Consider the following 144,179-nt stretch of genomic DNA (forward strand, 5'->3'; position numbering starts at 1 on the left):
ACTTTACCAATATTTAGATACTTTGGCCCTAAAGTATTTATGTATTAATGCAACGTCAGTGCCCTCTGAGATGGTTTTTCTACAGGCAGGCATAATAATTTCAGCCAAACGAAGTCGATTAAAGTCAAAAAATGTAAATAAAATGATTTTTGTAAACAAGAACCAAAATTTTTTAAGTTTGTAAAGCAATATTTATCTATGTGATCTCTACCTCTAAAGGAAGAACAAAAAACTAATGTTTTTTTATTGTTTTGTATTATTTTTTTTTATATTTATTTTTTTGTGGTGTGGAGTGTTAACTTAGTGTGTTAACTTTAGGTGTGGAGTGTTAACCTAGACCCTAGACCAATAGTAATGTAATAGCATATCAAAGATCTTGTTTTGTAACTTTATTATTTATTTAAAAAAATTAAAAATCGGCTTTTTAATCACACCGATTTTTTAAATCGATAAATCGATTCATATTTAAATTTATAATCGAAAAATCGATCTGCCGTGGAATCGATTTTTTCCCATCTCTACTGGTTAATTTCTGTCGCTGGCACCCATAATGGCGGCGTGCGCTAGGGTTAGGGTACGCGCGTAGCGTTCCCGCCAAAGCGAGTTGGCCTGCCGTGTGATTTATATGCCGTGCTTTAGATTTGCTTTATGTTATGTCATCGACATATATCACATATTGATCAAAACATATATCACCATTTTTTAATGGACATGTATTCGATAACATCTAAACTGTAATGGATACTTGGTGTATAATAAAAGGAAGTATGTATAATAAAAGTACTATACAAAATCGGTTAATATTTATAAAAAACATATTTTTCCGTTTGTAAATGTTCCGAAAATTAACCGTTTTATTTTATGTGGTTTTAGTCTCATCTGTAACAACTAACAACAATAAATTAATAGTCAGATACTAGTAGAAAATTGGTAATACAAGAAAATTAAAATTAATATTTAAAAAAGGTACTTAAAGGAACTCAACACCTTATCACTGAGTGCGCCGAGACGACAACCATTCGTGCCATAGACTTTGGTACGACCAATGAGGTTATATTATAATGTATATAACCTCATTTTAGGTACGACTGATATCGGAGATGGAGAACTAACCTCTGTAATTCAAAAAAAAAATATCTGATACGATTTTTTTCAAAGCCCTGAGACTGTTTGATGAGTTATAACTCAAGAAAGAAGGTCACAATAGATGTATAAGGTTGCGGTGATTAACTTCCTCCTTCCATACAATATTTTATGGTATAGTGACTAGTGACTATAGTGTTGAGAAAAAGCCACAATATATTTTTGGCCATGCTTTCACATAAAACACTCCACTGTACGTCGTACCATTCGATATTCGTTTATTTAGATTCAGTCAGCAGTACTTTTTAGTAATCTTTTGGTCGCCAAGAGATACAGACGATTTCGGTACGACTTTACGAGTACTTTCACGAAATAACTTTCGCATTCGTTTGGATTGCAGTGTCGCACTTTAGTTGAATAGTTTGTTTACAAGGTGAATGGTACCTGCATTAAAACAGAAAAAAACAGTGATTAATATGTAAGTGAAATTTGGTAAAAATGTTTTAGTCACAGTGCATTCTCTCAAGGTTTCTTTTATTGTTGTTCGTAATAATTCACATAAAGCATGAAGGGATATAAGTAATGATAAACAAAGTCTTTTGTATGTCATTGTTTTATATAGGAGCGGTACCAATTTAACTTATTATAATGATCGACGATCTTAACAAAAGGAACATGCATTTGCAAGGATTATTTTTCAATTTTAATACTCACTAAACGCAAAGAAGATAAAAATGAAAGTGATTTTAATTTTTCTATTGAACCTCTTAAAGTAAATTCTATATAGTTATTTTTAATTATTATGTCAGATTTAATTAAACTATAGCTATATTTATAGACAATAGTTAACTTTTCATACAGGAGAAATCTTATTTTTTGTTAAATTTAAAAGTATGGGATAATGAAGGTTTAAAAAAAATATTAATTATTTTTTCAACATTATTATTCAGCACATCAATTCAATTTTCTTGTACAGAATGTAAATGAATAAATCCCAAAAAATATATATTTTTTTGATTTGGCGTTTCCCATCAACGTTAACTACATATACAGGGTGTCCCATTTTCATGTGTTTAATGTTTTTTTTTGCTTATGAGTAGAAATACAAAGATGCGATTTTCACATCACTGTTCTATTTTTTTCTAAAACTAAAAATTGTTACACACAGATTTGTCCTAGCCCTATTAGTTCCTGAAATACAGGGTGAATTTGAAAATGTTGCGTTTTTCTTGGTTTTGGTGGTCTCTGCATATCTTGGTTTTGGTGATCTTATAACTTATCAAAAAGGTAAAAACTGAATACCGTGGAGTTTTTCACGTAGAATCCAATGACGTCACTAGTTTTTCGCTGGGAGCTGTTCAAAATATGATTCAATTTTTTTTTAACGGGACATCCTGTATATTTTTTTATTTTATTTTATTTGTTTTGTTATGATCTTACTAAAAATATAATAGCTATAGTCTATTCTCATTTTCATAAATACGATACAAAAGTGCATTACATAATATATAACTTTTTAACATAAATCAACATAGTTTAAAATAGCATCGTTATAGAGGGTTATAGTTTCGGTCATATTTACGAAAAGAGATACAGGGTGGCTAAAATGGAGGCAGAGTGGCTCCGTCAATGAGTCCAATGATAATTATAATCCTTTAAGTAGCTGAACTTATCTTTGTCATTTCCGGAAATATGACGGAATAACAAAAATTTCCGGTTTTATTTTTTTTACGAACATGTTTTAATCGTTCACATGATAAAATCTATATACGAAAACATTCCCAAAAAACTTTCTACAAAATTATTATTAATATTTATTCTGACAGCTTAGTTGAAAATAACTGTAAAAATGCATTAGCGTGTATTAAAAGAATAATTACAATGCATTTTTCTAAAATTATTAATCCAAGATAAACAATTTTTTATCAAATGAGGATCAAGATCAATCAATACTTATCTACATTTTTTTATATTTTTTTTTGAGTTACTTATTTGAAGCATATTTTGTAACATTTATTTATAGTTAGGTCAGTATTACGTGGAAAAATCATAATTCTAACGGAATTGCCATACATTGTTTGTGTTTTTTTTTGTGATCGAATCATTTCTATTCTAGAAATTAAATTTGGTCTGTCCTGAGAAATACCTAAGAAACAATGTGTAATGAGATAAGGTGTTATCTTTAAAAATTTCCGAATTATTAGATTTGACGACCTGCTTATAGTAGGGGAGCCAATGCGGGAATTTTTGAATTAAACCTTGCAACCTCTTAAGTACCTCCGCCTTACATGAACCTTTTATACAGGAACATGCGTGTAGGCCAGCCGATCAGAATAGTAGAAAAAAATATAATTAGAAAAACTTGAGCGCGTCAGCTTAAGACAAAGTGAGTTAATTACATGTAGAAAAGAGTCCATTTAAATAATCTCAACAAGCTGAAGTAGCCAAAATAATCAATAAAGAGTGGTGGTGAGAAGTATTTATTTCTAAAAAATCTACTATGAGTTTTGGTGACGTCCAAATCGCCAGTCATTTGAATAGAATCTCCCGTAAGGTTCACTTAACTTAACATCCCTTTCTACTATATGAAACGCCCAAGTATTTCTTTGTGGCTTTTTTTACTTATTTGAAAACCTGTACACGCTTCTCTCACCAGTGAAAGAGCATACATCATGTAACCTTTTTTTCATTTTTGCATCTCATTTCACAGTACAATAGGTCCACATGACCCTCGAGTAAATCCCCATTTAGTATCTTGGCTCCCCTATTATTAAAAAAATATAGGTTTACTTGGTGTCTCTGACTAAAAAGTGTTTGATAGAATCACATCTCGATTTTCTGTTAATAAAAATAATTAAATGAATAGTTTCTTCATTTTTATTAATAACTGTGTGTCTAATTGGGAGCTTTGGACTATAAAGTTAGTGACAATTTACCAAAAAAAAATGTCTATAGTTATATTATTAGATTTTTCTGTTGCGTGATAGTATATCCAAAATTTATACTTATTCTAATTTCTTATAGTTATTACACAATTTTTCTAAACTAATAAATCTAACTTTAAATTTAACGACCTAATTATTTATATTGCGATTTACAATTTAATTCTCTTTTGTTGGATATTACGCGTATATAACGTAAGACACTTGACCATATGTTCTAAGAGAACTAGTTTTCAAATATGGTACGGTTCAAATTTATACAACCTATTTTAGTTTCGTATAATTCTATTGGTTGAAAAGAATAATTGCATCGATCGAAAAAAAATCGTTTTGATAAATCATTATTAATAGCAATTAACAGTATTAATATTTTAAATACTTAAAAAGTCAATTAAGGTCTGTCTACACATAACTTTTTTCCTGTCAGTCTTACGATTTTTATAAACCGTCTCTTACTTGCCGTTTGCCGATACCATCGAAGGCCTGCATAATCTGATGAACATTGTAGAATGTAGAATGAGTAAGAGGGGTTAATCACCGCGACCTTAAAAGTCTATTGTGTCCCTCTTTTATGAGTTATAGCTCATCATACAACTAATAAATTCTGCATACAGTCTATAGCTCATCATACACGGGGATCTTCCTGTTGTAGGGAGGACAGGGTAATTCCCATCCTTTCCCATCGAGGAGTGGGCCTCTACCTCCTACGAGGGTATACACTCTTCCACGATTGGGGTTTAGCCCTCCGTGCACTTCACAGTTGAGGAGCTTGTCTCCGGCTGAGATACCCGTGCGGTGGAAGCTGGAGGATCTTTCTCCATTTTTTCCGGTTTTTCAACTTGGTCTCTCCTTAGACCTGATACCGGTGTTGTCCCGAATATATAATAAAGGATATATCCCTCTTTTCTATTGCCTATACCATTGAATTTGAGGTCAATTACATCGCAAGGGTTAGTCGGTCCACTTCTACAGAGCCCGCATGTAGTAGTAAGGGAGACGAGAATACAATGGGTTGCCCCTGGTGCCCCAAGGTTGAGACCAGTAGAGTCTTCTATCTAGCCACGCAGCCCTTTGACCTGGTCCCACCATCATAGGATTTATGTAGGTTTTTGTTGAGGTTGTCTCCTCCTGGTCCAGGCGGTTAAGCTAAGACCCCCCCCCACACCTTCTGCCCTGCTACAATGACTATAGACAATAGAGAGTGCTTGATATGACGGACAGGGTAGTCTCATCCGGAATCGTTATAGGCAATATCCCCAATTCCCTGGCCGCGACACTGCAGCCAGGGACAAGACAATGAGATGTTTCTTAAACACAGCCAAAATGCCAGAGGGGATTCCCCTGGCACCTGAGCGGGAGCTTCTCCACCAAAGACGTACAACTCGCAAGAAATCAAGTGCAAAATTGGAAATGCCAAAAGCGCAATCTTTAAAACCACGACCTAACTCTATAAAATATTAAAAAATCAATGTATAGCGTAGAGACCTGGACCCTAAAGGAAGACACCATATCCTCATATCCAAACTGCAAGCCTTCGAACTTTACTGTACAGGAGAATACCGTGGACGGACAGGGTCGCAAACATCGAAGTCCTGTGACGAATAAACTTGGAGCTCGTCAACATGGTCAAACGCCGAAAGCTGCTATACCTAGGCCACGTGATGAGGAATCAAGGAAGGTAGGTATGACCAGCAGCTGCTCCAGTGCATCTTCCAAGGCAAGGATCTTGGGGAAAACGATGTCCAGGACGATGGAGAATTTCCTGTCTCGCCAAACTCAGATCCTGGTTCGGAAAAACCTCCACTCAACTCAATCACACAAAATCAATCTGGATAAGATTGATCGATTCTAAGAACTTTAATTTACTTAATTTTCTGAACGATCAAAGACCCCAAAAAATTCTACTAGGGACATAGTTAAGACGTCTAACTCGTCTTTTTTTTAACTTTATTTAAACAAATAGTAAAAACTAGCTACAACAGTGTTTTCTCCATGATGATATGACAGAATACATAAGAGTGAAGGACAAGTTCTTATATCAGTGGTGTATCTAGAGATAGAGTCAAAGAAGGGTAGTAGCAATATTTAAGTAAAGTACTAGATATAAATTAAATATTTGTTTAATGGTATTCACTGTGGAAAAGAATAAACTTGGATTGGCCTGGATTTTCTATTTTGATTGATATTATTAATTACTTTTGTGACAATTACACTTTATACCACGTTTATCTTATATAAATCTTCCTAGGAGGAGTAATTACCCCTCCCGTATATGCGCCCTTGTATAATGTGGACACAACTTGGTTTCTATGTTTTGTCTGCAACGTTTTGTAGGCGCAAGCAAATCGTACTATAAGTCGTTACGTGTGGACCACACTTTAAAGGCTAAGACAGACGACCGTTTGGTGAGTTTTCTAGACGTTCTTCCGTTTTACCTGACAAACAAAACTGACATGTATAACGTTATGTGTAGAGGGGGCTTAACAAAAAGCCTTGAAAAATCATCACACATTTTTTCTGATAATTTTTAATTGTGTAGTTTTTTGAATAAAATTAAAACGTTGATGATATTATTCATGTAGGACTTTGTATAAACTTTTTCAATTTGATTTATGCATGCATTTCAACAAATTAGAAATGCTTTTAGATTTTTATTAAATCCTGATGAAATATACCTTCATTAAATGAGCTCAAACATGCGTGTTATTACGAATTTAAATATTAAATAACACAACGGTATTTTTTAAATACATTTCCGTTAGTTTTTATAATATATTGTGTCAAGCTACCATATCAAAACGTGTAATAGAAATGATTCTTCATTGGTGAAAATGCGAGAAAGTTTCATTATTGTTGATTATTTTCTATACATGTAGGTATATAGCCCCAAGAGGTCATTTATCTGAGAGAATTAATATAAAAGTAGTCAGAGTATTTATTCCTTTTTCGATTCGGTTGAAATCAAGTTCACTTTCATTTTTATCCCCTTGGTAGCATTACCAAACTTTAAAAAATGCCCTGTAGCATTTGTAAGAAGGTGATAATTTCATCAGAGTATAAATAGTAGGGGTGCCCAACTAGGAATTTTGGGAATAATAATAGATAATTCTAGGAATAACATAAGGGACGCAATCTTGTGTGCATCTTGTTAAATACCCCCACCATGAATGAATTCTTTAGACAGGGACGTGCGTGTAGGGCAGTTTAAGGTAGATTTAGATTGGTTAGTTCAGGTAACGGGGCCCTGGCTCGATGGATTTTCCAAAGTTTTTGTTTTGCAAGTGCACTTTTTCACAATTATGACGGGCTTGAGTAAGTAAATCTTAAATTAAACTCACAAGATAGCAATAATTACTTTGATAACGGACACTTTAAAGACTTTTTGGAATTTTTTCACTGAGAGCGGTTTAGATTTTGAAAGATTTTATAATTTTTGAAGATTCTGACTTTGAGAAGAGATATGGACAACATGGACAAGAGAAAATTATTTCTGTTTTTGTTTGCGGTTGTTCTTAGCAACCGCTAGAAATACCAAGTTTGTGGTATCAAATTATTCGTAAAAAAATGCTTTTTTGAAATATACTAATGAGCCACCCTCGTTCCATTTGAAAAAATTGAGATATGGTTAAAAATACAATTTAGGCATTTTTTAACCGGTCAGGACAAGATACTAAAAGCATTAGACGATCAAATCTATTTTTCCAAGGCGATTCAGAGTGGCATTTTCTATCGAATAAAGTAAAGAAATACAGAGGGTACCATTTAAAAATCAAAAGTTGTAGTTATTTCCGGTGAAACGGGAAGTGACCGAAAACAATTGAATACATGAATCAATCCTAATTTATGTCATATACTAACAAACCAAATCCCGTTTTTTTATCTGAAAAAAATAAAAAAGTTATAGGGGTGAGCCACTTTTGACACGCACCCGGTATATACTGGGCATCTAAATTTAAAATTTATATTTCGATATCTGAAAAAATCAGAAAATTGTCTTAAAACAGCTATTCCAACAATTTCCTCAGAGTGGAAGTAAAATCTTGATAATAAAAATCAGGAATACGGCTGTGCTTTCCTATTGGCTCATTTTAAATATATTTTTATCTTTCATTTCTAGATAAAGAAGCTCAAAAATTCCATTAAAAATATAAATATTGTTTTAGATCAATAATAAAACTGGTATTTCGTAAAATGTTCCGTTACTATTAACGAATTTTAAATTATGAATCATAAAATTTTTATACCGCTAATTTATTGGAAATCTATAGTTAATCTACGAAATCCCAATCGCATTTTTAAATATAGTTTGTTACAGTGTTTTAACTTTAATTTGTAATTGTTTTTTTTTTCTAAAATATAGATAACTAATATTGTTTACAGAGCAATAAAGACTCTTTATAAGTATCAGTTCTATTATAATTCTCATAATCATCTCTTAAAAAATGTTACTAGCTTCAAAAAAATGTTCCTTGGTATCTCCTTTTAAAAAAAATCATTTAAGACAATTTTTCAATTATTGTTGTTAAGCTCTAAACAGTAATTGTTGTAATTTGTTCGAGCTTGTTTTAATAACGTGGGTTAAGAAGCCGAGGACTAGTAAATTGGCAGTAAACAGTGCCGTACGTAGTTTTTTTCTCCAAGATAGAAGGGGAAATTCGACTTTGAATTTAACGTATTATTCTATTAACCTTTTTAGCCGACCATACCAACAGGTATGGTAAGCTATTAAGATCGGCAAAAATTGTTTTTTTAATTTCACTCAAAATGAGTTATTTGGGTCATAAATGACCTAAATACCAAATATTTTCATGGTGTATGTCTGTCTGTCTGTCTGTCCGTCTGTCCGTCTGTCCGTCTGTCCGTCTGTCCGTCTGTCCGTCTGTCCGTCTGTAACACGATAACTCAAAAACCGCTGAACCAATTTTAACCAAATTTGGCACAAAAATACTGTGGCACCCGAGAATCTGGCCATTAGTTTTTGGTGGGGGTGAGGGTTGGTAAGGGGGTATGGGAGCGGGTTAAAAAAAACTCCGAAATTACTGTAGCTAGCGAAACGCGGTTTTCAATTTAAGATTAGGAATAATATTTGCAACAAAATTTGTAATAACATCAAAATCAGTCAAAGTCGCAGTTTTTGAGATAAAAAAAATTGGAAAAATTCTGGCTACCAACTTTTTATTAACATATTTTAGTATGCGCGGCTATACGTGCCTCCCGGTCCCAATTTTTTTCTTTTCAAAACAAAGAGGATTGTACTTACTTAAATTGCTTACGTCGGAATTCCTATCGTCATTACTGATAAATTCAGATGCAATTCGTTTTTATATTGAAAATTTTCGATTATTAATAAAATGAATGTCATAATAATTTATTGTGGAGTAGTTTTTCTAGGATGTAAGACAGCTGTTACATTGTCACTTGTCACAATATATTCAATAACAATGTGTTGATAAGAGCATCAATAGGTAAATGATTAAAATTGTATTACGATAGTACTTTATTATTGTTATACAGTTCATACCAAATAAACTTTTAGTCATTTGATTAAGCTTGACCGGCACAGCGTTGCCCACTTTTATATATTTTTTTTAATCAAAATAAATTAGGAAACAAAAATAAATTAATTATGAATATATAAACAGTATTTACATAAAAAAAACTCACAAGGGTCATTACTACCGCTTTCCCGTTCAAAATATTCTAATAAAGTTGCAATGATTGATTTTTTTACGGCTATTAAGCTCTCTTGTACACTTCGCACTAAAAGAGGTTCTAAAAAGCGCAATGTTCGACTGCAAGGTCTGCTAGTAAACATTTTTAAGCTTAAAGTATCACAACACTATTTATTTAAACCATAAACTCGTAATACAAAAGTAAAGTGTCAAAACGAATGACAATGTCAGGAAATAAACAAATAAATGAGGCAACTTGTCATTTTTTGCAACATAGCTACCACCTGAATCGATCCACCAGCGCGAAATTTAAATTCCAGTTACTGAATATGTCCATGGTTGGCAACAATGAATTTAAAAATCGCGCACTCGATTACGCAACTAAAAGTTTAATTGGCATCAAATATATTTATATATAGCTCTAATATTTATTAAATTTATTGACTAAGTAAGATGACTTCTTATACCTACCGATCCGTTTAACGCTGAGACTGTTTTAGTTTACCAAAAAATCTATTTTAAATTAAACGGTATTCTGGCGGGTCTGATTTTAGAATAAGTACGTTTCAGATTAGGAAAATTATATCTCCGAACATCAGTGGCGTCTTCTGAAAGTTAAAAAAAATAGTTAATTTTTACATTTGTTTTGATTCGTTTATTTCATAATGGTAGAATTTGTTTTAAAGCTTTTATTTGTTCAAAAAATGAGATTAAAGAAATTTTATGTTATGTATTTATGATTCCAGTGCCACAAAGAATTTTTAAAATCATGTGTATCAAAAGACATTTGTGTAAAGTATTCAATACAACTTCGTTTTTTAACGACATTGCAAACATAAACATCAGTGGTAAAATATGTCTTTTCGCGGACGACACTAGCTTCACTTGGAGCAACAAAAACGTCACGGCACTTCATAGGATTATATCAAATGACTTAATCACCATTAAATCTTGGTGCGATTCGAATCTCCTGAGTCTCAACATTTCTAAAACTAAAGCTTTGTCGTATAAAAACTCGCTGCAACCTTTTGTACTTAACAACACCTCCATTGACATCGTAAAATCTGTAAAATTCTTATGGCTTGTTGTATTCTCTAAAATGGGAAATGCATTCGAGGCTTTCTCGAAAAAATTGAGCTCTGCCTGTTTTGCGTTAAGATCTGTTTCTAAGGAGCTTAACTTGTCAGTGGCTAGAACTGTTTATTTTGCACTTTTTGAGTCGCACCTCAGATATGCCCTTCCATTCTGGGGTACGTGTTTTGTGACTCAATTTGACTGCACTTTCAAGCTCCAGAAGAGAGCTGTTCAATATTCACTGGGACTAAACAGCAGAACTCATTGCCAGGCCTTTTTTAAAAAATAAAAAATATTAACTCTTCCTTTCTTATTTATATTTGAATCCGTTTGCCTAATACGTAAGCATGTATCAGCTTCTTAAGAAAGGCCATCTCACACTTATCCACTCAGGAACGCGGAGCAAGATCTTTATCTACCTACCCCACGCTCAGAATTAGTTGAAAGTTCAATATTATACAACTCGAAAAAAAATGCACAATCACCTGCCATTTGAAATCAAATCCATAACATCATTTTCTTCATTTCGCAAAGCATTGAAATCTTACTTACTAGATACGGCTTTCTACTCCGTAAATGACTTATATTTTGATAATCGAATTTGATCTTGTAAACACTGGTCTAATATTTGCTATTACTATATTTACTATAAACTTATTAAAAATTTTTGAATCTTATTTTTATTTCTTTATTCTTTGACATTGTAAACATTTGTAAATGTATTCTGATATATAATAAGACTGATGATGTAATTTGTATACTTGTTTTGTATTCTCTTTTGTTTGTTTGTTTGCTTTACCTTTGTCTACAAATTGTAAAAAAAATTAGACAATAAAGGCATTTATTTATTTATTTACTTTCTATTCAACACTTAATTAAAGAAAAGAAAAATAATCTACAGACCTCACGAGTCGCCACTGTAGAATACCTAAAAATAGAAGAAAAAAATGGTTTTAATTAAAGAATTCTACCGGTGATTCATAGGTGGTACCTTAAAATCCCGGCTAGTTTAAAAATAAAAAAAGGTTATTCTCTTGCATTAAGAGCAAGAGCCTCCTAATGCAAGCAGCAATTCTACTGTATCTTTATCTCCGAATTTATTTCCTGTTAAATATAGCACGCAGTTTCCCGGATTTCTGTTAAACAAGCTCTTACCACAGTTTATTTCTTAATTAATACAGTATGTGCTTAATAAAATTGGCGTCAGAGTCAGAACAATAAAACGAAGCACTTATACCTTACTTATAAGTGTAGAATAATAATATTATCTTTGACATGTGGTAAATATATCCGAAAATGTGAGGATAAAAATCAATTAGTTAACTCTAAGCGGACTTCATAGTTCATTGCTACTTAATCAGGGTGCAGAAAAATCAAGATTTTGAAAAAAAATCGATTTTTTTTTATTTCAATCGGATTTTTTATATTTTAATCAATTTTCTATTTAAAGTCCTATTCCTAAATGGCTAAATCTTCGTAAATCTGCCCGATATCGATAATATTAACATTTTTACAGCGCCGGCGTGCGGCGCCGGCGCGTGTCTTTTTTCCACATCGGTCACCGAAATATTTTATTCTGTAAACTTTGCCGATACCCCTATTTCCGCAAAAAAATCGCCCGCTTAGATCAAAGGGATTTTTTTGGAATAGTCATGACTGTCTTAAGTCGAGATAAAAATTAGTACCATCTATAATGTTCAAAGTGCAAACTACTCATTGCAGAACAAAATGTCGGTACAAATTTAGAATGAACTAACATAGAAGATAAATTAGGGAAAGCAGAAATTAGCTTGATCAATATTCAGTTGTTTCAGAAAAGATATAAAGATGTCTTTGACACCAGCATATTTTTTGACATTGATTATAGTCCTGAAGAATAAAAATATAACCTGACATCAGAAGAAACTGGTTCTGCACTAGTTTGCGAATGAAAGGTATTCGAATACCGGATTCCCGATACTTCACAATTTCTAAATAAATCTCTGCCATTTAGAAGAATGGATTCACACGAAATAACTTCAAAAATTGGTCCAACATTTTAATAGATGAATAGATATATATAAGTTTTTAAACAAGTTGATTTTTTTATTTAAATCCATGATTAAAATAAAAAAAATCCGTTTATCCGTCCGATTTAAATCAAGTTGATTTATATCATTGCACCCTATACATTAATACTGAAATCGTTTTCACGTTTTTTTTTTCACAAGTAACTATTTTTGAAGTATTTTTCTAAGATTCGCGATAATTTCACTAAAATTCAAGCCATGGCATAATATATTTCCAGATTTATACACCCTGCACGAAACCATCAATTAATTTACCACACGTAACATATATACAATATGATTTAAAAAAAAGGCGATGGCTATGAAATGAAGATCGCTGTCATTTTATATATAAAATTATATGGGGAATGTCATCGATCGTAATTTCCAAGCCAACTGGACGCCGTTTTTTTTCGACAAGACCAAGCCTAATTGCAATACCAAGACCAGTCGCTCATCACTAGTACATATTTTGATATTACTACAAAATAATAATAATTTTATTTAATAAAATACTAACTACATATTATTATATGAAAACTATAACGATTAACAGTATCAATAAATGCGACATTATTCTATTTTTATAGACTCTTGTGCGAATGAAGAATGAATAACAATAGGCATACCATATCGGTATCCAGATACAATGGCAGTTCGAACATTCCGTTACGTAGACAGTTGAGTAGACAGAGTTCCACACCAAATGGTACCCCGTCTAAAGTACCCAACGACGCGGCCCACAGGTGGAGACAGAAATATGACGAAAGTGAAGAAAAACGGAAAACCCTACTCTCAGAAAAGGAAAAAGGTAATAAAAGATATATGGTATGACATAGACATTGCAACACACAGTAGATTTTGAGAAGTACTTGGGATAAATATGAATAATAATAATCGATGACATTTTCAAACAAATTTATTGAAACGAATTCTGCAAAATTTACTAATAGCACCTTCACGTAGAATGTAGAATGTTTAGAAGGGGAGTTAATCACCGCGACCTCTTACAGATCTGTTCCCCTTTCTTGAGTTATAACGAGTTATAACTCATCATACAGTCTCAGAGCTTTAACAAAATTCAGTATCTGATACGGCTCCACAGATGCCAGCTCTCCATCCTCGACATCAGCCGTAAGTTCATGGCACGAACGGTCGTCGTCTCGGCGCACTCAATGATAAGGTATTCTGGTGTTTCCTCATTTTCCCCACAGAATCTGCATTCGCCGTTGTTTCTCAATTTCAGACGACTGAGGTGTTCGTTGAGGAGACAATGTCCTGTTAGAAACCCCGTGACAATCCGAAGATTGTTTTTACTTAAATCAAGTAAAATCTTTGATTTTTCTCGGTCATAAGTTCTGAGGAATATTTTCGAGTGTCTTAGACCGTTGAAGAACAGTACTGGGAGAATTTTCAGGTCAGGGGCTTGGAACGCACCCTCAAAAAGAAAATTCCACTTCTCCAACTCCCTGTGGATGACATACCAAATTTATGTTTCTATCCAAAAAAGTAGAGAGGCATGCGTCAACTCTTATGACACCCCAAACCATAACATCTCTAGTATGGGCAGTATCACGCTCCATGCAAAATTGGCGCCTTTCTCCATGTCAGCGATGAACTCTTCTATGACCATCGTGAGTCCACAAACAAAAACCGTGACTCTTCACTGAAAACGACCCGATTCTACTCCTGATTCCAATGAGCCCATTAGTGACACCATGCTAGACTTAACTATTTATGTCTATGGGTTAATGGCAATACCAATCGCGAACGGTGTGACTGTAGCCCATAAGCTCTAGTTTCTCGATAAATCGATCTCATGAATATCTGTTAACTCCTAGCTACCCTCCACTCATATCCGATTACTCTACTTGTGCTGAAGCTGTCTCTAAAGGCACTGAGTCTTTTTTCGCGATTACTGGTTTTTCTTAAAGACCTGGTGGCCCTACGACGTTTATGGTGGTGATGTACAGACAGACCACTCTATCCAACATCGCATCACTGTTGTAGCATTCCGTCCAATCCTGTTTTCAATTTCCCGAAAGGACTAATATTATTCTACCTAGTTCAAATTCACTTAATTGACGATACACAACACGTCTTACAGGAGACTTTGCTAAACGATGTTTTCAATATGTTGATGATGTATGTCAATGAATTTCTATGTCACACATTATATTAAGATATACTTTTTTTTCCTTTATTGGGTATGAGGTTTTGTAATAAATTGAAAGATGGAAAACTTTTTTTTTATTATGTAACGTATAAATGAGTGTAAGTGAGTTGTAGTACACTCACTTACACTCATTTATACAGACTGGTGCTAGCAAGAAGACTTCAAGTTTTTAGAATAAAGTAATGCCTGAAAAAAACCACTTTGTTGGAGCGAAACGTCGCATAATAAAAAAAAAGTTTTCCATCTTTCAATTTATTACAAAACCTCATACCCAAGAAAGGAAAAAAAATATATGGATATAATTCTAATGGTTAAAGAAAAAAGAAACAATTAGACTATTATATTAAGATAAAATTAAGACAAAAATTATACATTTTATTCGTTTTTTTATAGCTCTTCGAGGCCTCAACGACTTAGAAAAGAAGCACCTCAATCTTCAAGAAAAAAACGAGCAACTGGAAATAGAACTTTTCGAGAAAAATGAAGAATACTCGAAATTATCTACGGCATCGAAAAATTTATGGACAGAATACGAGAGGCTCAAAAATCAGTATGAAACTGAGACCGGGGCTATGGCAAGGTAAGTTTTTCGATAAAGAACAACGCTGAAGTTTGGTAGACTATTTATTACACCCTGTATTTTATTTTCTTTTAATCTGTGTCATAAAACACCTTGAAGTAATTTTGATTTTTCAAAATTGACAATAAATTTCCAAAAAAAATCAAGAATTATATGGACTTCATTTTAGAAGAACAACCTGTATCAAAATACCACAAAGTTTTTTCAATTGTATTTTATATGGGTTTGTTAATAAATTTTGCACTAAGCTTAAGAAATAACGTAAGATCGAATAGGTAAATTTTCGATATTTTTACAAACTATTGTAAAAAAAGCTATCATTATTCAACATTCTTATGGAAATTGATCTTTCATCAATTTCTACTGACCAAAATAAGTTTATGAAGTGTTGTTTTTCAGTGTTTTGAAGGACGCATCCAAATGGTACAAAGAAAATAAAGAACTGAAGAGAAAAACTCTCTATTTGGGTGACAAGGATGCAGTTGACGAGGGAGTGGATGCTGGCGAATCATCCAATGATGCTGACATTGAAAACTTGAATAGAACCATCAAGCAACTCAGCACCGAAGTTGCGGAGCTACAGACTGAACTGGATACTGTCCGCCAGTCCGAGTTTCAAACGTTGGAACAAAATATGAAACTTAACGAGGTAAATATAGCTTTGTTTCAACCATAGTAGACTCGTCTTGATTTTGCGGTCTTGGTCTTGAGCAAGAGAAAGACCAGCGTTAGATATGCAAGGCCAAGACCAACCAGTGCAAGACATACATAATAATTTATATTTTTTCTACTAATATAGGAGCTGGAATTACGTAAAGCGGAGAACAGAAAATTCAAAGCTGAACTGGAAGAACTCAGAACGGAACATCAACAACTCAGAAGGGTATCAGAAATGATGAAAAAAGAATTGGAAGATCTGAAAGAAATTGAAGAGAACCAGAGAAATGATATTATTTTACTCAAGTAAGTTTCTAGATACAGTGCTTATCAGCTAAACAGATTAAATTCCAATAATCTGTAAAATTGTCATTCTGCACATTCTGGTTAAATGAATTAATTTTCTGATATCGTCATCATTATTATTATCTACTGATGTATATGTGAGTCCAAGTTATCCCTGCTAATTTTGTAATATTATGGTCCCATCTTAGGTTTGATGTTCTGGGTCTCCTAATTCCTCCTGGGTACCAGGCTGTGATTTTTGTGGTCCATCTGTTGTCCATCCTTCTTGCCAGGTCGCTTGAAGGATTCCATTCTGTTACCTGGGTGTTTTGTAGTATTCACTTCCTTTTTTAGGGTATTTCTTTGTTATTCACAGCATAGTTCGTTCCATCGAACATTATATGACCTGCTAACGAACATTGGATGACCTGTTTCCTTATGATGTCGGTTTAAAGCGTCTAAGTTTCGCATGTATAGTTCATCACTGGTAGTACACATTGATCGAATGTTTTCTTCTTTAGATAAAGTGATATTCCATATTTGAATATGATTGAGTTTCTTCCATCGATTCGCAGTAGAAATCCTGAGCTGTGTATTAGTTGTCCCAAATATATATTCTTCTATTTCCATTGTTGTGTTATTTACTTTAGTTTTACTTTAGTTCTTGCAAAATTCATTTTGAGACACTTTATTTATTGTTGTATTTAGCTCGTTAATTTGTGAGTGTAGTTCTTCAGAACTATTCGCATGTAAATTGTTAACTAATTTCAAATCAGTATAACACTGATAACTACTGTCCCATTGTCATAAAACAATTTGTTAAAATAATTGTGGAATATTGTTTTTAATGTATTGTCGTTTGTTTTAGAAAAGAAGCAGGAGAACAAAAACGAGAAAGGAACATTTTGAAACATCAAAGTACTCTGATAATGCAAGGATTGAATGACAGCAATGGTACTGAGTCGTTAATATTATTACAAGAAATCGAAAACTTAAAACGAACGCTTGAAGACGAGAGAAGTCGACACGAAGAAGAATTGAATAGTTTACAGGTATGTTTAGTAAAAAATAGAGTCTTTATTAGGTATCTGAAATATACGAGAATAGTTTAAAAAGTTTCCTACTTCATCATGTATACCAGTTAAACTTACGTATTTTGCCATGGAACAACCTAGCAACAAATCCTGCGCAACTTATCAGCGCATATATTGTAAGACGCCCAATAATATCAGACAAGGACCCTGCAATACCAAGACTAAGACTACTTATTAGACTGCAAGGCCAAGATCAAGGAAGTCTTGAGCTTGTATTTGCTCATCTGTCAAACGCACAAAACATGAAGATTTTCAAAATGAGAGACAAAATGTTGGCACGAAGATATTTCGTTTTCATACTACTCTCTTGTGATCTGCTCATATTAGTTTCTGAATATTTGGACGTTTTTTATTTATTAAAAATTTGTCCATTCTTACAGGATCGCTTCGAGCAAGACCAGGAAAACGACTCCCACATAGAAATCCTAGAAGAAAGATTAAAACTAGTCGAAGAAGAACTGAAATCTGCCATTTCCCGAGCCGAAGCTGCGGAGGCCAAACTAAAAGCACCTCCTCTACCTCCTCCACCGCCTCCTCCACCCCCACCACCGTTCGCAGCAAACGATTGTCCTCCAGTCGTACCACTACGCCGACGAAGAAGTAGAGCAACCGTTGAGGACCTGGCCAAAACCATCGGGGTACAGGAATCGAGTCCAGACAAGAAACCAGCGCCTCCTGGTGTGAACCACGACATAATAAATGCTATAAAAGAGGGTAAATTTACCCTGAAAAAGTCGAAGAAGGAGGGTAAAATGGAGAAGGATAGGGACACGCCCAAGGCAGTGTCGGAGATACTCAATATTTTAGGGAGTTTGAGGAGGGCACCGAAGAAACGACAAAGTCAGTATTTAGGAGATGTACAGTTATGAATTATTGTATTTTTTACTGTTTTTACTAGGGCTATTATTAGTGTTTGTATTTTTCTACTTGTAAATGTATATTTTATAAACGAATGTTTTTCGAAAATTTATATATTTTGTTTATAAATAAAAGTTGAAGTAAAACAAGGAGATAAAGGTTGGGAGAATGAAGAAATTTCTTTAGGAAGGGCAGATCAATAAGTAATATATATTTACATACGAGGGTTGTTCTAAAAGGAAAGTTATTAGTAAATTTATAAAACTAGATATAAATAAATGATCTTTGGTATTGGTCGTATTGGCACAGCATTTAAGAAGTCTAGAATGCCCAAATTTATTCTCGTATCTTTATATCTCCTAAAGAATACGAGAATTGTGTTTTATTTATCATTTTCCTTATCGAATTTTGTCCATATTTTTGTGGAATATACCTGATCTAATAAGAGTGTGACTAAAATATGTCATTGTATGGCATTATTTCGTTGGACAGACTATTATTTTCCCTCGACATTAAGGGACTGTCCTATGCCGGGCATAATAGATAATCTGTACATCATAATACATGATATACAGAGTGAGTCTTAAAGAAGTGCAAAAAATTTTAGGAGTAGTATTATATTGACTAAGAGTGGGTGCCAGGTGGGACCCTCCACTGCGGCCGCGAGGGCCTATTGTGGCTCAGGGGTAGTATATTTCGATCCCAGAAAGACGACTATGGTTTATGGTTTATTTTTCGCGAAAATTTTGAATTTTTTGACAAAGTTTTTGGATTCTTTTTTAAATTTTTAGTTAAAAACATAGTATATTGATAATATTATAACAACATCGTAGATTAAATTTACAAGACAGAAAACCTAGAAAATATCCAGTGGTTCTCAAAATTTAAGCAATTTTTTTTTAATTTTCTTCAAAAGGAAAATAATTCCGTTATCTTGGACTTGTTTGATAAACGTTAAAGAGAAAATATGTCTCTTTTATCGAGATCCACCAGCCCTGAAAATATTTGCATTTATTTAAGACTCGCCCTGTGTATAGGAAGTGTTTTTAACATACCAGAAAAAAATGTTTTTGCAAAGAAAACCTCATGGCTCATTGGCCTGTTTCTATAGTCACAGTATAACTACAAGTGAAAATACTTGCGCATATTTACACATCCTATATAGGAACACCCTATATAGGAACCACCTCTGAACAATTCTTGTATTATTATTAATGAAATTTTAAAGTATTAATAAATATAACATATTCACAATGAAAATCAATCTGTATCAATTTTTTCTGGTAAATTTATTTCGTAAAATTGACTTTCCCAAGACTGTTATTTGTCAGAAACAACAGCTTTATCTCTTTTAAACCGAAACCCATTACTCAAAGCATTTAAATTGATAAACGTCACTTATTCAGATAACACAAGAAGTTAGCAGTGGCAGCATGTCGTGAACTTTGACATAATCTAAACTACGAGACTAGATTCTCGTGTAGTTCCTATATATTTTTCAAAAAAACAATCTTAAATAGTACAATATGAATTATTATTTATATTTAAGTAGTTTGTTATGTTTTCTAGTATGCAGTATTACAGCAGAAGGTAAGTAAAATAAAATAAATGTTATAATTTCTTACATACACCTATTTTATTCAAGAATAAATCTTAATTTTTTTGGTATGTCTTTAGATTTACGTCTTAATTTATTATAAATAGTTCGATATCATAAGTTAATGATATTTTAATGTATGTAACATGTTCATCATCAGCATTTTTAAAGCGGCTTTTAAAAATCAAATATTTTTACATAGAATCACAAAATAATGTAATGTTATGGTTACAAAGTTAAATTAAGATATTTTGAAAAACACCTTGTATATTATATACAAGGTGAGTCTTAAATAAGTCCACATATTTTAAGTGCTGATCTCACAAAAGAACATATTTTCTCTTTACCGTTTAAGTAGTTCAATATAACCCAGATATTTAACTGGAAATATAAAAAAAAGATTGCTATATTTTTGAGAACCACTAAATTTTGTCTGTGTTTTCGTTTCTCTAAATTTAATCTACTCGAAATACGAAAATTTTATGAAATTTGATAGCCTTTTGGGTAACGAATAAAATGGTGTATACAGGGTTGTATTCACCACATACGACACGGAATATTGTAGTTAAAAGATTAGATTTTTACAAATTGTAAGTTTTGGGTTCGTTGAAGGACTATTAGAACTACAATTTAAAAATATTTTTACAAGATACAGAGTGTCCCAAATAAATAAAAAATATCAAAGTTGTATTTTTTAAACGGAACACCCTGTATATTATTACATTTTTAGTTTCTACAATTAAAATAAAGGTAAATTTGATTAAGGTTTATTACACTTAAACCTTACCGTTTTTGAAATATTTTCAATTTTGTGAAATTGCAGTAAAAATTTTAAGGTTTCATTTCTCCAAGGGTATCAAAGTTTTTAATACAAAATATTTACTGAAGTTTATTTATTGATCAGTTATTGTGTTGCAATAATAAAAATAATACTACCTCATACAGAGTGTCTAAAAATTTATTTTAAATAATTTCTAGCTTTAAACGGCAATAACTTGTTTAATTTAAATGGAACGCCTTATATATTTTATGAGAATCAGATGCATAATTTAATTGTCTATCAAATTGTATTATACCACTTTTTACCTATCCCTTCAAGTTTTCATAGAAAATGCATTTTCTTATAATTTAGACCTCATTAATCAATATACCCATGGAATATTGACATTTTAGATTGTTTTCAAAGCAACAAATGTACAAAATGTACAGGCTAGTAACTAATAATTAAATAAACAACCTAACCAACTGTAATCTTTACTTCAACGAACCCAAAACTTGCAATTTGTAAAAATCTAATCATTTAGCTACAATACTCCATCTGTGACTCTGTGTCGTATGTGGTGAACAACCCTGTAGAACTGAAATTTGAAAATTGATTTATTGATCGGCTTTCTGGTTTCGAAATATACCGTATGATCGAAAAAAATGGCGTCAAAGACTCCTGGGGAATGACAATCGATGATAATTTTGGCGAGGTCAATCTCTATATTACTTATCAAAATTAACACTAATTATATAAAGATTAAAAAAGGATAGAACGCTTCCAGACACACCAATCTATTTCCAAAAAATTATTTTTTCTCGTATTTTAAACTACACCATTTAAAAATTATTTTTAAACAATATAAAAATTCATTACAACCTAAGGCAGTATATGGCATTAAAAAATAAATTACGAAATAAGTACGAACCAAGTAAATGACGTCTAGGGCTTGACCTCGCCAAAATTATCATCGATTGTTATTCCCCAGCCGTCTTTGACACCGTTTTTTTAGCCTTATCTTTTAACCACCCCGAAAAATAGGAGAACTTATTTAAGACCCATCCTGTATATAGTTTATATAGCAATATTTCTTAAATTCTAGATCCACCTTCTCAATTGTTTGGCACCATCGAGAACCCGGACCCAGAACAAAAGCTCAGCGACTACATCAACGTGATCCTCGAACATTACAAGCAGGATGACCCTGTGGGAATCCCGGGAACGCCCATACCCGATCCCTTGCCCATTCCGCCCATGAACCAGTCCTTCTCCGTGGGCAGGATGAATTTTCGCGACGTCCAATTGTACGGCTTGAAGAAGTTTAAGGTGGATCACGTGATCGCCAACGTGGCAGCCATGCAGGTCGAAGCCGGTCTTAATATTGACAAGATGGATGTCGTAGGAAATTATACTTTAAGGTATTTGTAGATTGTAGATTGTATGGAAGGGGAAAAGTTAATCGCCGCGACCTTATAGATCCATCGTGTACCTCTTTCTTGATTTATAACTCATTATATAGTCTCAGGCCTTTGACAAAACCAGTATCTGAGACGGTTTTACAGAAATAGTTGTCGTCTCGGCCCTTGGTCTCGGCCTACTCAGTGATGAGGTGTTCTTGTGTTTCTCCATTTTCTCCACAGAATCTGCAATCGCCGTTGTTTCTTATATAGCTTCAATCTACTGAGGTGTTCGTTGAGGGTGAAGTGTCCTGTTAAAAATCCCGTGAAAATCCGAAGATTGTTTTCACTTAAATCAAGAAAAGTCTTTGATTTTTCTCGGTCGTAAATTCTAAGAAATTTCTTCGGGTGTCTTTCTTAGACCGTTGGAGGATTCCCATTCCAAGTTACGATGGAGTCTTCCAAGTTCTTGAGTTTTTCTTTGAGTTGGTTTTTACTTACACATTTAGTTAGTTGGTGGTGCTATTTTGTCTGATAGTTTTTATTTTTTAAGTGTCTGAAAAAAACAATCGGGATAAACAAATTTTAACGTTAAGTCTCAACCAGCAGATATCAAAATTATCTAAAAAACTGTGGTAACTCTCAGATAAATACAGGGCCTTGTAAGATGTAATAATATGCATAATATTAATCGTAGTTATTATAAATAAATCAACTTCTACAAACTAGTTTCTAATGTTCGCTCTACATGTTCGAAAGGGTTACCACCCTTCCTATTGCACAAATTTATTATTCGTTCAATTTTATTTATTGCTTTGTGAACATATCTTCTTATACTTCCGAATGCATTTTGTACCCTATATTACAAATGTTAATAATATTGATTTCACTTTTGCAAATGACGTCAAGTAATGCAACACCCCTCCGCCCTCGCCCCGCCCCTTGGCGATAAGTCCAGGAACCTCGATGGTCATTATACTGTTCTACCATTTCCAATCCATCTTCCGGGGACATGATTTGATTGTTTATATTATATTATATTTATATTATTTATTTTATATTATCTTTTATTGCATTTGATTTTCCGTATTCAATGTTTTACCCCACGTCATTGTTAAGTTTGAAGGCTTATCAATATTGTAACGATAAATAGAGTAAATATTTTAAAAAAATCAGAGCCGGAAATTAGTTTAAATAAATTGTATTCAAATGTCCGAAACAAAATAAAAGTATAAAGTGTGGCATATCATTGTACTCAGGAATCAGAAGACCAAGTTCTTTCAAAAACTGAAATAAAAAATGCAGGTCCGTATTTAAAAAAAATAAATCGGCCTCTGTATCTCACAGATTATCAACTAATTTGAAAATCTAAAAATACTATCAGATAGCCCTAATAAAGTGGCTATGAGAATGTGCAATTAGTTTTTGTGATTTTTTAAAAAGCAACGACAGATTAGTTGATTTTCAAAAAAAAAACGTTTTTCCAAAAAACTCAGCAATCCTTCAGATTTTTAAAACTTTTTTGTTGGCATCTTGGTGAACATCCCAAGGAGAAACTTTGCCTCAATTTAACCATCTTAGTATCTATTACGGTTTCCGAGATACCAATGCTCGTACCTCGAATATGTAGCATCCTGTATATCTATCTATATCTATTGTTACATTTTTCGTCGGTTCCGTGTGGATAGCTAGTCACAATTTATTTAACACTAATTAACAAAAACAATAACGATTAAAAGACTTAAAGAGCCATTTATAACTTGTTTACAATTTATCTAATTATTTATCTAACAGGAATTTATTTTGAATTAGCGCGGCGATTGTAACTGTACGCGTCGACCGGTTATTTATCTCTATCTTCCTCAGGCCTCAGGTGTCTGCTTATATATGAGAGCAACAGACAATCCAGATTTGTCCCGTCAATTCTTAGCGGTTCTAGAAGGTCGGCGTCGCCGGCGTATGGTCATAGCCGAGTGGCCAAGCCTAAGGCCGAGTTCACACGGTACGGGTCCGCAACACTATCAAGCCAAATTTGTGAATTACACACGCTAACGATTTTTGTGTACATTTTTCGATTTACTGCGATTTTTTTTTAAACGAATTTGCGCAAATTATCTGAGACAGTCTTCCCAATTTTTACACATTAAAGAATATTTTAGTTTTTGCTTAAAATGGGGTTAAATACTGTATTGAAAAAATGCAAGCATGAAATAAAAGTTCTATAATGGCAATATTGAAATTTAAAAAAACGTTAATATTTCACATAGTTAACACTTCGTCCAAAGATGTTACTGTCACCTAGATTAATAATAATGACTATTTTTTTAGGACATGGTTTTCTTCTGCCCAAGGACCATTTACAGTGAAACTACAAAAGGTCTACATCAAAGCTATAGCTACATTGGAAGTGCAAAGGAACGGGTCTTTAGAAGCTCAGGACATAAACATGGACATCACTTTTAAGGACATGTCTATGGACTTTCAGGGACTGGGATTTTTCGCATCTATGTTTCAAGTAAGCTTCTTTTATCATAGTAATTTAAGACTTGGTTCGGTTAAATAATAAATAAATACAACATAGTCACAATATGCTTTTTAAAGTTTAAAAATATTGTGAAAATGTTCTTGCACTTATTTCGGAGACACCCTGTATCTTAAATATATTTACTATGTACAGGAATGGCAATAAACAAATAGCTTAGATAGTTCAATATAGTCTTTAAATAAAGTGTACATAAGGATAAGGGCTATATCAGAGAAGAATAAAACGATTGTTCTTCTCTGACTATATTATGCCATTTGATGCCAATTTCTTTATGAGTGTATAACTGGTTGTATGTTAATTTCATTCAGTGGCGTCACAATAATCTATATTATTCTTATATTAAAAGTATATTAAAATACTATAAACTATAACTAACATACTTTTTTTAGGGAATTATAAATTCCGTCGGTACATTTGTATTTGATTCGATAAAACCGTTCATCCTGAGCGAGGCCAACACGAACATAAGAAACGATATCAATAAGCAAGTGTCGAAAATCCCACAAACTTTCCCCAATTCCATATCGCCCTTCGATCAGCTGGTGTCAGAAGTTAGGAAAAAAGTTCGTAACATGGGATACGATCCCTACCTAGTGCCCGATTACAATAATAGTGTTGGTGTATTTGATATTTACCTAACGCATACGTGGTTGAATGGATTAGCCAGTTTTCACAGGTAAAACGTTTGAAAAAAAATGGTATGCAACTAATACTACACTGAATCCTGATGATTTCCCCTCTCTTCTTCTTATTTATATTTTTATGTTCTATAAATCTTAATGAAAATTTTATATTACAATTAGAAGATCTGTAGAAAATAGGAGAAGTTACCTTCTTGGACTGGCATTGGGTCTTTAAATTTGAAGTTTTACACATTTTTTTATCCCTTCCCTTAGGATTTAGATATTGTTGGTTGCATATACAGTCATGTAAATGATGAACCTAAGTGATGAACAATATGTAAAAAAAGTTTATTTTTAATTTAGAACCAAAGATATAATTTTCGAGCTAAGAAACAAGACAGTACATACATTGCTTGAAGTTGGAACTCAAAAACTGTACGGATCAACACACTGGGAAGTATCTTTGGTAGCTGGCGTTATGTCCAAAGTTGGAACAGCTTCCTTTAGCGTGGAATATATCAGAGTAAGTTTCGTTTACAAAATACGAAATAAAAAATACAGTATAATCACAAAATTTGATTATGAAGAAGGCTTTCTTCATGCTTGTTCTCTCTATCACGTGTAGTCTTTGCTATCACTTTATCTCTGGCCCAAATTAAGCTTATTTGATACTTATTTGTAACAGTGGGTCACCCTGTATATTAAAAAATGTATATCTGGTTGCATCTAGGTTCAAATCAACGCAAGCCAAAGTATGGATACCAGAAACAGACCTTCCCTAGACGATATTCAGCTGGAATTAGGCAATATTCAAGTGCGTTTCGACGGTCTAGGAACAGTCGACTATCTTATCGAATTTGGAGTGAACGTTGTTCCTAATCTGCTCCGTTACCAAATCATGGACGCCATCGAGAAACCCATCAAACAGAAAATCCAGGAAGAATTAAATAAGGTCGACGTGGAAAAAATAATTAAAGAAAACGCCAAGAAATTAGACAGCGAAGAAGGCTTAGCCGAATTAGCTAACATCATATAAATTTTTACAATTTGATATCACTCGTTAATCAAAATGGCAGCTTTAAAATATATTTTTTTATGAAAAAAAGTGTTTTATTGTGTTTAATGTTTATTTATGTACGCCTATGGTTTGAGAGCAAAGCTACCGCGTAGTAAAATCCCTAGAAACGCAAAAGAAGAGGATTACGTCATTGCGTTGTGTCATTTGTCAAGAAAAAAATAACAACTGTCAATATATGTTTATTATTTTCCGTCGTAGTTGTTCAGCGTTTAAAATTGCGAAAGCTTTGAAACGGTGGTGTTTATTATAAACATTAACTTGACCATATCTCGTCTATGAACAAAGAAACAAGATGCCCGCCCCAAAACAACGCAAAATCGCCGTGATGGGCTACAGGTCCGTGGGAAAATCCTCTTTGAGCATACAGTTCGTCGAAGGTCAGTTTGTGGACTCGTACGACCCTACGATAGAGAATACGTTTACGAAAACGGTTCGGATCAACTCTCAAGACTACGAAATCAAACTTATGGACACGGCTGGCTTGGATGAGTACTCGATTTTTCCCTCCCAGTACAGCATAGACGTTCACGGATATGTTTTGGTCTACAGTATTACAAGCCAGAAATCGTTTGAAGTGGCTAAATCTATTTACGATAGACTGTTGGATATAACAGGAAAAATCCAGGTACCTGTTGTCCTTGTAGGAAACAAAACAGATCTTCATTTAGAGAGACAAGTATCGTCTGCTGACGGGAAGAAACTAGCCGAAGAGTGGAACGCGATATTTCTAGAAACTTCAGCGAAAGAAAACCTGTCAGTTTCCGACGTGTTTCACTTATTATTAACTGAAATCGAGAAAGCTAACGGCATTGTAGGTGATAAATCAAATTGTTCAATCTCTTAAAACTACTGTTAAGAATTTAGGTATGAACTAGTCGATAAGTGCAAATATATTTTGTGGATGAAAGTTTGTTGGCAGTATCTAATGAGTGGTTAATCTATAAACAGGGTGTTTTTAACAAATAAGAAATAAGATTTACTTAATATTACATGGGTTTGTAAATGTCATGTATGTATGGTTTGTTTCTGTTTTCGAATATTTAAGGACACCACTTTACATGTTCTTTTTATGTTGGTTATATTATTATTTATATATTTTTTTTCATTTGTTCGTTATTACAAGCTTCTAAAAAAATTCTTCCTGTTTATGAGAGAATTGTTAAATGTGATATAATTGGTGTGTGCTTATACGTCTATTCAAGTATGTACCTATGTATAATTTTCTAAAAAATAACTATTCAGTTGTATAAGCATAAGAATTAATTTATTGCATGGTAGGCCAAGAATTTTATCTTTTTTCTGTACAATGTTCTAGGTTAGTCGATTGTATAAAAACAAATTTCAGTGTAGCTGATTGTAATTTACCCTATGATCAAGTGGGCTTTGACTTGTGTCATTGACTCATATCAAAGCACACTTGATTGTATTGTACAGTGTTAGTTTATACTGTCGTCACCCTTTTTATAGTAAATTTTTTATAGGTAAATTGTCAGTTATATTGTAATTTCCTCAAATGTATATGTCATTTATAATGAGTGTTTTTAAATGTACCTATACATTCTATATTTTGTCACCTAATTAACTATGAGTGTTTAGATAAAAATTTGAACTAAAATAATATTTGTAAATTTATTTTTGATCAATATGTAGTTAGATCTTCTAAAAGAAAGTGTTAATTGTCTAAAATAATTATTATATTCATAATATATATTATTGTATATCAAGTTTCTGGTTCATGATTTCATTGAAAACTAATTTGTAGGTGGTGAATCACAGTTTAAACAGTGTATATGTTACTATATAGTTTTATAATTATGTGAATATGTTATATTTTATTAATAAAGTTGCCACACATTTGATTGTGTTGAATATTAATAATCTATATATTAGAATAAGTATATTTGCACAGAACTCTAAGTATTATCAGAGTGTAAAGATTCAATCTCCATACTCGAGTATTACACAGGGTCTTTCTTAAAGTAGCACCTATTATACATAGCATTTTACTAAAAAATGCATATGGCTCAAGAGTATTTACGTCATACTGTTTCTATAAAAATAAATCGTATTAGTGGTATGGTTTAAAGTTTATAACATAAAAATCGGAGAATATACGTAATTTAAAAGGAATATACTCCCTACAAAAAATAAATGCCAAAATCAGCTGATCAATATTTACCTGTATTTTTCAGTGTCAGAAACAGCTGATGAAAAAATAAAATCTGAATTTGAGGTTAATGTCTAAAAATCTTAAAATGTATTTTGATAAGAGAAAATATAGTTGATTTGATCCGTAAAAATGCTGAGAAAAAACATTTTTACTTACACACAAGTGCGTAACGCCTCAAATAAGTTAATCGATGAGATAGTTCGCGTAGATCATGCTGGAGAACTTGGGTAATTTATTTTTTCTTTATTAATGATGTGACAGTAGACAGTACTCATTTCAACCAACGTTTTTTAATAGTGCCGATAGAATATATGCCGGCCAAATGGCCGTACTGGGTAGTACTTCCAAAGGTCCCCTTATCCAACACATGTGGGACCAGGAAAAAGGACACCGAGCCAAATTCGAAGAACTTATAAAAAAGCACCGTGTACGACCTACTGTTATGACGCCTATTTGGAATGTAGCAGGTTTTATGTTAGGAGCCGGTACTGCTTTACTAGGGGAAAAAGCTGCCATGGCTTGTACAGTGGCTGTGGAAACTGTCATTGTAGAACACTATAACGATCAATTAAGAACGCTGCTTGAGAATCCGGAAACCAACAAGGAATTAATGGAAGTTATTACCAAGTTTCGGGATGAAGAACAGGAACATCATGATACTGGTAAATTTGGTGACGTTTAAATACAATATGATATGTTTTTGAACGTTTTGTTTTAGGTATAGATCACGGGGCAGAACAAGCACCCTACTATAAATTACTGTCGGATATTATAAAAACTGGATGTAAAACAGCAATAGCAATTTCAAAAGTGATTTAGCATGTAACTAATTTTTATGTAAATAAAATAGAAAACGTAAAATTAAAAATTATGTACTTTATTTAGTAATAAATGAACCCTTGTGTAAAATCTAGATCGGATAATGACGAATCTTCGTATAGTCATTCCTCGTTTTTTTAGTCCTTGCAGTATGAATTTTCACTGAATGTATATGATATAAGAAAAGATTAAAGGCACCCTGTACCGTACAGTTAAAATATCTGGTGATGACAGATATAAAACACTCAAAACTGGACCAAACACTCTCATACGCTGACATTCTTAAATAAACAGTCCTGCTCGTTTTGTTAAAACCGGGCGAAATAACCGAAGTATATGTAGCGCTTTAGAATATAAAGTTATTCTCTTATTTTTCATGTTTTTTGTTATCTGGAAATTCTCGCTCAGTACACATCTAACAATTTTTAAAGCATTTTCCTAAGATTTACAAAAAACTCACTGTAATTCAAGTCCTGACACAATATTTCACAGATTTATACACTTTTCACAAAAGTAATCATCAAATAATTATAAAATCAACAAGAAAAAACATAAAATAAACTGAAACAAGCATAACAAATTATCACGGAATATAATTTCTGAGGCTAGTGTGACGTTGATTCGATGGTGTGCTATTTTTTAGGTAAAAAATAAAAGATCAATTAAAAATAACTTGCTTTATTGTCAAAAAATAGCGTATGAAACAATAAAGATTTTTAAGTAGTTGACCAAATGTATACATTTGAATTATACAGACCAGTCAATATTTTTTCTATCAAAAAAAGAAAAAAAAAGGAATTAAAACAGAAAATCACACAAATCAGACTACATTGTACATCAAAACACTTTTTAAACTCTCGTCTTACTAACCAAAAAGATTGATTGGCATTGGTACTGAGCGTAACATTAAATTGGCAGAACTGAAGGAATTGGAACAGAAAATTAGATAGGATGGGACCATTATCAGTGTTCATACTGTTTTTAAAATTAATTATTTGAGCTAATTAAAATAAATAAATCTAAAAAAAAGTATGAACAGACATAGTAGTCCTATTTCATTTAGTTATTTATTCCTATTCCTCCATTTCTGACAATTTATTGTGACGTTTAGTTTAAAAGAAGTGTTTTTGTAATGATTGATTTGTGTAATTTTCTCATCATATAGTATGGCCCTGGATTGTCTTTAGAAAAGGAAAAAAAAAAGAAGAGAAAAAAACCTTTTTGTTATAAAGATTTTTTTTTTCGAAAAATTCATTCTTAATAAAAGTCTTTCCTCTTGTAAGGACAATCTGGGACATACTGTAGATAATACGTAGTATCAGTGAATAGACTGAATATGATTTTAACTTAGTTTTTGAAAATTAAAAGTATGTTCTTAAAAGTACCTATTGCGATTCATATACAAATAAACTTAACTGCACCTAAATACTATGTACAAGGATTAAAAAAAAGCATTTAAAAATCTGATATACAAATATCACATTCCTTAAAAAATAGGTATGATATTACCTACTATAAAATAGTCTTAAATGCCTTTCTTTAAAATCAAAAACTTTAAAAATTACTTTGTAATAATCACTTAACAACTAATCATCATGAACCTTTTTCTTTTTTATCAATTCGTTACTCTCTGTGAGGGCTTTTCTTTTGGCAGTTCTCTCAATCTTTCGTTCCTGGGCTGTCTTTTTCAGACCCTTCATTTTTCTGGTTTGGATACTATTAATATTTTGTTTACCCATATGAATTCTTCCGTGGGTACTACCAAGATTATCAGTACTGATATTCTTCTTCTTAGTAACCCTCAGTTCTTTTGGTTTGGTGCAAGCATCTTTCATCAGTTCAGGAGTAGGTAATTTGGTACGTCTCAATGTAAAATCTATGCGGGGACCTAAAAAAAATCTTCAATTAACACCACAAATAAATAATCTAGACTACTAAATAAAATAATAATAAATAATACCAAGCAGAGATAGATGTTATTATTATATATATTTAAATTATCCTGCATATGCTCCCAAAATTTCATTGCAATACAAACTGTCATTATCCTTGGAGCCTATATATAAGAGATATAAGAGATACCACCCTGTAAAACTGTATATAAATAACTTACCTATTTCTTCCAGCTCCACACGTGGAATTCTACATCCAGACTTTTTCAAAGCAATTTTATATGATCGAAGACAAATTCTTCCATCGGGCATAGCATTAAAACTAATGGAATGTTCGATGCCTTGCAACCTTACAGCATTTACACTTTCCCTGTGAAAGAAGTCAATAAAAATTGATTTCAGATGCTTCAATTCATCTGATTCCTCCCACAGTGGACCATTAAATACTAGACAAGGCTTTACACCTAATAAAATCTTTGAACTTTCAAAAGCCTTCAGACCTTCATAGGCTTCAACATTAAGTTCTATCATATCTAATAAAGCATAGTTAAAAGTTCTCCCAATAACTATGTTATTGGGCCTCTTTTTGCTGTGACTTCCCATTACAAACAAAGAACTTTCGTGTTTTCTACAAAAATTCTCTACTGGTGTTACATCTTCGAATATGGTAATGTCATTCCTTTTAGTTAACATAACTCCATCTGGCTTCTTCAAATCGTACATATCTTTCAAAACGTGCCTGATTTTGTCAGAAGTTTTGCGACCTTTAAAGAAAATTGTCTTCTTAGGTCCCTCAATCAGTTGAGGTTCCTTCTTGAGAAGGATCTTCTTGCCCTTATGTGTGGTGGGTTTCCTAAAAAATAATATAATTTCAATGTTTAATGCAACTATAACTATAGTTAACAGGATGTTAAATAGTTTTTCAATGTAATAATAAGAAAATTCTAGCAAAATATCTATAAAACAACTTCATATAACAGATGAATGTATTGAATCTTGGTTAGAAACACAGTTCAAAAATTTTAGCTCTAATTCGAACTGAATATTGAAATAATGTTTTTACTTACACCACACGTTGTAAAACAGACATTTTACAGAGTTTTTACACTTTTTCTTTGCGTATTTTTGAAAAAACTTTGCTACTAAAACACTTTCAACACGTGTTGACAAGTTCATGCGGCAAGTGTCGCCAACCTTTCAAAACACAAACATTTCGCACTAGATTTAAAATATTTTTTGATATTTTTTTATTTAAGAAAAGAATCAAATACATAATTAAAATTTCGTTAATGCATTCTATTATTCTAAAGTATCTACACATTTATATAGCAAGAAACACTTCCTAAGTTTCAGAGTATCTCTCAAATTTGTCCACCTTTTAAAAGTACCGCCAATGTATTGTCAATCTGTCAAAAGTTTATTCCCTATTTTTTTAGAAAAAATCAAATTTCCAAAAATAAAAACAATTGCCCTCTAAAAATTATATTTTTGTTGACACTTCCTGACACTTTTCAAAAAAGTTAAAAGTCGGCGAACCCAACTAAACGAATTTATCAATAATCTAATATGTTATAATAAAGACATTTATAATTACGAAATGGAGAAAATACCGAAGAAAGCTCTATCAAGAAAAAACCTTTTAAAACTTTTACAATTCAGAGAAAACCAAGGTGATAGTTCGCATTTTCTCAAAAAACATTGCCAGTTCACCGAGGGTCTCGTGAAACGGATAGGGCTCGATTATGAACTACAGGGCCATCAAGGGTGTGTTAATTGTTTGCAATGGACATCTGATGGAAGGTAAATAAGTTTGTTAAGATATATAATGAAAGATACTAGTTTATTTTTGCAGATATTTAGCTTCAGGCTCTGACGATACAAACGTTATTATTTGGGACCCATTTTACCGTAAACAGATGCATGTGGTTTCAACAAATCACATAGGAAACATATTTTCCGTAAAGGTGAACATTAACTTTTATATAGTTAAATTTCTGTTAGAAAAAAACACTGTACTTTGCAGTTTTTGGATACAAATAACACTATTATAGCTACAGCAGCTGGAGATTGCAGAGTTATAGTTCAATCTGTACGAGGTACGAGTATTTTGGATTGCCGATGTCATACAAACAGAGTGAAAAGACTGGCGACATCACCGGAAGAGCCGAGTTTGTTTTGGTCGGCTGGTGAAGATGGAATGGTATTGTAAGTTTAGTATATAGCTTTAATTTTATATTTTTTTTGTATTATAACGATTTTTTAGACAATTTGACTTGAGAGAGCAGCACGAATGTTTGACAAGTCAAGCAAAAGTTTTAATAAACCTCAATAAAGTAAATCACGAAGCAAAATGTATTGCTATTAACCCAACCAAACCACATTACATTGCTGTTGGTGCCAATGATTGTTATGTGCGCTTATATGATAGGAGAATGCTTAAGGCTTATTCTTTCACAGAGGTAATAATAATAATAATAAGCAATCTTTATTTCAAATTAAAAATTAATAAAGATAGGTATGAAGTGAAATGACCACATACAGTATGTCCCCAGATTATCTTTACAAGATGAAAAGTTTTTTTTATTAATTCAAATTTTAAGAAAAATGCATTCTTCATAAAAATGTTTGCTTGTTCTAAAATTGTTAATCTCGTTTATAATTTTCCAAATTTTCATACTGTTTTAGAGAAAGTTTAAAAAAATGTGTCTAAAATAGAAGTGAAAAATCAGTGACAAAATTACAAATTTTATTTGACACTCGTCAAAAGTCAAAGTAAAAAAATGTATGTAACTGTGGCAACATTTGCTGTCCTCCTTTCACGCAGTTGAGCAGCTCTGAACTGTTCAAGAACGCGATACTCTCACTCCATTCAGTTGAGTCATAAAGTTCCAGAACTGTTCCGCGCCATATAGAGGCACCAAGCTATCGCGCACCGCTCCTTTCAGAACCGTTCTCGAGTAGCCCCAGGGCGTAAAGCCCGTAACTCGAAGTTCGCGAATGGAGGACAGCAATTGCTACGTGCATCCGTCAAATATTTTGATGATGACGAATTTATTATATTTATTTGTATTTTTTTTTTGTTTTATTGACTATTGATTCTAGTTCTGCTATACATGCACACATATTATGTTATTTTTTTTTTCTGTAAGGTGTCGGAAGATAGTGAACAAAACGACTTAAAACCTCCAACTTTGGATAAAAATTGTGTCCAGTACTATTCTCCGGGGCATTTGGCTTTTAATAATGCCCGTGTGCATAATGTTCGCTTCGCCACTACATATATTACTTTCAATTCGGCCGGTACGGAGATGCTCGTAAACATGGGCGGCGAACAGATATATTTGTTTGATATTAATAACGCTAGTCCGATCAACGAGATCAGGAAGCCAGTGTTTACAGAAAAAGAGACCAATTCGAATAAGTACAAGTGCAGATGTTGGCCGGTGAGTATATTCTTAAGGGCAGTTCAGATCCTCAGATAATTTGCGCAAATTGATTTGCGCAAGTCATTTTGTACAAAATATGTGCAAATGTAAAGACTGTTCAGCTATCGTTCAACGTTACGTCATCATTATATGTCAAATATGACTTTTAAGGTATGTCTAAGATCAGTTCACATTGTTTAGAAAATTTGCAGTACATTCCTATAGTATTAATTGAGCGAGTTCCATTTTTTTCGGCATTTATTAATTTTTTCTTGAACTCTTCATCAGTTATGATGTTTTTAGTTGCAATCCTTTGGACTGCAGAAATTCCTATTTCTAAACTCACTATATTATTTAAAACCGTTATCAATTTGAATTTTACATGGGAATATTATACCTTTGCATTGTACCGGATGATCGGAAAAAAAGGCGTCAGCGATGGCTATGAAATGAAAATCGCTGTCATTTTATATGTAAATTTATATGGGAAATGTCATTGATAGTCATTTATTACCAGCCAACTGGACTCCGTTTTTTTTCGATCATACGGTACTTACTTCATATACAGCGTCCACGGGCAAGAGTGTTCTACCAGCGACTCTTTCTCGAGAAAAATAATTTATAAGCTTAGCAATGAGCTCTTTGACAGGAATAATCGATTTTTAATTTAGACGATCAATGTGCGTCAATACAATTATAAGCTAAATCAAATGACAAAGACAATAAAATTACTAAAAAGAATACGCAGTAATTTACGAAATGCCGTAATGACCAATCTCTTTCATCTGGTTGGAAAGTGATTGAGAAAGTTCGACAATATATGACGTGACGTTGAACAATGGCTGAACATTCTATATCTTTCGTTTACACATTCAGTTATTAGTTGGGGTATTTGTCTGATGGTTTTTAATTAAATAACCCAAAAGTCACCACATGTTAAAATGATCTAAAAGCGTTTACACCGCCAGATAACTGGATCGACCTCAGTTAAAAATCAAGGCAAGCCAGATTTTACTCGAGCCAAATTTTTGAACTGCACAAACTATCGATTTGTGTTTACATTTTACGATTTATTGATACAATTTGGCTTGCACAAGCCAATTCGCGTGAATTATCCGAGAGTCTAAACCCCCCTTTACAGAACAAACTTTATACAGGGTGTTCCAAAAATTGCACTGCCAAATTTAAATGGTGATTTCTCACAAAAAAAACTAGGAAAAAAAAGTTCCTATTAACATGGATTCCTAAATGCATAGTTTTAAAGATACAGGACGTTAAAACTCATTTAGTTAGAACTGTTTTTTTTTCAAAAAGAGTTCTATTCGTATGGTACAAGAGTGCAAGTACAAGTTGTGTTTTTAGTTGCTTAATCTAATAAAATAGAAAAATTGCAAAAAAAGTCAGTGTATATTTTTTCCTCAATTATTTTCGATAAGGGGTCCCCGCTGAAGTTAGTTTTAATTTAAATTAGTTTTAATTAACTAGAAATATCACTGACAAATTTTAAGAAAGTCAGTTACAGTTAATTATAATTACAAAAAAAAATATATTTTTTAAATTTTCAGACCCATGTTTATACGAACTTTTTTCCATACTTATTGATGGGGAACCCACTGAATTTTAGCAGTGCATTCTTTGAACTTAAACACCCTGTATAACTACGAGTTGTTAGTTTTTTTTATTTGGTTGTAGGAAGGGAATGGTTACGTCAAAAACAGTAGTTATACTAACAAACCTGTGAATACCGGAAAAAAATGTGCATGTTTTTATATGAGAAGAGCATATGAGTGTTATAGAAGGAAATGGTATGTATATACCATACGATCGAAAGAACGACATTCAGTTGTCTTGGAAATGATGGTTGATGACACTCCCCATATAATTCACATTCAAAATGACGGCGATCTTCATTTCCAAGCCATCTGTGGAGCTCTTTTAAATTATTATTCGATGGTTTTTAATTTTATTTTTCACATGTGTACCTTTTTTACTTATGTTTTTTTTTTCTTTTCAGGATGGGTGACATTTATAGTGCTGCCCGAGACTATCTGCACGTTATCCGCAATTGGCCTGACCAAATCAAAGCTTATGTGGGGCTTATCAAATGTCTTGTTGCTTTAAAATGGGTGGATGATGCTGAGCTATGGTATGATTACCTGTGTAATATTAATCCAGAGTTTAATGGGACAAATCAGGTATGTTTATGTCACTGACATTTTTTCCAGTGTTTTATACAGAGTGTCTCATATATTATATGTGCAAGTATCTTAAGCCCATATTTTACAGATATAACTAATTAAAATAGTTTGTATGAAAAACTAATCTCAGTTTTTGGATGAAAATTGATGTTTGGATATCCGTTTTTTTTTAAAGTACTGGTGTGAAATTTTCGGGAATATGTATAATATTTTAGATATTTTTCTGTTTTCGAGATCAAAATATATAGCTCATATCAAATAAACTTTTAGTCACGTGATTAAGCTTGACCGGCACAGCGTTACCCACTTTTACATATTTTCTTTTAATCAAAATATTGTAGGAAACAAAAATAAATTAATTATAAATAATATATAAACATTTATTATTTACATAAACAAACCTCACCTTCTTGATAGCACTTAAGGGACATATGTACGGACATTTTTTACTGCTATTAAGCTATTTTGTACACTTTGCACTAAAAGATGTTCTAAAAAGAACAATTTTCAACTGCAAGGTCTGTTAGTAAAAATTGTCAAACTTAAAGTATCACAACACAATTCATTTAAACCAAAAATTCATAATACAAAACTAAAGTGTCAAAACAAATGACAGTGTCAGGAAATAAATGTGGCAACTTGACATTTTTTACAGCAGATCTACCACCTGAATCCCCAGCGGGAAATTTAAATTCTAGTTAGTCTGGTTAGGCTGGCGCCGAATATGCCCATAATTGGCAACAATGAATTTAAAAATCGCGCACTCGATTACGTCACTAAAAGTTTAATTGGTATCAAACAATGACTAAAGAATCCAAGGACAAATAACACCCGAGAGCAAATTGTGACGATGCCATCAAACAGTGCCGTGACACATATTTTTCTTAACCTAGCTGTTTGAAGCAATATTTATATTTTTTGATAATTGTTTTGACTAAGCCTATGGTGTATCATCCTAATTAATTCCGAAAAAAACGTATTAAAATGTTAACAAAAGGTACAAAACTAGTATCGACGTATAGCAGATATCAAGTACATATAGATATTAATTGAAATTGAAGAATAATTATCGAATTCAATAAGAAAACGCTAAAAAGTTGGAGTGGACTGTTTATTTACCTATGAAACGTAACTCGTGGCTCTTTCTTATCGCTGCTGCTTTTACACTTGAAAGCTGAACAACTAATCACCATTATAATAAAGTTTATACAAAGTTTACTACACACAAACTATTAAAAATCGCTAAAATTGTCGCTGGTGACCAAATGATGACTCATTGTTTGCCACCAAAACAAAAAAAAAGGTCACAAATTCTGCTGCAGCCCGTATAGGGGCGTTACATGTCCTTATATTCTTTAGTCATTGGTATCGAATATATGTCTGAATTTTAGTGTTTTCGGGATTTATTTTATTTATTTATTTACTCGTGTCCAACTCAGTATATATAAAAAACAAATCAAGAAACACAAAAATATATATAAAATATACAAAACGGCTAAATTAATAAAAAGGCACATCATACATTTAAAAAAACATAGTCAAACAATCAACATAAATAGGAACAATACTTGTACAGAATTAGACAAACTACAAAAAATATATATGCATACAGCAGTTATATACAGGATATCCAGTACTTGGTACACTCCAGAGCGTTGGTATTTCCCTCCGCGAGATCACCCTGATTGCATATGTTTGGGAGATTTGGGCATACGAGAAGATGCCTCATATTTTGTTCCTCTCCGCATTCACAGGATACAGATCCGTCAAGGTAGCCCCACTGGTTCATGTTTGTCTTGCATCTGCCAACCTGAGAACGCAAACGGTTCAGACTTCTCAACACCGGCCATGCCTGTTCCGCACCAGGTGGTAGGCTCTCTTTTAGCCTTAGCGCAAATTCATTTGGAGTTGTTGAAGTTGCTGACCACAACTCCAGTCTCTTTGCGGATGTCGTACTGTTATGAAGTGGTTGGACGGTAGAAAGAAAGCTTTTTCGGGATTTCAACCTGGATCCAGCGGCGTGTTGTCCGAAGAGCGGGTGCCGGGTATCGGAAAGAGCTTGCTGTTTCTCTTTCATGCTGGAAACTTGTCTCCTTATGTGGGGTGGAGCTATCCCGCTGAGGAGGTGTAGCTGTTGGGCCGATGTGGGTTTTAGGCATCCGGTGATTAGACGGCACGATTGGTGCAGCATCGGGTCTATCTTTTTGGCATGGCAGGAGCGTTCCCAAACTGGTGCGGCATATTCGGCAACAGAATAGCAGAGTGCAAGAGCAGTAGTTCTTAGTGTGTGTGGATTAGCCCCCCAGGTGGAGCTTGCCAGCTTTCCCAACAGGTTGTACCTTGTAGAGATCTTGGCCCTAGTTTTCTCGACATGATGTTTAAATGACAGGGTCCGGTCTAATGTGACACCTAAATAAGGGGTTGTTTTCGGGATCAAAATATGCTTTCACTTAAAATACTGGTATATATTTACGAAACATCTTGTTTATTAGAATTACAAATCAAATTGAAACGCTGGAAATTATTTTAACAGGCGCGATTGTTGAGAGAAACTATACAGACTGTGAAAAATACTCCAAAAGACGGTTTTGGAGAGAGGGAGATGTGCGACATGAAATCGCACAAGATTGAAGAGGACGAGGCCGAGAGAAGACTGAACTCCAAAGATTATGATTTGAGGTTTCTCGGTCATTGCAATACCACCACCGATATTAAGGAAGCTAACTTTTTAGGTAAAAATACATTACTTTTACGTAGATTTAGATTATAAGATTGCTTTGAAACATTTTAAGGGATGATTCTCTGTTAAAAATAATGAGCACTTTTGTTATACCGGGTGTGTCAAAAAACATGTGCCCTCTCTCGTGGAGAGATTCTTCACGTAAAAATAAGATATATTTTGTATATCAACATAGGTCCGATTCTGTTTTGTTTCGTAACTATAGAGTGTTAAAGTCTTCATTTTTTTTTTTCGATTTTCTATAATTTTCTTCCAAGTACTTTTAGTCATTCAAATGAAATTTTGAGGGTAAAAGGTACTAGGTACATATCTATGTGTAAGTGCTACATATCGTAATGCTAACATGTTGAAGACAGATTCACCAGGGACGTGCATATTATGGGTTATTAATGAAATATTTTTCTAAAAAAAACATGTGCGCTACTGACTTTTTTCCTTTTGTTAGATGTACAGGGTGGCTCGAATTCGACGCTCATCATTGGGATTTCGGAAACCGTAAGAGGTGAGAGATACAGGATCGGTTAAAAGGAAGCAAAGTTGCGCAATTTGATGCTCAATAAAATGCCGTACTGCATTTTTATTTTTAATTTTTTTTTGCATAAAATATTCTGGTGATGAAATTTTCTGTACGAAACGTCGGCAAATATCAAAGTGACTATATATAGTGTTTTAAGAGTAATGAAAGGATTTAATTAAATTGAAAAAAAATCAGGTCCGTATTTAAAAAAATTAAGCTGAAGATGCACAGTGATAGAAAATGGAATTCTGAAGTTCCAAAATTCAAATTTCTTGTTGACTTAAATCTTTTACAAAATGATATATTATCCTTCAAAGAAAGCTAATAAACAGTGCTACACAAATCCCAGTCGCCCTGGCTAAGAAACAATTGCTCCATGTTGACAACAAGCCGAAACAGTTAATACGCCATTTAGAGAAATTCTGATCTCTGTTTCGATTGCAGTCTTAATCGTTTCGTTAAATTAATGTTTGTGTGTTTTGATTTCTCAAACACATGCTGCATATTTCTGGAGATATGTAATTTGTGTTTTACATAAAATTATGATGTTTAATATGAAAGATACTTTAGGACGCTCAATTAAAGTGTACATTGTAAATTAACGAATAATGCGAAAACGTTGCATAACACGGTAGAACTTCTTTGTGCCTTGTTACGACTTCCAAATACTAACATCATTTTGTTCTCTACATTTTTTCCTTGTAAAAAAAAACAAAAAACTTTTGCCACCAGGCGCCCTTTCTCATTTAATATACAGTGTCCACCATAATGTTGGCTACATATGGGAAATATTTTTATTTATGGGATTTCTGAAAATTTTGTTTGGTGGATCGCTCCTACATGTTTAATAACCTAAAAAGTCATTATGACAGCAGTCACGTGATCACTATCATGGCGGCAAATTGAAAACTATGGCGGCTATGAAAACGCGAAAAGTGGGGTTAGATGGCAAAATATCGAAAAAAGTTATTTGAAAAAAATGTTTAGAATGATATTTTAAGGCTACCTGCAAAATTTCGAGCGGAAATAAGAAAAAGTAGAAAAAGGCATATTTTGAGTCCTGGCTCTTCTATAAAATATTTTTATACGGATTTTATTGCTGGATTAGCTCAAGTAACTTGATACTCAATGTGTAAAATTAAAACAACTCAAAATTTCACATTGAAGTCATTTCCAGAGGATAAAATCAGAAAAGTCGATTTCGAAACGGTAATTTTTTGTAGCCATGCCGTGTTTCTTGACAGTTTGTCAGGTTTCCAATAATTCAGTGGTGCATGCTATACTTTAAATATCAAGTTACTTGGGCTAATTCAGTAATAAATTCCATATATAAAAAATGTTCATAGAAGAACCAGGCTTGGAGCCAGGGCTAAAAATATGATTTTTCCACTTTTTATAATTGTCGCAAATTTTGTAGATAGCCTTAAAATATAATTTTAAACACTTTTTTCGATATTTTGCCATCTAACCCCACTTTTCGGGTTTTCATAGCGGTTTTTTTAATTTGCCGCCATGACAGTCATTACGTGACTGATGTCATAATGACTTTTAAAGTTACTAAACATGCAGGAGCGATCCCCCATACAAAATTTTCGCATATCCTATAAATTAAAAAAAAAACATATATAGCCAACATTATGGTAGACACTGTATAGGTAGACTAACAGGGTGAAATGTCGATTTTCGGTTATTTGCAGTTTAAAAACAGTTGAAGATAGGTATAAAACATAAAATGTGTCTAGAATTTGACATACAATCCACAAATAAAATAACAAATATAGGTGTTTCCATTAAAACCAAGAAGTTATCTGGCATAACTCAATTTTTGGGAAACCCTGTATACATTAAAATATCATCAAAAAATGGCTTCATGGCATCATTCAAAAATGGCATCAACAAAATCAATAATCGACGTGTCTGAGCGTTTTTTCGAAAAAAAGAACATTGATTTTTCTTAGATTCTCGCTGTGAAAATAAATAAACAATAAAGGCACTCGTATCTATAGTTATTATTAAAAAAAAACTTTTGCAACATCATTTGTAAGAGTTTATTAGCTTATACCTTGATTTATAAAGCCGAAAAAAACACTTACATAACATAAATATTTTTGGAACCGTAGAATTGCATTTTCAATCACTGTGCGATGGTCGCCAGAAGCCGAAACGTCAGAGTCAATATTTAATCACACAGAGTTATTAGAGCAGAAAAAGTGGCCATGAAAATGTGTTTTTCATTTTAAGTTTTCTTAACAAATAAAGTCAGGAAACAATAAAAAACAAAATTGAAAATTCCGTTTTTTTTTTCGAATATATTCGGAAGTATTCGCAATTTTTCAAAATGCAATACAGCATTTTATTGAGCATCAAATTGCGCAACTTTGCCTCCATTTAACCGATCCTGTATCTCTTACGGTTTCCGAAATCCCAATGATAGCGTCGAATTCGAGCCACCCTGTACATTCCCATTAAAAGTTGTACCTTATACAGGGTGACAATTTAAAAAGGAACAGTATTTAATATTGCCTCTACCGATGATAGTATGAAAATTTGGCGAAACACGTCCAGGGGTGAAATTTTTGAGGCATTTGTCGTGTTACTTTCAACCCCTTGAACCCCAGGGCATCTACCCCTAAAATTTTAAATACCAAACCAAACCCCTATTTCTTTTACCATTTTTATGTTTCTTATAGAATTCTACAAAAACTGCATTGGTATGCTCGGCTAATAGGATCGGCAAAAAAAAGTTTTTTTAATTTCACTCAAAATGAGTTATTTGGGTCATAAATGACCTAAATACAAAATATTTTCGTGGTGTCTGTCTGTCTGTCCGTCCGTCCGTCTGTCCGTCTGTAACACGATAACTCATTTTAACCAAATTTGGTATAAAAATACTGTGGCACCCGAGAATCTGGCCATTAGTTTTTGGTGGGGGTGGGGGGTTGGTAAGGGGGTATAGGAGGGGGTTAAAAATTAAAAAAAATCGTAACTCTAAAATTACAGTAGCTAGCGAAACGCGGTTTTCAAATTAAGATTAGGAATAATATTTGCAACAAAATTTGTAATAACATCAAAATCAGTCAAAGTTGCAATTTTTGAGATATTAACATATTTTAGTATGGGCGGCTATACGTGCCTCCCGGCGCCAATTTTTTTTTGAGAATTTTATAAGGAACACAAAAATGGTAAAAGAAATAGGGGTTGCCATTTAACATTTTAGGGGTAGGTGCCCTGAGGGTCAAAGGGTTGAAAGTAACACGACAACAAATGCCTCAAAAATTGTCCCCCTTGATATATAAATTGACGTATTTCGCCAAATTTTCATACTATCATCGGTAGAGGTAATATTAAATACTGTTCGTTTTCAAATTGTCACCCTGTATACAAAAAAAATAATAAAAAAGTACTTATTTAATCTGATTTATTATTATTTTTTTTTAAATTTATGTATTTTTGTAGTAACACTGATGTTTAGTGCCACCTACAGCTAATTCAAAAAAATAATGGTTTTTAAGATACATTATTACAAAAGACATATTTTTAAAAATTTTAACATAGATATAAAGAGGTCTACAAGGTGCCCGGTGGCGTAGAGGTACAGGCTCTCGTCTACCAATCTCAAGGTAGTGGGTTCGATTCCCACACCCGGCATTGCATCAGCCGACTATTTTTATTAAAATAAAAATGATTTGGGTACCTAGGTCGACTCAGCCTTAAATGAGTACTTGGGATTCATAATCCTGAGGTAATAATAGGCGGTTGAAGCGTAGTGCTAGCCACATTACCTTCCTTGTATACCGAACGGCTCTAGTATGGCAAGCTGTACCTTGCTACTCCCAAGGCGTTAAACGCTATATACGGGAGCTATTATTATTATAAAGAGGTCTACACAATTTTGCTAACAAGAGAAAAAAGTCAGTGGCGCACTTTTTTTTAATATGCCAGTGATAACCCATATGCACGTCCCTGGTGAATCTGTCGACATATTTTTAGCATTGAAATATGTCGCACTTATAGTATCTTTTACCCTCAATATTTTATTCGAATCGCTAACAGCGTTTGGAACAAATAATAACAAATCGAAAAAAAAAGACTTTAACCCCCTGTAGCTACGAAACAAAGCAGAATCAGACTGATAATACAAAGAAGAAATCTTATTTTTACGTGGGGAATATCCCCACGATAGATGGCACATGTTTTTTGAAACACCCCGTATCCCGTATCACAAAGCACCATTTATTTTTAACAAGAAATCACCTTTTAAAATTTTTCGCATTTGGTTTGAAACACCCTATATACAGGGCGAGCCAAACATAAACGTTTAAAAAAAATATAACGTCTAATAGGTGATGATGGAAATTTTATTTGTGCCGGATCCGATGAAGGAATCATATTCATTTGGGAGCGAAAACATTCGTCATTGGTCACTGCTCTATTCGGCGACGTTTCCATAGTTAACTGTGTCCAGCCTCATCCTAACGCATGCTTTATAGCATCTAGCGGGATAGATTCCGTTGTAAAGCTGTGGTCTCCGACATCAGAGGTAAGATGAGTTTTTCACAAATAATAATTTATTTAATTTCTAATTCTAAAGGAGTTCTAAAGTTCAATTTATTGATACCTTAGCTCCTATAAACTATCTAGGGTTGATTCATTGAATGTCATATACAATAAGGTTTGTCTATTATTTGTTATTATTTATTGAAACAGCGATTTCGGTGTTGTTTGGTAGGATGGCCGTCAAAATATCAGGATTGTCAAAGAAGTGAATAGTGTGATTGAGGCCAATCAGCATCGGATGGCGATGGATCCCTTTGAATCCATGTTAGTCAATATGGGTTATCAAATACAAGGTACTTATATCAATATTAATAATCGGTAATATTACATTTATTAATGTCTTTGAATAAGAAGACTAAGGAAGGAGCATAATGATATCCATTGTATTCATGCATGGTGGGCGGAAAAAGCACTCTAGGGTGGGGATCCTTGACAGTTCTGTTGGACGATTCATTTGACGCATTTGAATTTGATTTGAAATTTTTTACATTTTTCAGTCTTTACGGAGCTTATTTTATGTTATTTATTATTTATTCTACTACTGATAGTTGTATAAAGGTAGTAAATCTAGATGGAAATTGTGGCAGAACTCAAATTAACAGTGACACTATCGCGATTTATCGAAAAAGACTCTAAAATAGTTGGTTGTGTAGCGTGCGGTAGATCTCGGCAAAAATTGAGTGAAATAATGGAACAACTTTTCGCTAGTAAATGACTATGTAATATACATACGTGTAGTAAACCGATCATTTATGAAATTCACTTAAATTAACTAAATTATATATTTTTCTTGCATTTTAGCTTTTATTTATTACTTGTCAAAGATTAGATGTCAAACAATTTAGATACGTTAATTTGACTTACCTGCTTCAGTAGCATATCGGATGTTTGTGTTAATAAATACTTATTAAAACTTATCTATTTTTATTAGAATTATATATTTTTATAACAATTTTAATGACTACCAACATTTATTCACAACGTAAAATAAAACAACAAATTATTGAGTCTACCCCACGTCTACCCTACATCATAATTTTACATTTTTTTAAATAATATTAGAACGACACTGATAAACCGGAATATTTGAGGCCCATCGCGGTGTTCCTAAGATTTTTGATATGCTCCTTCCTTAGTCTTCTTATTCAAAGATTAATGTCGATGATCGTTTAAAAATGACGGGATATACAAGGTGTGCCAAAAAGTTTAGCCCCACCAAACCAAACCAAACACATTTTTGCTACATGCGCTCAATATGAGTTCATTGACTGAGTAGAATCTCTCATAAAGTGAAGACTAATCTTCACAAATTAGAACTTTACATTTTTCAGCTTTCATTTAGAAAACATGCTAATAACTTTATTTAATTAGAATTTGTGTAATAATCATAGGGAAAGTAATAATGTAGATATAAAAAAAATTATTTATATAGGTATTGTGTCTAAAATTGAAGTGGAAAATCGGTGACAAAATGAATAAGTTTATTTGACACAATGTCAATAGTCGAAGTAGAAAAAGTAGCCGTGACAACATCTCAACGTGCATTTGTCAAATATTTTGAAAACTTGTACGCCAACTTTTGTTTATTTTTCATTATAACTTGGCTGACTGTTTTTATATGTTCCTAACCCCATTTTTACATATATGTATATAAACAGGATTTTTGAAATATACCGCCATGAGTGCAAAAAATTATTTCTTTTTCTTATTGCCCATGCTGAAGAAATTCCCTATAAACTTTTAAAAAAATCTTAATAATAAATCAATAAATCTTTCTGGCACACCTTGTATATGAACATTTTTCCAATGAACTTATTATTATGTTAAATTGAACAAAATACCATTATACTGAATTAGAAACTATCAATGTTTTTGTTTTTAGGGGAAGGCAGTTTGCAAGACTTACCAAACTGCAGAACTTGCTAACAATAGAATTGTTTTTATTTTTTTAGAAATATATAACTAGCATTGTTGCATTCGATATAATATTTATAAAAATACGTATTAATCTATCAAGTGCAACAAATATCGATTATTTTTTATGTATATATAAATTAAAAAAACATTTATTTATATTAATTGGAATTGTTGTTGCGAGATTTAGTTGTAACTGTGATATAAAATGTACTTTTCTTTCGATACTAAAAAATTTTCGTCTTAAAAATGATCCAGCCTTACTCATAATTTTTTTGGGGGAAATCAAATCGTTTAGAGATATAGGAGAGTATCGATATTTTCAGATATCGATATTTTGAAAAATATCGATAGTTATCGATTTTAGTAAATCCGATTAGAGCTGTGGGATACTATCGATATTTTGAGTTAATCGATAGTTTTATCGATATTTTTAAAATATCGATAGTTGTCGTTTTTATACTCTCTATTGGCTTATTAATAAGGCTGGACATTTCTAAGCTAAAAAGCTCAATAAGTTTATTTAGATGTTCTTTGTTTAAGTAGGAATAGGACTTACAACTTACAACCAAGGATACGTATTCGTAAAACGAAAATGTGTCATTTGTTATTAAATAACTTTATAAATAAAGTCAGATTTAACGGGTTACAACTGAGTAATTTTTGTTTAAACGACGCCCTTAGGGGGGCGTCCATATATCTCACGTCTCACGGAAGTGGGGGGAGTCAAAAAATTCTCAAGTAGCGTAATTAATGGGTGCCTCTTATTTTTTCTCCTATAAAGCCTCATTTAGAACATCGAAATTATTGATATATACAATCATTGACAATGTCTAAAAAAATACAATTAAAATTAATGGAATATCCTAGCAACAGCTTGCTTAATTTTGACGGTCGAAATCCTTACATTGAAATTAGAGGAACAAAATTCTACGCTAATTGAAACCACTAATTTCGAGGTTCTGAATGAAGCTTTACACAGCCTCCAGGTGATTAGTTAGCTCGTTTAATTTCATCCTTATGCATAGTCCATAAGGCAGACAAAAAAATAGCACTTACTTATAGCATTTTTGATTTTAATGTTTAAGTGAAAATAGATGTCAAAAATAATTTAACTACAATAATAAAAACAAATTTGAGCGTTTATTTAAAAAATATGGCATTTTTAACAACTTACAACAATGTTCCTGCTCAATATTTGTACTTAAGATTAAGTTAATAAATATGTTTATTTACAATACGACGCTTATACATTAAAACTTAACAGAAACTGAAATTTGTTGACAGACCAATGTGGTCCAACCCGTTTAAAACTCAATCTGTAGAGGATTGAGCTTGGTTCAGACGAACTATCGATATATTTTTTCGTCTGAAGGATACGCCGCTATAAAGTAAGGCTGCACGTTGGACTGTTGATAGTAAGGGCCTCTACCCATGGTGGAATATGTTGGAACCCTTATAGCACCTGAAAATAAAAGACTTTCTAGTTATACCGTACGATCGAAAAACAAACGGCGCCAAAGAAGGCTGGGGAATGACAATCGATAATAATTTTGGCGAGATCAATCTCTAGACGTTATTTACTAAAAATTGACATCAACTTGTCAAAAATTAACACTAATTATAGAAGAATTAAAAAAGGATAGAACGTTTCTAGGCACACAAATCTATTTCCAACAATTTTTTTTATCGCGAATTTTAAACCACACATTTAAAACATTTTTACTCAATATCAGGCCAACTGGTAGTAAGCGCCATTACTACATTTTGACCTCGTCAAAATTATCATCGATTGTTATTCCACAGAAGTCTTTGACGCAGTTTATTTTTCGATCATAAGATAGGAGTATTACTTATATGTATTTTATAGATGTAGATGACAAGATATTCTATATAATACTGACCTTGATGAACGGGCACCTTATGTGGCAACGTGGCTGCATAGCTAGGGGGTATAGCATATAGAGCTGTGGCCGAAGCTGATCCTTGTGGCGCCCCCTTGATACTACATGCGCAACTACTACCAGATCCAATCATACCGGGCGCCACTATGGATCCTGCGCTGACTGGGCCTCTATACTGGTTACTGCTCATGCGCAACCTATTTATGAAATATATTAAAGAAAATTGCTGTGTAGCTTAAACGTAAATACATGTACAGGGTGTCCCATTTTCTTGTGGGGTGTCACAATTTTTTTTTCGCGGAAAAAACTCCTAAGCTTTATTTTCATGCATCCGTTGTCCGACGATACGTTGATACGATATTAATTTTATTGGTAGAATTTAAAGACTTTGATTGGTTAGAAAATAACGCAGTTTTTAAATTTCTTGCATTTTCGTGTCTCCGTTTATCGGATATACGTTGGTGTTATTTTATATTTTCGTTTCCATAACGATTTTGCTATTTTACTTATATTTATATTAAGGTTAGATTAAATTTGTTAAAAAAGTGTCAAAACGTCCGTTATCGTATGAACGGGTCCGTTGACGGGCTGAAGTAAAATATTTACGGATAAAAAGTGGCGCGAAAAAGCTATGACCAATCAGAGCACCGTCGGACCAACGAACGTATCAACGTATAACATGAAAATCAAGCTTTAGACCTGTTTATTATACTACTCCTAAAAATATTTGCACTTATTTAAGACTCACTCTGTATAGTAGTATCCTCTAATGAGGGAATGAAAAGGCATAATTACTCACAATCTTATTAAAAAAAATTGGCGCCGGGAGGCACGTATAGCCGCCCATACTAAAATATGTTAATAAAAAGTTGGTAGGCAGTTCTTTTAGTTTCAAAGTAAAGGAATTTTTCCAATTTTTTTTATCTCAAAAACTGCGACTTTGACCGATTTTGATGTTATTACAAATTTTGTTGCAAATATTATTCCTAATCTTAAATTGAAAACTGCGTTTCGTTAGCTACTGTAATTTTGGAGTTACGATTTTTTAAAATTTTTAACCCCCTCCCATACCCCCTTACCAACCCCCCACCCCCACCAAAAACTAATGGCCAGATTCTCGGGTGCCACAGTATTTTTGTGCCAAATTTGGTTAAAATCGGTTTAGCGGTTTTTGAGTTATCGTGTTACAGACGGACAGACAGCCAGACACCATGATACAAAGAATACAAGGTATGATATTGCGCAGGTTGGTCACTACGTCACAGGTGATAAACGGTACCATTGGTCGGCAGGCTCCGCGCGCCAATTTCAAATTGTCAAACAGATGACAGAATAAATGTGAAAATAATTTTTTAAATGTCAAGCTCGATGATTTGACATAACTTTTGGGGTTATGTCCTAATTCTTCTCTACTTTAGGTCTTTTTTTATTAGTGGCAATTGAACAACATGGATATTTTTTTGTATGGCGTATGACGTCACAGGTGGTATGCGCAAACTTAACGAAATTGGAGCCGCTATCGATCATACCTTGTTTTCTTTGTACCATGGCCAGACACCATGAAAATATATTGTATTTAGGTCATTTATGACCCAAATAACTCATTTTGAGTGAAATTAAAAAAACTTTTTTTTGCCGATCTTAATAGCCTACCATACCTGTTGGTATGGTCGGCTAATAATATAAGGTTGTGGATTATTAGACGATACTGGTTAGCCATCATTAGAGGCTACTATAACTTATACGTTCCATTCTTTACCTGATTATACAGATAACGATGATCAGAATAGCTATGAATGCCACAACACCACCCACGATGCCTATAATCAGCGTGTCATCGTTGTTCAAAGTTGACTGGCCTGTAGAGGCTGTTTTTATTTTGGGCTGTTGTTTTTCGGTAACTGGCATGGACCATATAATTTCCGGTTCGGTAGTTTTCTTCTGTAAACGCGTTGAGCCAGTTAAAGTTGTAGATTTGGTAGTTGTTGGTGATATCATCTTGTTGGGGTCGCATGTCAATTCGTCGTCTCCAATTTCAACCAACAATTTACCTGTAAAGATATAAAGAAAGGATTATATAAAAGGTACTTGCCATGTCGTGAGAACGGTTTCCTTGGTCACTCGTCGCGTCCCCGCTCTCTGTCGGTAAACATAGTCTGAGTCAAACGATTGAAGAAAGCTGATTCATGGTACACCGTGACGGGCCGGGGCCGTGCGACGGTGAAGGCACGGCCAAACATTGTCAAATGGTATTTATACCTATGCATTCATGCTAAGCCGAGCACGGGCCGAGTTTCGCCGGAACCCGTCCGTGCCCCGTCCGAGAAATGTCGGTGTACATTTTTCCTCGGATCCGCTACGGTCCGGCCCCGTTGCGGCAAACATAAATGAGTCGCCCGGGCTAAATACTTCGTTCATCTACGGGCCTATAGCGGCTGTTTTCTAGCAGTGTTGCCGCACCCAACTTTTAGCGCGTACCACATTATAAACTAAAAATGTACCACTTTGGTACAATTTTTTAAAGCACAACAAAATACATCTGCATATGACTTTAACCGGTTTGGTCGCTGTGAATTTCTTCATAAATTTCTACATAAAAAAACTTCCTGGAGAAAGACACAAATCGAGACGAAAAACATGAAATAGAAATTCAGAAAACCCAATTATAAGTATGTATAGGTTGAAGAATTCTAAGTAATTCTAATACTACACACAATACTTGGAAAACTTAAATTTTATTTAAAAAAAACGCAAATATAGAAGCATGTTAGAAACAGTAAATTTTCAAGTTTTTTCTTCGGGTTATTTAATATAGGCAACGCTATAGACATTACAACGTTTATAATACGTCGTTAATTAATGCGGATTTTCTCCGAATGGTATCGGTAAGCGCGTTTAATGCAATATCAACGACAATAATTATTAAATATCTATTCAATTTCGGTGCGCGTGGGAAATAATTATTGTACCAAATCATCCTGGATTTGAAAATGTAGTACCACTGTACCAAATAGAATTAAAAGTATCAAATTTGGTACAAATGTACCACTGCGGCAACACTGTTTTCTAGAATATAATCGGCACGGACATGATCCCCGTTGTCCACTCGGTGTAGCATATATTGAAGGCCCGGACGTGGCTCGGTGTCTACTTTACGGAACGTGCCCGGCTCGGGTACGGCCCGGTGTACCATGAATCAGCCTTAATCGTACACTTGCCAAGTGTACTTGGCCAGCCTTGTTTACACTTGCCGAGGCGTAAAAAAACGACAATAAATTGCGCAAATAATTGTACTGTTATAGCGTATGTCCGATTTATTTCCGGATCGTAGTGTTTTTCGAGTTAATTGCGGATAATTTAAAACGTTAAAACAATAATAGATTATGTAATATGAAATTTACATTAATAACTTCAATATAGGCGGCATCTAAATCGTTCCCACAGCAATAAATGGAGTGGACAAATGAAGACTACACGGGAAAAACCAGATATGTCACATTTTCATAGAAATTAAGATAGCGACGTTGAGCGATACAACTTTATGGACAAATGTTAACGTCATTCAAGAAAAAAGAAAGCAATAATACGCTTAGTCCCAGAGATATTACAACTTGGTTATTTTGCCGTACAAAGGAAAAACCAGAGTAGTCCACGCGTAAATGGCAAAAACCAGAGATGTACTTACGCATGGGCGACAATCTTGAAATTAGTATTATATGTTATAAATTTATGTATTGTAATAAAAACCTACTTAAATATTATTTTTCTTCCCACAACAATTATATTTTAATTTTTTTATACAAAATAATAGTTTAGATTTAGGTTTTATACAACGTTTAATTGGACATCTCTGGTTTTCCCCTGTTTTGTTTTGCATTTTGACTTTTTTATTTCGGTATTTCAGAATATGGCGATAATTCACAATATTAATAATTCAGAATTGGCAAATTGTATATTTTTCTAATTATTCAACCGAAAATAACATATTTCTTTAAAAAACACTAAATTGCTTTTTTCTCGGCTCCTATTAAAATGGACAAAACTGGATTTTCCCGTGTAGTCTTCAAATGATGTTGTTTTGGAATTTATGGATTTATACGAAAATGAGCCCTTCATATGGATGGCCAAACATAAAGAACATAGAAATTGTATTACAGTGTACAGTAAAAGAACTTAAAAAGAGAAAAGAGCTAGCAACGACAATTTCGGGACGACCGGTATCCATCGATGCGACTATACTGTTTACTTTCCAAGGATTTAAACAATGTTTGTGCTGGCGTACTTGTTGTAAACACGTCGTGTGAGCGCCACACTTGCCGATGTTGTTTACAAAGTGGGGACTGGTGGGGATACTTGCCAAGTACGCAAATATTGGCTTACTTGCCAAGTAGACCAGTCGTGAGCTTAATAATCATAGAATCGGTGACAGAATTACGAATTTTATTTGACACATGCCAAAGTAAAAAAATGTAGCCATGGCAACATTGCGACGTTCATTCATCAAAAATTTTGTTAATTTTCCTACAGCTTTCACTAAACTAGACTGCTAGATGAGAACCCGTCTTAACAATCAACCTTTCTTGTCATTATCGACATTTTTGATTACCTGCCAAGTACGGCGGCCCAACGCATCTCACTGTTGCCATATGAGATGATAACCATCTCCTCAAAGCTCTCGAATTACAATCGCACACCACAGGGTTCGTCTCCAGACCGATAACTTTTAAATCGCCTCGTCTATCCTCCAGCGTTGCCAATAGCTGAGTGCCCAGCGTGGTTAATTGATTGCCAGTGACGTCCAGGGTAGCTTTCGATGAACGAGGTAAAGGGAAAAATAATGCTGGCGGTAAGGAAGTCACTGATGTATTCGTTAGACGAATGATTATGTCTGAACCTAAAATATAGAGTATTATTATCAGATCTACATCCCTGTATGGTAGTTGTAGAACATTAGAAGATGATTTGTCTCTCCAATGTACGACTTACTGCATTCACATGGTACATGGTAGATGCACTCTTTCTCTTGTTTCCATATTTCCTGACTTGTTTTTTTAAGACGCTTTTTCGAGTAGCTCCAGAGATAAAAACAGTTTTAATGTTATATTAATGTTTGTCTATTCGCCTGATTTTTTTCTGATGTTCATTTTGGAGCACCTTCCCTATCTTTCTTCAATAATCTAGTTTAAATTTCAATACAAACTTTTGCCGAAAGACCTCTCAAGAGTAACAGTTCTGAACAAGGGGCACGAAGGTCACAAGGGTAACAAAATGATCAAACAAGGCTCATCAATGTCATTTATAAGCCCAGAAACCTTCTGAGGCGTTGCAAAAACAGTTCTAAGAATGGTCACAATACTGTGGGTGGCCACAATAGGCTGATGGAGAAACTCATCAGGGCAGAGACAGGTGGTATCGACAGCAAACATAAGCAAAGACAGAAAAACAGTCAGAGCTGTAGTGGGTCTATTAACAGGGTATTCTAAGCTGAATAGGCATCTAAAGCTAATGGGATTGGCAAACAAAGCCATGTGCAGGTTCTGTTAATCTGAAGAAGAAACAACAGAACACATTTTATGTCGGTGCGACAGCCTGGCAAATGTGCGGTTCTTTGTACTAGGCAATGATAGGCCATTGACAAAGAGTTATGTGATGAGTCAGTCTCCATGTTGCTAGACTTTTTGAAATGGATAGGACTGGAGAATATAACCGAAGGATCAGAACAGGATCACAATACATATGATAAGGTCGCAGTAAAGCAAATTCTCCAAAGCAAATCGAAACAAGAGAAAAAATGCATCTACCAAGTATCTTGTGAATCAGAACTTAGCAAGTTAAATTACTATACCTTTAATTCCTGAAAAAGTTCCTGATGAGACACTCCTCAATCTTCCTCCACTGATGCCCAATTCCTTCAACCTCGGATGCAGCACCGACTGCAACTGATCCTTACCAATAGCAGCGTCTTTAGTTTCAATATTAAGCTTTTCCAATAGAGGCATATTTTGGAGCAATCCATTTACATCCAGGTATCCCAGTTTAGGATAATCGTACACATCCAACGCCACTAAATTTCCCACAGACTTAAACGCACTTTTCTCAATTTTAGTACACTCACTCAAAGAATGCAGACTGAAATGTCTAAGTTTGCTCAAACCAGTGAAATCATCACTGGAAATGAACTCGATGGGATTATTTGAGATGTTTAGAGATTTTAAATCCCGCAAAAACCTCCAAATTGAAGAATATCCAGAGATGCTGAACAGTTCATTACCCGACAAGTCTAAATCTTCCAGCAAAGTAGTACGTTCGAAAGTTTTATCCATCAAGGAAGATATGTTATTATTAGAAAGGTTCAACTTCTTCAAGAAGGGAGTTTCTAACCTGCTTACTTCGCTGGTGCCGGTTCCTGCAAGATTTAGTACCCTCACCGTTTTTGGTTCGCTAAAAATATTATCCACTGCCTGTTGAGATAACGGGTTGTAAGATAGATCCAGTTTCTTTATGTTTACCATTATTCCATCTTCTGGAGGAATATCTACGATGTTGTTATGAGACAAATCAACAGAGTCCAGGAAGAAATACTGCTTCTGCAATGCCTTCAATGGCGGTATATCGAACTTATTTTTGCTCAAGTTAATATTTTCCAGCATTTGTAAACGTGCGCGTTCAAATACGTTCTCTGGCAAGTCAACTAAATTGTTATTCTCCAAATTCAAGTTTTTAAGTCTTATTAAACCCTCGAAAGTTCTTTCGCCTAATCGTTCCAGTTTGTTATTGCTCAAATCCAAAATTTGTAGCTGGGTGCTGTTATGGAAAGCCATTTCGCTCAAAGTCTCCAGGCTGTTGTTCCTCAGAACCAGTGATCTGAGTCTGGGAAGCCTGGCAAAGTCCAGCTCATCGATAGTTTTTAGTTCGTTAAATGACAAATCTATGTACTCCAAAAACTGTAAGTTTGCAATCAGCTCAGCGGGAAAGAAGTTGAATTTATTTTTCCCTGCAAGTATTTTCTTCAATCTCGGATGAATTCTGAAGGAAGAGGGGAACAAGTAACTGAGTTGGTTTTCTGATATATCTAGAATTTCCAAACTAGTACCGGTGTTGAAATATTCCCCTTTGAAAGAAGTCAATTGGTTTCCTCTTAAGTTCAGAACTTTTATGTTCATGATAAAGGCAAAAGCAGATTGTTTGATGCTGCTGATGTTGTTGTAGGACAAGTCGATGACAGTTAAGTTTGGCATGTTAACAAATAAGTTATCGACGATTTCTGATAGGGAGTTATGGTTTAAGTACACTTCTTTCAAGGAATTCGATTTCAGGAAGAGTTCTGAAGAGATAGCTTTCAATCCGCAGTAGCTTACATCCAGGACTTCCAATTTAACTAATTCATGTAACAGATTATCGTGAATATTCGTCAAATGGATGTTATGACTTAGATTTAGGTTCTTCAGCGAATACAGCAGGTTAAATGAAGTACCAGGTAGTTCAGTGAGATGATTATCGCTTAAATCGAGCTTCTGGAGTTTGCGCAAAGCTAAAGTATTTCCGGACAGTGACATGATACGGTTTTGAGACAAATACAGCCCTTGTAAAGTTTCTTCCAAGCCCACAAACGAATCTGAGTTCAAATTCACTATCAAATTTCTTCTGAGATCAAGCGAGATGAGGTTTTTGAAGTACTGGAACGTGGTTCCAGGTAGTTCTCTTACTACGTTGGTGGATATAACTAAATGAGTCACTTTATCAGCTACTGAACGAAGTATGTCGCCTGAGAGAGCTGCTATTCTATTATAGTCCATTTGGAGTGATGTTAGACGTGAGGTAGTCTACCTAAAGCTGAAGCAGGTATCAGCAGGATGTTATTGTCTTTGAGATTTAAGTGTTCCAGGTTGTCCAGACCTTCAAAAGCATCATCTTCAACCTGGAATATATAGAATTGAAGTCAGAAGATACTGGTTTTATTATATACGTACAGTTCTTAGAGAATTAACGCTCAAGTCCAGTTTCTTCAGTTGCTTCAAGCCGAGAAACGTTCCTGGGACTATGTTGGCTAAATTGTTTCTGCTCAAGTCCAAATCGTATAAATTGGAGAGGTACACTAAATTATTATTATCCAAATTCTGAAAAATATATGTGTAAAAACATTTCAAAAATTTTGTGTTAAAAAAACTTACTTGAATCAGATTGGACGACAAGTTCAGCTGCCTCAAATTATCAAATCCTTTCAAAGCTATGGTTGGAAAATCTATGATGAAATTTTCGGACAAGTCGAGTCGAACCAAGTTTTCTGCTCCGTAGAATATATCGCTGTTGAATTTCGCCAAACGGTTGCGAGACAATCTTAGAACTCGGATTTTTTGCAAATTTGAAAACGCTCCGCTTTCTATCGAGGATATTAAGTTGTTGTTTAGATCGACCATTTCTAAACTCGACTGGGATGTGAATGATTTTAGTTTAATACTATCTAAAAAAATATATTAATTATTAGTAAATTATTACGAAAATCCCTTAAAATGGGGAATATTTTTTTGGCAACAATGCATGATTAAACTTGTAAGGTGTATGTCGTAATAAATGATCTAAAAAATGTTTATTTTTTTAAGCGACTAGTGAGGAATTATTTATTTCATCACTAGTTATCACTAGCGGAAAAGAGAAAATATTTCCTGACTAATTGCGAAGTAAAACATCTTTAAAAACGGCAAAGTATTATGAAAAGCGTCACTTTAAATGTCAAAATTAGAAAAATATATGTATTTTAAACACTTACCTATGTTATTGTTACTAAGGGATAACACTTTTAGGGCTTTTGGACCATTCAATGATGTACTTGGTACAGTTATAAACTCATTTTTATCTAGATACAGCTCCTACCAATATAACCAAAAAGATTAATTATTGAATTAGTTAAAATTACTGAATTAGAAAAAATTAAATGATGAACGGAATAAGTGAAAACGGAATAAGTAGTTATTTCAAATTTCTGATCGTAAAGTAGGGATGTAAATGTAAAGATGTAAAATGTATCGATATTAAAAAATATCGATAGTGTTTTGTTATCGATATTAAAAAATATAGATAGTGTTTTGTTATCGATAATTTTAATATTGCTATTTTGAAAATATCGATATTGCTATACATCTCTATTTGTAAATTTTTATAAATTGAAATAGACAACCATTACAAAATGGTCTAATAATACTTTTAGGGCTTTTGTGTTATTAAGTGACGTGATAGAGATACAATTCCTACAACTATAAACAATTGATTATCTGATTAATTTTTGAATTTGTTTACAGAAAATTATTTGATTTTAATTCTAAAATGCCAAAAAAATATATAATAAAACGGAATAAGTTTTATTTCAAATTTCTGATCGTAAATTAGGAATGTATAAAGTATATCAATATTTAAAAATATCGATATTGTTATACATCTCTATTTTTAATTTTTTATAAATTGAAATAGACAACCATTGCAATGGTCATAAACAAATGGTCAAAAAAAAAACAATGGTCATGGCTTTGGTCATAAAGTAGGGATGTATAATATATCGGTATTTTAACAATATCGGTAGTGTTTAAACATCAATATTTTAAAAATATCGATATATTTATACATCTATAAGATGGAAAAAATGTAAACTTTAGTATTCTTAATTTCTGATAATAAAGTAAGGATGTATAAAATGTATCGATATTTGAAAAAATATCGATAGTGTTTAAATATAGATATATTTTTTTATTCAAATAAACAGCCATTGCAAAAAGGTCTACTGGATTGTATAGCCTAGAGTTGTCCCACTTAATAATAAAACCATTTATAATTATCTTTATATTCTTTTTAGTGTTAAGGCCTGATTCATAACGAAGAGTTAGCAAGAATATAGAAAATTATATGGATAAGAACACGTTAAATTATTGGTTGAAAACAGAATAAGTACACATTTTGTAATTTTTAAACGAATAAAAAAGAAATTAAGCGACATGTACCTCTAGACTGTCACAGCCTTCAAAAATGCCCTCCTCTATAGCCTTGATGCCATTGCCTTGCAAGTCTAGCAATCGCATGTTTTTCAGCCCTCTAAATTCGCTAGTCGAAAATATAGGATTTAGGGTATCGCCCAGTAGATTTTCCGCTAGTTTTAGTTCAGTTAGAGATGTGGAAACTGCTTGGAGCATACGTTCTGTCAATTTCCGTAAAGAATTACCTGACAGATCTATGCTACGTAGAGGTAAACTTGAAGCAAACAACTAAAAATAATAAAATAATGTTAAGTTTAAATTAAAATAACCAGGGTAGTCTAAATGCTTACCTGATTGGGTAGGGATTGGTATCCGGCCCATTTTTGACTAAAATTTGTGACCGGTGCTCCATAAGGTAAGACAAAAGCGTCGTACGGGAATACAGTGTTGTCACAATTAACTGATAACGAGGGATTACCGTCCAGTTGCTTTTCGACTGGACCCAGAGCACATTTGCATGGAAATCTGAGTTCTGGGGATATTTCTGAGCATGGTACGAAATTGGCAGATTGTCCTGATGTGAGTAATGGCACTAGGATACTCAGCAACAGGCAAAATCGATGATACATCTGGAAAAACAAGATAATTTTTTATATCTATTTGTATATTAATGACTATTAACTTAGAATAATCATAATTCTAGTAGATTATAAAAAGAATAATAATAAAATCAACAATAACAAAAATGTAAGAAAAGCATAAAATTTACAAAGAGATAAAAAATATATACAGGGTGGTCCGAGCTGTATTCCGGAAACTTCGGCATCATATTCTGCAGATAAAAATAAGTAAATAACTTCGTATAAATGTATGTCCTAAAATGCTTAGTTTCGGAGATACAGGGGGTAGAAGTTTCATGTTTATTTCGATTTTTTCCAAATAATTTCTGAAGTAACGTCAATATTTTTATGAAAATTGGTGTCTGGAAGTTTATTGACATGATAAATTTGATTTTGATGTCAATATGACTCCTATTTGTAGGGGGTGCCACCTACATGTGCTTTAACTATTTTGAAGGGTAATAACTTTTCTTCCGTACCTGTATAAAACTACTGAGTGAAAAAATATACATTTCCGTGATTTTTACGTAAAAAAGGTCTCTTGGTAAAAATCTCTACGAGTAATAATTGTTCTCAAGATATTTATAATGCAAAAAGTCAATACATGTCATTACTGACACAAAAGAAACATGTTGAGTAGATAGTTATTTGACTGAAATGATATTAATTTGGGAAATTATAATTTTTTTAAATTAATCATAAATTTTTTAATAAAACAGTTTCTGTTGAACTTTTGGCACAAAAACATTTCAAATTTATGATTTCAGTCTAATAACTATTTAGTCAACATATTTAATGTCTTTCAATGATGAGATGTATTGATAATTATTTCGATTCCAAATATCTCGAGAACCATTACTCGTAGCGATTTTTGAGTAAAAACGTCTTAAATATATATTTTTTTACTCGGTAATTTTATACAGGTACGGTCGAAAAGTTATTAATCTTCAAACCAGTTAAAAATATGTAGGTGGCGCCCTCTACAAGTAGGAGTTATATATCAAAATCAAATTCATCGTGTCAAAAAACTCCCAGAAACCAATTTTCATCCAAATATTGACGTTACTTCAGAAATTATTCGGAAAAAATCGAAATAAAAATGAAATTTCTACACCCTGTATCTCCGAAACTAAGCATTTTAGGACATACATTTATACGAACTTTTTTACTTATTTTTATCTAGAGAATATGCAGCCGAAGTTTCCAGAATACAGTTCGGACCACCCTGTATATTGTGTTCTTTTTTTATAAAATATACGAGCAATGGTAGGGCCCATTTAAAAATATTTTCATAAATATACCACAGGTGAGAGACCATGTATATAGGATAACTCAAAATAACAACACTATCGATTTATTACAAGAACGGCTCACATTATAAAATTAAAATTTAGTGTCTTTGTGTATGGCACTAATCAAATCGACAGAATTTTTCAGATAGAATTCTTATTTGAGCATGATATGTACAGTGTTTTTCTAACAAGAGATTTGATTTTTTCCGATATATCGATACCTATCGATATATCTACAACTACCGATATATCGATACTTCTCGATATATCGTTACCTATCCATTATGGAGGGCTTTAAGCCTCCATACTATCCATGTATTAATTAGGGATGGGCGATAATGGATTTTACATATCGATAAGTATCGCAATTCACCTATCAATATATTTTGGTTATCAATATGTCGATAATTACAGATAGTTATCGATATATCGAGTATCGATACTTATCGATATGTAAAATCATTGCCCATCCCCTATTCCTAACACCCTTAGATCAAGAGTTATCAATATTTTGCCGGTGAACGCCTTCTCGGCGTTAGACAGTCCGCGCGAAATAATTTACACATTTTTATCTACGCACAGATCATGGATCAGATGACAAGGAAAAATGCGCTTCTTAAAAACGCCCATTAGAATAGTTGGAATCACATCATGCGATTCATCACACTCAAGTCAGTCCTTTAAGAAAAGAGCCAGCAGTATCTTTACAGAAATATTTAAATTATAATAAAATAGCGTTTGTTCACCTGTACGGTTCAAAAGTGGTTTGGAGCGATCACACCCAAATATGATGTCACGCTCTTGCAATAACGATGGCGTTCGCATAGCCGCAGGTACTTTAAGACCAGTGGCGGAACCGAGAAGGTTGTATTCCTCCCCCTAGACATGTATATTAGACAACCGTATACATTAATTTGTTTTTTAACCATCTTCTAAATATCTTGCGAATGGTTGCTCGTAGCGATTTTTACCTAGAGACCTTTTTTTACGGAAAAATTAGTGGATATGCATATTTTTTCCCTTAGTAGTGTAATACAAGTACGGACGAAAAGTTATTACCCTTCGAAATAGTTAAAAAAGTATGTCATACATATACTGACATCCTCGCTGACATCGAAATAGAATTTCTCATATAAAAAAACAGACATCAATTTTCATCCAAATATCGACTTTGGTTCAGAAATTATTTGGAAAATAAACAAATAAAAATGAAACTTCTACACCCTATATCTCCAAAACGAAGTATTTTAGGACATGAATTCATTTCTTCACGAACTTTTTAACTTATTTTATCTACAGAATATGTTTTACGAAATTTCCCGATTACAATTCTGACCACCCTGTATAAGTATTCAGGTTTGGTATATCTTGTATAACTTCGTTTTTTACAGCAAGAACTGTCTATTTCCTGCCTTGCGTGAGTTCCTCCCTTATTGACCGCTACTGACTTCGATAAATATCTTAGGCCTTATATAAGAGCAAAATAAAATAGCCAAGCTTGTTTTCTTGCTAATGTTCTTACGAATAAAAATAAATACAACGGATATTTTATGTAATATTTTCGAGGAGAATGCAGTTTTCTTGCGTGACCTTACGCATAAGAATTACGACCAGCCTTTGGTCTTGTCTACTATTGTATTACGTAAAATCAACGTAGGTTTGTTTAATGAAAGAAAAATCGAAGAATTAACAAACGGGAAACAATATTCCCATGTTCAAGTTTATCGTTTATCTATTAGCAGCATTAGAAAATATAATAAGCTTTTTTGAATAAGAATGATAAATGCTTGTTCATATAAAATAAACTTGCGAAGCTGTAAAGCGATTAAAGGTACTTCCTCTTAGCGTTTTTTGTTCATGATTTACACTTAATTTCCTTATTTAATACTTAAATTACCTATTTGAGTCTCTTTTGCGTAATTAGCACCGAAGAAGTCACCAAAAAAGACCGTAAAAGAATAGAGTGGAATAGATGTCATCCACAGAATCAAATCCATCAAGTGGCAATGGGCAGGAAACTTGGCAAGAAGGACGGGCAACAGATGGACCACAAAAATTACAGCATGGTACCTACAAAGACCTAGAAGAAGACCAAACCTGAGATGGGACCATGATATTAGGAAATTAGGGGATAATTTAGGCTCGCGTAGCCAACAATGGGCTCAACTACAAAGAGAGTATCTAAATATGTAAGGGAGGCTACATAACAATTGGACAACGGACAACAGAAGGACTACAAAAATGGCAGCATGATACTCATGAGGAATTGAAAATGAGGAATACCAATGAGGAACCTAGAAGAAGACCAAGGCTAAAATGGTATTGAGAAATGACATGAGAAATTAGCAGGGCTACCGGGGACCCGCATAGACAACAATAGGCTCAATTACAGGGATATTTTCTAAATATGTGAGGGAGGCTACACAACAACTGGAAATGGTTGAATAAGCTGAGAATGATAATGATTATGACATACCATATTAGCGGTAAAATCTGCCTCTTTGAGGACGATACTAGTTTCACTTGGAGCGGCCCAGATGTTACGGCACTAATACTATATCAGTTAGTCTGTGACTATATCCAGTGACTTACGCACCATTAAATCTTGGGCGATTCTAATCTTCTATGCCTAAATCTATCAAAAACTAAAGTTTTGTCATATAAAAGTACTATATACAACCTTTTGTACTTAATAACATTTTTACACATTTTTAACAGATTTACACCACTATTGACGTCGTGGATTCTGAAATTCTTAGGACTTGTTGTAGACAACTCGTTAAAATGGGACTTACACATCGAAGCTTTATCAAAGAAACTAAGCGCTGCCTGTTTTGCGCTAAGATCAGTTTCAAAGGAATTTAACTTATCAACCTCTAGAATAGCTTATTATGCCCTTTTTGAGTCACATCTTCGTTATGCCCTTCCATTCTAAAGCAGAGCAATACAAAAGAGCAGTTCGATATTTATTGGGACTGAACAATAGAACTCACTGCCAGAATTTCTTTAAAAATTTCAAAATACTGACACTTCCTTCTTTATTCATTTTTGAATCCGTTTGCTTAATCCGCAAGCACATATCTGCTATTCCCGAAAGGCCATCTCACAACTATCCACTTAGGAATGGGAGCACGATCTTTATCTGCCAACCCCGAGCTCAGAACTAGTTAAAGGCTCAATACAGTACAATGCCAAAAAAATGTACAATGATCTGCCTTTGAATATCAAGTCGCTTTCATTCTTTCCCGCATTTCGCAAAGCTCTGAAATCATACTTACTGAAATCATACTTACTGGAGAGAGCCCTATATGCGGTAAACGAATTTGTAGAAATTTTTACGTATAATACAGTGGCGTAGTCTGTTTTTCTACGAAAGAAAAATATTTTTGAAAATATGAACTAAAGTTATGTTTTTCAAATGGAACACCCTGTATATTTATAAATCATATGATCCGTTTTGCTGTGAGCTTCTCAAAAATATATATCACTCAAGATTTATTTTACTTTTTACTGCAATATTTAAAATATATGATTTTTTTATTAGGCCGTGATTAGTAACAAAAAAATCAAAATGGTACTTACTAAAATAGTCATACACCATACACATATTAAAATTTTATTTGGGATTGATATATTTTACTCTTAAACTGATACCACTGAATCTCTGAATATATTTTTTCCTTTTCTTTATAACGGAATTTATTATAACGGGATCGGTTTGCAAATATGCAAAAGCTTGCATTAATTAAGCATTTTCCAGGTGTTCGGCATTATTGTAGTTACCACGATATATTTCATATTTCAAAAATTACTAAAATCAGAAATCGAGAACGGACAAATCCGGAAATCAGGGTGGCCATCATATATGGGTCCATTGGTTCCAATTCATTGATTTGAGAAATAATAATTCTAAACAAACATATAATATTTTCAAAGTTGTGAGGGGGAGCTCCATCTTGTTGAAAGTATATTTCACGTAAATTAGATAAAGGAATATCTAAAAGTTCCGGTACGATAGTTTCCAGTATTTACAAATAGCGACATTAGTGGCTCCCAATATAAAACAGGAGACAGATAGCAGTATACTTTTAATAATTCTTTAGTTTCTTTTATTAGATATGATCTTTTAATAAAGACTTCTAAATATTGCAGTAAATAGTGAAAATAAATATAGAGTGATATATATTTTTGAGAAGTTTATGGCAAGCCAGATAATATAATTTATTAATATACAGGGTGTTCTATTTAAGAAAACATAACTTAGTTTATATCTTTTAAAATATTATTTTCGTAGAATAACAGACTACGCCACTGTATTCTACGTAAAAAGTTCTACAATAAACAGTTTTCACCTTCTCGATATATTTAACAATAACAGAGATACAGGGGGTGTCCCAAATTGCAAAACTTTCAAAAACACCCTGTAGCTGAGAAACGAAGAGGGCTATGACAATTTTCTTTACGGCATTTTCCATTTGAGAAAAAAGTGGGATGTTACAAGTTGTAACTTACAACAAAAGTGGTTGTATTTATTTATTAATAAATTAAGTTATTAATAAATAAATAAATTTAAACATATGGTTGCTATATATTAGACCATTTGCTACGTTCTTAGATTTTAAGTCCCAAACATCGCTCCTGAGTTTTTGTCCCGCTAGAATTACCATCCGCCGCACTATGGAGAGGAGGTACCTGCGTGACGTAAACATTCACGGCGACTACGATGGCGACGATTTGACACGATCAAACAGTCCTTTAGAAAGAATATACTTATAATATGTTACGGTTAAAGTCCCTTGTCCGGTTAATGTCGACATTAACAGGTTAATGTTTCGGTTTGGTTATGTTTTTGGTTGTTTTGTTGTGTGTTATTCTCGAGATTAACCGGGTAATGACATTAACCGGACATCGGACCTTAATCGTAACATATACACTCCTTGGATTAAGCTTACTTCTGCCCTCCTTAATATATCTTCTAGTTCATTCCAAATTTCTACCGACATTTTGTTCTACAATAAGTACTTTGCACTTTGAACATTAGATGGTACATGGTACTAATTTTATCCTCGGCTTAAGACAGTCATGACTATTTCCAGCCATAGAAATGTTAATATTATCGATATCAGGCAAAGTTACGAAGATTTAGCCATTTAGGATAGGACTTTAAATAGAAAATTGATTAGAATCAAAAAATCCGATTAAAATAAAAAAAAATCTGATTAAAATAAAAACATGTTGATACATGAAACTACTGTTTGCCAAACATCGATCGACAGGTAGACAAGTTTGCATCAGCTTGGCAGAATAAAATTAAATTTTACATGTTTTTTTTCCAAATTGATATAACGATTGATCTACCGTTAAACGGCAGCCTACTAAAATGCCGTTAATAGATATTGTGACGTCGTTCATGTCGGCGGAAAGTAATGCCTACCTATAAGCATTTTGCAAGAGCACCTGTGGCTCCGTGGCTGATAGTGATGGGCAAAACTGTTATTTTTAGATAACAGTTGAAACTGTTATAGTTATTTATAAAAAACAGCTTAAAATAACAGCTTAAAAATAACAGGTTTCTTTATTTTACTGCTAAATATCTGAAAGAGTATGGGACGGTCATCGCCAGGCGTATTAACGCAGTTGCAAGTTGCAACAATGACGTGCTCGGTGGTAGTATTTCCAGGGTGTCAAAACATTTCTAAATATCGATTGTTATCTAAAAATACCTCTCTAAAACGGTGGTTATTTACAAATAAGCGCTGTTTACAAATTACGATATAAAAAAGCCAAAATTCGGCCACTCGTCTATAGTATATACCTACGCCCTGCCCCTCGATCCGCGTAGATCCTGAATTGCGTAGCAGTGTACAGGGTGCATCTCACTCGACGGGCGAGAAGCTCTTAGTTATGATTTTACCATTTGCGGTCAAAAAATAGCAATATAAGAAAATGTGTAGTATATTCTTCATAAGTAAACCAACTACACACTAGAGCGTGTACCCATAACACTTAAACTAGCGTGTACTTCGTTCGCGTCGAATTAATAATTTCTAATGGTGATGATAAAGCAAAACAAGAATTTCCATTAACATACAAACTGGATAAAATTTTCACATTTGCCAAAAAATAAGCTTTCTAACGTCGAGCAGTTTAAGCAGAATCGTGGTTAATCAATTACTCAACTTTTGGAACACCCTGTATGATTTTTTAAAAATTTCAAAATATATAAAAAACAAAATAAATTATGCGTGTCCAGGCGTTTTCCCGAAAGACTAACCGTTTTTAAATAACAAATATTGTAATATTTGAGGGCGTTTTCACCCTGTTGGAATTTGAGATTCGAGAAACCCTCCTTATCGAACCTCAACCCCACAGTCAATCCGTTTGCAAAAAAATCAGCTTTAAACGTCCAGCAGTTTAAGCAGAATAGTGATTACTCAATGGTCATATTTTATGAAACACCCTGTATATATTTTTAAAAATCTTAAAATATGTAAAACAACATATTAAAAATATACGTGTTTTAAGAGTTTTTCCGAAAAACTCACTGGTTTTTAAATAAAAAATATTCTAATATTTCAGAGTAGTTTCACCCCCTTAGAATTCGAGTTTCGAAAAATCCCTTCTTATCGAACCTCTACACACTAAAGTCAATCCGTTTTCCAAAATCAGCTTTTTACGTCAAGGGCTTTAAGCAGGATCGTGATTAATCAATGACCAGATCTTTCAAAACACCCTGTATACATTTTTAAAAAATCTTAAAATATTATTCTGAAAATTTTTCAGAATAAATATATACCTAAATATTGAAACTTAATAAGTAAGTACTGAAACATACAGCGCCATAATATCTCGACCTCCGTCCGTTATGCTCGTAACAGGTTGAAACAGAATGTATCTAAAACAACTGATGCGTTATTCCCCAACCTGTTTCGAACCTCCATCGACAATCGACCGATGCAGCAGCGTTCCTTTCCCACACCTATTATCTCGTCCGCCGCCCTGTTATACTTGTAACAGGTTGAAAAACAACATATCTAAAATGACTGCTTCTCCAACCCGTTGCGAGCCTCCATCGACAATCGACCGATGCAGCAGCGTTCCTTTCCCACTCCTGTTATCTCCACCGCCAGGCGTTATGCCCTCAACTGTTTCAAAAAACCTGCTTCTTTTATATCCTATTATTTTTAAGCTGTTGTAAATACGACCATTGACGGTATCGACCGAAGCAGCTACGTTCGCCGTAGCGCTTTCCCCACTCCGTTGTCCGTTGTCTCGCCGCCTGTATCGATGGTTGACGAAATAACATGTTTTCAATCCATACTAGTTGTTTTTTGGAATTGCTTCGAGCAGCATAGAATTTCGTGGTGATGCAGAGCGCCGACTTGGTTTTTCCTTGCACGAGCGGCCGATCTCTACGTGTCGTTATTTTATATCTGTTATTTTTTAAAAGTAGTAACGGTTGCGTTATGTTATTTATAAATAATTGTTATAAAATAACAGATAGTTAAATAACAACCCATCACTAGTGGCTGAGGCTATCGCTTCGTGAGCGAATGGTCCGTGGTTCACATCTCACGCCGACCAAGACTTTTATATTTTTTTTTGCTTATAGCGTGATCTTATTGCATTGGTTTCACTCTTTTTGGTTGGATTGGTTTAGTTATTTGGCGGGTTGGTTAGTGTCGTTATTTGGAGGGTGTTAATTCATTGGTTAGTTGGTTATTTGGTGGGGTTGGTTGGTTTCTACTAATTTATATTTGTTTTTTAAATTTTTTTTATCAGTGTCGAGGTTAGTTGCGTTCGTTAAGTTGGTTATTTGGTGGGGTGGATAGCGTTGGTTAGTCCTTATAAAATTCCTATATTTCATAAAGCGGTCAAGTGCGTCACATCAACGACGTCATACCTATTAACGGCATTTTAGTAAGTTACCGTTTAACGGCAGTTTAAGTACAGCCTTGATATAAACCCAACTCGATCTTTTATTTTGGTTCTTGACAATAATATTTTAGTAAACCAGTAACAGTGGTTTTATTAATAGTAACTTTATTAAAATCTGAATTAAATAAAAAATATATTTTTTATGTTAAATGGTTTACATAATAATTAAGAAATTCGTGGCAATGTGTCTCAAATTTAAAAATCAACTAGAGTTAGTATTTAGTAAAGTAGTCATGCGATCCCACAAAACTATTCCCCAATTCGAAAAAAGCTCTGCGGTCGACAAGACGAGATGACCCCTTCACGCTTTGCGGCCAGTCAATCTCAGACAGCCACTCCAAAGGCGAAATCCGTATTCTCCTTCTGCGTAAATTGAATCCCGAAATATTCCTGGAGGAATGCTTCGGGGGACCATTGTCCGGTCCGGATTGCTGTCCTTTATGACGGACCAGGATAGCGTGAAGCGTGTAGACCGTTGGAATTGATTATTTTCCGTAAAATGTACCGTAGGAACGAGATAATTGATTTATCTAACTCTTGACGATCGGTTTGTGTGTCAGTTCTAGTTTATTGCTGGGCGTTTTTTAGTGCAAGAATAAATATTTAGAGAAAAGTCGAAAATTGCATGTTCTGGCAATTTTTATGTTTTCAGATTTTTAAAAACTGTATCATTAAATAATTTTGATGAAGTGCCCCTTGTTTTGTACATTTTTTTGTGGGGGCTAAATCTTTGCCTACATCTAGAACCGCTCTCGTAAGGCGAAGACGACACACATTTTCTTAATTTATCTCATTTTATCAAATATATATCAAAATAGGGTGACTTGATCAAAATCGCCAATTTCCGTGTGGAAAAAAGTAAAAACAATTGTCTGTTTTAAGGAATTATTTTATACATTTTCAGGGTTTCTAAAAATATAGAAGTTATAAAATTTTTAAAACATCGACCATATGTTACCACTAAGATGTCCGGAATCTCCGGAAGCTGTTTTTTGGAACCGGGAATTTCGGTACCGCACCTCTTAGGAATCGGATTTTCCCCTTTTTTCAGTACTAACTAATTTTTGTTCAGTGAATGGCGCGGTTCATCAATCAGAAAGCAAGGGATGGTTTCCAAACTACAATCGATAAAAAATGAGATTTTTAATGAAAATAATATTAAATTGTTAAGAGCTATTATGCTGTACTGTTCGGGTCGTTCTCTAGGGTCGGGTAAAGCGGGTGTAGGGCCGATAGAAATATGTATATATCACATTTCAGAAATCTGCCTAAGGCTTAGCCCGATCCTGTCGTGTTAAGCCATACCCAAAATTCCAAACACAGATACTTTGATTAAGGTTTGCAAAATAACTTTAAAATATTGAATTAAAAATGCCAATTTCTATTAAAACAACATATTTATATATTGCTAATAAATATTATAGGAACTTCAAAAGATAAAAGAAGCAAGAACAATAAGAAATAGCATTACTCTTAGAAGAGTTTGATTTCGACCATTAGAAAGCATCAAAGGACTTGATCATCTCACATAACAAAAAATATATTTTTAATATTATAACCGAGTCCCGAAAGAACCAGGAATTAATTTCGAGACCCGGTTGGTTCTATGATGGGTAAAAAGATCCTGGAATGTCCAGTACTTTCAAAATCTGGATTTCCCCGTTCTGAACCCTAATTGGGAGGATTAATTAGGGTTTCTGGAGCCTACTTTTTTGGGAACTGTTTTTCGGAACCGAGAATTTCGGTATCATGCCTCCAAGGAAGCGGGATTTTCTGGTTTTCTCGGTACTTTCAGTACTAGCAATTTTTTGTTTAATGATTGTGCAGTTTGTTTAATGATATCAGCAAGCATTGGATAATTTTCAAAATTAAAACCGATAAAAAATTGAATTTGAAATGAAGATAATATCAAATTATTAAGTAATGAGTCATGAGAAAATTGACATGAACAATGATCATAAACACAAATTAACACAAGCGAAGAAAAAAATAGGAAACGTAAAATTTACATTTTGAATTAAAAAAGCAAATAACGTATATAAAAGTATAATATAAAAAAATAGTGATGGGTTGTTATTTAACTATCTGTTATTTTATAACAATTATTTATAAATAACATAACGCAACCGTTACTACTTTTAAAAAATAACAGATATAAAATAACGACACGTAGAGATCGGCCGCTCGTGCAAGGAAAAACGAAGTCGGCGCTCTGCATCACCACGAAATTCTATGCTGCTCGAAGCAATTCCAAAAAACAACTAGTATGGATGGAAAACATGTTATTTCGTCAACCATCGATACAGGCGGCGAGACAACGGACAACGGAGTGGGGAAAGCGCTACGGCGAACGTAGCTGCTTCGGTCGATACCGTCAATGGTCGTATTTACAACAGCTTAAAAATAATAGGATATAAAAGAAGCAGGTTTTTTGAAACAGTTGAGGGCATAACGCCTGGCGGTGGAGATAACAGGAGTGGGAAAGGAACGCTGCTGCATCGGTCGATTGTCGATGGAGGCTCGCAACGGGTTGGAGAAGCAGTCATTTTAGATATGTTGTTTTTCAACCTGTTACAAGTATAACAGGGCGGCGGACGAGATAATAGGTGTGGGAAAGGAACGCTGCTGCATCGGTCGATTGTCGATGGAGGTTCGAAACAGGTTGGGGAATAACGCATCAGTTGTTTTAGATACATTCTGTTTCAACCTGTTACGAGCATAACGGACGGAGGTCGAGATATTATGGCGCTGTATGTTCAGTACTTACTTATTAAGTTTCAATATTTAGGTATATATTTATTCTGAAAAATTTTCAGAATAATATTTTAAGATTTTTAAAATGTATACAGGGTGTTTTGAAAATCTGGTCATTGATTAATCACGATCCTGCTTAAAGCCCTTGACGTAAAAAAGCTGATTTTTGGAAAAACGGATTGACTTTAGTGTGTAGAGGTTCGATAAGAAGGGATTTTTTCGAAACTCGAATTCTAAGGGGGTGAAACTACTCTGAAATATTAGAATATTTTTTATTTAAAAACCGGTGAGTTTCCGGAAAAACTCTTAAAAAACACGTATATTTTAATATGTTGTTTTACATATTTTAAGATTTTTAAAAATATATACAGGGTGTTTCATAAAATATGACCATTGAGTAATCACTATTCTGCTTAAACTGCTGGACGTTTAAAGCTGATTTTTTGCAAACGGATTGACTGTGGGGTTGAGGTTCGATAAGGAGGTTGAATCTCAAATTCCAACAGGGTGAAAACGCCCCTCAAATATTACAATATTTGTTATTTTAAAAACGGTTAGTCTTTCGGGAAAACGCCTGGACACGCATAATTTATTTTGTTTTTTTTACATATTTTGAAATTTTTAAAAAAATCATACAGGGTGTTCCAAAAAGTTGAGTAATTGATTAACCACGATTCTGCTTAAACTGCTCGACGTTAGAAAGCTTATTTTTGGCAAATGTGAGAAAATTTTATCCAGTTTGTATGTTAATGGAAATTCTTGTTTTGCTTTATCATCACCATTAGAAATTATTAATTCGACGCGAACGAAGTACACGCTAGTTTAAGTGTTATGGGTACACGCTCTAGTGTGTAGTTGTTTACTTATGAAGAATATACTACACATTTTCTTATATTGCTATTTTTTGACCGCAAATGGTAAAATCATAACTAAGAGCTTCTCGCCCGTCGAGTGAGATGCACCCTGTACACTGCTACGCAATTCAGGATCTACGCGGATCGAGGGGCAGGGCGTAGGTATATACTATAGACGAGTGGCCGAATTTTGGCTTTTTATATCGCAATTTGTAAACAGCGCTTATTTGTAAATAACCACCGTTTTTAGAGAGAGGTATTTTAGATAACAATCGATATTTAGAAATGTTTTGACACCCTGGAAATACTACCACCGAGCACGTCATTGTTGCAACTTGCAACTGCGTTAATACGCCTGGCGATGACCGTCCCATACTCTTTCAGATATTTAGCAGTAAAATAAAGAAACCTGTTATTTTTAAGCTGTTATTTTAAGCTGTTTTTTATAAATAACTATAACAGTTTCAACTGTTATCTAAAAATAACAGTTTTGCCCATCACTATAAAAAAAACATATATCTAATACATTTAGCAATATTTTATACTAAATAATAAATTAATATATTTAAACTTATATGATGCTAATAAACATTGTAGGAACTTCTAAGAACTTCAGAAATAAAAATAGTAAGAAATAGCATCATTACTTATTTAGAAGAGTTTGATTTCGACTGCTAGAAAGTATCAATGGACTTTCGCATGTAACAAAAAAATATATTTTTTAATTTTTGTTACCTAGTCCCTGAAAGTACCGAAAGAACCGGAAATCAATAATCTCGAGTTTCTTTGATGTCTTAAAACAACCGGCATTGAACCCTAGTTACCACTGTATATTGTAAGTCATAAGTTAAGTACCTAAATTTACTACAACCATTTTTCACAATTTTATCGATTAATTGTTGTTGAACATATATTTATCCTCCGAGTATTTAAAACGGACTACCGTACGCCGGAATATTAATGTTTTTCTCCTTAATTATTAGCTACCAGTATCAAAACAAACACTCACAATGGCGGCTGGCCTCTCTTTGACTTCCACCCTCGCTCAAGACTCTATAAAATATCGAATTTAAAAACGGATTTAATTGCGAAGGGCACGTGCCAGAAATTGGTCACGCGACCTTTCTGCTTTATTAAAACAAACATCATTTCGGTTCACGACAACTTTCTCTTATATTTCGACTATATGCCGATTAAAGAAATCATTGTCACATATTAAATATGAATAATTTGATGAATACGCAAGATATTTTACGCTATACAGTATGTCCCCGGATTGTCTTGTTTTACAATCCCGTATATACTTTTTCAAATTTCATTATTAAAAGAGGAAATTAAAAAAAAACATGAAAATATGTTTGAATTTTGAAGTCCTAAAAATCAAAAAGCGTTTCTATGGTAATATAATCTCGTTTTCATTTTTTGATAGATTGTTATTGATAAAATTTTAATTAGCGTCATATTTTTTGCTGTTTTAAAACGTCAAAGAATCAGAAAATTTATTTAGTTCAATGCTACGGAAAGGGTGATAATAGTTATAGGAAAATGTGTTATTTTAACAACAGCAAAAAATATGACGTTAATCAAAATTAATAATAACCATCTATCAAAAAATGATATCAAAATTATATCACCATAGAAACGCCTTTTGAATTTTATGACTATTTTAAGACTTTAAGACCTGTATAACTGTGTTTAAGACTTTAGGACAAGCATAATATTCAATTTATAGTGAATTGTTCCATTCGTCGAGGATCGAATCGAATGACACCATTCCTATACAATTTTTTTCTCTAATTACTCAACTTAACTTTGTTAATAAGCCTACTAATATAGTAGCAACATAGTAAAACCGTTTTTTTATAATACATTCTTTTTAATTTAACCAGAAACTGTATAAGGGCTATGCCTAAACAAACAATAATTATTATACATATAGTAAAATAAGTAGGTTATAAAATTTTGATTCAGTACTGACTCAGTACTCAGTACTGTGGAAATAAGTATGGAAAATCTATTTATCATACTTTGTATAATTTAATTAAAAAATTTTACATAAATTTAGATGGATTTAAACTAGATGACTGGAAATTAGTGTACTTATGTAAAATTATAAAAATAAACAACGTTTTCAAAGAAGGTTTTTTGAAAATTTCTAATAAACCCATTTAGCATTTATTACTTTAAATGTCAAATTTGAGATCTACCCGAGAACAATAGAAACAAAAATTAATGGAATAAATTAGTGGTTTCAATTAGCGCAGAAGTGTGTTCCTTTAATTTCATTGTAAGCACTGAGAACGTCAAAATTAGTGGTAGTCATTTTCAATTAGTAGAAGCTTCAGTCAGAATCTCGCAATTAGTGGAAGAAATTAGTGGTTTAAGTTACACTTTATACTTTTTAGTTTACGATCATTCACAATGTTTAAAAAACACAATTAAAATTAATAGAATGTCCTAGCAACAGCTTGTGGTAGCCGGTTGTATCCATAGAGAGCCTAATATTTAGCTTATAAAACAATCGACTTTTGATTTCTAACCACAATTTCTCTTGGCCGCCATAATCAAAGGCCAAAATAACATTTCTTGCAAATTTTGAAGTATAATTAAATATAATTTTGTAATAATAATTTAATAATAATTTTGGAAAAGTTAAAAAGTTCGATAACTTTTTCTACTAATTGAAAATGTCTATCACTAATTCTGACGTTCTGAATGCTTACATGGAAATTAGAAGAACAAACTTCTACGCTACTTGAAACCACTAATTTATTTCACTAATTGCGTCTAATAAACGTCAAAATTAGTGGTAGTAATTTTCAATTAGCAGAAAAAGTTAACAAACTTTTAACTTTTCCACTAATTTAGTTCAAAATTTGCGAGGAATGTCATTTTGGCTTTTGATTATCATCCGTTAAGACAAATTGTTGTTAGAAATCAAAAGCTGTTGCTAGGATATTCTATTAATTTTAATTATGTTGTTTAGACATTGTGAATGATCTTAAAAACTATTCGCTATGGATGCAACTGACTACTGCAAGCTGTTGCTAGGATAAGCATTAATTTTAATTGTGTTTTTTAAACATTATGAATGATCGTAAACTAAAAAGTATAAAGTGTAATGGAAACCAGTAATTTATTCCACTAATAGCGAGCTTCTGAATGAAGCTTTATTCATCATTTTATTCTATTTCAAAGCAATAAGTAACATCAAAACCTAATTGTATAATAAAAAATCCCGTTTGTAGCTCACTTGCGACACTATGTAGTATTTACATGATAATTAATAGATATCTTAAGTTACCTTAGGACCATAGCCTTAGAACTTATTTGTAGCTGTCAACATCCAGTGTTGATTTCATAATTTGTAATTGTACGATAACTGTTTTATAAATTGTTCAATATGTGTATAGTTTATCAGATTTTGAAAAAACTGTGAAAAAGAGCCTGTGTGAAAGATTTCTGAAACTGAAAAAAATTGTCATCAATACACTTTTCTTACATATAATTATGTCATAGATACTAAAATTATGCGTTAAAATAATATTTTTACTGACGTTTGTAAAAAATTATTCTACCCACTCTTCAGCTAAAAATAAACTTCTATAAAAAAACATTGAAACTTTAAACGCGTTCAAATAATGCTGTTATCCCTGTTTGCCGAGATGCTTCCTTTATTTACCGGATTGCGTGCGTAGTGCATTAGATGTGCTAAACCGATCAAATTATTCACATGGGCGAATCAGTTTGAACCGTTGTCCGTCCCTTTTAGCCTGGAGGAAGCCAATTTTTTCGCACGAGTGTCCGCAGGAGTCTAATTTACCTTAGCGGCCCTGCCATTTTACAGCAATTCAGTTAGTTTGGGAGTTCGGTTTGATCAGTTCAGTCAAGAAAAGTCCATAATTAGTTATTTTGTCCCAAAAAATTCAAAACTCTACCACACTTTACGACGTTTTAATCGTTGTACGGCAAAAAAATCTGTTCTATGAATTTAGAGGTAAATTTTAGATCATTGAGATATAATGATATAAGATACTTTTCATAGTATCCTGTGATTATCGGTATCTAGTAATGATGATATAGGGTATCTAGTAACTTATGATTAGTATCCTTTTATATTTTCTGTAAATACTAAATTTTGTGATATCATTGTCATATAACTTTTATTTATGGAATTCTTAATATTTTTGACTCAAAAATCAAATTTTGAATCAAATTTAAAAAAAAAATCAAATTTTGACAAAATGATTCTATTGAGTCTGTGGCCAAACCATACTGTAAATAAACCTTTTTGTTAAAATTTTGCTTATGTATGTTGTGTCAAAACCATGATACAAAGAAAACAAGGTATGATATTGCACAGGTTGGTCACTATGTCACAGGTGATAAACAGCACCATTAGTCGGCAAGCTCCGTGCGCCAATTTCAAATTGTCAAACAGATGACACATAAATGTGAAAATAATTTTTCAAATGTCAAGCTCGATGATTTGACATAACTTTTGGGCTTATGTCCTAATTTTTTCCTATTTTAGGCCTTTTTTTATTAGTGGCAGTTGAACAATGTGGATATTTTTTGTTGGCATATGACGTCACCGGTGATATGCGCAAACTGAACGAAATTGGGGCCGCTATCAATCATACCTTGTTTTCTTTGTACCATCAAAACCAATCTTGGTCAAAACCAATCAATGTATATAATGGTTAGTCTATGAAAATTACTTTTGGCTTTTAGCAAGTACTCTTATAATCTGCCAATCCAAAATATGAAAGAAAGTACAATGACATCCAAAAAATTACAGAAAATACAATTTACTCGTCACTGTTAGTTTAACTATCGCTGTCAGGGATTCTCCCGTTGGACAGACAGTAAAAATGTACAGGGTGGGCCAAATTGGACGCCTTTAAAGGGAAACACCCTTTTCTATAGAAGCTAGACGAAAACTAATTTTGGTGTCTGGAGCTTTTATCAAAAACATGATGGTGGAAACCGCACATCGATATCTGTTACCGTTTTGGAGTTACGGCTTGTTTTTCAAAAATGTGCATTTTTAACAAATCGCTGTAACTTTTTTGCTATGGAAATTTTTTGTATTTTTATGAAAACATTTTCACAAAGTTCAGTTCACAGCACTTTTTTACGTAGAATTTAATGGTTTAAGTATAATTTCAAAATTAATACCAAAAATATCAACAATGTAAAATTTGATTTTATGATTAATCTCTGTAGTTAGTTTTTAATTCATTAAAAATAATTTAAAAATTACCTTCCAAATATAGCACACTTGATTGCTTTGCTCGATTCCTCTTCGAGATAGAGAGTTTATAAAAATTCGACCACTTTGAATAAGTAGGTTTTGAACGGCGCCGGTTGTAATGCAAAAAAAACTAGCTGTGAGCAGCAATTAAAACTAAGTATTGGCAATGAGTAGAATTTTATAACACTCTTGCCATGATAACAAATAATTCTAACACATTTAAATTATATCCAATAACAATAAAATTAAAGAAACCAAGGCACATTATTTTGTTACAGCGTTTGACATATCGACTTCATATAGTCTTCTGTTATGGACAGATTTTAACCTGTTTCTTTGTCTATGGAATTCATTTAACCTGTGGGGGCAGCACCCCTCGCATAACCGCTGGGTACTTTACCCCGGTCTAGATTACACGGGCAATTAAAAATAAGAACTTTTATTCTTCCCCAAAGATAAAAATCCACTAAAGATAACAGGCACTAAGTCCGGTGGCCACGACGCGACGGCTGAAATCTTGGTTAGCTATCCAATTATTCTTGATAACTTCAGCGTTCTGAGGCTGTGCTTCGTCTTGCTGGAAAATTACGTTTTCGAGTTCCATTAGGGCAGATCATCGATAAGGGGTCCAAAGCCCAAAGCCTACTAGTTAAAAAAAAAAAAAAAAAAAAAACTGTATTTCGAAGGGGACTGTAACAAAATATCAAATGTGTTATATTTTTGAAAGGGTATCTAATGAAGTATTAAAAATATATGTGTTGTCCCAAATAAAAATCATTTTTTTCTGTTGATAACTTTTAAATTATTAATTTAAATAAAATATACTGAAGTTATTACATTCTACGTAAAAAAACGTATGGAAATGTTTTCATAAAAATACATACAAAATACGTTTTCATAATAATACATAATTTTTCATAAAAATTCATAAAAATATTAATAATTCTAATATTCGACCGTTCCCATACGTATCAGTGACCCTGTATATGTTTTGATAAAAAATTGGTTCCGTTAGACCAATAATATTAGTTTTCGCCCGCAATCTGCTATAGGAAAGCGTATTTCCCCTTTAAAAGCGACCAATTTGACCCACCTCGTACATGATTTTTCAAGAGTTTTATGGTTTATCATTTTACGATTATCTTCTGAAAATCATTCGAAAATAATTTTGTTTTATAAAGTTGAAGCGATTTTCTACGTTTATTTGACAAGATCTTTGTAATAAAAACACTCTTTTAATTTTAATTTTGGATCATCCATGAAGCATAAATTTTAGTTTTTGGCCATATTATGTTTCTGTTTTAATTTCAGGTAACCGCAGCTACAATCAGGGTAGTTCAAGTTACGGTCAGTCTAGTTATCAAAGCCAACACTACAATCATAGGCCAGGCTACCAGGACAGAGTATTCCGATGAAAACATTCAAAGGCACACTTTTTACTAAAATTTAATGTTTAAGGATAATTCTTAAAATTAATAATTTAAAGTTATCAAAAAGAAACTGTGGGAGTTTTTTATTTGGACAGTGGAACGCTCTAATATTTAAATTAAGCTGAAGAATAAATCTTTAAAATTGGGCTGGTTATTTTCAGTGTTCCCGATCTCTATCAGATCACAAAAAGATAAATAGCCACACACGGGCGGTTATAGTGTATTGGTATAAACGAGAGATCCCCTACACTGTCGTACAAGAGGAGGCAGAGACTGGCAGGGAATTTTTACAAAAGTTTGCTAACACTTTACCATAGCAATCTAGTAAGCCCGAGGGTATTTAGTAGGATAGGTCATATTAGCCGAAAGCGACAAAATCAATACTGGATGTCGTAAGACTAGGGACCACTTATTTGGAAATACTAGCCCTTATAGACACCTCGGAATAAACATATTTTACGTTCCAGGCATAGGACATGACGGCACTGCGCCCTCGCTAACTGGAAAGTAGGAGCAAATTTTTGGCAGCCAATTTCAAGAATATAATTGGATAGCTAACCAAAATCCCAACCAGGAGTCGAGGCCGCAGGACTTAGCCATGATCTAAATCCTATGGATTTTCTTTGGCCGGGAAGAAAAAGGCTATTTTTGCTTACGTATGAGATCTAGACGACAGAATTACATACTCGAGCAAGTGTTTTTCAGAGGTATTACGTTTTAAACCCCCTCCTACCTGAGCACTTACTTTAATCCGCGGGAAAAATGTTCAAAAAGCTGCCCCCCGGACGGCGGGTCTTGTTCCATACGAAGGCGTGGTCGTATGTTCGAATACCCTTACCAAAAATCTTCTTCTGCTTGGTTTAATTGTTATTCAGTATAATGTAAAATAAAAATGGGGTGTGGGTTAAATATAGATTAAATTTTAAAAGGCTGGCTTCTCAACATCGGATAAGCATGTTAGTTCTTCGTCGGGAGATTTCTTTTAATACGACACAATTGAATAGCTTGTCACGCTGAGAGTGGTTTTTAGTGCATTTACAGCCGGTGCGCTTCTCAAAAAAGGCATCCAAGCCTACTCACACATTAACACAAGCCGGGGCCAGAGAATTTAATATACTCAAAGGAAATCGAACAATAATACTCAATGTGGATTTTAAAGTTAATTATTAAATATTTCAATAAATTAAATAATAAACAGGGTGTACCCATATAAAAAATAAAATTCTGTGATATACCTTAAAAAATTAATGAAAAAAATTATGCTTAAAACGCCATTAAATTGACTATGTAAATAATGTGCTTTGGAAATGTTTCAAATAACAAAAATACAATAATTCCATAAGAACAAATTACAAGTGGAATTTGTTAAAATAACTGCATTATTATTTGAAAGACACCCCGTAACTCATAAACGGTACAGATATCATTCGGTTTATCCAATTAGTTTTGATGGGAAATTGAAGCTCCAGATACCGAGACTATTAGTTTTCGCTATCATCCTATAGAAGGGGTGGTTTGTCCTTTAAATAACCAGAGTACGAATTGTGGACCCGACGGCGTACCAGTCATCATTCGTCCGTTCTGTAGCTACGGGGAATCCGTAAGGGAACAATATTCTCTCCATGTTTTCGTAAAAAATTAGTATCTATCTCTCTCTATCTATCTATTTATATTAATTATTCTACTATAATTTTGGCAAGATATGCTAATTTAATAGATTGATGTGGGCTGTGAGTCGATTGGTTCGTGTGACTTTGACTTTCTGGTCTGCAAAGTCGACGTATAAAATAAATATGCTGTATTAATATATTTTTGTCCGCTCCTTTACAGACCACAGATCACAGACCGTACTGTTATTATAAAAATCCGCGTTTTTCATTGAAGAGTAGAAAAGTACGCACTAGATCGCTCACCCTGATCATTCTCTTCATAATTCCAGCTGTTAACCATTCATTAATGTTAGCCTCCACATTATTTAGAAAATATCCCGAATTGTCCCATTGTTGCTAATTGTTGGCTTATGCGGTTCCTAGGTATCAGTCAATTTCTCAATATCATTGGGGGCCGGTCCATTTTAGGTTTGGTCTTCTTCTAGGTCTCTTAATTCCTTGTGGGTATCATGCTGCAATTTTGTGGTATTTCTGTTGTCCGTCCTTTTTGCCAGGTGTCCTGCCCATTACATCTTGAGGGATTTGATTCTGTGACTGACAATGGTTTGTTGTTGTATCACTCTATTTTTTACGGCCTTTTTTTGTTATTCCGAGCATATTTCGTTCTATCGAGCGTTGTGTGACCTGCAGTTTCCATATGATCTCGGTATTGAGTATTGAGTATCCAAGTTTTGCATGCATAGGTCATGTTTGGTAGTACATGTGGCAGTACACATTGATCGAATGTTTTCTTTTTTATGAATATGATTTTGATGTACGCCATGCTAACTTAATTCTTCTCTCAATTTCTGATAGTAGGAGATCCTGATATCCTGAGCTAGTGTATTGGTTGTCTGAAATAAATATATATTCTTCTACTATTTCCAGTGTTTCTGTCTACAAGTTCGTTATAGATTGCTTTAGTTTTTCCTAAATTGATTTTGAGACCTACTTTATTGCTGGTTGGGTTTAGTTCGTTGATTTGTGTTTGTAATTCTTCAGGAATATTGTCAATTAGTACTATACCATCAGCGAATCTTAAGGGGCGTCCAGACCAGATGAGCGAGCAGTAACGAGCGCGAGCAAATATTTATTCAAATTCGCTCGTGATTTCTGCTGCTCTCGAGACCTAGCGATTATTTATATATTCGGCGTTGATCGGTGTGTGGCATTTCATGTTCATAATATCGGAAAAAAATATTGCTTGTGCATCTTTCATTGTATTTTATAAATTGTTGAAACGCCAAAAGAGAAAACGACTGCAGAGGAGGTGGTGTAACACAACCCTTTTTAAAAATCGAGTTTCTCATGGCGGTAACAATTTACTAAACGATGTTGAAACAGAAGATTCTGGAAAATTTAAGAACTTTTGTCGGATGTCACTTACAGATTTAAATACCTTATTAGATTTAATTGACATGAAAATAATGAAAAGTGATACCAATTACCGAAAAGCAATTTCACCTAGAAAAAAGCTAGCTATAACCTTACTGGTCTTGGCGATTTTTGTACTCCTCTATTAGTTCTAAAACAACTTCATTCGGCCATTCCATTTTTGATATTCGATCGCAAACGTGGTAAACAAAATCCGATCCAAACCGAACGTGCAATAGCGCGAATTTTCTTTGATGTACCGACACGGCGTGGAACAGCGTCGAGCGCGAGCAAGCAATCATTCGCTCGCTCGTAGAGCCGTCCACACCAGTTAAGAATTCCCATAGAACATACCTGAATTCTTGCTCGCTCCTGCTCGCTCATCCGGTCTGGACGCCCCTTTAGATGGTTGAGATATTCTCCATCTATTTTCAATCCTTTGTTGGTCCAGTCTAGTTGATGGAAGATTTCTTCTAGTGTTGCTGTAAACAGCTGTGAGGATATTGCGTCTCCCTGTCGTACTCCTTTGTCAGTTCATCAACTGACAAAGGAGGTCAGTTGGAAATTCTAGAGTTGTTTTATATAAGTACTTTTGGTAAGAGTTTCTATATAAGGCCTGTATATTCCTAGTTTCGTTAGGTCTTATATTATTCCCTTGGGATATATCGAGTCGAAAGCCTTCTCGAAGGCTACTAAGGGTCGGCATTTCTGGTCTTTGGTGCCGGTTTCCATGTGTACGAAGAGTACGGCCAACACGCTTAGTAAAATAAGATGTACTGAATAAAGACAGAAGGCGAGTGTTTTCCCAAGCGCATGGAATCTAGTGTCAGATTAAGTAGTTATGTAATAAATACTTCGTATTTATTACATAATATTGCTAACTCCGACTTACTAGATTGCCAGAACAACTCACTCCTAAACGCCGACCTAAAGGTTCGCTTGCCAGCGGGGTATAAAGGCTATGGCTAGTGGAAGTTCTTATTCTTTTGTTCGACTACAAGTTTCTCTTACTGTACAGGGTGGGTCAAATTCGACGCTTTTAAATGGAAACACCCTTTTCTATAGGAGATAGACAAAAACTAATATCGGTGTCTGGAGCTCAATTTTCATCAAAAACATGATGGTAAAAACCGCATATCGACATCTGTTACCGTTTCGGAGTTACGGGGTGTTTTTCAAAAATATGCATTTTCAACAAATCGCTGTAACTTTTTTGCTATGAAAAATTTTGTATTTTTATGAAAACATTTCCAAAGCCCCTTTTTACGTAGAATTTAATGGTTTAAGTATAATTTTTTAAAAATTAATAATTTAAGAATTATCAACAGAAAATTTGATTTTTTATATGGGACACCCTGTATATTTTTAATTTATTGAAAAGAATTTAAAATTACCTTTCCAAAAATATAACACACTTAATATTTTGCTCGATTAAACGAAAATAATATTGACTATAAGAGATGCAGAATTTTATAACAATTCAAACTATATTTAACCAACATCAACACATTTAAACTATATCTAATAACAATAAAAATAAATAGCAAACCAAGACATGAGATTTTGCTACAGGTGTTCGACATATCGACCGTCTTCTGTTATGGACAGACGCACAGTGAGGTATTTGAAACTGATAGTTGATCGAAATTTTTTTATGTAGACCTTATATAAATTATTGCTATTTTCAATTAAAGATGAAATAATATGAACAAAATAAAGGATAATTCGCGATTCTAAAAAAAAGAAAGAAAAATCACTGTTCCAGTGTTTCCACGGTCAATGCCACTAATGCCAGTAGTAATATCGCAACTAATACTACTAATGCTACGACTGATCCGCGACCAATTCCCATACCACTAAAGCCGCTACTAATGCCAAATTTTGCTATACTGCTAATGGCACTAATGCGATCGCTTTGTACACAACAATGCCATCGCGTTTTACACCTCACATTAGTATATTTTTTTTTGCAAATTTGCTAATTAGAGGAAACCAAGAATGTTTTTCTCATTTTATCAACAAAGTCGCAAAAAGTCGCAGTATTTTATTTTACTGTATGAAAGCCCAATAACCCCCCTAACTAAATCTCTAAGTATAATAAAAATGTCACAAATTTAATCAAATTTTCTGAACGCCTAACTTTTAGTTGCAAAAAAAATCGTTAGTATAGAGAATATCAAAATAAATAATATGTTTTTGTAGAATACATACCTGCAGCTTGCCGAGCCATTTTCAATCAAAACAATAATATAAACGTAAAAGGAGCACAATAATTTATAATTTTAAACATAAAATTTAGCCATTTACCTCTTATCTCTGAGAAGTAACAACTTTGACGTTTCGTTGAAACAAATAAATGCAACTAAACCATAGATAAAAGAAAATAATCTTCTATTAACTAAACACACCCATAGCAACGCCATTCATGACAGACATGGTTTAACTTATCATTTATCTTTTTTTGGGAAATCTTAAACACATTTGCTTTTTCGAATTTCGATCGCCTTTTTCATGCTAATACTCCACCGTGAGACGGGGCAGTTTTTGAACATTTCTCGCGGAATTAATTAACTCAGTGGGATTGAAAGATACCCTCTCATAACTGGTAAGTATTTCTAATTCTTGTCTAGATTATACGGAAGACTAAGGAACCTTTATTCTTCCGCAAATGTATCCATAAGATTAGATCCATGGGCACTAAGTCAGTGGCCCGCGACGACCAACGGCTGGATCTTAATTAGTTATTCAATTATTCTTAAAATTGGCTGCAAAAATTTGCTGATAACTTCAGCGTTCAGAGGCGGTGCGCCGTCTTGCTGGAAAAATGTTTTAGAATTAAAGGTTAAGGGCATATCATCAATAAGGGGTCCAAAGCCTACTAGTTAAAAGTGGCGAACTTTTAAAAATTCTGTATGGATTATAACAAAATATCAAGTGTACTATATTTTTGGAAAGGTAATTTGAAATTCTTTTCAGTTAATTAAAAATATAGGGGGTGTCCCAAATAAAAAATCAATTTTTCTGTTGATAACTCTTAAATTATTAATTTTAAAAAAATTATACTTAAACCATTAAATTCTACGTAAAAAGGTGCTTTGGAAATGTTTTCATAGAAATACAAAATTTTCCATAGCAAAAAAGTTACAGCGATTTGTTAAAAATGCACATTTTTGAAAAACTTTTGTAACTCCGAAACGGTAACAGATATTGATGTGCGGTTTTCACCATCATGTTTTTGATGAAAATTGAACTCCAGACACCGATATTAGTTTTCATCTATCTCCTATAAAAAAGGGTGTTTCCATTTAAAAGCGTCGAATTTGACCCACCCTGTACACTCACCCCGTATATACCAAACAATTAACGTTTTGAAAAGGACAATATTATGAAGTACTCCCATTTAAAAAATAAATAAATAAGGATTGTATTGTTTTTAGGAGAACTTTAAATGTAGAGAAAATTTTGTCAAAAATATTAATTATATTTGATATTGAAACGTCGGTATTTCAGAAAATATCGATGTAGGTATCGTTTGCATCTCTATTCTGTACGTGATCTGAAAATCTGAACCAATATAATTCGATTTTAATTGACCATGTCATTTTAGAATAATAAATTTGGTATCATAATTTACAGTTACCTTGGCGTTAATTTCATCTTTGGAATTTGCTAGTGCCCAACTAAGTCATAAACTGTAACTATATAGCCTACTTTCGAAATCTAGTTTGCTTGTTTTTACTACCGGTTCAAATGTTTCTTTGGTTCGCATTTAATTTTTTTTTTTTTGGAAAATATCTCTGCTAAATCGTTCGAAAATTATTATTGTAATAACAGACGGATTTTACCAAGGTTGTTATGTAGGTTTGTCAATTTTTTATGTCGGCAATAGTATTAAAATGTCTTTAGTTTTTATAAATTAATATACATATTTTTTTCCCGGGTGCGTCTCAAAAGTGGCTGACCCCTCTAAATTTTTTATTTTTTTAGTTAAAAAAAGAGATTTGGTGTGTTAGTATATGACATAAATTAGGATTGATTGACATATTCAATTGTTTTCGGTCACTTCCGGTTTCACCGGAAATGACTACAACTTTTGATTTTTAAATGCTACCCCCGGTATTTTTTTACTTTATTCGATAGAAAATGTCACTCTGAATAGAATGACATATCATATGCTAACTTTTAACATTTTCGCATATGGTTTATTTAAAATTATAACTTGCGGTTCGTAACGAAAATTTGACTTGAAATACCAAGTGTGTGGTATCAAATTATTCGTAAAAAAATGCTTTTTCCAAATATGCTAATGAGCCACCTTCGTTCCATTTGAAAAAGGAACAGGACAACTAATCGTTAGAGAAAGATGTAGCACATCTGGTTTAATTTTTTGTTTATCTGAGCACTGGCCTATTAGTAATATCCAGGGCTGTCACAAATATCCATACGACGATCAAATCTATTTTTCCAAGGCTACTTGATGAAGAATTAATGTTTTTAGCATATGTCATTTCCGGTGAAACCGGAAGTGACCGAAAATAATTGAATACACCAATCAAACCTAATTTATGTCATATACTAACATACCAAAACTCGTTTTTTTGTCTGAAAAAATAAAAAAGTTATAGGGGTGAGCCACTTTTGAGACGCACCCGGTATATTACGGGTGGAAACCATTACAATAATAAGCAAATTATTAAGGTAAGTCTCCTACTGCTGACGCAGTCTTCCCGTTTCCCGCCTCCAAAGTTTTTACTAAGTTGTAGATTGCGAACCGCCGAATTTTGAAAATCTTTTTTTAAGATCAAAATGGCTAAAAATAAAGCCTAAACTATCATTTCAGAATAAACAGGGAGTTCTAAATAATGTTGTCAATTCTAAACAATAGTACATTGTTTTTTTAGGACTAGAAATGTGTGGCGAGGCTGTAAGTTTGATTTGGTAACATTACAGGCGAGGCTCAAAAAGTAATTTTTACTCCGAATAGAACATTCTATTTTTTTCAAACGTTCACAAATAATTTTTTATACAATTTCTAACGTTGAAAATAATATAAAAAGATTTAAAAGGTATACCCTGTAAGTAATTACGTATCGAGCATTGAAAGATAAAAACTTTTTATTACTTTCTCTATGGTATCGAGTAATTATGATTATTACACTCGTTGAATTTGACACTTTATGTCAGTTTAATAATATATTTTCGTACATTTTTGTGCTTAGGCGTAAAAGTGCTTTATTTTTATGCCTAAGTAGGCGTTAAAATGACTTTATATTGGAGTCACATCGCAAAAATGAATACTTTTTATGTCTTTTGATTATATTGACTTTTTATGTCAATAAAAGTCAAAAGGACAATTTGTTCCAAAAAAGGACTGTCCTTTTCAAAAAAGGACAGGTGGCAACCCTAGCTCGGGACCTCTACTATCAGGAAACTGAAGAAATAAGTTAGCATGGAGTACTTATGGAAGAAACTCAATCATATTTAAATCTAGAATGCCACTTTATCTAAAGAAGAAAACATTTGACAAATGTGTACTACCAGGCATGACCTGGACTTTTAAATCGGACATTATAAGAAAACTGCAGGTCGCACCGCAACGCTCAATGGAACGAAATATGCTGAAAATAACCAAGAAAGGCCGTATCATGTCATCCACAGAATCAAATCTCTCATGACTAGAGTTGCCGCGAGACGAGACGAGATGAGAACTTATCTCGTCTCGTCTCGAAATTTCGAGATAAAACATTATCGAGACGAGACGAGACAATGTCGAGACGAGACGAGGTAAGGTCTTATCTCGTCTCGTCTCGTGTTGTCTCGTTTTTTTTTCGACTTGTTTAATATATCTCAATAATGCTTTATATTACCTAAGGGATATTTCCTACAGGATTGAAAAAAAATAATTATGATTTTTTTTTGAAATTATCAAATATATATTTTTTAATTAGACATTTTTTGTTTAATTTTTATCAATAAAGTATACCAAATTTTTCCTAATCATTATAATAATGCGGCTTGATTTGGTTTTAAAGTTTTGATTTTTTGTATACCGGGTGCGTCTCAACCCTATAAGTTTTTTATTTTTTCAGATTAATAAACGAGATTTGGTATGATAGTATATGAAATAAATTAGGATTGATTGACGTATTCAGTTGTTTTCGGTTACTTCCTGTTTGACCGGAAATTACTACAACTTTTGATTTTTAAATGGCACCCCGGTATATCTTTACTTTATTGGATAGAAAATGACATTCTGAATAGAATGACATATCCGATGTCAACTTTTGACATTTTTGCTTAAAAATAAATCGCATTTTAAATTTCAATCTAGAGTATCATGGCTCAAGGCTGTGTTAAAAACACTAATTTTTAATCAAGGAGCTTTGGAAAAATAGATTTGATCGCCTAATGTTTTTCGCGTCTTGTCCTGGCCGGTTAAAAGATGCCCAAATCGTTTTTTAAATCATATTTCAACTTTTTCAAATGGATCAAATTCAAATAACTTAGCATATTTGGAAATATCATTTTTTTATGAATAATTTGATACCACACACTTGGTGTTTCGAGTCAAATTGTCGTTATGAACCGCATGTTACAAATTCTAATAAATCATATGCGAAAATGTCAAAAGTTGACATATGATATGTCATTCTATTCAGAGTGTCATTTTCTATCGAATAAAGTAAACAAATACCTAGGGTGTCATTTAAAAATCAAAACTTGTAATTTCCGGTGAAACAGGAAGTGACCAAAAACAATTGAATACGTCAATCAATCCTAATTTATGTCATATACCAACATACCAAATCTCGTTTTTTTATTTGAATAAATAAAAAAGTTATAAGGGTGAGCCAATTTTGAGACGCACCCGGTATACGCCTAAGACAACTTTAAATTAAAAAAACAAGGAAAACTTTGGAAAAAACAATGGAAGTAAAGATTAGCTACATATTAAGATCGACGTTGGACGTTGGATACTAAGTTGGTTCTAAGTTTTAAAATAAATTATATTTATTTAGTTAGTTGGTGGTTATTTATTCTACATAAGCATATACCTATTTGAAAACATCACGCAATTTGATATTATATAAATTTTAACCCTATTATTATCATATTTTGTGTTAATGGTTTTCGAGATATCTCGTCTCGTCTCGTCTAGCCTTGTCTCGAAACATTTTATCTCGTCTCGTCTCGCCTCGTAATTCGAGACAAAATGCTCTCGAGACGAGATAAAATGGCTTCGAGACGAAACGAGACGTCTCGTGTCTCGTATCTCGCGGCATCTCTACATGTGACAATGGGCAAGAGACCTGGCAAGAAGGACGGACAACAGATGGACCACAAAAATTACAGCATGGTACCCACGAGGAAGACCAAATCTAAGATGGGACCATGGTATTAGGAAACTAGCAAGGATAACTTGGCCCCGCATAGATAATAGACAACAATAACAATAACAGATATCAACAATAGACAATAATGGACCCAACTACAAAGAGAATATCTAAATATGTGGGGGATCGAGGCTACACCATAAATGGAAATTGTTGAATGAGCTGAGAATGATGATGATGATGTTTTTAAAAGTGTTCTGTCATTGGTCGCATATTTTGTATAAACAAAAATATAGTGAATATCTTAACTATTTTTTCGGAACACTGGGTCCTACTGTAAATATATTTTTTTTATTTTTGCATTGATTAAAATTTTCTCCTAGAATGATAAAAAAATGTTTCATCCTATTTCCCACTGTTCCATTGTTTAATATTCCGCATAAATTGCGATCGGATCTTCATTAGAAACACGATAGAAACGAGATTGTCTACATGCAAACAATACCGAAGTAGTACCTGTGCTGGTACTTGAAAATTCTTGGTTTGATGAGCTGTGTCGGTACGTGATACCCAAGATGAATGGCAAATACATTCCGTGCAGCCCGTTATTCCAACATTCTTACGCAACACCAATTCTATTTACCGACCACTTAGTACGATCTAGTACCTCATATTTCGCAAAGACATCGTAAAAGTTTATTTTGCTACGTTTTATAAAGATCTTGAGATATGTGATATTTCGAGTGGTTGTGGAACTGCTTAAGAAATACATTAGTTATGTCGTCTACATAAAAATATTTCTTTAAAAGTGCGGCATACAATAACAGTTTGCAGAATGTAAATAATCCAAGAAAATTTTAATCAATGCACAACTAAACGAAATACCGGGTGCGTCTCAAACTCAAAAGTGGCTCACCCCTATAACTTTTTTATTTTTTCAGTTAAAAAAACGAGATTTGGTATGCTAGTATATGACATAAATTTAATTGACTGTTTCACCGGAAATGACTACAACTTTTGATTTTTAAATGACACCCTTGATATTTTTTACTTTATTCGATATAAAATGACATTCTGTACAGAATGACATATCATATGTCAACTTTTGACATTCTCGCTTAATTAAAAATCGTATTTAAAATTTCAATCTACAGTGCCATGGTTATGTTAGAAACACTAATTCTTAATCAAGGAACCTTGGAAAAATAGATTTGATTTTCTAAAGCTTTTAGTGTCTTGTCCTGGCCAGTTAGAAAATGCCCAAATCGTATTTTTAATCATATCTCAATTTTTTCAAATGGAATGAGGGTGGCTCATTAGCATATTTGGAAAAAGCATTTTTTTTACGAATAATTTGATACCACACCCTGAGTATTTCGAGTGAAATTTTCGTTACGAACCGCAAATTATAATTTCAAATAAACCATATGCGAAAATGTCAAAAGTTGGCATATGATACGTCATTCTATTAAGGGTGTTATTTTCTATCGAATAAAGTAAAAAAATACGGAAGGTGCCACTTAAAAATCAAAAGCTTTAGTCATTTCCGGTGAAACAGGAAGTGACCGAAAACAATTGAATACGTCAATCAATCCTAATTTATGTCATATACTAACATACCAAATCTCATTTTTTTAGGTGAAAAAATAAGAAAGGTATAGGGGTGAGCCACTTTTGAGACGCACCCGGTATACAACAGTATGATGCAATGTTCCGAAATAACTCCAGATCAATTTCATATTTAAAACATTCACCCTTTATAGATTATAATATTATAATCGTTATACAGCGTGTTTCAAATTCGGGTCTCTCCACTGAGGTATCGGAAACTGTAGACCGTACACACACGGGTTGTCTCAAACTCGAAGCGGAAGCGTCGTCTTTGAGTCGACCACTCGACTTCCTATACGTAAATAATAGTAGGTCCACGAACGGGTCGTTTGGCGGTCGACGCGGAGTCAAAGTGATTAATACTCCGTTCGTTCTCACAGCATCAGCAAACTGTCGAAAACAGTTAACCGAATTAGTAATCTACGTTTCTCGTTTATGACATATCTATGACTTTGTGTGATCAACTACATTTGACAAGTTTCTGACTGTTTTGGATGCTTGTGACAACAAATCCACTATTATTTACGTACGAAGATAGAGTGGAGGGAGATTCACTCGGAGTTCGAGACGCTTATTCTGCTGCGAAAGCCAGACGGGATGACTTATACAATGTAAAATGTTTGGGAGGAGGTTAATCATGGGTGTGCGTCTCTCTTTCTTGAGTTATAGCTCATCATAAAGTCTCAGGGCTTTGATAAAACCCAGTATCTGAGACGGTTTTACAGAGGTTAGTTCTCCATCTCCGATATCAGTCGTGCCGTCGTACCAAAGTTTATGGCATGAATGGATGTGGTCTGGACACACTCAGTGATGAGGTGTTCTGGTGTTTCCTCATTTACCCCACGAAATTTGCATTCGCCGTTGTTTCTTAGCTTCAATCTACTGAGGTGTTCGTTGAGGAGACAGTCTCCTGTTAAAGACCCCGTGACAATCCGGAGATTGTTAATTCTTACTTAAATCAAGAAAAATCATTGATTTTTCTCGGTCGTTAGTTCTGCGAATTTTTTTCGAGTTAGGAGGATCATTGGAGGATTCCTATTCCAGGTTATGGATGGAGTCTTGCAGGTTCTTGAGTTCCGCTTTAAGTTGGTTTCCACTTGGAAAGCAGGACGGTTCTGGTCCAGTTAGTGGAGTGTTCGCTCCTTTTCTAGCTAGATCGTTTGCTTCTTCATTGCCTTCTATCCCTTGGTGAGCTGACACCCAGAGTAGGAGGCAGAGCCGGATCTACCTAAGGGGTGTTTGGGCTGCAGCCCAGGGCCCCGAGGTTACAAGGGGCCCCCAGACCCCGCTAAAAACAATAGACACATAGGTGGAAATTGTTGAATCGTGAAATAAAATTAAAATTCACGTTAAAAAGTTTAAGCCAGAGCAGATAGTTTTGCCACTATGATGCTGTCAAAGCCTTAAAAAATAATTAAGATGATATAATGAAAATTTTCGAAAGTTTCAGCGAAAATGAGGCTGAGAAAGTTGATTTCCGGAAAGAGGCACGAAATTTATTCAATAAAATAGCGAAACTCGAGACTGCAATTTTGATTATCTTTTGGGAAGAAGTTTTGGAGAGATTTCATTTAGTCAATAAAAAAATACGCCTGGTTTAGACATTTGTGAAAGCAACAAGTTAATTGTGTCATTAAAAGACATTGTGAACAACATACGACACCAATCAGATCAAAAGCTAAAGGAATAAGGAATACGAAGAGAAAGCTAAAAAATTAAGTACTAGTGTGGGAATAGACTACAATGACATAAAAAAGATACGCATTACTCCAAAATTTTCAGATAAGTACAGGTGAATTCTCAGTATACGGCGCAGAAAGATTTAAAAGAGACACGTTGAACGTTGCGTTGGATAAGCTGATTATGGATTTAAATAAAAGGAGCCAAGTCTATGAGACATATAGCAAAAAATTCAAATTTTTAATGGATTTGCAAGACAAAAATATCGAAAACATAGATTTGGAAATTACACGTCATATTATTGATTACTATCCCGTTGTCGTAGACGAGCATTTAGTGAATGAGTGCATTCAATTAAAATCGTACTGACTCCAATCTAAGCCAGAGTCTTACACCTTTTGCAGTGACATTTTTATGCTCATGTATGAAAATAAACTTATTGACGTGTTCCCTAACTGCTATACCATTTTAGAGATTTTTTTAACATTGCCAATCACTAGCTGTGAAGCAGAACGCTCCTTCTCCAAGATCTCCTATGTAGAAAATAAATATAGGACAACAATGTCGAATCATCGACTAAATAATTTATCACTTCTTTCCATAAATTGTGATCTAACAAAAGACTTGCAATGTGATGACCAAATAACTGTCAATTTCTGTGACTGCAACCTATCAATTTCTTTTACTAATTCATAATAAATAAATAAAATTGTTTTATTGTTTTTTTTTATATTCTAATATATCACTATTTCGGTTTCTCCCTCACCCAAAGGTTGCCTGGAAGAGATTGCTACCACAGCAATAAGGTCGCCTTTTGTACAACTAATACTTGCGTAGATTTAAGTAACATTTATGTTTTTTTGTGCAATAAAGAATATATAATAATAATATATCATTATAGAAACGGTTTTTTGACATGGCTATTAGTTGAGTACTTAGGTAGGCCCCTAAGTAGTTTCAGCCCAGGGCCCCACAAATTCACGATCCGCCCCTGGTAGGAGGACTTTATTTTCTTTGCTTAATTTGTTCAGCTTCTCTAGGCATTTTTTGGCTATCTTCGAATGATGGTTACTGAGTTGATCGCTTTTAGTGCTGCTTGATTATAAGATAAGATGGCTATTTCCTCTTTCCGATAGTTCCTATCAAAGATAAATTGCACGCATCTCGGGACACCGTAGATTTCTGCCTGAAGGATGCTGGGGTAGGTGCCCATTGGTTCGAAGTATTTAGTTTTCGATCCAAATACTCCTATCCCTGTCTCTGCTTTGGTTTTGGAAGCATCAGTATACCACGTTATGGTATGGTCTTTTACCTGCTGAGCCAACCTTTCTCAAAATTGTACCTTCTGCATTTTTGATATGCCATCCACTGGTGTGTTAAACTGATTTTGATGAGTGGAATTTTCCTTTTCAGGGTGATCCAAGCCCTGAGCTGACAATTTATTACAGGATGACGTAAATCGGGACAAAGTTGCCTATTAACCTTGTATATGAATTATTAGTGAGCCCAATGATAATACGTTTAGTAATCGAACTTATCTTTGTCGTTTCCGGAAATATGGCGGTAAAACTGAAATTTCCGGTTTTTGTTTTAATTTTTTTTATTTCGACGGTTAGAAAAACCTACAAATATATTGGCAGGTTTTATTACTACTAACTACTAATACACATGGACATAGCCAGATTTATTTAATCTTAAAATACCAATAAACAATGATTTACTGATTATTAACACTTCTCTTAATGGTGGGTTCTTAGCAAATCAATTCTTCTCGCTAGGGAAAGCGCTGGTTAATGTTGATGATCTGTAGGAAAACCGGCAATTTTCTGTTTGTTATAGAGAAAAAAGGAGAAAACGCGCTTATTATATTTCGTCTCGGCAGCTGCTGCGAGATCTCCTCTAACGCACACATGGAAAGAAAAAATATTTACATTCATATCACTTTTACTTTATAATTAATATTACGTTGACCTTACATTACATAAATTCTTTACGTCATTCAATTAATATCTTGGGTCTTCGACCACATGACAACTATGTTAACTTTCTCGTCAGTGTCCTTCCTCTAGGAGATGCGATACCTTGTCGTTGGTGGAGAAGCTCTTAGTCAGGTGCTATGGGGAATTCCCTATGGCACTTTGGCTGGGTTTAGGGAGCATCTCATTGTCTAGTCCCTGGCTGTAGTGTCATGGCCAGGGAATTGCACCAAGAGGTATAACGATGTCGGATGGGACTACCCTGTCTGTCATACCAGACACCCTCTACTGTCTGTGGTCATATTATATCACGGGTAGAGGGTGTGGGATGGGGGGGTTTAGCTTAACCGCCTAGACCAAGGGAAGACAACCTCACCGAAAACCTAATTTCCTATGATGGCGGGACGTCAAAGGGATGCATGGCTAGATAGAAGACTAGCCTCTACTGGTTTCAACCATGGGACACCAGGGGCAACCCATTGTATTGTCGTCTCCTTTATTTCTACATGTGAGGCTATGTAGAAGTGGACCGACTAACCATGCGGTTATTAATCTCATATCGATATCATTGACCTCATATTCAAGGAGGCAATAGAGGAAGAGGGATATATCCTCTATAATAGATTCGGGACAAAACCGGTATCAGGTCTAAGGAGCGACCAAGTTAAAGAGGTGGAGACAATGGAGATGGTGTATACCCTCGTAGGAGGTAAATACCCACTCTCGGAGGATGAACATCTGTTGTCAGAGGAATATAGGAAATAGGAAATACCCTGTCTCCCCTATAACAAGAAGATGTATGATGAGTTCTTGACTGTATGATGAGTTATAACTCAAGAAAGGGGGACACAATAGATCTTTAAGGTCGCAATGATTAATAAAGACAATGGAAGTCCGACGTTGTCTACCACATTCAAAGTAATAATGTTTTATTAAGAGACAAAAATAGTTATTTGTTTAACTAGTGCAAAAAGGACATATTTGTTGCACGACGCATGAGTTTTGTAACTCTTGCGTCTGTTCTGCAATCATGCTGAGTGCAACAAATATGCTTTTTTATTTGTCGCACACAACATTTTTCTACGATCGAATTGAAATTCTTATTTAAATGTTTATTAAAAAGTTTTTACAGCAATTCACCACCACTAACAATGATACTTTTATTTTTTTAATTTTGAGTTCATTTCAATTTTAATGTCGCAGTTTGAAAAATTCACTAAAGTAATTGATGGACAAGCTTCATTTCAGTAGTAGTCTTTTGAATTTTATTTTGATTTCTGCTCGTGGAGGTCTCGGGTTCTTGTTCTTCACTTAAAAATCTTTTCCGGAACGTTGCTGCGAGGTGTCCAGTACTGGTACTTGGTTTATCTTCCAGGATTTGACAAATTTTTACAAAAATTTACAAATGTTTTCTCTTTAGTTAAGTCGTCATTAATAATGTCAAGATGTTTTTTGCAGTAGTGCAATAAATGAGTTACTTTTTGCACTAGTCTAAAAATTTTGACTTTTATAATACAGTAGATAGTGTAAAAAATAGCTACTTTTTGCACAATCGTAGAAAGAGATTTTGCTCGGGACAAAAACGTTTTTGATTAAAACAGTCTTACGGTTGGGGTTTGGAACTTTTGGTGTTACAACTGCAAAATAAAGCACTAATTCACCACAATATACCAAAACACTTTACTTTTAAGAGTCCATTTCACTGGTCCGAAAAAGTAGCAAAATAAGCGTTCGGCATTTAACGTTTTATGTAAAACTGGCTAGGTATTTTTTCACAAATGAAGAAGATAAAGGATTATACTATATCCGTATTGTAGCGCATTTTTAGATAACTTCTTTATTTTTAAGATTTTGATGATCAAACATCAACAAAATATTCCTTATGTTTGGACTAAATTTTCTCGAAAATAAAGACAATTTAAAATTCCGTTACAATACCGAAATAGATTGAAGTTTTGTGATTTCAGTGATATATAATTTATATGGTTTTGTAACAAATTGTTAGCTATTTTATGGCAAATGCTGAAGCTCTGCAAACCTTAATCAAACCTTAATCAAAGCCCGTGTGTTTGGAATTTTGGGTGTGGCTTAACACGACAGGATCGGGCTAAGCCTTAGGCAGATTTCTGAAATATAATATATATTTTCTTCGGCTACACACCTGCTTTACCCAACCCCTGAGAGCGACCCGAACAGTACAGCGTAATAGACTCTTAACAATGGACGCGCGTTTCGCTAACCATGTTAGCATCATTAGATAATTAAAACTCAAATTTGAATCTCTCTCAGTTTTAATCATCTGCTGATTATGCCAACATAGTTACCGTGAAATGGGGTGACTTTGCCTCTTGGGGTGACTTTGCCAAATTCCGTCCGAAAATATATTAGACGTTGCCGTAGCCACTACTTGAAAAGAACGCGTTATGTGTTATCGGTAAATTATGGGTGTAGGCGCCCCACGTCTCGGAAAGTCGCTAAACGCTTGCCGTCAGTTGCGATGTAGCATTTACAGTGCTGTGGAGCCAAATCTGTTTTTAAAGCCTATTTTGTGCGTTTCAAACTTCTACGTGGCTGCAATAGTTAACCACGCTATATTGAGGTAAGTATTATGCAGAAGTTCGTTATAATATTGAGGGTGATGAAGCATATTTTACGTAATTATGCTTTTAAATGGGGTGGCTTTGGTCTATCAATAAGAATAAGGAAGAGGGCAAAGACACCCCATATAAGCAACTAACTTTGCCCATCCAGTTTTTTACCTTTTTTATATATATATATTTGTTTAATAAACAAAAAAGCGTATTATTGTTGTGTTGTCCTTATTACCACTTATGCATAGACCATGCACATTTGAGAAAATACAACAATTTTTGAAATAAACACGATTTAAAATTCAGAATTGGGTAAAGTCGCCACAATTCACGATAGTGAAACTCTCATTCAATGTTAAAATTAAAGTGTTTTGGTGTATTGTGGTGAATTAGTGTTTTTTTTAATGTTCTAAATCAGTCTCGCTCATTCTGTGTGCGTCCAGCCGTAGATGGGACGTAACAGCCAAAACATGGTTCTCACCGCGTTCTATCTTGAGTAGATATACGTGAAAAGCAACGGTTGATCTCGCGGAGGCAACAAGTGGAGAATAATTCAAAGAAATCGCGCCGAGACCTACTTCTGAGACTGAGGAACGTCGGTCTAGCGGTATGCGAGCCCTCGGGCTAGGACACGCCGTCGGATATGTGTCTCGAGCCCGTTTTTAACCGTCTCAAATCGTAGTAAATGCGCTCTTTACGGCCGCGTTATTTATTTGAACTTTCCAGCAACTCGACAAAATGTTCAAAAACACTCAGTTAGTATTTATTATTATTGATTTCATCGTTATTTCAGTGTCATAAGTTCAATTATTAATTTTTTACTTATTTCGGAGTTATTTATATCATTTGACTAGATTTCTTCAATGTTCCTTATGTCATTAAGGGGATGATTCTTGGACCTATTTTAAGATAAAGTCTCAGTATGAATATATGTCCTAAACGTCTTAATTTTTAAAATACAGGTACTGAAAACGTTACAGCCCTTGAAAGTGTAAATAATAATAAAGATATTTATTTTGAATGTGGTAGAAAATGACTCAGTATTGAAACATTAAGTCCATTTCACTAGTCCGAAAAAGTAGCAAAATAAGCGTTCGGCATTTAACGTTTATGTAAAACTGTAAACTAATTATTTTTCCACAAATGAAGAAGGAAATTAAAGATACAGGATTTTACTATATCAGTATTGTAGCACATTTTTAGACAACTTCTTTATTTTTAAGATTGTGATGGTCAAACATCAACAAAATATTCAACATCAAAATATATCCTTATGTGTGGACTAAATTTTCTCGAAAATAAAGACTTAATTTAAAATTCCGTTACAATACGATAATAGATTGAAGTTTTGTGATTACAGTGATATATAATTTATATGATTTTGTAACAAATTGCTCGCTATTTTATGGCAAATGTTTTTTATGGCTTCTCTGCAAAGCTTAATCAAGCCTTAATCAAAGCACGTGTGTTTGGAATTTTGGACGTGGCTTAACACGACAGGATCGGGCTAAACCTTAGGCAGATTTATGAAATATAATATATATTTTCTCCGGCCACACACCCGCTTTACCCGACCCCTGAGAGCGACCCGAATATACAGCGTAATAGATTCTTAAGAACGGTAGTTTCCATAAGGCTGAACGCACACAGAATAAAGAGTAAAACAGGATTCTGTATTGCTGCCGTGCATATTTACGTTTTTGACTAAGAGTTTTGCCCTTTCTGTGTGCGTCCAGCCTTAGGAGAGAGGGTAGTTTCTCGTAAAACCTTTGTATCTTGTGGATACAGTCGATACAGTAATTTCAACATATGACATAAAAAGCCAGGACTTTTTTACGTAAGAAATGTAGGTAATCGTTTAATTTGAAACAGTGTATGATTTTCAAATACAATTTTCAATATTTACAAAAACAAAATAAAAATGAACGAAATAATTTAAAATGAAAGAAAATAAAAGAAAAAATGTAGATACAAAAAATAAAAAGAATTTCATAATAAGAATAATCGAATAGTAAATTACGTATGTAACTGTATAACTTTATATTTTATTGACAAACAATTTTAATGAAAGAAAATGTTAAGTAGGAACCCAAAAAGCAAACCATCAATGAAATACCGTCCTTTCTTTTTTGAATCGCTCTTTTACTCAAGGCTAACGACAATATCTTATTTAAAAAAAATAGGTTGAACCTATCTCCAATTTAAAACAAGCCTTTTCTCAATAACTTCTCAGAAAATATATATAGTCTGTCCAACGAGAGGATCCGTGACAGTGACAGTTGTGTCTATCATTTTAATTCACAAGTAAATTGTATTTTCTCATTTTTGGATGTCGCCTGGCTCGTTAGGTGGACTATATGTATCTACCAAATATGAACTAACACAAGTTGTCAATAGAATGCTTAAAAAAATCCATATTTTGAATTAAACTTACTTTTTTTAAGCTCAAAAGTCCATCAGTTTTCGATATTATTGTCCTTAAATACCTTCAGCAACCAAATGAAATGTTTTTTTTTCCTAAATCACCAAAAAAAATCCTTTTTTTTTTCTATATCACTTGCGTAACTTAAACTTTAAACACATAAAACTCAAAGACAACCGTTCGCAAACTCTAACTCTTCGATACTACAGGTACTACAGATCAAATATCGATTGGATGCTGAAGACATCGATAAAATCGATAGACTAAGACGTACGTTATAGCCGTTCTCGTGAATGTCTCGCTAACTAACATAGGTACGTTCTTGGCGAGGGCACGTCTGTGATTAACAGTAAAAGTAGAATTTGTGCAGATGCCTTTCTCTTTGCTGGAAGACCTGTTTGTTTACCGTCTTAGGCCAGCAGACATTCTTCCACGGTAAATACGAAAAATCGAAGGATTTTCTATGCGGTTTGGGATGGTTAAAATTGGTTGACAGCGAGAACAGATGGTTTGCGCTAATATATGCTTTTTTACGTTTAAAAATTTAGCGATATGCTAGAGAAATAAAAAATCACGATCATTAAGAAGTTACCCAATAGTGATAAAAGTTGGTTCTTTTTGAGGGGCGTAGTTTTATAAATAGTAACACTAATAAAATATATAGGATGTTTCATTTAAGAATGTAAAAAACGAAGACCTCGTACAGAGGCGTGCGGTCCGTGGAAGCGGGAGAAGCATCGCTTCCATCTACGCTGAGACAAGAAACCAAGTTTTTTACTTAATAATTCATGGCAATTAATATGAATTTGGTTAGTCTATTTTATAGGGTGTCCCAATATTCCATGGATACATCTACTATACGTAATTTTGGTTGCGAGAATCAAAATAAGTTCACTGGGCACAATTTACTTCTCTACAAAAATTCTTCGTTTGTCCGGTAAAAGACATCAAACTTTAAAACAACGATACCTTTTTAAGATATTTTATGAACCGATAATGCGATTAGAATATTAGAATTTGGGGTGCATATGTTTTGCTAAGTTTTTTACACAAATAATTTCGGAAGTAACGTCAATATTTGGGTGAAATTTGGTGCCTGGGAGATTTTTGACATGAGAAATTTGATTTTGATGTCAATATGCCTCCTACTTATAGAGGGCGCCACGTGCATATTTTTCACTGGTATGAAAAGTTATAACTTTTCGTCCGTACCTGTATAGAACAACTGTGTAAAAATATACATTTACGCGGTTTTTTACGTAAAAAAAGTCTCTTGGCAAAAATCGCTTTTTTTTACCGAGACATTTTTTACGTAAAAAATCACGAAAATGCATATTTTTTCACTCGGTAGTTTTATACAGATACGGTCGAAAAGTAATTACTCTTCAAAACAGTTAAAATACATGTAGGTGGCGCCCCTACAAGTAGGAGTCATATTGACATCAAAATGAAATTCCTCATGTCAAAAAACTCCCAGAAAGCAATTTTCATCCAAATATTGACGTTACTTCAGAAATTATTTGGAAACGATGGAAATAAAACTCAAACTTCTACACCCTGTATCTCCGAAACTAAGCAGTTTAGGACATACATTTATACAAACTTTTTTACTGATTTTTATCTGCAGAATATGCTGCTGAAGTTTCCGGGCAAAGTTTGGACCACCCTCTATATTAATTTAGGTTTATTTATGAACAATCCTGTATATACTTAAAAATATTTTTGATAGATGTAAGATGTGAACTACAGTTCATTCGCCGAGTACACAACTATGTGTTAGATTGTATTTTTTTGTATTTTGTACAAAAGTAATTAAAGGAAAATAAAGAAATAACTGCAAGAAATATTTTAGGATTTATTCAATATAACGTACAATTAAAATATTTTTCTTAAAAAATATAAAAATGCAATATAGTTGTTCAAAAGACAATCTAATACGAAGTTTCTTTAACACGTATGTTATAAAAGAATTACTAAAATACTAATCCAATTCGTTTTTTAGTGCCTTAGAGTTTAATCTTTCACAATAATATATACACTTGCGATCGTAAATACAATCTTACAATCTGAAAAAAAACTAAAGCACAATCTTCATCATTATTGACTTCTTAACTATTATAAAGTCAGTACAACCATCGTTCAACGCTACGTCATACACTGTCGTACTCTTTCTTTCACGTGACAATGGATGAAATACACTGAGAGGCATAAAAGCGAATATCTCTCCTCTCTCTAAAATTATCGGGAAAAAATGCACCTTGATGACTGAGTGGTTTTTAAATTCCTTACTTTGTTAAACCATTCTACAGGGTGTTTCAAACTCTCGCCCGAATAATAATATTTTGTTTTTGAACTGTTCTAAACAACATGAACTGATCTCAGACTCTCAGTCACACCCTAAAACGGGTATTAGATAAATAATGATGACGGAACGTTGAATGATCATCGTATAGACTAGACTTATTTCTGACGAAAATGACTAAAATCTAAAGCACCAGGAAAAAACAATGAAAACATTAAGTAGAACTCTGTTCAGAAGTAAAAAACGTGAAATCAAAATATACATATTATCTTTGTATATTAAATTGTTTAAAAGTATTTTTTATTTACTTATCACAGAGTAACTTTTGTAAAAATTCTTTAATTTTTCATAAAAGAAATAAAAGTAAAAATATATCCTTAACATTATTGTCGCTATGTCTTACTATAAAACGTAAAAAAGTATATATATAAAATCTGTATTGGTTCTTATAATTTTTGACAAAATATTAAAATTAAAGAAAAGGTATACTGGGTGCGTCCTAAAAGTCGCTTACCTCTATAACTTTTTAATTTTTTCAGGTAAAAAAACGAGATTTGGTATGTCAGTATATGACATAAATTAGGATTGATTGACATTTCAATTATTTTCGCCCACTTCCTGTTTCACTGGAAAGGACTAAAAATTTTGATTTTTTGATATAGCACCCTAGGTATTTTTCTATTTTTTTCGATAGAAAATGACACTCTGGAGAGAATGACATATCTTAACAAAAGTTGTAATTGTTTCCGGTGAAACAGGAAGTGACCGAAAACAATTGAATACGTCAATCAATCCTAATTTATGTCATATACTAACATACCAAATCTTGATTTAAAGTTATAAGGGTGAACCAAAGGGAACCACTTTTGAGAGGCACCCGTTATACAAGGGTACTTATTCATGTGCACACTGTGTACATAGTGTTTCTTAAGTAGCCTAAAAACATTAGGGTGCGATTCCTCATACGTTTTTAAGAAAAAGACTTATATAAACATGGGGTTTTAAGTACTTCCTTTCTGATCTACAGGGTGTTAAAAATTTAAAAAAAAATCAAGTTTAAAATAAATAGTACGTCATTGCGTTTTTAAGTACTACAAAAAACTTGTTCAACTAACTTACTATTAGAGCTGGCCTGATTTTTTGAAAGAAAATTTAAACTTAAATTGGATAATTAGACATAAAAAATGTATAAAAATGATGTCACCTAAAAATGCATCACGCAAGCCAATATTTTTACATAACAGTTTTTTTTCCATAAAAAACTTTTAATTTATTCAAAACATTGAACTAAATATATCAGTACTAGATAAATATTTGAATAACAAATGGGTTCCTCTCAGTTATTTTTGCTTCTATCACGACAATCGGCTGCTATTAGATGAAAATTAAATTAGAAAAGTAACAACTTTTTCAAATAGTTTTTCGAAATTTGGTCAGGAAACCCGTTTTTAGCCATTTATTACTTTAAATGTCAAATTTGACAGATACCCAAGAGCAACAGAGTAATGTTCTTATGTCATTTTTAATCTAAATCAAAGCAGAAACTATTGCCCAAGTCAAATTTCACCTAAATCATTAAATAAAAAAAGTTGATGCGGACTTTATCTGTGTTTTTTATTTTTTTTTATATGACGGCTCAGGGAAAAAAGCAGGTAAGTCAATTTCTCTCCAAACTGAGAAAAGCACGATTTAATGTTCAAAATGTTACAAAAATAGAGTACAGGAACTTATAAAAATAGTGTAATAGAGATTTGTAAACTTGGTAAAGGTACTTTTTATTAGATAAAATACCACTGTAAATGACAAACATACGAACTCAACAATGAGTTCTGGTTCTTTCCTCTTTTTGTTTGACTTGCCCGCTGTTTTTCCTTTATAGTATAACTTTGACGCTAGTATATCTTCGGACTAGGTTGCTTTTTTCCCAGTTTAGCAATTTCTAAATATCCTTAAACTCACTCTACGCCAAATGCGTCGAATATTTAAATATAACAAAAAAATTGACTTGCTTGCTTTTTCCTCTCATCCTTCATATGAGGAATCACATCCTGACATTTTTTAGACTACTTATGAAACACCCTCTATATCGGGTGCGTCTTAAAAGTGGCTCACCCCTATAACTTTTTTATTTTTTCCATTAAAAAAACGAGATATGGTATGTTAGTATATGACATAAGTTAGGATTGATTGACACATTCAATTGTTTTCGGCCACTTCCTGTTTCACCGGAAATGACTACAACTTTTGATTTTTAAATGGCACCCTCGGTATTTTTTTACTTTATTCGATAGAAAATGACATTCTGAATAGAATGACATATGACATGTCAACTTTTGACATTTTCGCATATGGTTTATTTGAAATTATAATTTGCGGTTCGTAACGAAAAATTGACTCGAAATACCAAGTGTGTGGTATCAAATTATTCGTAAAAAAATGCTTTTTTCAAATATCCTAATGAGCTACCCCTCGTTCCATTTGAAAAAAATTGAGATATGATTAAAAATACGATTTGGACATCTTTTAACTGGCCAGGACAAGACACTAAAAACGTTAGACAATCAAATCTACTTTTCCAAAGCTCCTTGATTAAAAATTAGCGTTTTTAACATAGCCGTGGCACTCTATATTGAAATTTAAAATACGATTTTTTATTAAGCGAAAATGTCATTTTCTAACGAATAAAGTAAAAAAATACCGAGGGTGCCATTTAAAAATCAAAAGTTGTGGTCATTTCCCGTAAAACAGGAAGTGATCAAAAACAATTAAATACGTCAATCAATCCTAATTTATGTCATATACTAACATACCAAATCTCATTTCTTTATCTACAAAAATAAAAAAGTTGTAGGGGTGAGTCACTTTTGAAAATGTATTTTTCTATTTTTTTCGATAGAAAATGACACTCTGGAGAGAATGACATATCTTAACAAAAGTTGTAATTGTTTCCTCCGCACCCGGTATATGCGTTAAAAAGTTCTTTAAGTTTTGAGTATTGTTTATATTATGTCTCTGTATGTTTCTGGAGATGAATACATTCGTTTTTTTTTTTAAAAACAATGTGACACACTTTAAAACTGAAAAATATGACTACAATTAACACAGACTTTATATGTAGAAAACATGTAAAAATGACTAACCAATATGACTAATGTGCTTGAACTATTGTTTTTTAAATAACATATCAACAATTAAACATAAACGTCAAACGTCATAACAGGCATAGAAATAGCATTTCTGTTGTTTATTATAACTAACACTCAAGTTCTTAACAATGACATCTGTTTTTTTAATTAAATGTTATTAAATGCCTACCATAACGCAGTTTTTCACAAATTATATTAAGTAGATCAAGAATTAAAGTCGCTTTTTTTAAACTTATTTACAGGGTGTTCCTTAACGGCATGCTAATATTTCATGGGATACACGTCTACAAAGATAAAAAATTTTGATCTCTTAATGTCCTTCCTTCCAGACGATGCAGGAACGATTTTCACACAAAGAAAATCAGGAGATCAAAATTGTTTAGAAATAAATGAAAATTTTGAAAATAATTTTTATTGTAAGTAAAGACAGTGGCGTACAATTTTTTTCTTTAAAAATATTCAATTTAAATCCGTATGGATGCCACTGATTGGAATAAAATTAGATGTACATCAAAAAGTGCACTTACGATGCATAGAAGATATGTATCAAATTTCATAGAGATATCTGTAACACCATCACAGCTAATACGAAAAAAAAACAAAAATTTGCAAAATTTTACCACCCTGTATCTCAACATTCATATTGTCATTCATATGAAATTTTTTTCTTAAAATAGGTCCCAGAATCAGTCTCCTAAATAGTGGCATGTTATTAAGAAATAACCCTGTATAAAAGACGTATACGACATCAATAAAAAAAAACATAGGATGTTTTTTTTCTATATGACAATTTGGTACTTAAAATATAAATTTAGAGGCAGCATTCTCTAACTACTATGTTTATACCCTCTGGCCATATCATCCAATAATACTACACCCTGTACTTCATCCAAATTATCCAAGAAATTCCTTATTTCTAATATCTTGACGTTGCTCCTCTAAAAATAGAAAAACAAAAAAAAATTAGAAGAGAAATTCAAAGTAATTTTAATATATAGTAAAAATCACAAAAGTTTTCCATCTTTGACATATTCTAGCACAGATTATTTTAATCTCACAGAAGCGACAGCAAGCGTCGGCTCCTTAGAATTGTAAAATATAGGACAGCGTACCGTTTTTAAACCACCATACAACATTAAAAGAAAAAGGAAAACGTGCACTTTAAGTTTCAAGCGAATTTTTATTTATAAAATTTGGTTATATGTAGTTTCGACGTCTGTGATAACCTGCACGCCAACTTATTGATTTCTCTATAGAGATTAAACATACCTGGATGGCGTAAAGGAGTAAATTCTTGCTCAGACTTGGCACACTGGAAATGGCTCCAGAACTGATCAAATGATTGAGGTCCAAAAGTTCAGCCAAAGAGTAGCATTTGCCACTAGCGTCCAGAATGCTGGACAGTTCGTCCAGACATTTGGGTGTGATTTTCGTTATACCGTCGTAGAGTAATTCTGGATCGTCTATTATTGTCATAATCTCGGGTTTTATGTCGATCTCCTGTTAACAAAAAAAATAGATTTGTATATTATTACCCCTCAAATAAATAAAATATAATTTTTTGTTCATTTTGCTTAAATCTTTGAGGCATTTTTGCAATAAAAAAATTGAGTTTTGTTTTACTGAAACAAGAAAATTTTAATTTTGACATTAATCGATGTCCGTCAATAAAATTATAACCCCAAATCAAAAATGACAATTACTAAAAAGAATATACAGTAATTACAAGCGATTGAGAGAGTTCGACAATAGTCGTGACGGTGAACTATGGCTGAACATTCTATAGTAACAAAAACTTACTTCTTCCATTTCTTCATCTGATTCGTCATCATCTTCTTTTTCCTGTTTGATCTGAATGTCATTCTTAATCTGAAAAAAAAATACTGCCAAATTTGTAAAAGATTATTTTATTTTCTTATACAGAGTGAGTCAAAATATTTAAAAAAAGTTTAAGCGGAAACAAAAAAGATCATTTTACCAAGGATACATTAAAATACGCAACCAACCGTCCAATCAGATGAAAGAGGTACGTACCCTATCGTTGGGTATTGTGCAATCACGTGATACTCATGTCGTATGACGGTTAAATCTTTGGTTAGAATTTTTGTTGTTGTTTTTACCCTGTTTTTACCTGTTTTTACTTTATTTTTCTATTTACATCAGATTTATATTTTGTAATTGCCTATCAGACAATACGTATTTAGAAAAATAATAAGAATTAGGATCGTGTTTTTTTTTAAATCCTGGATATTAATTGGAACCCTTGATAACATTATTGCTTTTGATATAAAAAGTGCATTTTTGATTATTTACTTGGGCTAGGATATTAAAATATCGGTTGGATTGTACGACATAAATAGATGTAGGTATGATTATTTATATATATGTACCTATGTATTTATTAAGCTTACTATCTGTTTTGCATTTTCAGTTTTTGATCAGACATTTCATTTTATTTGTGAAATGCCCACAAAAAAGCTTCCCATGATTCAACATCAGTGTGTTTGCTGCATAATGGATCATTCCTGCTGAATTTTTAGATCATTTGAAGACTACACGGAAAAAAACAGATAATATGTTACATTTTCATAGAAATTGATAGCGAGACAATTTTATAGGCAAGTGTTAGCATTATTCGAGGCACCATCAAAGAAAGCAATAATAATATGCTTAGTCCCAGAGATATTACAGCTTAGTTATTTTGCCCTACAGGAGAAAAACCAGAGTAGTTCACTCGTAATTGCATTTTCTCGGCTCCAGTTAAAATGAACAAAGCTGGTTTTTCCTGTGGTCTTCATTTGAAATAACGTAAATAAATGTTTATACATATGTATGTGATGATTAAATTGGTGTTAAGGAATAAAATGTTTTTCGATATTAATATATACCTATATATGTATATTTATTTTGAAATAAATTACACTTTTAACAGTTTAATGGAGTTTTTAAAGCCAGTTATAATATTTATATTTTAAAAACTTGAAATCATGTGGTTGTAATCACGCATTAAACCACAGACTAACTTATTATAAGTCAAAAAGTAGATTTTAGTGTTAACTTTATATAACTTGTAAGTAAAATAATAAATAAAACAAATATGAAAAAACCAACAATTCTAATGTATATATTAAAATACAGTACAATAATAGGTATCTGATACCCTCATTTAACGTAGAATAATATTCTACCCAACTCAATACTATGTCCAACATGAGTTTCAAATATATCGGGCCCTAATTGTTCCTGAAAATAATATTTTTTTACATTGTTATACCATATTCTAAACTATTTATTATTTCAGTCACTTAAAAAGTTAATTTGTATTGAATAATTGTCTAGCATTAAAGCAAATTTGGACTAGTATTTTTAATGGGCATATTCTGTGTATGGATATAAGTACTTCCTCCAGATTTTGGGTTCAACCAATTTATTCTTAAAACCTGAAACATCTACGTATAAAAAATAGACAGGTTACTAATTATAATAAAATTTTCCCTTAGAATTATACTTCTTTAACAAATAATTTCCATTGGTATACTTTTCCATGACAAGTAATCAACTTCCTAACATTTTTAATTGATGTAATACTTCCTCATGATGCGAAAAGAAAATCTTTTCTTTAGCACACAAAGGACAAACGATATGTTGGCTTACTTTCAGATTAGTTACTTTTCCATAGATATCCTCATGTCAATTCAAAGACGATGAACATGAAAATGATCATCACATGAAACATCACAAACTAAAAACCTAATAAACAAGTTTATATCGAATATAGAAATAAATTTAGTGTTCTTACCTATTGTCGTCCAAATCCACGTTAATAGATAATTAATTTTTTGGATTTTTATCTTTTATTTTTAAATATATCTTTCGAACTACTGGTTTTAGTAATTATTAAATTAAACGAACTAAAAAGTCAAAAATAATAAACAATTCTCTTGTCAATTGTCAATTTTCTCCAGGCACCGAACATTATCGATAACGCACGATCTACGACGATTACTCCTTTGATCTGATTGGACGGTTCAATGACGGTTGGTTGCGTATTTTAATGTATCCTATTTTACCATAGCTAAAAATGATTTTTTCTGTTATTGTATGTACATACAAAACTTTCTTTTAAGGAGTCAATAATAAAATGTTTTCTCGTCCATTACCAACATTGTGACACACCCTGTATTAGGACTTAGGTCCTTTGAAAAAATAACGACAGCAAAGAACACATCGCTCAAGGTCATCTTCACAGACAGCTAAGCAGGGCTAAACGCACTCAGTTCGACGGAGATCAATTTTAGACTAGTGTGGGATTGTGTGTGTGTGTGTGTGTGTGTGTGCTCTAAATACTTTGAGTACGTTTAGCAATGTTTCGTTAGCCTGGTCAACATTAGTTACATCCATGAGGGTTACAAGGGTAACAAAAAGGCAGATGAAATGGCCCAACAAGGTACACCAATGTCATTCATTCATAGGCCCAGAACCCTTCTGCAGCGTTGTAAAAGCAGTCACGAGAAAGGCCACAAAAGGTGGGTATCCCACAAATCTCTAGAATTATGGAGAAATTCACCAGGGCAGAGACAGAAAAGAGAGCATAGCAGAACATTCGCCAAAATTTACAGGAGACCTGACAAGCAAAGACAGAAAGACAGTCAAAGCTGTAGTGGGTCTACTAGCAAGGCATTGTAAGCTGACTAGGCATCTAAGGCTGACAGAACACATCTAAAAGCGACAGGACATTCCGTGTCCATGCGACAGCCTGGCAAAAGTGCGGTTCTTTGTAATAGTCAATGACAGACGATTGATAAAGAGCTATTTGGACGATTCAGTCTCCAAGTTGCTAAACTTTTTGAAAAGGATAGGACTGGAGAATGGATCGTTAGGTTACATTCTCCAGAAGAGGACCACAGTAAATCTGAAAAGGTCGCAGTGGAACAGGTCGATAACCACCTCTACTTACCGCATAGTTCATAATCATCTCCCTGGCGGACTCTTCCAGGTCTTTGTTGCTGGCTGCTTCAAACGGCGACACGTTTTTGAAGTCGTTCTGAAGGCTCCACACTAAATTCGACTGACTCAGCAAAAATTTGATCATGGCCGACCACTGATTCTCCACTGCCATCCTCAACGGAGTAAAACCGCTCTTTCTGTGCTGTCTGTTGACGCTGGCGCCGTATTTACATAATAATTTGACAGCATTCATGTTGCGTTTCTCAATTGCTAGAGAAAGAGGCGTTTCACCATCTGAAAGAAATAAAGAACAAGTAAATTATTTTAAGTTAACGTCTCCTTTTTTGTTGCTAAGGCTAATCTGGACGAGGCCTACTTTTTTTACGCGGGATTCGAACTGCGGTACTCGGCCATATCATTGTCAGACATGTGACAGACTTGGCGAGTTTCTAAATCGACTCCTTTGAATAAGAAGACTAAGGAAGGAGCATAATGCTATCCATGTACAAGGTTATTAAAAGGTAAGGTTGTCTCATAACTTTTGGACCAATAGGAGCGAAGCGGAATATCATCCCTCTGACGTAGATAGAACGTAAAAAATCATAGAATAAAAGGAATAGAAAATAAAATGCAACCGGCAAAAAGAGATAAATGGACAATACAATCAAGAAAATACACATCAAACAACTGAAAACTATTGACGCCATACACTATAAACAATAAAGTACACAATGAATATCGATTCGGAAATGCACTGTCCGACTGTGGGCAGTTTTTATCCCTTTATCTATGAGTGGTAGCATTCCTATGACGTAGTAGATGACGTTTTCGATAATGGAGGATCGAGTTACGAGACAACCTTACCTTTTAATAACCTTGATCCATGTATTCATGCATGGTGGGCGGAAAAAGCACCATAAAAGCACTCTAGGGTGGGGATCCTTGACAGTTCTGTTTGACGATTCCTTTGACACATTTGAATTTGATTTGAAATTTTGTGGATTTGTCAGTCTTTACGGAGCTTATTTTATGTTATTTATTATTTATTCTACTACTGATAGTTGTATAAAGGTAGTAAATCTAGATGGAAATTGTGGCAGAACTTAAATTACCAGTGACACTATCGCGATTTATCGAAAGACTCTAAAATAGTTCATTGTGTAGCGTGCGGTAGATCTCGGCAAAAATTGAGTGAAATAATGGGAACAACTTTTCGCTAGTAAGTGACTATATAATATACATACGTGTAGTAAACCGATCATTTATGAAATTCACTTAAATTAACTAAATTATATATTTTTCTTGCATTTTAGCTTTTATTTATTACTTGTCAAAGATTAGATATCAAAGAATTTAGATATGTTAATTTGACTTACCTGCTTCAGTAGCGTATCGGATGTTTGTGTTAATAAATACTTATTATAACTTATCTATTTTTATTAGAATTATATATTTTTATAACAATTTTAATAACTACCAACATTTATTCACAACGTAAAATAAAACAACAAATTATTGAGTCTACCCCACATCTACCCTACATCATAGTTTTACATTTTCTAAATAAAATTAGAACGACACTGATAAACCGGAATTTAAGTCGGCCATATTTGAGGCCCATCGCGGTGTACCTAAGATTTTTGATATGCTCCTTCCTTAGTCTTCTTATTCAAAGATCGACTCTTATTCACGAGATATCCGACCTCATCCGACATCGAACCGGCGTGAACAAGCAGAGTGTATCAATAGATTTTACACTCTTGCCATGGAACAACAGCACGACAACCCCCGGACGGTTACTCTTCTATCCACTCACATCGTCTAACGTCGCTTAACTTCGGTGATATATCTTGATCAAACATTTGTAATGAAAAGTTTGTGAATACCTACCTTTGTTTTCTGAATACCTACCATAGTTTCTCCTGAATACATATCATCGTTTTATAAATACTAATCACAATTTTCTAAATACCTATAATATATTCCATACCAATTAAACTTTTAGTTATGTAATCGAGGTCGTGAATTTTAAATTTATTGTTGCCAACCATGGACATATTCGACGCAGGGCTGACTAACTGGAATTTAAATTTCGCGCTGGGGATTTAGGCAGTAGCTCTGCTGTAAAAAATGTCAAGTTGCCACCTTTATTTATTTATTTCCTGACATTGTCATTCGTTTTCGCACTTTAGTTTTGTATTACGAGTTTTTTGTTTAAATATATCGTGTTGTGATACTTTAAGATTAAAAATTTTTACTAGCAGACCTTGCAGTCGAACATTGTTCTTTTTAGAACCCCTGTTAGTGCGAAGTGTACAAGATAGCTTAATAGCCGTAAAAAAACACATCGCAACTTTATTAGAATATTTTGAACGGGAAACCAGTAGTAATAGCCCTTCATGTCCCTTAAGTGCTATTAAGAAGGTGAGTTTTGTTGATGTAAATAATACCGTATGATCGAAAAAAAATGGCGTCCAGTTGGCTGGGAAATGAAGATCGCTGTCATTTTGAATGTAAATTTATATGGGAAATGTCATCGATCGTCATTTCCCAGCCAACTGGACGCCATTTTTTTCGATCATACGGTATTTATGTTTATATATTTATAATTCATTTTTGTTTTCTAAAATATTTTGATTAAAAGAAAATATGTAAAGTGGGCCACGCTGTGCCGGTCAAGTTTAATCACGTGACTAAAAGTTTATTTGATATGAACTATAGATTTCTGAATACCTACCATCGTTTTCTGTATCCACCAAAGTCTCAGCATAGGGATTGCTCAAAAGCATGTCCAGTATGGTCATTCCCGACATATTGTCCACGGCAGTATGCAACGCGGTGTTGCCATGACCATCCAGATTGCGAATGTCAGCATGGCACTTCAACAGATGCGACACAAACTCCTCGTTTTTGCACAAAACGGCAATGTGCAATGGAGAATATAAGTCGGAGTTTCGAACGTTCGTCAGATGCCACTGTTTGGACAAGTAGATCATTTTCAGTAGGAAGACCAACTGTTCCTTTTTGTTCAAACCCACGAACACGTGAAGAGCACTAGAAACGAGAATAAAAAAATATGTATATGGTGTGTAACATAAACATAAACAATACGATGCAAAGGAACTTTTTCCACTATTTATTCTTCAAAAAGAAATGAAAATTTATTGTTTTATAAGTTATTTATTAGGCTTTCTTTATGGATACAACTAACTACCGCCAACCTGTTGCTAGGATATTCCATTAATTTTAATTGTATTTTTTTGGACATTGCGAATGATCGTAATTTTTAAAACATATAAAGTATAATCGAAACCACCGATTTATTGTACTAATTTGGAGGTTATGAATGAGGCTTTACTCACTTAGTTTTCTTGTCAGTCCCCAAATAGTGATGCAATACATCCGGAGCCCTCTCTTGGGCGTCTTCAGACTTAACAAAACTCTTCAATTCGCTGTAAGTTCCGTCTGCCATCACTATATCTTCGGGTAAAACCTCCATTTTGATCAGCTTGTCAGGTCTAAAAATCATCAATTAATTAATTGATCACCAAATTGAGTGATCACCCAGTATCCACCCAATATCACAGTAGTCACACAAATAGTCGAATTCATAAATATGAATATTTTAAACACCCTGTACCAAAATAGGCTAATACAATTAAAAAATGTTAATCCGCCACATTATTTTGAAGCACCCTGTATACTGACAAATATTAAATTGTGTATCTTAACATTCCCAAAACTTTTCTATTTAATTTTTTTTTTCGTAATTGTAAAAGCAAGCCAGAAACAAACTTTACTCTACCGTTGTTTCACCCTGTACTGGTCTAAAGACGGTTCAGCGATCGTTCAATGTTACGTCATATATTGTTATACATCATACTCACATAACAACCAGATGAAAGAGCTTATTGACTTAATTACGGCATTTCGTAAATTTCTGCACACTGTTACTGTTTTTATATTTGGTTATTATTATTCTGTTAATTTTTAAATTGTTTTAATCTTTTTATTTATCTTAAATTCAAAAAAAGGTCCTTCTTTGAACTTTTATTTCTGAAATATACAGCTGTTGCCACAACAGAGGTCCAACGATGAGCTGGCAGAGCCGCAGAGAGACTAAAGTAACAATAAGAACTGATCTCAAACATCCTGAACTTGTTAAAGTAAAATCTACGCTATCAAAAGATGCGGACAACTTATCTTAGATAGGAACTATTGGAAACAAGAAAAATCCACCTTATCCGGTAGTCAAGCAGCAGTAAAAGCGATCAATTCAGTAACATTAATTCCAAGTTGAACTTCCCAAGGGGAAACCAATTTAAAGCGGAACTCAAGAACCTGGAAGACTCCATCCGTAACCTGGAATGGGAATCATCCAACGATCTAAGACACTCGAAGAAATTTCCCACAACCTACGACCGATAAAAATCAAAGATTTTCTTTGATTTTTCCTCCCCCCCTCCCATACAATCTACACACCCTAAAACGTATGAGTATCGTTGAATGATCGCAAAAACAGTCTATACACTTTTTACTTACACTGAATTGGTTAGGCTATAGTTTCTTTTGCGGGTGACGCTTAAACCATCTCTGACATTGCTCAGGAAGTCTCCTTCGGGATATTCAGCTTCAAACAAATTATACATCTCGGTAAATTCATCGGAATTTACATCTTTTATCGCGTTGAGAAATTGTTCGGAATTGTGGAAAATTCCACTGTTCCAACTATTAGGCAAATCAGGATAAGTACCTATGGGATCCGCCATGTTGGGCACAGTAAGTGGTATTTCTGTGCTACCCAAACTACAACAAAAATTATAGATACATTTAAAACTATATTGGTACCATAGACATGAATAAGCTTGGTGAATTTCAACCGATTTTTAAATTTCGACAGCAGCGCTCGGTACGGCAGAAAACAGAACTGACTAACTTTATTTCACGCTGTCCCGGTTGCCGGTCATGTTGACCGCATTGAAATATTATTGAAATCGTGGCTATGTCGTAATATTTAAGTACTTTGATTTTTACTAGTGCACTTATTGAAACTATAAAATTATCAAGTACGAAGTTTGTGTAATGTAACGCTGTTTCAGGTAGTAAAAATTCAGTGAAAAGGAACCCGAACTGGGCGGCACGTCGTGATAATTTCAAATGATAATAAAATTGCCCCAAAAATGTACAAAAGGACGGCGTGATTGCTTCGTTATTGGGTGCAATAACACTCAATACAACTCTCTCGGAACATTATACAGCCTCCCAGCTTTATCACACCAATCTGATCAAAGCATAAATGGTTTCAGGCAGTTCGCCGAGACAAGTGAGTAAACAAAGTGCCCGTTACATAATCAAAAAATTAAATAGGCATATACTAACTATGAAAGGATGAAATATAATTGGCAATATTAATGGTATACTTCTTTTTAATCAACTAGTTACTTACATTTTTTATGAACGTCTTCTAAAATTATAATTATGTACCTTTTAAAAATTTCATTACAGTCTAGATAGCCCCAGTTTGTGCCAACTAGCAAAACCGGTGTTCGCTACCACAGTTGAAGCAATCGGCGTGTTATTACTCATCAAAGTTTTATTAGTTGAAATAATAAATAATAATGCACATTAGACCTTCTGAAGATATAAAAGATTCCATGTTTTTAGAATTTTCACAAGTTACACTTAAAATAATACAATAAAACCTCGTAAAATATAAATATTTTACGAGGCTCTTCGATGGTGGCAGCACAGTCGGAGAATACACCAAGCCTATATAATAGGGATCCACTAGACCTACTATAAAATATAATTTTAAACACTTCAGGAGTGGATAAAACTCTCGTTATTGTATGATCGTGGATAAGTAATATTTCTATACTTTACCTAGAACTGTTATAGCTATTAGAGCTGTAAATACTAGACCTAGGTCTCTTAGTACCAGGTTTAAATTCATTGTTGGGCACGTATCGAAATTCTTTCGATTCGCTTCTGGCATTATCCGACGGTCGTACTAGTTCCATAAACACGTTTATTGGTTGGTTGACGTCGGACGGTCCTTTGTAGGGAGGAGTCCTTTAAAAAATAAGTTCCCATATACAGGGTGAACCAGCCAGCGTTCCGAAAAAGTTCTATATCAGGTTTGTGGTTTGACATTTTCAATCCAAAGTTTTGTTAATTTTCAAAAAAAAATCAGTAAATTACGGCTCTAGATACGGGAACTGCTTAATAAAACGAAGTGATTAAACAAAACTCTGTCCGTTTGTGATACAAAATACAGGGTATTTGGTTTGAAATATTGTAGAGAAAATTGAAGGGTCCAGGGTAAGAACTTGATAAGCGCCAATTACATAATTTTAGGATTTTACAATATTATAGTAAATCTAACTGATCCCTACAAAATGTATAAACTCTGCAGGGCAATAAGTTCTTAAATCCTACGATATGTCTAGTAAAAATATAGAATACACGGAAAGAACCTGATAACCACCAGCCATTCAATAAAATTAGTAAAATGGCGTTTATCATGTTTTTCCCTTGGACCCTTCAATTATAAGCTGTAGTTTTGACTTACTCTGTAAATATCAAACAACGTTGTATATTCTAGTGGATTGGATTTTGAAAAAGACATTATTGTATCGTACTTGCTAAAAAAATTGTGGATTTTACCATTGGGAGAGCCTTAAATAAGCATCAAATTAAGTATTGTATGACATTACAGTATTTTTGGAATGGGTATTAATTGCAAATACATTGAGCTAAAAAAAAGTAAATTATTTTGCAATATACAACTTTAGTTAAAAATTATCTTTGAAACGCCCTGTATATTGACATTTTTTTACAAATATGCGCTGTAATTGCTCTCATATATCGATTGCTCTCCATTTTGCTGCTAAAACTAATCTGCATGAGGCCTACTTTCTTTACGCGGAATGCGAACCGCGGTCCTCGGCCATATCATTGTCAATGACCTACAGACTTGGCGAGTGTATAAATCGTCGCTTACTCACAAGATATCCGATCTCATCTGGCTTCAAACAGGCGTGAATAAGCAGTGTGTGTCAATAGATTTTACACTCTTGCCATGTAACAACAGAACGACAGTTTCTAGACGATCACCCGTCTATCCATTCGCATTGTCTAACGTCGCTTAACTTCGGTAATATACCAGGAATCGGTATTATGGCGTAGCTGGGCCGTTGCTCTACATATTATAAAATAAGATGAGAAACCTGATACAGACCTATTTCGCAATGCAGTAGTGAAAAAACTAACACCAGAAGAACTATATCTTACTTGAAAACGATAGCATATTGATGATGAACATCGAGTTCACTAAACTTGCCCCATCCTTCCCATATCTCCTGTTCGTCGTCGTCAAGTTGGTAGAATCGAATTTTTATATTTTCTACAAAATTCACCAAAAAAAAGATATGTTTATAGTAGATAGTTCACGTATTGTAATCGCAAAACATTTTCCGATGCACGTCATCAATCATATCGACATTAACACTAAAATCTATAAACCTGACTAAATGAAATGTTGGCCAAAATGTTTAAATTTGTAGTATAATTTAAGATACCGAGCAGCTCTTCATTTTACTTTATAGAGCAAAGGATTGTAACAGATATTTTATTTAGATTAATGCTGCAAAAATTAGTTTAAACCGAATTTTATTATCGCTATGTTGGTCACATTGCGCCGTGTTCAGCAATGTTGTCCTTTATTATTTGACAATTATCCTAGTGTCACTCATTATTTTGTATAATATCGTGTTGTTGTTGAATCTTTGAGATATTCTCGTTTTTTTGCCTATTTTCATAGTCTTTTTTAAAAATTGTACTTTTAAGCACAAACAGTTCCTTTAAGAACTAAATTTTCGAGTTTTTGTATTGCGTTTCTTGAAATTGTGTGTTGAAAATATGCCGAAGCATTTAAACAGTCGAAGCAAAGAGCTTGTAGCTTCCCTGTTTTTTAAAACTATTTTGTAGTAAAGGTCCTTTATTACCCTTAACTGCAATCACAGAAAAGTAAGTTTGATTCATAAGCACATTATACCACTTTCAAAGTTAGTTTTTATTAAATTCTGTGATTATTAGTTTGTGCATTAATAGCACCCTCTTACTTGTTATTACCACTTATGGCGTTGTAAGATGTACATCAATAAATAAATAACCCATAATAACGCTTATAATAATCTTCATGATGGTCTATCAATTAATCACTAAAATATTACTTATTAAAATAAATATAAAACGTAACACTCTTTAAACTTTAAAAAATTATATAATAAATATGTTGTTTGTCAATTTAAGAATGCTGATTTGCTAATTTGCCTGATGCTTCCAAAACCAAAGCAGGGACAGGGATAGGAGTATTTGGGCCAAAAACTGAATACTCCGAATCAATGGGCACCTACCCCAGTATCCTTCAGGCAGAAATTTGCGCAATCGAAAGATGCGTACAATTTATCTTAGATAGGAACTATCGAAAACAGGAAATTGCCATCCTATCCGATAGTCAAGCAGCACTTAACGCGATCAACTCAGTAACCATCAATTCGAAGTTGGTCAAAGAATGCCTAGAGAAGCTCAACAAATTAGGCAAAGAAAATAAAGTCCTCCTACTCTGGGTGCCTGCTCACCAAGGGATAGAAGGCAATGAAAAAGCAAATGATCTAGCTAGAAAAGGAGCGAACACTCCACTAATTGGACCAGAACCGTTCTGTTTTCCAAACGGGAACCAACTGAAAGCGGAACTGAAGAATCTGGAAGACTCCATCCGTAACTTGGAATGGGTGTCCTCCAACGGTCTAAGACACTCGAAAAAGTTCCTCAGAACTTATGACCGAGAAAAATCAAAGGTTTTCCTTGATTTAATTAAAAACAATCTTCGGATTGTCACGGGCTTTCTAACAGGACACTGTCTCCTCAACGAACAGCTCAGTAGGCAGAAACTGAGAAACAACGGCGAATGCAGATTTTGTGGGGAAAATGGGGAAACACCAGAACACCTTAATACTGAGTGCGCCGAGACGACGACCACTCATGCCATGAACCTTGGTACGTCTGATGTCGAGGATGGAGAGCTGGCCTCTGTGGAGCCGTCTCAGATACTGGCTTTTCTTAAAGCCCTGAGACTGTATGATGAGTTATAACTCATTATAACTCAAGAAAGGGGAACACACAATAGATCTATAAGGTCGCGGTGATTAACTCCCCTCCTAAACATTCTACATTCTTGTCAATTTAAAATTTAATAAATTAAGATTCAAATCCATCACAACCTGGCAGCGCTGTCGCCATCGCTTGTCACTCAAAGTTGATCACGTGCAGGGCCGAGCCGTCCATGTGTGCGAAGTGTGCGGCGCACACAGGCGCCAAAGCAATAGGGGTGCCCGCGCCGGCGTCGTGCCGCATGAAATACCAGCTCCATTTAATTTTCCAAAATTAACTACTAAAATCCAAAACAAAATAATTAATTTATTCAGTAACCATATTCAAAATTTTATTTCGAATATATTTATATCGAATTAATAAATATTTTTCAAATTTACCTAGAGCAAATTTGCAACATCGTGAGATTTGTCAATTTTAATACAGAAACTAAAAAGTTTAAAATAGGCATTTTCTAGCGTTCTGTACGATTATGTACAGTACATCTGCTGGATCTGTGTCTATGAAAGGAATGCGGACAAAAAACATTTAAATAAACAGCAATATATTTTATACGTCGATTTGACGAGTGCGTCACCGCAAATCGCTCCGCCCACTCATTTTATTGGCTACTTGCAAACTTGTTGAATTTTTATTGATGGGACGCGTCGTCTATTTTTTTACGAAAAACATGGAGAGAATATCGTTTCCCCTCTCACGGATACCCCGTAGCTACAGAATAGACAGACAGTGGCGCGCTGGCTTACCTTCATTTATAATCGTAGAAAAGTGCCAACCTTAATTATTACATAACTAGAATTTTTAGCATTGTGCAAGAATTATATAAATATTTTTCGTTCTCTACCAAAAGATGGTATTTATTAAAAAAATATATTCTAAATCTAACCTTACAACCATTATTCGAAAACAAATGGTCAAGCCAAATGAAAATAAAACAAAAATTGGTATACAAATTTATCCCAAATTTATGTTTAATAGGTATGAGATATGAAATGGTACCTACATCATTCGATCAGAAGGAAAAATATAACGCTAAATGTTTATTATAGTTGGGGGTTTAGAGCCTTTGGTGTTACAACAGCAAAATCAAACACTACACAGTACACCAAAACACTTTACTTTTGCACTGGACGCGTCAGTTTTAATCATCTGCTAATGATGCTAACATGGTTAGCGAAAGGCTCGCTCAGTGCAAATGTAAAATGTTGTATGTATTGTGGCGAATTAGTCTTTTATTTTGCTGCTAAATATCTAGCAGAAAAAAATATGTACTTTATCATTTATTTGTTCACTAAATGTACGCATAGCATATAGTATTGGCAAAAGTACATTTTGTGGAAACAAGTCCATCAATATGAATATGCAAGTAGCTTTAGATGCTTAAACAGAATTAAAGAAGTTTTGACAGAAATTAGAATCGACAAAAATTTTATAAATGATGCCATGAAAATTGCCGAAAAATCAGATTTCGAAGCTGAATTTTAAACTTTCTGAACCAGACCCCTTAGAGGTCGTAAAACTCCAACGAGTGTTGATTATGAACACGATGGCAGTACTATAGTAGTAATTGACAAGCGGAAGCGAACCGTTTTTAACTACATATTTAGATAAATACTATATACTATATCTAAAAATTGGCGCCGGGAAGCACGTATAGCCGCCCATACTAAAATATGTTAATATCTCGAAAACTGCAACTTTGACTGATTTTGATGTTATTACAAATTTTGTTGCAAATGTTATTCCTAATCTTAATTTGAAAACCGCGTTTCGCTAGCTACTGTAATTTTGGAGTTACGATTTTTTAAAATTTTTAACCCCCTCCCATACCCCCTTACCAACCCCCCACCCCTACCAAAAACTAATGGCCAGATTCTCGGGTGCCACAGTATTTTTGTGCCAAATTTGGTTAAAATCGGTTCAGCGGTTTTTGAGTTATCGTGTTACAGACGGACAGACGGACAGACAGACAGACACCATGAAAATATTTTGTATTTAAGTCATTTATGACCCAAGTAACTCATTTTGAGTGCAATTAAAAAAACTTTTTTTTTGCCGATCCTAATAGCCTACCATACCTATTGGTATGGTCGGCAAAAAATTATATAAAACTGGAGAACATATTTCAGTCCAAATTTTAAAAATAAAAAAAATAGTGTCGAATAACGATGACAAAAAAGGCGCTTCATAGGTTTCGCACACAGGCGCTGCCAGGGGTCGGCGCGCCCCTGATCACGTGCATCAGAAATTGTTTTGCGATTACCATATGAGTCGAATTATTGAAATAATGTTGTTACTTTTTGGGTGCTCCAAGTTTTAAGCAAATTTTTATTTAATATTAGAAATTTAATTTAATAATAATTTTTCGATTGCTCTATATAAATAAATTTTAACTTACTTTTTGTAACGCGTTCTACTAACAAGAATATTTCTTTGCCTCCTCTGACCTGACTGGTGCAGTGATCCATCCTCACGATCTTCAAATCGCCAGTCAACGCACATTCTATACAGAATAAAAAAAAATAGATTACAATAAAGTATGTCCAACAAGAGAATGAAGAATTTTGACACATGATATCTTAAAATTGACAGATAAACTTGAATTAAAATGCCAGACATCCATTCTATCTTCTATCGTTCGACAAACTATACCTACTATATAAGGCCTTACAATGATAAAATCATATACTTTTAAAAATAGAGAGTTTATTATGAATCTGAGGCATTGCTTATCATTGTTTTTTTTTCAATTTTGCTACGTGACTCACTTTACATGAAAAATAATTTTTACCGAGAAATTCATTCTTGTGATATCAGAAAATAGTAATGACTTAATCGTTGCAAATTACTTTATTTAATTTACTTCCCTTATCAGATATACAAACAAGCATGCTTTATTTTATCAGAATACATTGCTGTTCATACTAGACAAAATTAATTTTAAATATGACTAAGTTCTCAAAAAATAATTTGGTATCAATCAAATTTGTTATAACAATATACTACAAATATTCAAATGAAATTCAAATGTGAAACGTCAAACAAAACTATATATATATATATATATATATATATATATATATAACAAAAGGAAGTGACGTACTTCCGTCTCTAACACATGAATATAAATAAGTATTAGGTTACTTCCTTAAGTCTTCTTATTCAATGTTCCGAATATTGTACAGGGTGTCCCATTTTCATGTGTTTTGCGGGGTTTCTCGTTTATGAGTAGAGGTACAAAGATGTTCTTTGTTTTTTTTCACATCACTGTGCTACTTTCATATACACACAGATTTGTCCTAGCCCTAAAAGATGAAATTTGTCCTAGACTTAGTTCCTGAAGAGTTTTTTTTCATTCCCACTGAAATTAGCGAGTAGTATATCTAATAACCAAAATTTGACGTAGAATAAATTATTCAATTGTTTTGATTACTTAATATAAACCGACCGCCTATGTTACAAAGTTAAATAATGCACTTCTTATCTTGTTTATGAAAGTAGTAAAGAACAGAGTATATTTTTAGAAAGTTCATTAAAAGGCAAATAAAAAATTATATACAGGATATCCCATTTAAAAAAAACAATAATTTGAGCCATATTTTGAAAATGAGTGATCTCGTCCAAAAACTAGTTACGCCACTGGAGTCTACGTAAAAAACTCTAAGGGCCTCAGTTTTCGCCTTTTAATTATGTTATAAGATAACCGAGATACAAAGAGGGTCAAAAATGCAACATTTAATATTCGCGATGTATTTTTGGAATTTGGACTAGGACAAGAATAAATCTGTGTGTAGCATCTGTAGTTTCATCAAAAACTAACAGAGTAATGTGAAAGCCGCATTTTTCTCTCTCTCTACTCATAAACGAGAAACGAGAAACCCTGTAAAACACACAAAAATGGGACATTTTGTACAATATTAAAATATTAAACATAACCTCAAAATATATCACAAAAATAGTTAGAAGAAAACTTACCACGGCATATAAATCACACGGCAGGCCAACTCGCTTTGGCGGGAACGCTACGCGCATATCCTAGCGCACGCCGCCATTATGGGTGCCAGCAACAGAAATTAACCAGTGTCGTAGTCAGTCGTAGTCTTTGTCATCGAGACATACAGTTACGGCAGCTTTGAGTCAGTAGCGTGCGGCTTAATTTATTTCATTCTTTTTTTGAGTGATATTTTTTATTTTTGTTTATTGTGTGTGATATATTTGGTTTTTGTAGTTTAGTAGTACAATGGAAGTCCGAAATTCTTTTAGTTTCACTAAATACTCAATCATTGCCTACGGCATTCAAAGTAATTTTTATTATTAGGTATCCTGCAAAATGACAAACAAGATACATTTCTAAATTAATGTTTTTCTGATTATCCGTATCTATTTTTAATTTTTATGGATAGCTCATGACAATTCAGAGAGAAAAGAACAGAGGTCTCGTTGTTTTTCATAATAATGTTACGGATTCCGACGTAAATAAGGTCTGCCGTTTTTAATAAGATGTTTGCCAGATCATTTTGGCAATTTTCAGTACCCGTGTGTAATATTTGGACACAAAGTTTTTTATATGTTCTTCTAAACTGGATGAATTTATCCTGGATGGGAATAATGATAGGTTTACGAGATATTGGAATTACAAGAATTACAGGAATTACAAGATAAAGTTGTCGTACCAGATTTTTATGAGTGCAACTGTACACTCAAATCTCGCATCTCGGGACAAGCTTTTATATAATATAAAATTCTGTAATAACGTTATAAGTCCATAATAAAAGTTTATTTTTTTAATGTATTTAAATAAAACCTTGTTTTTAAAAAGTTTTTTTTCTTAAATTTATTTTTTACTTTTTAGTTATGCTGGTTTCTCAGAGCCACACACTTAAACTCAATTCTTTTTCTTAAATAACTTCCTATGGGCATCCTAATAATATGTATATAGATTTTCATTAAAAAAGGAGACCTTAAAAAAACGACAGATGTCAAATTTGACAGTTCAAATGTGAGACAAATAAAATGAAAACCGACTATGAGGTAGGGAGCATCCAATATATCGATTTTTATCAAAATCGGACAACTTTGAGATTTTTTTGACAGCTGTCAAATTTGACAGCTCAATTTTTTTTATTTCATTTTAACCCATGGCCATCCTATATATAGATTTTTATCAAAATCGGACAACTTTAAAATTTTTTTGACAGCTGTCAAAAATTCGGGTCATACCTTGCAAGAAAATGTATTGTCATCGGGACTGAACCTACATGCCAAATTTCAATTTCCTACAATGAAAGGAAGTGCTTCTAAAGATTTGCCCCGAACAAACATACATACAAAGCAAAGTTAAATAAAAGCTTGTAAAATAAGCTAGGGACTGCTTTCCATTGGTAGAGATGTCTCTTACCATAACAACATTAGACACCCGAGCTGGTTTAAACTCTCTGTTCCCCTTCTGGTCCTCAAAACCTACAATATTATCACGACCACTATTATAAAATAAATTGCACTTGATGATATTATTATTATATTATGATGAATATTAACAAAATTTGCTATGTCCATTGATGGACATAATTTGTACGTAGCCTCTTTAGATTGTTCAATAGATATTTTATTGGGTATTTCTTTAATTTCTTGTTTGTAACTCCTGGCATGTTTTTTAATTTTAATTGTCTATTCTCTATAGTTAAATGGTTAATTGATTTTTTCATTGTTACTTTTCGAAGAGTATGCGCGGTTAACGATTCATTTGGTTAGATAACAGTATTGTGTAAATAAAATTCAGTTTGTCAATTACAGTATTTGTTTGAATACGACCCTGTCTATCAATAGTTTATTTTCTGGGAAATTTTTTGATACGTTTTAATCCGGCCCTGACTCGGCACCCATAATGGTGTTTTCAAGGTCAAATTTTATAGAAATTTAAAACAATGGGATCTGGGCAGAGTTAGCCTGCCGTGTGATTTATATGCCGTGAACTTACCATACAGGACACAACTAGCGACAAATCAAACATGCTTTAACAATATACTTACTCAGGTTATTGATTCCATGACTAAATATTGGTTCACATATGGGTCTGTAAATGCCATCCCTGACAATAAACGCATCAAATCTAAGGCACACTATATTCAAATTAATAGATTTGCTCTCTTGTTCAGCCAATCTCTTAATCTGAAAGGTTTTGGGTTAAAAACGGTACCTTATATAGCAACAGGGTAAACACAGTCAGATAGCTCCCAGATAGAACATATATTCCTTGCATGAAAGCTATCCGCTTGTATTTAGATTTACAAGCAAATATTCTAGCAAAGAGTTGGTTTAATATACCTTCCTGATGGGATTCTGGATAACTATTATCCATCACAACTAGAACACAAGAAATAAATAAATAAATATCATTGATTTACATCACAAGGTTAAAGCCCCTTTGAGCTCAAAACTTTAAATACGCCCAGAGAAAGAATTACAATTGAGGCATTTTCCGTGATTTAAGTGAAGTAAACCTTAATTAAATTTACCTTTATTTTAATCGCAGAAACTAAAAATAACTTACGATCAGAAAAAACGACGTCAATAACGGCTGGGGAATGACGATGATAATTTTGACGAAGTCAAGCTCTAGATGTCATTACTTAACCCGTACTCTTCTTTGTTTCTTAATGGCGCTTACTGCTACTTGGCTTTAAAAAGGTTGTAATTTATTTTTATATTGAGTAAAAATGATTTTGAAATGGTGTAGTTTAAAAATTCGAGAAAAATATTTTTTTTGGAAATAGATTTTAGAATCACCTATCCTTTTTTAATCTTCCAGAGTTTTATGTCAATTTTTAGTAATAGACATAAAGATTGACCAACCCAAATTAATTATCATCGTTATTCCGCAGCCGTCTATGACGCCGTTTCTTTTTCAATTATACGGTATACAATAATGTTGCTTTAAAAGATAGAATTTTGATATTATTAGGGACACTGCGCTTTTAAAAACATTTTTAAATTGTAACTCTAGTACTCAACTGCTCCACTATTTATAATTTTTAAAAAATTAAAAGTTTACCTAGGTACAATACTATTTAAAATAAGCAAATTAGTAAACCGGAACTAGCTGTCAATAATTCAAAAATTTTTTTTTTGAAAATTCAAAATTCAAAAGTACTTTATTGTTAAAAAATATATAAATTTTTGTAAACAAAGCATTTTCCTAAATCTAAACCTAAAATACTTATTGCCAGCAAATTTAAACCTCAAAAAACAGTTCCATCAAAAGCAAACAAATGCGTGTAAATATAAAAAACAAAAAAATAAAAAAAAATATTTTAAAAAGAAAGTACACCTCGAAATATACCGGGTGCGTCTTAAAAGTGGCTCACCCCTATAACTTTTTTATTTTTTCAAATAAAAAAAACGAGATTTGGTATATTATTATATGACATAAATTAGGATTGATTGACGTATTCAATTGTTTTCGGTCACTTCAGGTTTCGCCGGAAATGACTACCACTTTTGATTTTTATATGACATCCTCTGTATTTTTTTACTTTATTCGATAGAAAATGACACTCTGAATAGAATAACATATCATACGTCAAATTTTGACAGTCTCGCTTGAAAAAAAGAATTGTATTTTAAATTTCAATTTAGAGCGCCATGGTTGTGTTTGGTTTAACACTAATTTTTATATTGTGGCTCATTAGCATATTTGGAAAAAGCATTTTTTTACGAAAAATTTGGTACCACACACTTGGTATTTCGATTTAAATTGTCGTTATGAACCTCATGTTACAATTTTGTGCGAAACCATATGCGAAAATGTCAAAAGTTGATCTATGTTATATCATTTTATCAGATTGTCATTTTCTATTGAATAAAGTAAAAAAATACCAAGGGTGCCATTTAAAAATCAAAAGTTGTAGTCATTTCCGTTGAAACAGGAAGTGACCGAAACCAACTGAATACGTCCAATCAATCCTAATTTATGTCATATACCTAACATACCAAATCTCGTTTTTTTATCTGAAAAAATAAAAAAGTTATAGGGGGTGAGCCTCTTTTGAAACGCACCCGGTATATTTTTTTAAAAACCAAACGAGTCCATAAATTTTTAAGTTGCTTTAATATTTAAATGTTACGAATTATATAAAATTAAATCTGCAAAATATTCAAATATAAAAAAATAATAATTTGCTTACATACCTTCTGCAATCATCTCTAATAACACATGCTTTGTATACACATTAGACACAGCCATCGCATAATAAGTAGGTGTTAGTATATAAGTAAATGTTCACTTCCTTTTGAAAATAAAATCAATTTGATATATAAAGAATTAATATAAAACAAATGTATAGTTTTATTAACCTACTTCCTACACAAAATTATATCCCGAATTAATGTCCGCTAAATGAACTTTTTATCACGACTGAAATTTATAAACAATAAATAATAGTAAATTTCTTGATGATAAGCCTTGACTTTCAGATAATTAAAATTAAAACTCGATAGTTTTGATAAAAATTACTAGGTACATATAATTATATTCCTCTCTAATAAAAAACCCAAAATTATTTTTTTTCTTTATTAATAATTTAAAAATAAAAATATTTAAATTTTCTAAATAAATACCGTATGATCGATAATATAAGGAAATGAAACAGTATCCACAAGATGTATAAAAATAGAAACAAATCTAAAGGCTTAAAAGTTAATAACACAAATCAATTAGTTTAACATAAAAATTAACAATTACTGCTTTTAAAATGATAATCACAGTCCCAGTTATCTCAAACGATTTCATAGAAATGTCTATTTAACTTACTTGGAATTGTTGTTAAATCTTTATCAATTAATTCCATGACGAATATAAAGGTCGCTGTCAAATATTTAAAAAAACAATGGTCCTGCAACCGCAACCAGTAAAACACACAAAACTAACGTTTAATCTATAGCTACCGAATGATACTTCAGTTTTCTATTATCTTATTATGATTTGTCTAATGTTATGCTAGATCCTTAAATCATACAGTACGTCTACCCTTTCTGTAGCTACGGGGCATCCGTAAGGAGGGAAACCATATTCTCTCGACGTTTCTCTTAAAAAATTAGACGACGCGTCCCATCGATAAAAATTCGACAAATTTGCAAGTAGCCAATGAAATGAGTAGGCGGAGTGTTTTGCGGTGACTAACTTCTTTTTAGGTAGCGATTTATAAAATATATTGCTGTTTATTTAAATGTTTTTGTCCGCAATCCTTTCATAGACACAGATCCAGTAGACGTACTTTACTATACTGTCAATAAGTAAATAACTAATACCTTTGCTAATACACACGCAGTACTGCTACTCTATCTATCCTTGGTCAATAACTATATATACAACTATTAAATAAACATAAAATTAACTTCTAACTGAACACTTGCATCCTTTGCAATCTTTGAATAAAAAGATTAAGGAAGGAGCATACCAAAAATATTAGATTGACCGCGACGGGACTCTAAAATGGCCGATTTAAATTCGAGTTTATCAGTGCCGTTCTAATATTATTCAAAACGTGTAAAAATATGAGTAGGGTAGACGTGGGGTAGACTCAATAATTGTTTGTTTTCAATAAATGTTGGTAGTTATTAAAAAATATATAATTCTAATAAAAATAAATAAGTTATGGTGTTGATCTATCCACCTAAGTATGCTCGGCATTTCTGGTCTTGGGTGCCGGTTTTCATGTGTACGAAGAGTACGGTCAACACGCTTAGTAAAATAAGATGTACTGAATAAAGACAGAAGGCGAGTATTTTCCCAAGCGCATGGAATCTAGCATCAGATTAAGTAGTTATGTAATAAATACTTCGTATTTTTGCTCACTCCGACTTACTAGATTGCCATAACGACTCACTCCTATACATGTAAACGCCGACCTAAAGGTTCGCTTGCCAGCAGGGTATATAGTTCAGTCATTGGGGATTTTTGCTTGGAAAAAAGTCCGGAAGTTTTGCAACTTTGCAAGTTTATAACCTGGCGCCATTTTGGGCGTCATCTTGGCAAGATGGCGGCGCCGGCGGCAAGCAAATACGTTTAAATAAAATAAATGACGGCCTCCCCATAAGAGCAATGAGAGGATTTACGTCCCAGTATTGAAAGAGGACAGAAAATCGAGTCGAATGGTTTCAAGACATAGGTTCATCCTTGTTTAGTCAAACCTCCTACAACACAAGGATAGACTTATGTAGGAAATGCATTGAAATTCTATAGCCATCCTTCAATATCGGGACAGGAATTTAAGCGGTACCCTCCGTATACTTTATTTTAAACGTATTTGGCGGCAAGTCTGGAAATGTGCATTTTATGGATTTTAGTTAGGGACCCCAAAACCTATAAGCCTGCAAAGTTTCAAAACTTCCAGACTTTTTTCCAAGCAGGTCCCTTTTTTTTGATCCCCAATGACTGAACTAATAATCTAGGGACATTATACACAAAAAATATTTAGAATTTCATGTAAAATTAAAAAATGAACAAATATATAGGGTGTGCTAAAAAGCCCTGTTTAAAGGAAGTTTTAAAATGGTTCTTACTTTTCCTATTGCTTTGCTAGAATATTTGCTTGAATGAAAAATATCCATACCTCAGTGATTTCTTGCATGTTCAGTCCTCTCCTTTGTTGGTACATTCTGCCAATAAGTTCTTCTTGCAATTTCGTTTTCTTCCTAACCAATTCATTCACAATATTCTTTCTTGCAGTGTGGATTATGCCCATGCTATGAAATCTACAAAGCAAATCAAAATGACTGAAATTAGTTGGATATTCTGATTTGGCTCATTTAGTTTTCAGACACAACTGTCAGCGTATACCCTTATTAGAGAGACTACAACCATAGATAAATGAAACAAGTTTAGATTGGAAAGTGCCCCTAAGGACAATGTAAACACTATTTGGCGCTATTCTTGCAACCATCGCGACCCAAAGCTTTTCAAAATTTCGGAGCGGTTCGGCTTTTTCCGGAATTATATCGCCAAATATTATTTATTCAAATTTATTATTTTCTTTTAATTTTATAAATAAAAAATACAGTGTGTTGCATACAAGAAACTTTATTTTATATAAGGACATGTATGAAATACCTGGACACAATGGAAACCGACGTTACACCACGATCCACGATGGTTTTTGCAATTCACAGTTCACAGCACAGCTTTTTAAGTTTTTAATGCAATTTTTCACAATTATCACGGGTTGGAGTAAATAAAACTTAAATTAAATTCACAAGATAGCAATAATTACTTTGAAAATGGAGGCTATAAACACTTTCCGGAATTTTTTCAATGAGAGCGTTTTAGATTTTGAAAAATTTTATTAATTTTTGAAGATTCTGACTTTGACAAGAGATATGGACAAGAGAAAATTATTTCTGTTTTTGTTTGCGGTTGTTTTCTTGGTTTTTAGCAACCGCTATAGCAGCGCAGGATCGCGTACAACGGTCGCGACCCAAAATTTTGACGGGCTTTCCAATCGAAACTTTTTTGTTTCATTTATCTATGACTATAACAGAACTAGCCTGTTAAATAACTGAAACAGCTAAAAATTAAAATGAAACTTACGTAGCAACAAACCCTTCCTCAGGACCAACTGTGATGTCATGTGGATCGTCGAATTCCTCTCTGCCGCGTTTCATAATCAAACGATGCGGATGCGGCTTCATATCTTCTTGTCCAACATTGTACTGATATATCGAACATCTAACTGTAGCCTTTTCTGTACAATGCTCCAACTAAAAACAATTTTTTAATAACAGACCAATGTCGAAAGAATAGAATGCAACCAAACCAAACCAAACGCGCATATACGGGCTGGAGCAAAATCTGTGATGTTAAAATATAGGATGCCATTCTATTGGTGCCAAAGGAGGTAACACCAGGGACAGGTTTAGCGATTTTTAATAGTTTGTTGTGTGTAGTGAACTTTGTATAAACTTTATTACAATGGTGATTTGTTCAAATTTCAAGTGTAAAATCCGCTGCCAAAAGAAAGTCAGGAATTACGTTTCATAGATATACAGGTTGTTAATTTGTTTATTACTCGCGGAAAGAGCTTTATGGTTGAAATACGGCAACCTCGGTCCGCTCGTCGAGAGACGACGCGACGGGAAGAGTCGGCAGCTTAGCTTAGTACTCATTTGGAATGTAGGCAGTGTTGCCATTCTGTTCCCCAATAAGTAACCGTCCAGTTAACAATCTGTATAAACAAAGATTTACAAGACATATTGGGCATAATGGGCATAATAGTCCATACTAGTTTTGTGCCGTTTGTGAACGTTTTAATACTTTTTTTCTTTAAATAACTGGCATAACTCCGGCAAAATTTTTGCGCAAAATATAAATAAATAAGGTTTATTTGTAACTGAATAAGTCTAATAATTCGTAACAGTAAGTATAATAGTAAATTATATTTTATCAGTGGCTTTCTATTTGTTACACGCGTTTAAAATATAAAATAGTCCTTGATTATTCGCTGGTTTGGTTTTGAGTTGAGTCAATGAATATTATTAGTTATTAAAATTTATTTGTTAATAAATGAATTGAAATCTCTAAACCACAAATGAATTTAAATGACTAATGAGTCATGTATAAATTAAGTAAAAAAAAGAATGTAATAACAAAGATTAATATGTGAATACCCTTTACCAAAGATGCTGATAAAGACAAAAATATTTTTTTAAACCAATAAGTAAAGAAGATAATCTTTAAAATGGTAAAAAAATGGTAAGTAAATCTTTTAAATGGCAAAGGGAAGGCATTGTGCCTGAAAACTTAATTGAGAGATATGGTACATATGGTAATACCTAGAGGTAATAAATATGATTGAAAAAAAACGGCGTCAGCGATGGCTATGAAAAAAAAATCGCTGTCATTTTATATATAAAATTATATGGAAAATGTCATCGATCGTCATTTCCAAGCCTACTTTTTCGATCGTACGATGTAATACTGTATGATTGAAAATGGCTGGAGAATGGCAATCGATGGTAATTTTGGCGAGGTCACCTCTAGACGTCATTTTCTAAAAATTGACATAAAACTTGTCAAAACATAACACTAATTATAGAAAGCTTAAAATAGGATAGAACATCTCCAGCCACACAAATCTATTTAAAAAAATCATTTTTACTCAAGATAAAAATAAATTACAATCTTCTTAATGCCAAATGGCAGTAAGCGCCATTACAAAATAAAGAAGAGTACGGGCCATGTAATGACGTCTAGGGCTTGACCTCGCCAAAATTATCACGGATTGTCATTCCCCAGCCGTATTTGACGCCGTTTTTTTCAATCGAATGGTATTATTAATATTGTTTCACTCTAATATGAATGAGAATAGTAATTGTGGTTTGTTTTAATCACAGATTTAATTAAATTAAACTCAAAATAGTATACGATCCCCGGAATAGTAGAAGATTCCCAGAAGTCCATGCTTTTAAACATACAGATAAAATGTTATAAAGTATGACGTCTGTCAATTTCTATCTCCAAAGTCTACAAAGTAAAAAATACATGAATGTATCCAGCTGCGTTGAAACATCGGTTCCGATGGATCACTGAAGTTAAGCGACGTTAGATAATGCGAGTGGATGGACGGATGTACGTCTGGAAACTATTTTGTGCTGTTGTTCCATGGCAAGAGTCCATGGCATCTATTGTCACATACTGCTCATTCTCGCCGGTTCGAGGCCGGATGAGATCGGACATCTCGTGAGTAAATTGGTAAGAGTCGATTTAGACACTCGCCAAGTCGGCAGACCATTGATCATATGGTCGAGGACCGCGGTTCGGATCTCACATAAACAAAGTAGTGCCCGTCCAGATTACCCTTCGCAAAAAACGAGACGTTACACACAAAGTTACACACCAATTTGAACCTTTTTTAGGTGAGGGTGCATCCACATCATCCCAGAAAAAGTGAAACTGCTTATCTGCGTAACGACCTTGAATCAATTTCCAGCAATTCTATTGGCTGAAATTTTTGACATATGAATTTTCGAAAAATTTCAACCAATAGAATTGCTGGAAATCGATACAAGGTCGTAACGCCGATACGCCGTTCCGCTTTTTCTAGGATAGTATGGATGCACCCTGAATCGGAAAGTTTTTATATTGAGTTGTTTGTTTATTTTGTTAAACTCTTAAACATATGTAAATAAATATAAGGCCATGAATAAACCTTGACATGCATGTTTTGTTATTAGAATTGTAAACAAACAATACGTACTCGTACAGTTGGATAAGTCTGTTTCCTCGACTTATCAGAATTTATGCCACAAAGACTTCCGTGTGTGCCCGCCATTTCCGACTTGTAGCGGAATCTGAATTTATTAATAGGCTGTTCAATAAACTTCAATCTTGGCGCTAAAAATAACTCGACTTAATAAACTGTCTTATTCGACACCATGCTTTGTTTACTTTTTTCTAACTTCATATCTCCCAAGTTCATCACATCCATATCTGGTATGGATATTTGCGTTTGCAGATGCGAGGGTGGCGAGAAGCTATTCGATCCTGGTGAAGCTACGAAGTACACTGGAGGAGAGTCCCCACTGCTCGAAGGAGGAGTTGGATATGTTTGCATATCTAGACAGAAAAATACAAAAACATTACTTTCATCTTAATACAGTGACATTAGTTAAAATGTTAGATATACCAGGACATAAAATTACAAACTCACTGGGTATAAAATCGGTAATGGGTGTCATAACGGTAGAATCACATAAAGGATCAACCAAAGGTTGTGCTATAGATAACATTTTGACAACACTGAATATAATTAATTATAGAATATTTGATCACAACCTTCCAAAAACTAGCAACCTGTGCTAGCAACGAACTGAAAACTGAAATGCGAAGAACTTACAAACCTGTCAACGGAAATATCTTCGTGAATTTGGTATTTCCCCATGCAACAAATTAATGGGCGTTTAGGGGGAAAGAGCGGTAAGGAAGTTTCAAGAAAAATCCCCGAATTCAATACGGGGTTCATCCACGAAACACGATCGAATACGCAAGCGCGGTAATTAATCACCTTGATTTATTCGATATTTGTCCGTACTTTATCGTTTTATCTCGCTTATCTCACCTCAAATAATTCTTTCACACATTTTTACAATTTATTTTGTTTGCAAAGGGATTATTTTATTTTCTAAAAATTTTGCGCAATCGTAAAAACCATAGATTAGATATGTCAGATTATGTCAGATTATATTTTCTTTGTACCATGGATTAGATAAGCTATACACCACAGAAGAAAAGAAAACTGGGTTACCGAAAACTGTACACTTTGCTGTACACACCACGGAGGTACTTGCGTGGTACAGGCAGGGTTCGGAAGTAGTTAATTAAGACGTAATTTACCTGATTAACTACGTGTAGTTTTTCTTCAAAAACTACGTCTTTTCACTTTTATTAACTACATGAAAACTACGTTAATAAACTATGTATTGATATTATGAATAATTTTCCTTTGTATGGGGTGTAATAGAAATAATTTGATGAAAATATTATATTTAAAGCCATATTTCTTCGTTTAATTTAATAATTACTAAACCAGCAGTTTCAAAAATATATTTAAAAATAATAATTATCTATTAACATGGATTTGGACCATAATAGGTAAGAATACTAAATTTATTTCTGTATTCGGTATAAAATTGTTTATTAGGTTTTTAGTTTGCGATGTTTATGGTAAATAATTTTTATGTTCATTGCCTCTGAATTCACATGAGGACAGAGATGAGGATATCTATGGAAAAGTAACCACAAGAGGAATTGTTACATCATTTAAAAAATGTTGGGAATTATATTGTTTCCCATCTAAAAATAGAAAATGCCAATGCAGATGAATGTATTGTAATTGTGATAGAAGTAATTCCAAGGGTGAAGTTTATTATAATTAGTGATCTGGTGCTTCTTTTTATATGTAGATGTTTCAGGTTTTGAGAATAAATCGGTTGAACGAAACCCAAAATTTAGAGGAAGTATTTGCATACCCAGAATATGCCCATCAAGGATTATATAGCTCAAATTTCCTTTGATCGTAGGCAATTATTCAAGGCAAATTAACTTTTTAAGTGACTGAAATATTAAATAGTTTACAATATGGTATATCACTGTAAAATATATTACTTTTAGGTACAATTAGGGCCAGATACATTTCAAAAAGTAGAATATTATTTTATATTAAATGAGGTATTGTACCAACAATCAATTTATATTAATACCGCAGATTAAAAAATAACAGAAGAAATAGTTCTTTCTTTTATACTACAAAAATAAACTATCGAATACAACAGTATTTAAAAAAAAAAGTTATGTCCCGCCGAGATTCGAACTCCGGTCTCTCGCTTCCTAGTCCAACTCCTTACGCACTGCTCCACAGTAACTTGCTTAGCGATAATTCAATGACGGTATATAAACAAAAAAACAGGTTTATAACAATACCTTGACGATTTGAACTGGCGCGCGGAGCGTGCTGACCAATAGCGCCTGTTATCACCTGTGACGTAGCGACCAACCTGCGCAATATCATACCTTGTATTCTTTGTACCATGGCTGTACACACCACGGAGGTACTTGCGTGGTACAGGTACACCACAGTGGTACACACGCAAGACACACGCTGCATTGCACGCTGCATGCTTTTAAGATAAAAAAAAAATTAACTTGCGTCACGGATTTATTTTTTGTTCACGCAGTAAATTACAGAAATTATAAAAAGAAGATTTTTCGTACATAACCACAAACGTCAGATATCCAAATAAGATCCCAATTATGTTTATTTTTCTATGAATTCTTTGTTTTCTTTTTAAATAATTTTCAAACAAGGAGACAAATACAAATAAAAATTAACCGAGTGTCGTGCTAGTATCTCTAGTCAAGGAAAAATATTGGAAAGCACTATGTCGACTGCTTTAATAACTGCAGATTGGTTCCTTTTAGGAAGAGACTCCTATTTTAGGTGAATAAATTTAATATAGTCTTTATATTTAATTAACATAATCTTGTTTAAAGAAAATTTGAAATATATTCAATGGAATGGCATCAAGAGATAAAGCTAGAGAATTTTATAATCTCGTCTGCGCCTTACGGAGGACCTATAGCTCTTAGGAGAGATGATCGAAAGCTTGTAAAAGTTCATGGAAGTGGTCAGCCAGTTATTTCAATATTTTCTGGTTCGGGAAGGTCAATTACGTCATTTAAGGTACATTGCAAGAGCCATTTGAGGTTTTTCAAACATAAAATATTAATTTTAGTGGGTTCAGAAACCAATAATTCATATGGGATGGTCAAATGACGAAAAGTTAATATGCATTCAAGAAGACGGAAGTGTTGTAATATACGACATGTTTGGCAAATTTGTCCATAAATTTAATATCTTTCAAAAAGTTCAAGATTCTAAAGTTGTCGATGCCAAAATCTTTACCAACACAAAAAACGTAACGGGTATTGCTGTTTTGAATTCTAATTATAAAGTTTTCATAGTTAACAGCCTGAAGGATATTAAAACTAGACAACTTAGTGATATACCTAGTAAGTTTTGAAGGAAAATTAATTTCAGATAAATTATTTTAAAAAAATAATTATAGAATCGGCTAGTGAACCAACATGTTGGGAAGTTGTATCTGAAGAATCTTCAACTGAGGTATTTCTAGCCAGAGATAAAGAGCTGTACAGATTAAAACAAGATGAACAACACACAAGTGCAATGGTATTTAATAAAAAATATATTTCAATCATCTATGTTTAATTTTATTTTTTACTTTTTAATTCTTTCTAGCTTCAGCCAGATATATCAAACCCTTACACAGCCATTTTAGAAATGGCTGTTTCATTAAACGCACGCCATATCTGTTTCTTTACTAATTCTGGTTACTTATGGCTTGGTTCAACCGATTTGAGAAATAAATACCATGAGTTTGAAACAGGAACCATTCATAGACCGAAACAATTAGTCTGGTAAGTAATTTTAACTTGTTTTTTATGTTCTTTAATTTTTTTCCTTTCTTTTTTTTAAATTTTTTTTTTGGTTATTTTTTTTTATTTTTTTGTATATTTTTTTTGTCGAATTTAAATAATATACAGGGTGGTCAAAAGAAAGTATGGCTAAATTCCAGGGGACGATTCCTTATCAAAAAAAATATGGAAAAAAGTTCTTATAAACATAGGCCTAGAAATCTTAAAGCCTCCGTAATTTTAAACATACAGGACGATCTTAAACTCTTTTTTTTGTAATTATCTTAAATATGCTGTAGTAGTGTTATTTTTAGTAATAATGGTCTAATTTAGCCCTAGTTAAATTAAGATTCTTATCTTCAGTGGCGTCATCAAATGTAAATAGTTTTGTCTCTTTTAAGTTAGATCTTTTTGATTTTTTACCATCCTGTATCTTTAAAATTCTACATCGAAACTCATGCTTATAAGAGCTTTTTTTCATACTTTTTGACGAGGACTCGCTCTCCCAAATTTGGCCGTGAATTTTTGGAACACCCTGTATATACATTTCCTATAGGTGTGGTAATGAGGCTGTTGTAACTTACTGGGAAAGAGACCACAGAGTTTTAATTGTCGGAAAAAACGGTTTGACTCACCAGTTCTATTACGATAGTGCCATTCATATCGTATCTGAGATCGACGGTATCAGGATAATATCTAGCGCCCACCATGAGCTGCTTCAGAAAGTACCCGATGTCCTTCAAAAGATTTTCAGAATAAACAGTATAGAACCTGGAAGTTTTCTGTTAGAAGCATCCAAACAATTCCAGGTACCTACAGAGTCATACAGGGTGATTCACAGCGATGGTATAGAAGGTTGCCAAGTCTCGAAGATGAATACCCGCTAGATTCGTATATTAAAAACCGCTAGAGGAGAGGCCGTATTGAAAGTGAAATTTTGCTTTGTCGTTTATTTTTGAACCTTTTGGCAAGGCTTTCGTCACGTGATAAAACGAATTTAGCGTGACTTTGAAGAATCGAGGCGATTTTAGACATAGGTACTTTAAAAGAATGCATCATAATTACACAATTATTGGTGCAAATTTTAAAAACAATCGTTTAGAATTTAAATAATTCCTTACTATAGGAAAATTATTAATAGTTGGCGTCGTAATGCACCTCGCAATGTTGCCACGGCTACCTTTTTTACTTTGACTTTTGACACGTGTCAAATAAAATTAGTAATTTTATCATCGGTTTTGCACTTAATTTTAGACATAATAGATATATAAATATTTTTTTATATCTACATTATTACTTTATCTATGATTATTACTCAAACAAATTCTAATTAAATGAGTTATTAGCAAGTTTTCTGAATGAAAGCTGAATGTAAAGTTCTAAATGGTTTCAATTGGTCTTCACTTTTTGTGAAATTCTACTCGCAGTCCGTAAACTATTATTGAGCACAGCTGAAACACGCTCAAAGATCTATGTGTTTTCAATAAAAGCCGCAAAACTTAAGCAACAATATCAATTTTTACCCCTCTAACGCAGTTTAACTGCAAATGGATCTTGCCACAAGTTGCTGAGTCTGACTGTTTAGTGGTTTTAACATTTTATTGCAGTAGGAATCGCATTTTTAACTATACAAAACACAGATTTAATTTCAAATTTGTCAAGGAAAAAATTAAGAATGAAAAATATCAGGTTTGCGAAGAATAATGTCATGACAACCTGCAACATTTGCCATAACTACCCACAAAAGTCTTTTTTATCCACCAATGCGGGTTTTTCGACTATTGTTAGTATTTTTCAAATTAAGCGACAACACTGTAACGCTGAAAATAATTTAGATAAATTGGAGCAGGTGCCTTTATGAAAAAATCGAAATTTTCAAAAAAATCCTATCACAGGTTTTCCATAAAGGTCTAACCTATCATCGCTGTTAATCACCCTATACCGGGTGCATCTCGAAAGTGGCTCACCCATATAACTTTTAAAAACAAGATTTGGTATGTTATTATATGACATAAATTAGGACTGATTGATGAATTCAATTGTTTTTGGTCACTTCCTGTTTCACCGGAAATGACTACAACTTTTGATTTTTAAATGGCACCCTCGGTATTTTTTACTTTATTCGATAGAAAATGACACTCTGAATAGAATGACATATCGTATGCCAACCTTGTGCCATGGATGTGCAAAAAACACTAATTTTTAATCAAGGAGCCTGGGAAAATTAGTTTTGATCGTCTTATGTTTTTCGTGTCTTGTCCTGATCAGTTAAAATATGTCCAAATCGTCTTTTTAATCAACTCAATTTTTAAACCATATGCGAAAATGTCAAAAGTTATCTATAAAATATGAAATGTTATTCTATTCAGAGTGTCGTTTTCTATCGCATAAACTAGAACTATACCGAGGGTGCCAATTATAAATCAAAATTGTAGTTATTTCCGGTGAAACAGGAAGTGACCAAAAACCAAAAAATTGAATACGTCAATCAGTCCTATTTTATGTCATATACTAACATACTAAATCTCGTTTTTTTATTTGAAAAAATAAAAAAGTTATAAAGGTGAGCCACTTTTGAGACGCACCCGGTATATGTTTATTAAACTATATTTAATAAAATGAAATAAATATATAGAAAAGGAGCCATAAAGCTAACGAGTATATATCCTTGGTGAAAAAAGATTTGGAAGAAGCTGTGAATCAATGTTTGGACGCTGTAGGTTATGAATTTAATACGGATATTCAGAAAATGCTTATCCGGGCTGCTCAGTTTGGGAAATGCTTCATCGCGGACATTAATTCAAATAAATACGTTAGAATGTGCCGCTTGTTGAGAGTCTTAAATGCAATTCGAGACCCGAAAGTCGGAATCCCCTTGACAATAGCTCAGTATCCTTTATTTAAGTGTTATTAAAAAAGAAAGGTGTGCCATACTAACAATACCATACGATCGAAAAATAAACGGCGTCAAAAATGACAACCGATAATAATTTTGGCGAGGTCAAGCTCTAGATCTAGATGCATTATTTGGCCCGTACTCTGCTTTATTTTTTAATGACGCTTACTGCCAGTTCGCCTTAAGAAGGTTCTGATATTGAGTCAACTTTAAAATTCCAGAAAAAATATTTTTTTGGAAATAGATTTGTTTGTCTGGAAACCTTCTATTCTTTTTAATCTCTCTTTAATTAGTGTTAATTTTTGACAACTTTTATGTCAATTTTTATTGTATATATATCATCGATTGTCCCTCCCAGCCTTCCTTGACGCCGTTTTTTTTTTCGATCATAGGGTATAATTATTATATCAAAAAATATAATAATTATTATATTATAAGAAATAAATAAATATGGTCCTTAATTATTGTTCAGATTGAAATACATGAGTTTGAGGGAAACCACCAGCAAAGATGATGACGAATCGTTGAGGAGCCTACTGGATCGATTGATAACAAGAAATTTGTATTTTCTTGCTTTGCAAATAGCTATCTACCTGAAAATGTCAAATAAGGATGGCAGTAGCTATATTCTAGTGCACTGGGCCAAATATAAGGTATTATTTTGATCATTCATTGTTTCATATGTATAATATAGTTCTTCTAACCTCGCTGTTCATCCGGTAATGCTTTGAGTCAATGACACTTCTGACTTGTTCTAGAAGTGACATTTGACAATTTAACGTCATTGAGCGTCATCTCTCGGTCCTCTTCATAATCGACTATCATCCTTTTATAGAATTTTTTTTTTCATGGCCATATTCTTATAACTTGAGATTTTAATACGTTTATTTTATGTTTATTATATTATCTCGATAGGTTAGTCAAAATCAAGTTGAAGAAGAGGCTGTAGCTAGAGAAATAGGCGAAAAATTAGGATATTCCCCCGGTATATCTTACAGAGAGATTGCAGAAAAAGCTGCCGAGTTTGGAAAGAAAAAACTTGCCATAAAGGTAAAGAAATTTTGTATAACATCTGACCGAAACTGTTACCACATTCAAAGATATGTAGGTCTTTAAATGTATTTATGTGGTTTATTAAATGTTTATTAGCTGTTGGACTACGAATCAAAGGCCAGTGAGCAAGTGGAGTTGCTTCTAAAATTAGGTGAGAATCAACCGGCGCTTCTCAAGGCTATCGAGAGTGGTGATACTGATCTAGTCTACATGGTGATTTTGAAGTTAAGAGAAAAAATGGCCTTAGGTGATTTCAAGGTATTTATAAATTGTACATTTATATTACAATAGATTTCGTTTATTACGTTATTATGCGTGTTTTATGTGCTTAGACATCATTTCAGACACATAACTATCCTGTGATGTTTTGACAGTGAAATAAAAGTAGGAATTCACAGTTGTTAACAATTTAAAATAAACTGTGAATAACTAAACCACAAATCGTGCGATAGCGGCGTTTCGCCTCCACAACGCTTTAAGTCGAAAATCGGATAACACCGTATGATTAACATGGGCTGTATTGGAATACTCGCTGTATACACAGAACGGTCTCGCCCGAGTAGGATACTCCTAATTCACAATCTTGTGATCATGTTTTAAACTGTTACTTTTATCTTTTTTTTATTACAATACAAAAAATACCAATAAAAAAAGCATAGGCAATACAAAGAAAAAATTGTGTATTCGGTAGAAAAATTATTATAGAGGGTGTTCCTTTAATGACTTACTAATATTTAAGTGGGTGATTCTTGGACTTATTCTAAGAAAAAAACTTCATATGGGTATTTGCCCTAAACGTTTTTTACTTTTGAGATACAGGGCGGTCAAACTTTCTAATAAATGTTTATTCAAATATCTTGATGTTATAGATATTTTTAAAGTTTAATTATTATTGTTCTTTGTTAAAAAAATTGTGGTGAAGTCGGTAGGATATCGAGGTTATATTACTGTTGAAAACTTTAGATCCAATAAGCTTCGTGGATAAAACTATCCATATTATAACCATCAAATTTAATTTATAATTTTACTGAAAAAAAATACTTTCCTAATATTTTCATTACTGGAAATATGATTTTCAGATGACAATTCGAAACTTCCCAGTTGCGTTGTCATTGTACATCAAATATTGCAAGGAATACAATACTGCAGCCCTGAGCGAAATATATATACAAGAAGACGATTTCTCGTCGCAAGCTTTAATGTTTATATCGGAAAGTCTTGATGATAAGGTAACCTACATTTAAAACTTGGTTTGGAAAGATTTTTCTATTTCTATACCCACTGATTTGACGTTATACTAAGCATCATATGAGTTTCAATTTTGTCTTTTTTAGAATTCTCACACAAGAGATTCGTTGATAAGTTCAGCCATGGACGCTTATAAAAAAGGAAGAAAAGATTTGTACGCTTCTATGTGCGAAGATACTCTCAAATTATTAAAGCTTCAAAGGGACTGGGAGGAAAAATTCAACCTTCGTGGAAAACTAGTCGGAAAATCCATACACAGTACTTGCAAGGAGTTGCTGGAACAAAATGAAATAAAACTTGCGGAAAAAGTGAAGAATGACTTCAAGATTCCCGATAAAAGGTAAGACATACACTTCGGTTTTCTATTCTTGACTGTTACGTCATTCTTTTCGACGCCATATTGTTTTTCACGTATTTCTTGTATTTGTCTGCGTGTGTGTAGCTGCGTGCTGTTCTTTTTTATCTGTTAAAACGATGTTTTTCTTTTTCTATTTGTGCACATTAGACAAGGAAGCAGAATCTTTTTTTCTGTAATGACAAGACGATCTAAGAAATAAACGAAAACATTCTGCAATTATACTTTATACTTAAGAACGATCATTGACAATGTATAAAAACCCAATTAAAATTAATAGAATATTATAGCAACAGCTTGCGGTATTGCGGATCAGTTGTATCCAGTATCCAGTATAAAGAAAGCATAATAATTAGCTTATAAAGTTATAAAACAATAAACTTTTGATTTCTAACCTCTCTTGACGGATGATAATCAAAGACCAAAATGACAGTACTCGCAAATTTTGAAGTATAATTAGTGGAAAAAGTTAAAAATTTGTCAACTTTTTCTACTAATTGAAAATGTCTATCACTAGAAATTTTGAAGTTTTGAATACTTGCATTGAAATTAGAGAAACAGACTTCTACGCTAATTGAAACCACTAATTTATTCCACTGAATTAAAGGTTCTGAATGAAGCTCAACTCTGTATAATTGTTCTTTATCTGTCTATGAGTATATATTTTTCCGTATAGATATTGGTGGTTGAGGATAGAAGCACTGGGAAAAAGAGATGATTGGACAGAATTGGAGAAATTCTCCAAGCTTAAGAAGTCTCCAATAGGTTACGCGCCATTCGTTGACGTTTGTTTGACGTATTCCAACAAAGACGAGGCCGCCAAGTATTTGCCCAAAGTTGCAGACGATATAAAAGTGAAGTACTACCTTAAAGTTGGGTATGTTTTTTTTTAAATTTGTAACATAAACCTAGTTCATATATAGTTACGTGGATAAGCAAATAACTAGAAAAACTGTCATAACATATACACACATATCAACGACGTACTACTATCTTATTTCTTTGTTGCACGCGCGGTACTGCTACTCTATCTGTCGTTGATTAGGAAGTCCATTAGTCCAGTCAATTATAGTCCACGCGCCAAATTTGAATATTAACTTAAAATATGGATAACTATATCGAGAGACTCAAACCTCTATTATTTTTTATTTTTTTAGATAAAAAAACGAGATTTGGTATGTTAGCATATGCCATAAATTAGGATTGATTGACGTATTCGATTGATTTTGGTCACACCCTCGGTATTTTATTACTTCATTTGATAGAAAATGACACTCCGAATAGAATGACATATCATATGTCAACTTTTGACATTTTTGCATATGGTTTATTTTTTGTAACATCCGGTTCATAACGACAATTTGACAAGAAATACCAAATGTGTGGTACCAAAATAATTGGTAAAAAAATGTCTTTCAAATATGCTAATGAGCCACCAATTTGTAAAAATTGAGATTCAAATAAAAATACGGTTTGGGCATCTTGTAACTGGCCAGGATAAGACACGAAAAACATTAGACGATCAAAACTATTTTTCCAAGGCTCCTTGATTAAAAATTAATGTTTTTAACACAGCCATGGCACTCTAGATTGAAATTTAAAATACGATTTTTTAAGCGAAAATGTCAAAAGTTGACACATGATATGTCATTCTATTCAGAGTGTCATTCATTTCTATCGAATAAAGTAGAAAAAGACATTTCCGATGAAACAGGAACTAGCC

General features: G+C 33.4%; 9 protein-coding genes and 1 long non-coding RNA gene across 16 annotated transcripts in view; 6 read left to right on the forward strand and 4 right to left on the reverse strand.

Annotated features, from left to right (window-relative positions):
* The first annotated feature begins 1,392 nt into the window (after positions 1–1,392).
* Positions 1,393–18,844, forward strand: LOC115886757 (shootin-1). 2 transcript variants are annotated; one of them, XM_030906036.1, is made up of 7 exons: positions 1,393–1,561; positions 13,410–13,630; positions 15,389–15,575; positions 15,975–16,224; positions 16,375–16,538; positions 17,386–17,569; positions 17,992–18,841. In XM_030906036.1, the coding sequence occupies exons 2-7, from the start codon at positions 13,429–13,431 to the stop codon at positions 18,478–18,480; spliced, it is 1,476 nt and encodes a 491-aa protein (XP_030761896.1). In that variant the 5' UTR covers positions 1,393–1,561; positions 13,410–13,428; the 3' UTR covers positions 18,481–18,841. The 2 variants fall into 2 exon arrangements, with proteins under 2 accessions (XP_030761896.1, XP_030761898.1); XM_030906038.1 differs by lacking the exons at positions 1,393–1,561; positions 13,410–13,630; positions 15,389–15,575 and adding an exon at positions 15,691–15,850 and having other exon boundaries at positions 17,992–18,844.
* A 1,006-nt stretch (positions 18,845–19,850) lies between these two features.
* Positions 19,851–26,499, forward strand: LOC115886728. Its single transcript, XM_030905999.1, has 6 exons — positions 19,851–20,059; positions 21,932–22,247; positions 24,555–24,741; positions 25,161–25,447; positions 25,758–25,917; positions 26,125–26,499. Exons 1-6 carry the CDS (start codon positions 19,996–19,998, stop codon positions 26,428–26,430), a joined length of 1,320 nt encoding a protein of 439 aa, XP_030761859.1. The 5' UTR covers positions 19,851–19,995; the 3' UTR covers positions 26,431–26,499.
* Positions 26,500–26,610: 111 nt separating this feature from the next.
* On the forward strand, positions 26,611–28,331 carry LOC115886730 (GTP-binding protein Rheb homolog). The gene has a single exon (XM_030906002.1). It carries the CDS (start codon positions 26,765–26,767, stop codon positions 27,314–27,316), a length of 552 nt encoding a protein of 183 aa, XP_030761862.1. The 5' UTR covers positions 26,611–26,764; the 3' UTR covers positions 27,317–28,331.
* Positions 28,332–28,662: 331 nt separating this feature from the next.
* LOC115886729 (5-demethoxyubiquinone hydroxylase, mitochondrial) lies at positions 28,663–29,510 on the forward strand. Its single transcript, XM_030906000.1, has 3 exons — positions 28,663–28,869; positions 28,940–29,304; positions 29,361–29,510. The coding sequence occupies exons 1-3, from the start codon at positions 28,772–28,774 to the stop codon at positions 29,459–29,461; spliced, it is 564 nt and encodes a 187-aa protein (XP_030761860.1). The 5' UTR covers positions 28,663–28,771; the 3' UTR covers positions 29,462–29,510.
* A 613-nt stretch (positions 29,511–30,123) lies between these two features.
* On the reverse strand, positions 30,124–32,563 carry LOC115886795 (ribosome production factor 2 homolog). The gene is made up of 3 exons (XM_030906085.1): positions 32,421–32,563; positions 31,575–32,206; positions 30,124–31,349 (listed from the first exon to the last, which is right to left on the reverse strand). Exons 1-3 carry the CDS (start codon positions 32,441–32,443, stop codon positions 31,048–31,050), a joined length of 957 nt encoding a protein of 318 aa, XP_030761945.1. The 5' UTR covers positions 32,444–32,563; the 3' UTR covers positions 30,124–31,047.
* Positions 32,564–32,788: 225 nt separating this feature from the next.
* Positions 32,789–58,589, forward strand: LOC115886794 (WD and tetratricopeptide repeats protein 1). Of its 4 annotated transcripts, none has more exons than XR_004050945.1 (11): positions 32,789–33,153; positions 33,206–33,317; positions 33,377–33,558; positions 33,617–33,812; positions 34,503–34,796; positions 36,471–36,583; positions 36,793–36,973; positions 39,510–39,708; positions 44,577–44,773; positions 44,941–45,083; positions 58,453–58,589. XR_004050945.1 is itself a non-coding variant. In XM_030906084.1 (11 exons), exons 1-11 carry the CDS (start codon positions 32,951–32,953, stop codon positions 58,470–58,472), a joined length of 1,818 nt encoding a protein of 605 aa, XP_030761944.1. In that variant the 5' UTR covers positions 32,790–32,950; the 3' UTR covers positions 58,473–58,589. The 4 variants fall into 4 exon arrangements, 2 of the variants coding, with proteins under 2 accessions (XP_030761944.1, XP_030761943.1); XR_004050944.1 differs by lacking the exon at positions 58,453–58,589 and adding an exon at positions 46,673–47,370; XM_030906084.1 differs by having other exon boundaries at positions 32,790–33,153; positions 44,963–45,083.
* LOC115886793 (protein artichoke) lies at positions 47,822–99,574 on the reverse strand. The gene is given in 12 exon segments (XM_030906082.1): positions 47,822–48,169; positions 48,609–48,805; positions 50,368–50,659; positions 53,215–53,502; positions 54,454–56,422; positions 56,425–56,526; positions 56,579–56,725; positions 56,780–57,069; positions 57,376–57,475; positions 58,598–58,858; positions 58,921–59,199; positions 99,365–99,574. Coding segments are annotated over 11 exon segments (4,041 nt in total). The 5' UTR covers positions 99,365–99,574; the 3' UTR covers positions 47,822–48,053.
* Positions 99,575–104,677: 5,103 nt separating this feature from the next.
* LOC115886763 (nuclear factor NF-kappa-B p110 subunit) lies at positions 104,678–134,050 on the reverse strand. 3 transcript variants are annotated; one of them, XM_030906047.1, is made up of 16 exons: positions 134,032–134,050; positions 133,362–133,529; positions 133,171–133,307; positions 130,506–130,675; positions 129,532–129,673; positions 124,951–125,089; positions 121,320–121,424; positions 117,041–117,152; positions 115,631–115,819; positions 114,290–114,553; positions 113,110–113,265; positions 112,485–112,801; positions 109,758–110,041; positions 106,601–106,669; positions 106,070–106,300; positions 104,678–105,738 (listed from the first exon to the last, which is right to left on the reverse strand). In XM_030906047.1, exons 2-16 carry the CDS (start codon positions 133,525–133,527, stop codon positions 105,628–105,630), a joined length of 2,592 nt encoding a protein of 863 aa, XP_030761907.1. In that variant the 5' UTR covers positions 133,528–133,529; positions 134,032–134,050; the 3' UTR covers positions 104,678–105,627. The 3 variants fall into 3 exon arrangements, with proteins under 3 accessions (XP_030761907.1, XP_030761906.1, XP_030761905.1); XM_030906046.1 differs by having other exon boundaries at positions 133,814–134,038; XM_030906045.1 differs by lacking the exon at positions 134,032–134,050 and adding an exon at positions 133,624–134,014.
* Positions 108,343–108,886, reverse strand: LOC115886765. Its single transcript, XR_004050942.1, has 2 exons — positions 108,600–108,886; positions 108,343–108,550 (listed from the first exon to the last, which is right to left on the reverse strand). It is a non-coding gene; the product is annotated as an uncharacterized LOC115886765 (long non-coding RNA).
* Positions 134,051–135,667: 1,617 nt separating the features above from the next.
* The window catches only part of LOC115886764 (vacuolar protein sorting-associated protein 16 homolog), a 12,119-nt gene continuing 3,607 nt past the window's right edge, over positions 135,668–144,179 (forward strand). Inside the window, exons 1-13 of the mRNA XM_030906048.1 lie at positions 135,668–135,909; positions 135,963–136,152; positions 136,205–136,481; positions 136,538–136,659; positions 136,729–136,907; positions 137,461–137,713; positions 139,540–139,793; positions 140,273–140,453; positions 140,716–140,850; positions 140,950–141,111; positions 141,933–142,082; positions 142,188–142,441; positions 143,133–143,333. Of these exons, the coding sequence (XP_030761908.1) occupies positions 135,851–135,909; positions 135,963–136,152; positions 136,205–136,481; positions 136,538–136,659; positions 136,729–136,907; positions 137,461–137,713; positions 139,540–139,793; positions 140,273–140,453; positions 140,716–140,850; positions 140,950–141,111; positions 141,933–142,082; positions 142,188–142,441; positions 143,133–143,333 (2,417 nt within the window). The 5' untranslated portion in view covers positions 135,668–135,850. The remainder of the gene's footprint in view (positions 135,910–135,962; positions 136,153–136,204; positions 136,482–136,537; positions 136,660–136,728; positions 136,908–137,460; positions 137,714–139,539; positions 139,794–140,272; positions 140,454–140,715; positions 140,851–140,949; positions 141,112–141,932; positions 142,083–142,187; positions 142,442–143,132; positions 143,334–144,179) is intronic.

The sequence above is a fragment of the Sitophilus oryzae genome, unplaced genomic scaffold, assembly GCF_002938485.1.
Source record: "Sitophilus oryzae breed Bouriz unplaced genomic scaffold, Soryzae_2.0 scaffold_496_pilon_pilon, whole genome shotgun sequence".
NCBI classification, from domain to species: Eukaryota; Metazoa; Arthropoda; class Insecta; order Coleoptera; family Curculionidae; genus Sitophilus; species Sitophilus oryzae.

What these genes read in the sequence shown, in the direction of transcription:
- LOC115886757 (XM_030906036.1), top strand. Translation starts at nt 13,429, where the DNA reads ATGAATAACAATAGGCATACCATATCGGTATCCAGATACAATGGCAGT. An exon ending in ACTCTCAGAAAAGGAAAAAG is followed by an intron (nt 13,631 to 15,388) that starts GTAATAAAAGAT and finishes GTTTTTTTATAG; the next exon opens with CTCTTCGAGGCCTCAACGAC. An exon ending in AAAATATGAAACTTAACGAG is followed by an intron (nt 16,225 to 16,374) that starts GTAAATATAGCT and finishes CTACTAATATAG; the next exon opens with GAGCTGGAATTACGTAAAGC.
- LOC115886728 (XM_030905999.1), top strand. Translation starts at nt 19,996, where the DNA reads ATGAATTATTATTTATATTTAAGTAGTTTGTTATGTTTTCTAGTATGC. An exon ending in ATGCAGTATTACAGCAGAAG is followed by an intron (nt 20,060 to 21,931) that starts GTAAGTAAAATA and finishes CTTAAATTCTAG; the next exon opens with ATCCACCTTCTCAATTGTTT. An exon ending in TTTTCGCATCTATGTTTCAA is followed by an intron (nt 24,742 to 25,160) that starts GTAAGCTTCTTT and finishes TACTTTTTTTAG; the next exon opens with GGAATTATAAATTCCGTCGG.
- LOC115886730 (XM_030906002.1), top strand. Translation starts at nt 26,765, where the DNA reads ATGCCCGCCCCAAAACAACGCAAAATCGCCGTGATGGGCTACAGGTCC.
- LOC115886729 (XM_030906000.1), top strand. Translation starts at nt 28,772, where the DNA reads ATGCTGAGAAAAAACATTTTTACTTACACACAAGTGCGTAACGCCTCA. An exon ending in GATCATGCTGGAGAACTTGG is followed by an intron (nt 28,870 to 28,939) that starts GTAATTTATTTT and finishes GTTTTTTAATAG; the next exon opens with TGCCGATAGAATATATGCCG. An exon ending in ACAGGAACATCATGATACTG is followed by an intron (nt 29,305 to 29,360) that starts GTAAATTTGGTG and finishes GTTTTGTTTTAG; the next exon opens with GTATAGATCACGGGGCAGAA.
- LOC115886795 (XM_030906085.1), bottom strand. Translation starts at nt 32,443, where the DNA reads ATGTCTGTTTTACAACGTGTGGT. An exon ending in TCTGTTTTACAACGTGTGGT is followed by an intron (nt 32,207 to 32,420) that starts GTAAGTAAAAAC and finishes ATTATTTTTTAG; the next exon opens with GAAACCCACCACACATAAGG. An exon ending in TGTGGAGCTGGAAGAAATAG is followed by an intron (nt 31,350 to 31,574) that starts GTAAGTTATTTA and finishes GATTTTTTTTAG; the next exon opens with GTCCCCGCATAGATTTTACA.
- LOC115886794 (XM_030906083.1), top strand. Translation starts at nt 32,951, where the DNA reads ATGGAGAAAATACCGAAGAAAGCTCTATCAAGAAAAAACCTTTTAAAA. An exon ending in GAAACATATTTTCCGTAAAG is followed by an intron (nt 33,318 to 33,376) that starts GTGAACATTAAC and finishes TGTACTTTGCAG; the next exon opens with TTTTTGGATACAAATAACAC. An exon ending in GAGTGTTATAGAAGGAAATG is followed by an intron (nt 36,584 to 36,792) that starts GTATGTATATAC and finishes TTTTCTTTTCAG; the next exon opens with GATGGGTGACATTTATAGTG.
- LOC115886763 (XM_030906045.1), bottom strand. Translation starts at nt 133,702, where the DNA reads ATGTTATCTATAGCACAACCTTTGGTTGATCCTTTATGTGATTCTACC. An exon ending in AGACTTATCCAACTGTACGA is followed by an intron (nt 130,676 to 133,170) that starts GTACGTATTGTT and finishes AATTGTTTTTAG; the next exon opens with TTGGAGCATTGTACAGAAAA. An exon ending in AGTAGAACGCGTTACAAAAA is followed by an intron (nt 117,153 to 121,319) that starts GTAAGTTAAAAT and finishes TGAATTTTGTAG; the next exon opens with AAAATATAAAAATTCGATTC.